We start from the raw sequence: 144179 nt of genomic DNA on the forward strand, positions 1-144179 counted from the left end.
GTAACCTGCCAGTCCCAAAAACTGCCTCACCTCTTTTTTCGTCTTGGGAGTCGGGCAGGCCGCGATTGCTACTGTTTTATCTGCCTGCGGGCGCACCTGCCCTCCTCCCAAGTGGTACCTCAGATACTGTACCTCCCTCCGGTCAACCGCGCACTTCGCCGGGTTGGCGGTGAGCCCCGCCCGCCTCAGAGACTCAAGCACCGCCCCCACCCTCTGCATATGCTCCGCCCAGCTGTCACTCTGGATGATGACATCATCCAGGTAGGCGGTAGCATATGCAGCGGGGGGGCGCAGCACCCGGTCCATGAGTCTCTGAAATGTGGCGGGCGCACCGAACAAGCCGAACGGAAGTGTCACGAATTGGTATAAACCTTCCAGGGTGGAGAACACCGTTTTTTCCCTAGACTCTGGAGACAAGGGAATCTGCCAGTAGCCCTTGGTCAAATCCAGTGTCGTGAAAAAACGAGCAGTGCCCAGCCGATGCAGGAGCTCGTCGACCCGGGGCATTGGGTAGGCGTCAAAACGTGACACTTCATTTACCTTGCAGTAATCGACACAGAACCGCACAGACCCATCTTTCTTCCCTATCAGAACTATGGGGCTGCACCAAGCACTGTGTGACTCTTCTATTACTCCCCATGCCAACATACTTTTTAATCCCTCCCGAACCACTTTGCACTTGTTTTCGAGCAGCCTGTAGGGCCGAGACCGCACCGTCACACCCGGGCTGGTCTCAATGTGACGTTGGATGAGGTTCGTGCGACCGGGCCGGGGGGAGAACACATCAGAAAAGCGCTGCTGCAGCCTGGCAACATCTTCTTTCTGGGATGGTGTAAGCTGATTATCACAGAGGAGGGGGGAGGGCTGGGCCCGAGCTCCTCCCTCTCCTCGACCGTCATCGCCATGGAAACAGGCTCCGCCTCCCTCCATGCTTTCAGGAGGTTCAGGTGGTAAATTTGGGTGCCTCCGCCCCGGTCCGAACGCCGGACCTCGTAGTCCACAGCACCTACTCATCCTGTGACCACAAAGGGTCCTTCCACTTGGCGAGTAATTTAGAGCTGGACGTCGGGAGTAATACAAGCACTTTTTGTCCTGGTGAAAATTGTCGTAGTTGCGTCCCCTTGTTATACAGACGCTGCTGACGTTCCTGGGGCCGGAGCAAATTCTCACGTGACAATGTGTGGAGTTTTGCTCTCAGGTCCATGACCTTTTGAATTTCATTTTTGCTGGGGCTCGGACCTTCCTCCCAGCTTTCCTTAACAAAGTCCAGAACCCTGCGCGGGCGGATTCCTGCCAAACAATTATTCAAAGGGGGAAAACCCCGTGGAGGCCTGGGGAACCTCCCGCACTGCAAATAACAGGGGATCCAACCATTTATCCCAATTAGGTTTGTCCTCGTGCACAAACTTACGGATCATGGATTTCAGCGTTTTATTCAGCCGCTCCACCAGCCCGTCGGTATGAGGGTGGTAGACGCTGGTCCGAATAGATTTGATCCCCAATAATCCGTATAGTTCCTTCACCGTGCGTGACATAAAGGATGTGCCCTGGTCAGTCAGAATCATACTTGCCAACCTTGAGACCTCCAATTTCGGGGGGTGGGTGCGGGGGGCGTGGTTGGGGCGGGGGCGTGGTTGGGGGCGTGGTTGGGGCGTGGTTAAGAGGGGAGGAGTATATTTACAGCTAGAATTCACCAAGTCAAGTATTTCATATATATATATATATATATATATATATATATATATATATATATATATATATATATATATATATATATATAAGAAATAATTGACTTTCAGTGAATTCTAGCTATATATATATATATATATATATAAATAAAAGAAATACTTGAATTTCAGTGTTCATTTATTTACACATATACACACATATAACACTCATCTGCTCATTGTTGAGTTGAGGGTTGAATTGTCCATCCTTGTTCTATTCTCTGTCACTATCTTTCTAACCATGCTGAACACCCTCTCTGATTATACATTGCTGTGTGGAACGCACAAAAGTGCTTTCATCAAATGCACTAGATGACAGTATTGTCCTGTTTAAGAGTGTCACAACATTGCTGTTTACGGCAGACGGACTGCTTTACTGTAGACGTTCTTTATATTGTGGGAAAGCGGACTCAGGTCCGTATGGAGCTGGAAGGGGCGTGGCCTCCAGCTCCGCCTGAATTTCGGGAGATTTTCGGGAGAAAATTTGTCCCGGGAGGTTTTCGGGAGAGGCGCTGAATTTCGGAGTCTCCCGGAAAATCCGGGAGGGTTGGCAAGTATGGTCAGAATCTCTTTCAGGATTCCGACTCGGGAGATGACCTGAAATAGTGCTTGCGCCACACTCTTTGCAGAGATGGACCGCAGCGGTACTGCTTCGGGATATCGGGTTGTGTTATCCACCAGGACTAGCACAAAACGATATTCCTGAGTGCTTTGGTGGAATGGTCTGACGAGGTCAATGCCAATTCGTTCAAACGGGACCTCCATGAGTGGTAATGGGCGCAAAGGCGCCCTGGGAGTGGCCGCAAGATTGAGTACCTGGCAGTCCGAGCAGGCCACGCACCAGCGGCACACGTCTGCCCTGATGCCTGGCCAATAGAACCGGACCACTACTCGGTTAAGTGTCTTGGAAACCATTTCCCGACGGCGTTTTGGTACCAACAACTGGGTGATTTCCTCTCCTGTTTGAGTGTCACGACTCACTCTATATAATCTATCCTGATTAAAGCAAAGTGAGGGAATACCCGCGCTGTTCCGGGCGCAGCAGCTGACCATCAATAGAAATCACTTGGTCCCAGGCCGAGTGCAGAGTATCACCCCAAGACTGCTCAAGTGGGAAGTCTTCCATGGGGTGCCATTGGGGGGCCGGGGGGACTTCCCGCGATACTCAGATAGTTTGCACTCGGTTTGCTACACAGCTTCCATATTGGTTCGGTGTCCTACCACTTTGTTTACTTCCGTTCAAAAGCCACAGGACTGAATACAACCTATATTGTTTACTCTCTCTCTCTATATATATAAAATATTATATTATATTTTACATATTTATTAGATCCCAGGTGGAAACTGTCTTGTTGTCTGTGTATGTACGAGTGCGTATATTTTTGTGTCAATTTTGTGTTGAGGTGTGAAAAAAAGTAGTGTAATGTTTAATAAAAAAAATTAGACATTTACATAAATCAGGCCCTGTGATGAGATGGCGACTTGTCCAGGGTGTACCCCGCCTTCCGCCCGAATGCAGCTGAGATAGGCTCCTGCACCCCCTGCGATCCCAAAAGGGACAATGGATGGATGGATACATAAATCAAACAAATTATCTGCTCCCATTTTGTGTGTGCATTTTATTGAGGTACACTTATCAAAGATTGAAAAAATCAAACCTTATATTTCCGATTAATCACAATTGATTATGAGGTAACTATAAGCAATGTGATTAATCGCAATTAAATATTATTATTATATCAACAACCAGACGTGACGTCATTTCCAACCCACTTGCCAGCCGCTTTTAACCACAGACAACATATACGTACATAGACATACGCCCAGCTCATTAAATATGCGTGGATGTCAAGCCAGTGTCTGTTCTCAATGGGTAAAAGGCGGTATTTAGCCTTTCTCGAAGAAAAATCCCCTATGCTTGCATTGTTTTTGATTGTACGAACAGTTCAAATCGTGAAAAGGATAAAAGTTTATTTAGAGTTCCTCAAGAGGTAATTAAGAAGGGCGAAAGAGTGCAAGATTTTACAATACGATTACGAAAAAAAACAGCACACACTCAGACTCAGGGAGCAAGCATCGAAGAATGCGCGAGTTTGCAGTGATCACTTCTTAAAAGTTTGTTCGATAGACTTTTAACGTTGAGTGTTTCCAGTTCAAGAATTTTCTTGGTATTATTTGTATTTCTTAAAACACATTTTTGCTACGAGTGTTTCGAAAAGCATCAACTCAGCGAGTCCAAATAAAATAAGGCAACTGTGAGCAAAGCCCAAAAGAGTTAAGCAAAAGCAAAAATTATAAATTAATCTTTCAGCATACACAATGTTGACATCTATAGTTATATTTAGAGATGTCCGATAATGGCTTTTTTGCCGATATCCGATATTCCAATATTGTCCAACTCTTAATTACCGATTCCGATATCAACCGATACCGATACATACAGTCGTGGAATTAACACATTTTTATGCCTAATTTTGTTGTGATGCCCCGCTGGGTGTATTAAACAATGTAACAAGGTTTTCCAAAATAAATAAACTTAAGTTATGGAAAAAAATGCCAACATGGCACTGCCATATTTATTATTGAAGTCACAAAGTGCATTATTTTTTTTAACATGCCTCAAAACAGCAGCTTGGAATTTGGGACATGCTCTCCCTTAGAGAGCATGAGGAGGTGGAGGTGGGCGGGGTTGAGGTGGGGGGTAGTGGGGTAGCGGGGGGTGTATATTGTAGCGTCCCGGAAGAGTTAGTCCTACAAGGGGTTCTGGGTATTTGTTCTGATGTGTTTATGTTGTGTTACTGTGCGGATGTTCTCCCGAAATGTGTTTGTCATTCTTGTTTGGTGTGGGTTCACAGTGTGGCGCATATTTGTAACAGTGTTAAAGTTGTTTATATGGCCACCCTCAGTGTGACCTGTATGGCTGTTGTCCAAGTATGCATTGCATTCACTTGTGTGTGTGAAAAGCCGTAGATATTATTTGGTTTATTGGCGCTCTGTACTTCTCCCTACGTCCGTGTACACAGCGGTGTTTTAAAAAGTCATAAATGTTACTTTTTGAAACCGATACCTATAATTTTGAAACCGATACCGATAATTTTACATTTTAAAGCATTTATCGGCCGATAATATCGGCAGTCCGATATTATCGGAGATCTCTAGTTATATTTACTTTATTTACTTCTATAGTATGTATAAATTATTCTCATTATGAAACATAAATTACGTATCGATGTTCTTAAATATCAGTACTAAACAATCTACTGTATATGTACATATTTTTATTAATTAGGCTAACCCAATCCTTACTTTATTGTAAGTATTTCTGCTTACTGATTACTAAATGACAATATGTAAAATAAAATACAACCAATAGTAATGTTCACTCTTAGTTGTGAAAAGTAATCCCCTGTTTTCCACGATTCACAAACTGAGCAAGAACAATGATGAGGCGTCGCGTTTTTCCTTGTTGTTTCTGCTGCTGAAATACAAGTTGATGCCCCTTTCAAGATGGCTGCCGAATTTCTTGCGCCCCAGCAGCCAATGCCGTGTCTACGAATATGATGTCTATGCTTTTTACATTTAGTTCCGGGTGTTATTTTTTTTCAGAATACTTAAAGAGGATAATGTAGTTTCTGCTTTATTGCTGCATTTATTCTGTAAGGTAGTTTCCGATTTTCATTTGACTGTTTACCCGGAACTCGATCAACCTCACCAGTAGTTTATTTTGAAGGTTTAATCGGAAGCTTGCCTTGCCATCCTTTACTTTAACACTAGTGTACCTATGAATATGTCCTTATTACTAAAATGAATATTCACCCTTTATGTGGAAATGAGAGGACATTAGAGGTATAAAATAACAGTTTACATAACGGGTGCTGTTATTTATTTTCCTGGAAGAATCCTAGCCCTAGCTAGCAAGAAGCTGCCGATAGCTGTGGATGCTAACAGGGTAGGCTAACTTCATCACGTTCTGAGGGGCGTGCCGAGTCGAGCCAGGCCGAGCTGAGTAAGCTGAACTGTCTGGTCTTTTAACGCTCTTTTTGTCAACAAGTGCCCTGGACAGATTCAACACCCACACCACTGTTTATTTCCTGGTGCAAGCATCCTGTCGACATGGGTGAGTCGACCATGCATGCTAGCTAGCTTAGCAGGGTTTTCCATTCATTCGGCGTTGACAACCTGTGCATCTTTGAAACCACTACCAACAGCTGTAACACACGAATAACACTTAAATCAAACACAAAATATAGTAACAATCGTTAATGTCCTGTCACTGTTGCTTTGCTATTATGATCCGTTTAGCTGCATCCGCATACACAGGGTGGGGTAGTGCCCCATTTGCCCATGTCTTTTAATTATAATTTGTATCAATATTTTTTTATGTATTTGTTTTAATGTTTAAAGAGGGTTGCATCTTCTGAAATGGCGGTGACCGCCTCATTGTGATGATGCTGCAGATGGCACTCCTCCATCTTTAAATTACAGCTGTTATGCAACACAAGCTGGAAGCGAGCAGCCCCTGCCCTGTTGCCTCTTCTTGTAAACACACGCTTGATTGCCAAAACGTGTTTCTCCATTAGAAACGGTTAAAATGATGGTCGCTGTTTTCCCCCCTCACTGCATAGCTTGCCAGGTGTCTATTGAAGGAAACGCAGGGTTTTATGGTGCACAAATGCATTGTTATATATGTATAACTAATATATATGTATCTATACATAGCTATATATATATATATATATATATGTGTGTGTACACACACATATATATATATATATATATATATATATATATATATATATATGTATATATGTATATGTGTGTGTATATTTGTATATATGTATCTCTGAGCTGCCACCTTACCTTGGAAGAGGAGTTTGCGTGTCCCAATGATTCTAGGAGCTATGTTGTCCGGGGGCTTCCATGCCCCCTTGTAGGGTCTCCCAAGACAAACAGGTCCTAGGTGAGGGATCACACAAAGAGCAGCTTGAAGACTTCTATGGAAATACAAGAACCGAGACTCAGATTTCCCTCGCCCGGACGCGGGTCACCGGGGCCCCCCTCTTGAGCCAGGCACGGAGTTGGGGCACGATGGCGAGCGCCTGGTGGCCGGGCCTGTACCCATGGGGCCCGGCCGGGCACAGCCCGAAGAGGCAACGTGGGTCCCCCCTCCAATGGGCTCACCACCCATAGCAGGGACCATAGAGTTCGGGTGCAATGTGAGCTGGGCGGCAGCCGAAGGCAGGGCACTTGGCGGTCCGATCCTCGGCTACAGAAGTTAGCTCTTGGTACGTGGAACGTCACCTCGCTGGGGGGAAGGAGCCTGAGCTAGTGCGCGAGGTGGAGAAATTCCGGCTACATATAGTCGGACTCACTTCGACGCATAGCAAGGGCTCTGGAACCAGTTCTCTCGAGAGGGGCTGGACTCTCTTCCACTCTGGCGTTGCCAGCAGTGAGAAGCGACGGGCTCAGAGCCTGCACGTTGGAGTTCAACCCAGTGAACGAGAGGGTAGCTTCCCTCCGCCTTCGGGTGGGGGGGACGGGTCCTGACTTTTGTTTGCGCTTACGTGCCAAACAGCAGCTCAGAGTACCCACCCTTTTTGGATTCACTCGAGGGAGTACTTGAGAGTGCTCCCCCAGGTGATTCCCTCGTTCTACTGGGGGACTTCAACGCTCATATTGGCAACGCCAGTGAAACCTGGAGAGGCGTGATTGGGAAGAATGGCCGCCCGGATCTGAACCCGAGTGGTGTTTTGTGCCCGTCACAGATTGTCCATAACGAACACCATGTTCAAGCATAAGGGTGTCTATATGTGCACTTGGCACCAGGACACCCTAGGCCGCAGTTCCATGATCGACTTTGTAGTTGTGTCATCGGATTTGCGGCCTCATGTTTTGGACACTCGGGTGAAGACAGGGGCGGAGCTTTCTACCAATCACCACCTGGTGGTGAGTTGGCTGCGATGGTGGGGGAGGATGCCGGACAGACCTGGAAGGCCCAAACGCATTGTGAGGGTTTGCTGGGAACGTCTGGCAGTCTCCTGTCAGAGAGAGTTTCAATTCCCACCTCCAGAAGAACTTTGAACATGTCATGAGGGGGGTGCTGGACATTGAGTCCGAGTGGACCATGTTCCGTACCTCTATTGTCGAGGCGGCTGATAGGAGCTGTGGCCGCAAGGTATTTGGTGCCTGTCGTGGTGGTAATCCTAGAACCCGTTGGTGGACACCGGCGGTGAGGGATGCCGTCAAGCTGAAGAAGGAGTCCTATCGGGTTGTTTTGGCTCATAGGACTCCTGAGGCATAGGACAGGTACCGACAGGCCAAGCGGTGTGCGGCTTCAGCGGTCGCAGAGGCAAAAACTCGGACATGAGAGGAGTTCGAGGAAGCCATGGAAAACGACTTCCGGACGGCTTTGAAGCGATTCTGGACCACTATCCGCCGCCTCAGGAAGGGGAAGCAGTGCACTATCAACACCGTGTATGGTGAGGATGGTGTTCTGCTGACCTCGACTGCGGATGTTGTGGATCGGTGGAGGGAATACTTCGAAGACCTCCTCAATCCCACCAACACGTCTTCCTATGAGAAAGCAGTGCCTGGGGAATCTGTGGTGGGCTCTATTTCTGGGGCTGAGGTTGCTGAGGTAGTTAAAAAGCTCCTCGGTCGCAAGGCCCCGGGGGTAGGTGAGAACCGCCCGGAGTTCCTTAAGACTCTGGATGCTGTGGGGCTGTCTTGGTTGACAAGACTCTGCAGCATCGCGTGGACATCGGGGGCGGTACCTCTGGATTGGCAGACCGGGGTGGTGGTTCCTCTCTTTAAAAAGGGGAACCGGAGGATGTGTTCTAACTATCGTGGGATCACACTCCTCAGCCTTCCCGGTAAGGTCTATTCAGGTGTACTGAAGAGGAGGCTTCGCCGGATAGTCGAACCTCGGATTCAGGAGGAACAGTGTGGTTTTCATCCTGGTCGTGGAACTGTGGACCAGCTCTATACTCTCGGCAGGGTCCTTGAGGGTGCATGGGAGTTTGCCCAACCAGTCTACATGTGCTTTGTGGACTTGGAGAAGGCCTTCGACCGTGTCCCTTGGGAAGTCCTGTGGAGAGTGCTCAGAGAGTATGGGGTATCGGACTGTCTGATTGTGGCGGTCCGCTCCCTGAGCTTGGTCCGCATTTCCGCCAGTAAGTCGGACACGTTTCCAGTGAGGGTTGGACTCCGCCAAGGCTGCCCTTTGTCACTGATTCTGTTCATAATTTTTATGGACAGAATTTCTAGGCGCAGTCAAGGCGTTGAGGGGATCCGGTTTGGTGGCTGCAGGATTAGGTCTCTGCTTTTTGCAGATGATGTGGTCCTGATGGATTCATCTGGCAAAGATCTTCAGCTCTCACTGGATCGGTTCGCAGCTGAGTGTGAAGCGACTGGGATGAGAATCAGCACCTCCAAGTACGAGTCCATGGTTCTCACCCGGAAAAGGGTGAGAACCTCGGAGTCTTGTTCATGAGTGAGGGAAGAGTGGATCGTGAGATCGACAGGCGTCTCAGTAATGCGGACGCTGTATCGATCCGTTGTGGTGAAGAAGGAGCTGAGCCGGAAGGCAAAGCTCTCATTTTACCGGTCAATCTACGTTCCCATCCTCACCTATGGTCATGAGCTTTCGGTTATGACCGAAAGGACAATATCACGGGTACAAGCGGCCGAAATGAGTTTCCTCCGCCGGGTGGCGGGTCTCTCCCTTAGAGATAGGGTGAGAAGCTCTGCCATCCGGGGGGAGCTCAAAGTAAAGCCGCTGCTCCTCCACATCGAGAGGAGTCAGATGAGGTGGTTCGGGCATCTGGTCAGGATGCCACCGAACGCCTCCCTAGGGAGGTGTTTAGGGCACGTCCGACCGGTAGGAGTCCACGGGGAAGACCCAGGACACGTTGGGAAGACTATCTCTCCCGGTTGGCCTGGGAACGCCTCAGGATCCCCTGGGAAGAGCTGGATGAAGTGGCTGGGGAGAGGGAAGTCTGGGCTTCCCTGCTTAGGCTGCTGCCCCCGCGACCCGACCTCGGATAAGCGGAAGAAGATGGATGGATGGATGGATGGATATTCATGTGTTTATGTATGTGTGTGTATGTATATATCCATCCATCCATTTTCTACCGCTTATTCCCTTTTGGGGTTGCGGGGGGCGCTGGAGCCTATCTCAGCTACACTCGGGCAGAAGGCGGGGTACACCCTGGACAAGTTACCACCTCATCGCAGGGCCTGTATGTATTAGGGATGTCCCGATCCAGGTTTTTGCACTTCCGATCCGATACCGATGTTGTTTTTGCACTTCCGATCCGATACCGATACTGACCGATACTGGCCTATCCGAGCATGTATTAAAGTTTAAAGTTATTTAGCCTACTTAGTTGTCAGAATCGTGTTGAAAAGCGTTTTAGTACTCTTGATGACAACTATCCATCCATCCTAGTCAGCTGAATTAGGGGAGTTTGAATAATACACAATGGTTGGTAACAAGAAACTGACCTGTTTATTCAAGGATAAACACAAATAGACAAAATTATACATGACAAACGGAAATGGCATCATTGAACTAGGGCTGGGCGATATGGCCTTATTTTTAATATCGCGATATTTTAAGGGCATATTGCGATTCACGATAGTTTGCCTTAGCCTTGAATGAACACTTGATGCATATAATCACAGCAGTATAATGATTCTATGTGTCTACATTAAAACTTTCTTCTTCATACTGCATTAATATATGCTAATTTTAAACTTTCATGCAGAGAAGGAAATCACAACTAAAAAAATCAAAATTTTTTTCATACGGTGTTGATCTGTAAATGTTTGCCTCGGCATTTTGAAGGTGTGGACGTGTGGCACCGAATGGAGATAAGCGTCTCGACAGACGTTACAATATTTGAACAATGATGACGAAAACTGTTTTCTCTGTCGTGTCCGTGTGTCGAAAATTGTTATGCGCTTATTTTTTTATTTGATTTTGTGCGTGGCATAGATTTGCCGTGCGCAGAGGACGCTTGAGCACTGCGCAATTGCACAGGCGCGCACCTTAGAGGGAATGTTGCCGCACGGCTGCGCTAGCATCACAGCTAACGTTAGCCATGCTGCTACCTCTCTGCTGGGAGAGGGCGTATACGTATGTGACGTATGACGTGACAGTATGTGACGTATGACGTGACAGTATGTGACGTGTGTAAGAAGGTGCGCTTGCTGTCTGTGAGAGGGAGACACAGGAAAGAGTGAGAAGAGCCTGTCGTGTAATGCCAGCAGCTAAAAGCAACTGCGTGAGAATCCACAGACTTGTGGATGTGTTGAAGGTGTGCTGGAAAATACGGAACAGAAATTAGGGAGCAGCAGAAAAGTGAAATGTATTATTTAAATCGGTGCGTTGGAAAACACGGACCGGAGGTTTTTTTTTAAACTGGATCTGGATCGGCATTTTCCCATGCCTTGCCGATACGCAGTTTTTGGCAAATATCGGCGACCGATCCGATCCAAATATTGGATCGGGACATCCTTAGTATGTACATATGTACAGTATTTATATGTGTGTAGATATGTTTTGGTATAGTGTATGTGTGTGTATATATATGTGTATAAATATATACATATACATATATTCATGTGCATATATATGTATATATGTATGTATATATATATATATATATATATATATATATATATATATATATATATATATATTAGGGCTGCAACTAACGATTAATGTGATAATCGATTAATCTGTCGATTATTACTTCGCTTAATCGATTAATAATCGGATAAAAGAGACAAACTACATTTCTATCCTTTCCAGTATTTTATTGAAAAAAAACAAAACAGCATACTGGCACCATACTTATTTTGATTATTGTTTCTCAGCTGTTTGTACATGTTGCAGTTTATAAATAAATGTTTATAAAAAAAATTAAAAAATTAAAACAAAAAAAATTGCGCATGCGCATAACATAGATTCAACGAATCGATGACTAAATTAATCGCCAACTATTTTTATAATCGATTTTAATCGATTTAATTGATTAGTTGTTGCAGCCCTAAAAACAACAACAAAAAACAAAAAATAAACAACATATATATATATATATATATATATATATATATATATATATATATATATATATATATATATATATATATATATATTCATGTATATATGTATACATTCATGTATATATGTACAGTGTATATATCTATCCATCCATCCATCCACTCATTTTTCTACGGCTTGTCCCTTTGGCCTATCTCAGCTGCATTCGGGCGGTAGGCGGGGTACACCCTGGACAAGTCGCCACCTCATCGCAGGGCCAACACGGATAGACGGACAACATTCACTCTCACATTCACACACTTGGGCCAATTTAGTGTTGCCAATCAACCTATCCCCAGGTGCATGTCTTTGGGGAGGTGGGAGGAAGCCGTAGTACCCGGAGGGAAACCCAAGCAGTCACGGGAAGAACATGCAAACACAGAAAGCCAGGACCTTCGTACTGTGAGGCACATGTACTAACCCCTGTTCCACCGTGGTGCCCCAATCTGTATATATATATATATGTAGGGGTGTAACGGTACGTGTATTTGTATTGAACCGTTTCGGTACGGGGGTTTCGATTCGGTTCGGAGGTGTACCGAACGAGTTTCCACATGAACATATTAAGTAGCGTACCGCACGTTGTGTAAACAATGCACACCGAGGCACAAGACACGGCATGCTAGCAACGACCGGGCTACGACAACATATAAAAGCCAGAGCTGGAAGACCCTCTTGCCTCGTTAAGACCTCCCGTTTGGGAACATTTCGGCTTGCGGTGTGATAGCACAATGGAGGACGGAGGTTTGCCGACATTGTTCAGCAGCTGCTTCTGACAACATGTCAAAAATGCTAACCCATTTGAAGCGTCACCACCGCATTCAAGCAGGGCTAAAGCAATAACAAATGTTTTTATAGCAGCAGATTTAAGACCATATTGCATTAAAAACTAGATTTTGACCCACATATATGGTGGAAGAATAATAAGCCCATATATCCTCTTATTGCCAAGTTAGCCAGGCTGGGGGGGGTGAAAGAAAAGTTAATCTGAGGCTGAGTTGACTTGAAACTGTTTAATGTTGCACTTTTTATATGTAGAAGAAAAGTTTTGTCATTTTATTTAATCTGAGCAACAACTTGAGGCAGTTTAATGTTGATTAACGTGGAACCCGACTTAAACAGGTTGAAAAACGTATTCGGGTGTTACCATTTAGTGGTCAATTGTACGGAATATGTACTGTACTGTGCAATCTACTAATAAAAGTCTCAATCAATCAATCAAAAAAAGCACTTAATATGTAGAAAGGTTTTGTTAAGAAACCATTCTGAGCCTTATCTTATTTATTTTTTATTTTATATATGTTGATCACATTAACCCTGGCAATGGACCCTGTTTGTATATGTATGTTATGCCATTGTTTACAAATTTGGTAAATAAATAACCCAAAAATGTATATTTTGTAGTTTTCTTACTGTACCGAAAATGAATCGAACCGTGAGCTCTAAACTGAGGTACGTACCGAACCGAAATTTTTGTGTATTGTTACACCCATATATATATATATATATATATATATATATATATATATATATATATATATATATATATATATATATATATATATACATATATGTATATATATATACATATATACATATATGTATATATATACATATATGTATGTATGTATGTATGTATGTATATAAAATATATATATGTATGTATGTATGTAAAATATATATATGTATGTATGTAGTATGTAATAATGTATGTATGTATGTAAAATATATATATATATGTATGTATGTAATATATATATATATATATATATATATATATATATATATATATACTGTATGTGTATATATATATATATATATATATATATATATATATATATATATATATATATATATATCCACCGTGCTGCCCTATATATATATATATATATATATATAGGGCAGCACGGTGGAAGAGGGGTTAGTGCATCTGCCTCACAATACGAAGGTCCTGAGTAGTCTTGGGTTCAATCTCGGGCTCGGGATCTTTCTGTGTGGACTTTGCATGTTCTCCCCGTGACTGCGTGGGTTCCCTCCGGGTCCTCCGGCTTCCTCCCACCTCCAAAGACATGCACCTGGGGATAAGTTGATTGGCAACACTAAATTGGCCCTAGTGTGTGAATGTGAGTGTGAATGTTGTCTGTCTATCTGTGTTGGCCCTGCGATGAGGTGGCGACTTGTCCAGGGTGTACCCCGCCTTCCGCCCGATTGTAGCTGAGATAGGCTCCAGCGCCCCCCGCGACCCCAAAGGGAATAAGCGGTAGAAAATGGATGGATGGATGGATATATATATATATATATATATATATATATACACAGGGTTTCCCCTTAATGTAATTGAATGTGGCGGACAGCCACAGCATTTTTATTACCGCCAAACCTTGAAAATAGGGTTGTTGTTTTTTTTACTTGAAATCAAATTAAAGTATTAAAATATATAGTAGCTCCAAGAAGAAATCACATAATCACATAGAGTCTGACGCTATTTTTAACTTTTTTTTTTACCAATCTTATGATAACAAATGGGCACGGCACAATTCCAACATTTTCGTTTCGTGAGTCCGCACTTCCGCCGGACACACAAGAACACTTCCTCATTCAACGCAATCACCTTTCAGGCACGGACGGTGTGTTTGCAAACATTGGAAAAAATAACATCAAATCCAACCCACACGAACATAAAACATTAACATTAGCTGATCATTACTGTATGAATTTATATATATAGCCTATTATTTGCGCACTATTGACAAGTGATGTACCGAAAACTTGACCACCGGAAAAAGACTTTGATCACCAAAAACCACTCTCCAAAACCGAATGTAAGCAAAACACACGGCATTGTCTGCAGCTTTGTCAGCATGTCTGCGATCAGGACGTAATTTTAATATATTTCAGATATACCCGCCAACAGCCATCTTCAAAATATGCAAATATTAGGAGGACAGTGGCGACTTTTAAGAAGAGAAAGTCCAACTTAAGCAACAGTGCTAAGCAAGTGTGACGAGATGCTCGCTGCAGCTCTCTTCTATCGTCAGAGACATCACACGACAAACGTTAAGCGTCTCTAAACACAAGTATATTTTATAATAACACCAGAAGAAAATGCTAGATTTGTTGCTAGTTGTTTTTAATTTAAAAAGTAATTAAAAGTCTGTAAACACTTGGAAAAAATGTCTACAAAGTACATTGTACAAAAAGCAGGAACAATTGAAAATATGGCAAAACTACGAAGAAAAGATGTTAATAAAATTAATAATAACAGATTTGATTTAAATGTATGTATGAATTTTTGAGCCTTTTGTAAAGAAAATCATATCGTCATAGAAAGTTATGTATTTACTCGATGACGTCATAGTAATACGCCCATAACCACGCCTCCACCGCCACAGAGATCTTGGCATTTTAGGGGAAACCCTGTATATATATGTGTGTGTGTGTATGTATATATGTGTGTGTGTGTGTGTGTGTGTGTGTGTGTGTGTGTATATACAGGTAAAAGCCAGTAAATTAGAATATTTTGAAAAACTTGATTTATTTCAGTAATTGCATTCAAAAGGTGTAACTTGTACATTATATTTATTCATTGCACACAGACTGATGCATTCAAATGTTTATTTCATTTAATTTTGATGATTTGAAGTGGCAACAAATGAAAATCCAAAATTCCGTGTGTCACAAAATTAGAATATTACTTAAGAAAAAAAAAAAAGGGAGTTTTAGAAATGTTGGCCAACTGAAAAGTATGAAAATGAAAAATATGAGCATGTACAATACTCAATACTTGGTTGGAGCTCCTTTTGCCTCAATTACTGCGTTAATGCGGCGTGGCATGGAGTCGATGAGTTTCTGGCACTGCTCAGGTGTTATGAGAGCCCAGGTTGCTCTGATAGTAGCCTTCAACTCTTCTGCGTTTTTGGGTCTGGCATTCTGCATCTTCCTTTTCACAATACCCCACATATTTTCTATGGGGCTAAGGTCAGGGGAGTTGGCGGGCCAATTTAGAACAGAAATACCATGGTCCGTAAACCAGGCACGGGTAGATTTTGCGCTGTGTGCAGGCGCCAAGTCCTGTTGGAACTTGAAATCTCCATCTCCATAGAGCAGGTCAGCAGCAGGAAGCATGAAGTGCTCTAAAACTTGCTGGTAGACGGCTGCGTTGACCCTGGATCTCAGGAAACAGAGTGGACCGACACCAGCAGATGACATGGCACCCCAAACCATCACTGATGGTGGAAACTTTACACTAGACTTCAGGCAACGTGGATCCTGTGCCTCTCCTGTCTTCCTCCAGACTCTGGGACCTCGATTTCCAAAGGAAATGCAAAATTTGCTTTCGTCAGAAAACATGACTTTGGACCACTCAGCAGCAGTCCAGCTGGTGTCGGTCCACTCTGTTTCCTGAGATCCAGGGTGAACGCAGCCGTCTACCAGCAAGTTTTAGAGCACTTCATGCTTCCTGCTGCTGACCTGCTCTATGGAGATGGAGATTTCAAGTTCCAACAGGACTTGGCGCCTGCACACAGCGCAAAATCTACCCGTGCCTGGTTTACGGACCATGGTATTTCTGTTCTAAATTGGCCCGCCAACTCCCCTGACCTTAGCCCCATAGAAAATCTGTGGGGTATTGTTGAAAAGGAAGATGCAGAATGCCAGACCCAAAAACGCAGAAGAGTTGAAGGCCACTATCAGAGCAACCTGGGCTCTCATAACACCTGAGCAGTGCCAGAAACTCATCGACTCCATGCCACGCCGCATTAACGCAGTAATTGAGGCAAAAGGAGCTCCAACCAAGTATTGAGTATTGTACATGCTCATATTTTTAATTTTCATACTTTTCAGTTGGCCAACATTTCTAAAAATCCCTTTTTTGTATTAGCCTTACACAATATTCTAATTTTGTGACACACGGAATTTTGGATTTTCATTTGTTGCCACTTCAAATCATCAAAATTAAATGAAATAAACATTTGAATGCATCAGTCTGTGTGCAATGAATAAATATAATGTACAAGTTACACCTTTTGAATGCAATTACTGAAATAAATCAAGTTTTTCAAAATATTCTAATTTACTGGCTTTTACCTATATATATATACATATATATATATATATATATATATATATATATATATATATATATATATATATATATATATATATATATATATCTATATATCTATATATATACACACACACACACACATATAAATATATTCATATATATATATATATATATATATATATATATATATATACACACACACATACACACACGTGTATATATATATATATATGTGTGTGTGTGTGTATAAAAGTGTATATATATTATATATGTGTATATGTATATATATATATATATATATATATATATATACATATATATATATATACATATACATATACATATACATATATATATATATATATATATATATATATATATATATATATATATATATATATATATATATACCGTATTTTCCGCACTATTAGCCGCACCTAAAAACCACAAATTTACTCAAAAGCTGACAGTGCGGCTTTTAACCCGGTGCGCTTTATATATGGATTAATATTACGATTCATTTTCATAAAGTTTCGATCTCGCAACTTCGGTAAACAGCCGCCATCTTTTTTCCCGGTAGAACAGTAAGCGCTTCTTCTTCTACGCAAGCAACCGCCAAGGTAAGCACCCGCCCCCATAGAACAGGAAGCGCTTCTTCTTCTACTGTAAGCAACCACCCGCCCGCGTAGAAGAAGAAAAAGCGCGCGGATATACCGTACGTTTCATTTCCTTTGTGTGTTTACATCTGTAAAGACCACAAAATGGCTCCTACTAAGCGTCAGGGATCCGGTTCATGAAAAGACGCAATCTCTCCATCCGCACACGGATTACTATTTCACAGCAACTGATATTCCTGTGAACCGCACTGGATACAACGGGAGCACGTACGGTGAATATTCGCACCACAGGGAATGAGAAGTCATCCTTCACTGTGGTTCTAGCTTGCCATGCTAATGGCCAGAAACTTCCACCCATGGTGATATTCAAAAGGAAGACCTTGCCAAAAGAGACCTTTCCAGCCGGCGTCATCATAAAAGCTAACTCGTAGGGATGGATGAAGAAAAGATGAGCGAGTGGTTAAGGTAAGTTTAAGTTTACGCGAAGAGGCCGGGTGGCTTTTTTCACGCAGCTCTGTCCGTGTTGATATACGTATGTTTGTGATTGCACATTTGCGTACATTTTGGGAGTGAACAGAGTTGTTAGAACGCTGGTTTTTAATATATTATTAAAGTTTGACTGACCTATCTGACTGTTTTTTTGACATTCCTTTAGCGCAGTTAGATGCGGCTTACAACACCGGGCGGCTTATAGGTGGACAAAGTTTTGAAATATGCCGTTCATTGAAGGCGCGGCTTTTAACCCAGGGCGCCTTATGGTGCGGAAAATACGGTATATATATATATATATATATATATATATATATATATTTATATATATATATATATATATATATATATATATATATATATATATATATATATATATACACACAGCACAGACACTCGAGCACTAAGTCTTTGAAAACATTGCAATACCAAATATTTTGCCAATGTGTGACCTGTATTTATTTCATGTCAGTGGGAACAGTGCAAGTCCTATTTTGTAAAAGTGTCCCAGGCCACTTTTGTATGTGTATATAAATTGGATATGGGGACGGCGTGGCATGGTTGGGAGAGTGGCCGTGCCAGCAACCTGAGGGCTCCTGGTTCGATCCCCACCTTCTACCAACCTCGTCACGTCCGTTGTGTCCTTGAGCAAGACACTTCACCCTTGCTCCTGATGGGTCGTGGTTAGGGCCTTGCATGGCAGCTCCCGCCATCAGTGTGTGAATGTGTGTATGAATGGGTGAATGTGGAAATAGTGTCAAAGCGCTTTGAGTACCTTGAAGGTAGAAAAGCGCTATACAAGTATAACCCATTTACCATTACCATATGTATCTGATGCGACTGCAGTCCAAACTTTCAGGTCGCATTGACCCGGCCGATACGTCATGCGCTAAACTAAATGACTGGACGAAGGAGCAGAAAACAGTCAGTGGTGAAAAGATAATGTTTCAGAAGTGATTAAAATATAGGAGGACTTAATAATCTCATCACGAACGCCATCCTGGTACAGACTTCCCCACAAATTATCATAGCTAAAATTATTGCCCCCCTCATAATCACCTATGTGAAACAATAATTATTCTTAAAATTGCTCTAGATAGGCCAGGCTAACAAGAACACAAATCAGGGTTATGTTTACTACTTTAAATAAAGGGCTCTGCACCATGTTGCATGCATGCGCATTCAATGGTTTGGAAATGTGAACGACGAAATAAAAAGATTGTATATAACAGAAAATCCCAATTGGCATTTTCCTCTTCTGTGTGAACATAGCCTTAAACGTTGAACACAGTTTGAACAACCACTTTTTTTATTTTGTATATTTTAGTTTTAGCTTAGCTAGAATTTGCTATTTATTGTTGCATTGTATTTATTCATTATTTCTATTGCATTAATTGTCTTATATGGTTTGCGCAACACATTGGATCACCTAGGCTCTGAAGGGTTTAAATATGTCATACCAATAGTTAGACTTGACAAATATAAAAACAAAAATATACGGTATGTTTTCTATCAAATAACAAAAATATTTATTAAACACTGTTTTTTGTTTTTATTATGCCACAATAATATTTTATAAATGTATCCATAGATAATAAGTAGAATATCTGATAAAATATGTTTAGCAGCGTTTGTTAGTGCTTTAAACTCCATCTTCAGCTTCAAAGAGTCGACCTCTGCATCCACCACATTTTTTTATTGACGGTATCGTGCATTTATTCCTTCAACTGGAGATAGTAACAGGCATTTATCGGATTTGGATGTTTTTAAAAGAATGCAAATTGTATTACGGATAAGTCTATTTTTTGTCAAATTTTCACCCCCCAAAAGAAGTAAAAATAATAATATTTTTGGTAAAATATAATGCCAGTGATCTTTGATCTCCAGCGTCAGCTTTACGAATGTTTTCCTTTTTGTTGGTGTTCCAGACAATCTCAGTGACGCCCTGGAGAAGCTGAAACTTGCATCGACGGACAGCACAACAGACAGCGTGGAGAGCTGCCTGGACTGCCTGCTGAAAGCGCTCGTCAACAATAGTTTGTTTTTTAAACTATGTTTTGTTGCACTTATGAACGCTAACCTAGCTCAACATTAATTATAACCGGTGTTCCTTACAGACACAGAGGCTAGCGCAAAGATTCAGGAAATGGGCGTCCTTCCAATGCTGCCCACTATGCTAACCCCGCAGTCAACTTGCACCCCAAAAGTCGCTAACATCATTGCAGAGATGGCAAAAAACGGTAACAGTTCTATAGCTTACATTTCAATTTATAACAAGAACTTTTAACTGTATCCCTTTTTTTCATAGAGTTCATGCGCAGTGCCTGCGTTGAAGCTGGCCTCATCCCGCCTCTCATTCAGCTGCTAAACTCAACCGATCAAGAAGTTCTACTGCAGACAGGACGAGCCCTCGGCAACATCTGTTACGATAGTCGTAAGTAGTATTCGCTATTGTTGCGAAAACATTGGTCATTAACGGGCACAAATCTAATTTAGATGGCATGTTTTTCACTACCTGACAGGTTACCAGCATGGTGTGCTTTGTGTGAGTGACGTTTGCGTGCTAATTGTTAGACTTTTTTTGTGCGCAAAATGCAGGTCACAATTTTATTTATATTATATATATATAATATTTATTTATTAACCGTCTCAGTGGCCTAGTGGTTAGAGTGTCCGCCCTGAGATCGGTAGGTTGTGAGTTCAAACCCCGGTCGAGTCATACCAAAGACTATCAAAATGGGACCCATTACCTCCCTGCTTGGCACTCAGCATCAAGGGGTGGAATTGGGGGTTAATTCACCAAAAATGATTCCCGGGCGCGGCACCGCTGCTGCCCACTGCTCCCCTCACCTCCCAGGGGGTGAACAAGGGGATGGGTCAAATGCAGAGAACAAATTTCTCCACACCTAGTGTGTGTGTGACAATCATTGGTACTTTAACTTAACTTAACTTTAACTTATTCGTAGTGCAATCAAATTTTGTGGGATTGTCATGCCATGTCCACACGAACACGAATAATTTAAAAAATGCAAATAAAATTTCCATCTACACAACATTTCCACAGAAAAACACTTGCTGTCATGCGCATTTTGTCCAACCAGAAGCCTTAAAAAGGTACCACAGCTGACTTGACCGTGCATTATAAAGCCTCCATTCGATAGGTAAATAAAATAAATAAATGGGTTGTACTTGTATAGCGCTTTTCTACCTTCAAGGTACTCAAAGCGCTTTGACACTACTTCCACATTTACCCATTCACACACACATTCACACACTGATGGAGGGAGCTGCCATGCAAGGCGCTAACCAGCACCCATCAGGAGCAAGGGTGAAGTGTCTTGCTCAGGACACAACGGACATGACGAGGTTGGTACTAGGTGGGGATTGAACCTGGGACCCTCGGGTCGCGCACGGCCATTCTTCCTCTGCGCCACGCCGTCCCTAAGGTAGATTGATAGATAGATAGATAGATAGATAGATATTTAATTGATACCAATAGATATTCTTTCTGCTGAGTTCTAGGATTGCTGCACCTCCAGGGCCCACTTTGTTAACTGCAGGGTCATTAGCGGGGCATCATTGATGTATTGCTCCTTAGCCCAGAGCATCTCTTGATGGCGGGGCATTGAACGAGGACATCTACCCAACACTGCGTGCAGCTAACGGTCTTCAGGAGTTTTCTGATCCATACGTTCTACGTCTTCCCTACCATTTTCAGAAGCTTGCCTTCCCTGTCTCTTCTGATATTTGCCTGGCTCCCTTGTGCAGTTTGGCTCTCTGTAGCCTCAGGTCTTTTAGCAGCTGTGTCGTTGACTCTCCAACAAAGCCTCGCCCCCACCTCTGTAGAGGTTCACATTCCATCCCACTTTCCCTACACTCCACAACCAGGTCAGCATATTTCGCCCTCCTTTTGGTCCCGCAGTGGTCACAGGTTTGCTTTGTCACAAGCCCCTGATCGAGGTTGCGAGGGCTGAGTAGAATGTCATAGGTTGCCTTGATGAGGAAACTTAGTCGAGCCTCTGGTAGTTTCCTGAGGTTGGCCCAGCTGACCTTCGTCATGGCTTACTGTATATCCTGTATTGCTCGTGCTCTATTCTGTTTTCCGCAACAAGGTCCTTCCTCTCCTTGTTGTCTGCTCGGGATCCAAGGCTGGGTGGCTCATCCCTTCCAAGGCTTGCCCACCCAGTCTGGACCCTGCCCTCGCCCTCATAGTGTTGCAGTTTGCTCACTTTTTTTTGGACCGCTTTCTCAGCTCTCCATTTCCTCACCGTCAAGCATGCAGATTCTTCAATGCCTCGTTGGAAGAGTCCCCGAGTTCCCTGACAGCGCCTGTACCAAACCGTCATCGATTTCAGGGGTAGCTAGAGAAAGTTCTATCCGCACAGAAGTGCTGCTAAAAACATTGTAGAAGCCCAAACCAATTGTTGATGGTGAAGTTGGCTTATTTACTTTCTGGGTGGCTGGCTTGACTCAGTCTTAGTCCTGCTGAAAGCCATTGATAGATGGTTTTCCTCATCTTCTTGTCTGAGAGGCAGAATGTGTATTGCTGTCCCTGACTTCAGTTAGGCTGGTCCTTGATGCGGGGGATATTTTTCTGCCAATGGTGAAATGGCCTTGTCATTATGCTCCCCTTTTCGCAAGGAAATATTCCTTGACTTCTTCGGTTTGAATTCCGTCCTTGCCCTGGCGATCAGCATGTCCAGTCTCTTCAGGAGCGCGTACATGCATGGTGCAGTTCTCAGCAATTAGGTGACGTCGTCTATATAGCTTCTCATTTGGGGAAACCTGCGGCCTCATGTAGTCGGGCTCCACCCATTACCTGCCTTGATCAGGATGACTTCAAAAGCTGCGACTAAGAGAATGGGGGGAAAAGAATACGATCCCCACTTCCAGGAGATGCCAATTAGTGATGAACTTTTGCATTACAAAGAAATGTGCATTGCCTCAAAGTAGAACATAACCATTGCCTTGATGTTGTCTGGTATGAAAATAAGTCCAATGTCAACACGATGAGAGGCGGGCGCTACGACAATCAGATCTTATTTTTCCTGCGGTCTATTGACAGCTGGTGCTCTATTGCTTTTTAATCAGTTCAGGTCAACCCTTCTTACATTGTGCCTTTCGTAGGGTTTTTGGGCTGTTGTTTTGCTTTTTTTTCCCATAGTGTAATTGGGTGTCTCCCCTAAGGGACATGTACGATAGATATATTTACAAAAAATTACTAAAAACAAATAAGCAATATAGAAATGCACATTAAATGCACAAATAAAAATAGATTAAAGGGAAAAAAGGAAAACAGAATTGGACTGGACTCTCTCATTATTACCCGTATCCACTCGGCATCCATTGTACCGGTCACCCAGGGGGTGGTACCTACATCTGCGGTCCTTACATCTGCGGTCCCTTCCAAGGTTTCTCGTTTTTTCTTGCCTTGATGTGGGATCCATTTGGTTAAGTCTTTTTCTTGGGATCTGAGCCGAGGATGTCGAGTCAAGTCTTAAGTTACTAATGTCAAAGTCCGAGTCGAGTCGCAAGTCTTTGATGATATTGTCAAGTCGAATCCAAAGTCATTAAAATTTTGACTCTAGTCCATGCATCTGGTTATTAGACTCGATGGGAGGGGGGGCTAGGTTAAGTCTTTTTCTTGGGATCTGAGCCGAGGATGTCGAGTCAAGTCTTAAGTTACTAATGTCAAAGTCCGAGTCGAGTCGCAAGTCTTTGATGATATTGTCAAGTCGAATCCAAAGTCATTAAAATTTTGACTCTAGTCCATGCAGGTTATTAGACTCGATGGGAGGGGGGGCTAGGAAAATGTAATAGAGTTAAACAGAGATTAAATGAGGAGATGGATTTGATGTTTTAGAAAGTTTATTATCCTTGGTGATTGGATTTTGGGGAAGGAATATGGATATCAATGGTGATAGCTAGGTGATTGGAAAGGTTTTGACTCGGGATTTCCTATATTGGCTCTCTGAGTCATATGCCCATATTGCCTACCACTTCATTTCCGAGACCAATATCAACCAATACTGAATACTGTATGCAACAGCTTTTACCTCAAACTATTGTCAGGTGACAAGGGGTGTAAAATTAACACATTATTCCTAATAAGTCAATGTAAAACCTTTTACTGTAATGCCACTGGGTACAGTTCACAAATAAAAACAAACACTGCACCGCAAATTACAGAAAACATTTTTTTACATTTTGTCTTAGTCATTAAAAAACATTAACAATAGTCAAGTAAAATAACATGATCAACTATCAACAAGTAAGACATGTGAGTCTTTGAATAAATTCACTAATACGGATGTAAATAATAATGTTGATAGCTATACAATTTGTAAAGCTGTATTTATATGGAAACAAACATTTGTATAAGAACAAATTAAAGCACAGTATGAATGTATGTACTAACAATGTCATCAACATTTTTAATTTCTTTCTTTCACACAGGAAGTGAACTAAATTTAAACATGCGAAGTTATGGTGTGAATGAATGATCTGTACTAGACATGAAGAAGGGGTAGAATTAAATATAAGCTCTGCTTCTTCATTTTCCTTTTTAGACATGTTGATTTGTGCAAATGTAACTGGTCGTACATGATGTAACTTATTAATAAGCATATCTGAAACAAATACATCATATCATACAATTATGAACAGAAATCTCACAATTTAGCATGTTTACGTCTTTGTGCATTACTGGTAATATTTTCTCTTCAGGCGTTTCAATTTTGTTCTGTCATCGACACATAATACATGTGTAACGAGACGCAGGAGAAACACCTTCTCCGATGCTGTCATTGATAGAAATTGATTTTCTTCGTTCTACTTTTTCCTCATCGTAGTTGTCTCTTGTTGCCATTTTAACTGAGTAAAGCTCAGTAATTTTGTTTTATCGCTCTTGGTCGCTTTTTATTTTGCTGCATAAATGTTGCGTGCGACTGAGGTGTGCTGAGTGTTATTAGAAGTACAGTATTAAAGGAAAACACTTTACTCACCTCTCACATAACGAGTGCTTTCCACTCATAGGAAACATTTTATTGTTATAATCTAAAGGACCAACTTGGACACAATTTCACTCCGTAGACATACTAGCATCAAGCTTGTTGCTCTCTGAAGCCCAATGTAGCTTTTTACGGCATGTTAATGTCATTCTCGGCAGAAAAGCCGATACTGATATGACCAGATATCACATTTTTAGGCCAATATCAGCATCTCCAATTTGACTGTATAGTTGATGGAGGGTGAAACCAGAGGAGCAGACAAGATCCAGGACGTGTTTGTGGGGACATTTATTTGCTAAATTAAGTTCAATGACTACGAGTTGGAGAAAATCCAAGGTAGGTTTGTTGATGACTTTGTTATGGTTAATGAACTTCACTTGTATTTTTAAACTCTTACTGAACCTTTTTCACCTACTAGCAGCATCAAGAGCAAATGGCTTGAGGCCACTAATAGCACACCTGCACTCCACTAGTGTGGGGAGAGTTCCCTGTAAGGCTGCAGCACTTTTTTTGTGCATATAACAAAGTTTACTGATTTGTTTGGATTGGGTTTAAATATTGTGTGTTGCTATTACTACTTTGGCTCACAACACAGGCCCAAAATGCTATCTCTGCAAGTTTTAGTAAGTTCCGCTATTTTTTGTGTGCAGAACACAGGCCAAAGTTTTATTCGAATTGAGTTCAAATTTAGTTAGATTATAACTCAACATAGGCCCAAAGTTTTATCTATGCCTTCAATTTGATGGATGTCCACCAGGTTTCATTTGAGCTTCCATCCATCCATCCATTTTCTACTGCTTGTCCCCTTTGGGGTCGCGGGGGGTGCTGGAGCCTATCTCAGCTGCATTTGCGCGGAAGGCAGGGTACACCCCGGACAAGTCGCCACCTCATCGCAGTGCCAACACAGATAGACAGACAACATTCACACTCACATTCACACACTAGGGCCAATTTAGTGTTGCCAGTCAACCTATACCCAGGTGCATGTTTTTGGCGGTGGGAGGAAGCCGGAGTACCCAGAGGGAACCCACGCAGTCATGGGGAGAACATGCAAACTCCACACAGAAAGATCCTGAGCCCGGGATTGAACTCAGGACTACTCAGGACCTTCGTATTGTGAGGCACATGCACTAAACCCAGTTCATCTTTAAAGTCTGATTGAACTGCTGCTTGCTTCTGGAGGTTTTAAATCCCAGCGGTCGCTGGAGAATCCACTAGAATGTGACATTTGTTTGAGCTAGGTATAGCCTAACAAGTTGAAATGCACAACATGATATACATCTTGTGCATTTCAACTTGTTTTATGGATACTTTTCAACAATTTAATTTCTTCTTTTAGTGCAACATCAAAGTCTTTCTTACTTGTTTTCAAGATTACAGAGTTTTAAACGCATTACTCCAGTTTTCTATTGCATGATAAAATAGTATTACTATTATTAGTTTTACATGTATTACTTATAAAAATGTTATGGTTATTTTTCCCATATTATTATTTTCCCTTCTTTTGTTTGTGCTTGATTTGTGTCCCGGCCTCTTTTGTTTTGCAGATGAGGGCAGGATCGCGGTTGACCTGGCAGGAGGGGCTCAAATAGTAGCTGAACACATTAAAACCCTCTCCCAAAATACCGAAGTGGCAAACGAGAAGCTCTTGACAGTCTTTTGTGGCATGCTGACGAACTATAGCAATGATAACGGTAATAATGGCCGTCATCTAATATGATGGAACTAATCAGCGGGCTATTCTCTCCTTATACACTCCAAAACTTTGCATCATTTCACAAACACAAGAGTGTTTTTTGTGCTGTTTTTTTGCCATGCTTTGCCATTTTCCAACTTTCCTTTTGATTGAATTGTCGCCTAACATTTAGGTAGTTTTTTGTATAGCAAATTAAGTATTTAGCCTGTCTTTAGCCTCAGCTTATTATAATTTGATGTACAAATAATAAATGCTTGATAGTGTATACAGTGAAGCTTTGAAGTCGCAGTATTAAACACGTATACATGTCTTTATTATTTTTTAAGTTTTAAAATTATAATATTTGAAGTCAAATGCCAATGATGTCACACAATTGTCTTTTAAAAAAAAATTGGTTTAAGTTATTTTTTTACATGCTAAATAATGGTAATTTTATTTATTATATTTTCAAAAATATAGTTTTGTAAAAAGTTGTCTATTTTTGAATCAAAATCAACTATTTTAAATAATAATAGATATGTTGCCATTCAGACAGTCTGTTACAATTATACAAATGTATTGTTAAATAAAACCGTGACCGATAACCGCACTTTGATAAACTCACGCACCGGTGACACTGCTCATTTCATGGAAACGCAAGCTAGCGCCAGTTTGCTAGCGCCAGTTTGCTAGCGCCAGTTTGCTAGCGCCAGTTTGCTAGCGCTAGTTTGCTAGCTAGATTACATGCTAAGATGAATACAAGAGACTTTAAAGGGGAACTGCAGTTTTTTTTTGGAATTTAGCAATGCTTAACCATCATTATCAAAGACATGACGATGGATGGATTAAAAAAAAAAAAACATTCTAAATATTTAAATAAACGTAAACAAAAGTTTTCTTACAGCGGAACCAATGGGAGGTCTTTTATACCGCCCATAAAATCCAACGAATAACCATTCAAAATGCGCCAACAATACTCTATTTACATTTGGTGACTTGAATATTAACAAATATTACTGATATTGGTATTACAAGCGCTAACACAGACAAACTATTTATAGCGGCGACATGATCACGACCCTGCGTCCCTTTGTTTACATCATCGAGTAGTCTGCTGTTTCCTCGCTTCCCTCCTCCTTGGAAGTTTATTGTAAATCATAAATCATGCCTCTCATCTAGAGAGTAGATGACTGAGGATATAATCCGACAAGTTGGTACGTTTTGACAGCCATTTAGGATCTGGAACTCGCGAGAAGGACACGAAAAGATGCTTAGTCCCCCCACACTCCACCCCGTTGCTTTCCGAGGATTATGAGTCATTCTTCATCTAAATGACAATAAATGAACATCCTAGTAGTCGGCTTCCTAATAACAGCAGACATTGTAAGTTATGTTTTAGTATGTTTGTTGACTCTCAAAGTCTGCAGTGAGTGATAATCAGTGATGAAGAAAAAAAAGCAAACGTGATGCGTTTTTTAAATGAATGCGCCGCGTATGCTGAAAAGGATCAAAATACTTAAATATTAAATGTTATTATAAATGTTAGTACATTACATATGTATTTATGTCATATATATAAAACCCTAATGGAGGAGTTTGGTAGTTTTTTGGGGGGGCTTTATAGGCAGAATTGAACGGCTCCCAGTGTAAGCGGACTTTTCATTGCATTTATTTAATATTTAGAATGCATTAACAAAATAAATAACATCCATCGTCATGTCTCTCATAATGATTGTGAACGATGGGCAAAATTCCCCCAAAAATGCAGTTCCTCTTTAACACCTTTCCCCATTACAAACACATTGCTGTCTGAGCGACTAAGATATTCAATTGTGCACATTGAACCTAGAGGCTGTACTCTCTTTGCACAGAGTAATAACTGTCAAGAGGCTCGGAAGTGATGGAATTGATGTCAATACCTAAAACCTTTGCGGATTAAAATGAATAAACACAAACATGTAAATTACTGCTTTGACAATAAAGTGCCTCTCAAGACGCCAGAACAATATTTAATGTTTCTTCTGCCAAGGAAAGAACAGTAAATAGTGAACGTATTCACAGCGCTTCACTTTTTCCACATTTTGTTATGTTACAGCCTTATTCCAAAATGGAATACATTTATTTTTGTTCTCATAATTGTACACAAAATACCCCATGATGACAATGTGAAACGTTTTTTTTGTTTAAATTTTGCAAATATATCACAAATAAAAAATCACATGTACATAAGTATTCAGATCCTTTGCTCAATACTTTGTTGATACACATTTGGTAGCAATTACAGTCTCAAGTCTTTTTGACAAGGATGCCACAAGCTTGGCACATCTATCTTTAGGCAGATTCCTCTTTGCAGCACCTCTCAAGCTCCATCAGATTAGATGGGAAGTGTTGGTTTTAATCCAGGATGTCTCTGTACATTGCTGCATTCGTTCGTCTTAGTCTAGTCAGGGAGGTGACCAAAGATTGAAGTCTTTGGCATGAATGCCAGGCGTCATGCTTGGAGGAAAACAGGCAACCCTTATCACCAGGCCAATACCATCCCTACAGTGAAGCATGGTGGTGGCAGCATCATGCTGTGGGGATGTTTTTCTGCGGCAGGAACTAAGACTAGATAGGATAGAGGGAAAGATAAATGCAGCAATGTACAGAGACATCCTGGATGAAAACCAATGATTCCCATCCAACCTGATGGAGCTTGAGAGGTGCTGCAAAGAGGAATGGCGTAGGTGTGCCAAGCTTGTGGCATCGTATTCAAAAAGACAAAGTATTGGGCAAAGGCTGTGAATACTGATTTATGTACAGTATGTGATTTTAATTTAGTTTTTCATTTTACATAGTTTTGCTAAATTAAAAAAAAACTTTTCACATTGTCAAGGGGTATTGTGTGTAGAATTTTGTTAACAAAAATGAATTTATTCCAGGTTTGGAATAAGGCTGTAGTAACATAACAAAATGTGGAAAAAGTGAAGCGCTGTTAATACTTTCCAGATGCACTGTACTTTGAGTGTCTGTTTATTGGTTAAAATATTTCAATGTGTCTAATTAGCATTTCGTTGAGCACTTTCACCAATATCGTGATGCTAATAATGTAATAATTATGGTGACATAAAACTTAATATGAAATCTTCATATTGTTACATCCCTTTTGTTATACTTTTCATATGATATAAATACTCTGTATTTATATTTTCCTATTTAGATGATTAAATTATGTTTTATATGGCTTCCTTTGCGATATGATCGAACTTTGACCCAATTTTGGCTTGTGACCCACGGTTTGTGGGAAAAATGCATTATTTAGGCATTAGGCTGTGTTTTTTTGGTGGTTTTTATTTGACTTAAGAATGTTTTTCCTTCCTTTCCAGGTGCTTCTAATATCTTACTGGCAATGACATGCTTATGCTTACTGTATGTTAATGCTTCACAACAACAAAACTGATCCCTCTAAGTATTGCTGTTGACTTTCCATCTCTCCCTGGTGGTGTAATGGTACAAGCAGATGGCATGGGTTCGATTCCCAACCAGGGGTGCATCAGGAAGGGCATTTAGCAAAAAGTCTAAGCGTGTAAATTGACTCATTGTACCGACCCATGACAGGGAAAAAAAGCAGAAAGTAGGGGGAAAAATAATTTTTGGATTCTTTTTTTGTCTTCAGATTCCTTACAAGGTCAGCTAATCGGCATGGGTGTCATTCCCACTCTGGTGAAGCTCCTAGGCGTCCATTCTCACAACACTGCTCTGACCGAAATGTGTCTCATCGCCTTTGGGAACTTAGCCGAGCTAGGTGAGTAGTTAATAATTATTATTTCTATTGTTTTCTATTTTTATGATACAAGGTGGCAGATATTATACAATACTTACATACAGTAGGCAAAGTACGTATTTGATCCCTTGCTGATTTTGTACATTTAGTCACTTACAAAGATATGAACAGTGCAGAAATGCTATGGTGCGTTTATTGTAACCAAGAGATACAATGTAGCAAATAAAATCTAAACTAAATAACATCAGATACATGTTATATATACATTTGTATTTGATCACCTCCACCAGCTCCATGCAAGACTGACCTGGCGGGGCAAGGATAATTGTGAGAAAGAATGACAAGGGATGAGCTGGTTAATGATCTCGGAAGAGTTGGGAACAGAGTCACCAAGAAAAGTATTAATAGTAACACACTTTGCCGTAATTAATGGGTTGACTTCCTGCAAGGTCCACCTGCTCAAGAAGCACGCACATGTACAGGCCCGTCTCAGATTTTACCTCAGGCTTGAGAGATTGTGATACGTTCACATGAGACCAAAATGGAGCTCTTTGGCATGAGTTGACTCAGAGAAATGCTGAATATGAGTCCAAAAACAGCATCCCTACTGTCAAACATGGATGAAACTTTCCGCTATGAGGTTGTTTATTTGTTTGCAACACTAATAAACGTCTGACTTCTGTGCTTCCCATTATGGTTTTATCCACCCAGTACAAAGTGATGTTTTGAATTGGGATTTCCCTCAATAAGATACAATATAATCAGTGGTGTGCCGTCAGTGCTGGCCTAACATAACTAGAAATCATGATCATAATTAAATACAAAACTATTTTTTTATTTTCTTTCCCTAAATATCTAAAAGTATTCAAATTCTCTTCGTGTCATATTATGCTCGTTCCAGTGCTGTTGTTTTTAGTTTTAGTTTGTATCCAATCAGAATTCGGCTAGCTTATGTTGCCATGCTGTACGAAATCTGCAAGAGGCCTTCAGAATCAACAACTGTAAGCGATCGGGGACATACAGTGATAGACAGTTGCGATAGATCACAAGTTGTTGACAGTAGCCTATCCAAGTAGCCTGATGTTAACGAAACTGTGATTGGACACTCACTTGTCACTCCAAAGTGAGTATCCAATCACAAGTTTCAGTTTAGCAGGAAGCGGGAAGTGTTGCACCGTAGCCAGATCGGGATAGGAGAGAAAGAGAACAAAACATTTATTAGGTGGCAGATATAGATTTGCAAAGCCATTTTCAAGAAGGATATTTAAAGAGAAACTACATCTTGTGAGACGATTTTGGCCAACCCCGGAAGCTAGCTCAGCTGTTCTGGCGATGAAATGGGGAACGACGTTGAATAGGTCCGACTAATTATGAGGTACAATTTTAATTTTGACAGTACCACGTAAGATATATTTTAATTGCTAATGCGTTTTAATTGATTTTTATATGCGCCAGAAAATAATCCGTTTTGTATACTGTTGATGTGATCCAATGCACAGTAGGGCGTAATTGTGTGTCTGTATAGTATTTCTCAATCAATTATGGTATTTTGAGAGGTAATCTTTGAAGTCAGACATCACTGAAGGCCTGAGTGGGAAACGGAAGGCCCGCCACTGAATATAATTCATGTTACTTTTTCTCTGTCCCTCTCTGTAACAATACAACTACAATTACAATTCTGGACTGTTCATATATTTATGAGGGGTTAAACTTACAAAATCTGCAGGGCACTACACTACACTATGCACTTATGTATTGGAATGATTGAAGTTAAGTGAAACTCTTTATTTGTGTTACCGGTAATTGTATAGTGAACCCTACTTAAGTCGATCCTGTGTATGTTGATAACGCTTCCAATGAATCAGATTGGGTTGTTCTTACACAGGTAGGTCGTCCGCTTTTGTCTACATAGAATTTGAGAGCCTACGGTGTAATAAAATCCTTTATTATTGTTAGGGATGGGTACCTTTTCACATTTAAACAGATACGGTACCAATTCTCAGTACCTGGGAATCGATTTCGGTACTCAACGGTACCAATTTTCAGTACATTTGTGTGTGTGTTCATGTGGCAGTAAATGTTAATTTGTTTAATAATGAAATGTAAAAATGTATATATTTGACACTGAGCTGATAATTATAACTGTTCTGTCCAGTTGTTATCTTGCATATTTTAAACTTCTGAGACTCGTTTGCCAATATGCATTAAGTCCAGTTCGTCTTAGGTGTGTTAATAGCAAAGTTGCTAATAAATTTAATGTGCCAGTCTTTGCTTTTGTTGAGCATTAAGTGTTTATATTGTAAGTATTGTAGTTATTACACACCAGCTGTTTGATTGCAATTTGCACCTTAGTTGTAGTTTTGATGGCCAAATTTGGAGGTGTTGAAATTGCCATCCAGCTAACGCATTTTGAAATAGTGGATTCTTACTTTTAAAGAGCTTTCTTTGAAGCATACTAGCTTTGATAGCATACACAATTCCAACAGTACCTAGAGGCAATGTACTACAAATATGCATGTTTGCCCGTTAAGTGCTTGAGCCGGCAGCTGGATGTGACAACACATTTAGCAAGGGTATCAAAATATGGCAGTTTGATTTTCCGTGAATTGGTATTCGGTATTGCTGACAAAATTCAGTCGTTACCTCTAAAAGTACCATGTTCCCTAATTATCGCTTATTCTCTTACAGCTAATAAGTAATGATAAATGATAAATGGGTTGTACTTGTATAGCGCTTTTCTACCTTGTGGAAGCAATGGCTAGTTTCAGTTTTGGTTATTTCGACCACCGCTTGTGCTCTTTATCAGTTAGCCATTTTGTAAGGGGTCGGCAAATAGGCAAATAAATGTAATACATTTTTTTTTAATTCTCATTAATCGGTCCATTGTATTTATTCAAAGATGGATGGAGGGAAATTTTCTATGTGCATCGTTTTATAATTAAAAAAAAAAATCTATTATATTTTATGTAATTTTCTAATACCTATAGGGGAACTGCACTTTTTTGGGGGTCATTCACAACCCCTATGTCCGATAAGAGGACACATGTCTTTCTCTTTTTGTGTTTTTTAAATAGTGAAAAACTGTTAGCAAGAGACAGCTAACAATACAGGTAAAGAGAATTGACATATTTAGCCAATAAAGCCTTTTAAAAACATCCAACAACGTTTTATATACATGCTGGTATTTATATTGTGTTACCGGTATTACAAATTATATCAGTATATTTTAGAAGAGATATGTATTTGAGACAATACCGCAATACCGATATATGTAATCCTTAATATCTTGACGTGGAAGTCTCTCCGCTCATTCTGTCTGCGCTGGGTGCTGTGCCCCTCTTCCTCCGGGGTCGGAGCCGCGCTCACTTGACACAAACTTCAGTAGGAGTGTGTAAAGCATATGTCGACCTTCTCGTTTTTGCAAGGAAATCACGTATGTTGTCCTCCTTTCCCGGCGTCTTCCCGGTCCTGTTTTTTCCACGAATATTGCTCTCAGTGAGAAAATAATACTCAGCAGTATTGTTGCCAGCGATGGGGTCAGTTTGACTCAAGCCTCGGCAACAGTTGGCCACACCCGGGGCGACACGGGTTAATGACAGTTAATATTAGTTGCAATTGACATGATTTTATCAAATCAACAATGCGAGAGAGATGGACGCACTTGAAAACGATGGTGAAGACATTACTGCCGAAATACAACCATTGTGTATTTGCAACGGTATGAAAAAACGGATTTAAAAATCTGCCAGAAAATAACTAGTTATGAGTTTCCTAGTCACAAGTACTTTACTCTTGACTCTGTGGCTTCTGTAAGTTACTCCATCCTGTGCACTGATCTCGTCCCTGATTGACCAGTATTCTCTTATCGCCAGAGGAGCATCCTCTCGGCAATCTGGCCATCCCTGGATCACCACCTCTTTCAATAACTGAAGGCTCCCATCGCCCTCCGTGTGCAGTCTTATCTGGTTTAGCCGCTGGCTGGTGACGTTCAGGTATTCAGCCTGGTTTATTAGCTCAGTGGCCTCTTGCTCCCTCTGCAGGCAGCAGATGGACTGCTTTGTATATTTAGTGTCAGTCCCCTGTGTTGGAGCAGTGGCCCTGCTCAGTGTGTCACTAATATGCATATCAGGAACTGGCTTGTACACTACCTTGAGATTGTAGGCCTGAAGAGTGAGCAGCATGCTCTGAAGCCGTTTGGGTGCTTTGAGGAGGGGCTTTGTGAAAATTTAAATGAGCGGCTTGTGGACCGTTTTTGCTATTATCTCTGCTCGCCCATACAAATAGTAATGAAAACGCTGGCACGAAAACACAATACTCAGACACTCTTTTTCTATTTGTGCATAATTCTGTTCAGTCTGAGTCAGCGCCCGCGGCGTGTACCCCACCGGCTGACCCTCCTGCATCAGGCAGAAGCCCAGTCCTTTCTGACTCGCATCGCTCTGGATGACGACTGGCTTTGTCACGTCGTAGTATCTCAGGATCGGGGCAGTTGTGACCAGTCGCTTGATCTCCTCGACTACAGCGTCGTGTTTGGGAAGCCAGTGCCATGGGACATCTTTGTCCAACAGCCTCCGTAGTGGCTCGCATACCTCAGAGAGGCATGGCATGAACCTTGCGAGGTATGTCACAAACCTGATGAACCGTTGTATGGCCTTGGCGTCTTCGGGGTGTGGCATGTCCCGGACCGCCCTACTTTTCTCAGGGTCCACTCTGAGCCCCTCTGCCGAGAGAATGTGTCCGTGAAACTTGACCTCTCTAACCCTGAATTGCAGTTTCTTTAAACTCAACCTCAGCTTAACCTCCCTGCACCTCTGCATGAGTGCCATCAGTTTTATGTCATGGTCATGTATGGCCTCTTCATCTGCCTCTCCACACCCAACCACCAGTATGTCATCTGCTATTGGCTCTACCCCGCTTAAACCTGCCAGTAGCTCGTGCTGCTTTCGCTGATATATTTCTGGGGCCACAGACACCCCAAATGTCAGCTTTAACCAGCGCTTCCTGCCCCACAGCGTCCAGTACGTGGTGGTGTAACTGCTCTCCTCGTCTAGCTTACACTGCAAAAAAGCATCTCGTGCATCTACAAGTGTGAATATGCAAGCCCTAGGCAGCTTGTGTAACACATCTTCAAGTGTTGGCATTATGTAGTGAGACCTACTTAGGGCCTGATTCGATGACTTAGGGTCTATGCAGATCCTTAACTTATCTGGCTGTCTGATAATCACCATGTTGCTAATCCATTCAGTAGGCTCTGTCACTGAGATTAAATGGCCCTCTTTTTCATATTTGTCTAGCTGAGCTTTGACTGCATCTCTGAGAGGCACTGGGACATTACGTGGAGAAGCCTGCACTGGGGCTACGTCAGTATGTAACTGAAAATGAACATCCCCTGCGAGTGACTCAACTGGCTCGTTGAAAACATCATGATAAGTCTGCACAAAGTGCTGCCTGGTTAGTGGCCCTGAGCTACTATGCCTTACCATAAGCAGCTCCTCTGGAATGGTGAAGTGCATTAAACCTAAACGCTCACTTGTTTCACCTGACAACAGGGGTCTCTGCCCGCTTCTTACTATCTCAAATTGTAGCTTGTGTGCTTTTCCCCTCACTAGAGACACTGTTCGGAATATGCCTATGGAGTGCATTGATTGGCCCGAATACAGTACTAATCTGGTCTGGCTTGGTAGTAATTTAGCCTCCGGAGCAAGTCTCCTCATGTCTTTTATGCTCATAACATCACAGGTTGCCCCTGAATTTACCTGACACCTCTGAGACCCTCCATTCATTTTTATGTTGGCAAACCATTTCTTCCCCCGACCCTGAATTGCCCCTATGCAGTCTGCTGTGTATATGTGGGCCTCTGTGTCAGACCTGTCCATGTCCTCATGTACCTCCATGTCAGCTGCATGTAGCTGTCGTGTAGCTTGGCCCCTCTTCATACACACCTTGGCTAAATGATTTGCTGTTCCACAGTGGCGACAGTTTTTTCCAAATGCAGGACACAGGTCGCGTCCGTGCCTGTGCATGTTCCCGCAGAATTTGCACGTGCTGTTTTCACTGCCTGGAGTCTGATACTGAACCCTGTCTGAGCGTTCCAGCCTGGGCGGGACTCGCGGCCGCCGGCCAGCCGTTGCATGCACTGTCTGTAGTGCCCTGTCCTGTGTGATCGTTTTTATCCTTTTGTCTGTCATCTCAGCAGCTCTGCATATATTTATGGCTGATGCTAGTGTGAGATCCTTCTGTCTGAGTAGACGACGGCGCACGCTTTCATCACTCACACCCAGCACCAGTCTGTCTCTTATCAGATCCTCTCTGAGTTGTCCATACTCACAGGAAGCAGCCTTCTCCCTCAACTTCGTTACCAATGCATCAATTGGCTCCCCGTCATCTTGCTTGCAGATGCCAAAAAACGTATATCTCAAATATGACGTTTCTACCTGGGTTGAAATATCCCTCCAAGGCATCGAGAATAACTGTCACGTCCTTTCCTTGCTCCGGTGTGAGTCCCAAGTTGTGTTTGTATATGTGACGACATTCCCTGCCCATCACTCTTCGTAAGGTTGCTGCTTCTTCCTCTTTTGCTTTGTTTTGTAATGCTGTAGCAAGTACAAAGTCTTCGAATTCTGCTCTGAAGTTTTCCCAGTTACTTGCAAGATCGCCGCTTATCTTCATCTCCTCCGGTGGCGGGATGTTTGTAGCCAAGGTGATGTTGTTAGCCTAGCTTGTTGCTCACGCCGTTCCACTCTTTTCTTTTTTTCCCTCGTTTTCACGGGTCCCTCCGTGAAGCACGGTACTCTTCCACCTAACTTTGTGTGGCTCTAGTCACTTCTGACACCATGTTTGTGTGTAAGAATAATGAGACCCTAGACAACAGTGTATATTCTAGTCCGACTGTATTCCACTGGCGCCAGAACATCACACACGCCCACATTCTCCATGCTGCTGGGGCATACCATTTCATAAGGGGTGTTGTGACAACACAAACCCTATAACAGCTACCAGTCGATCTTAGAGGGTCTGTCAGTCGATCGCCAGCCAGGCATTAAAAAAACAGACCTAAAAATTAGCTATCATCAATCTTCACTATGACGTCACTTTCGTCACTTGATTGACATTCACGGCACCTGAGGGTCTTGTGAGATGACACTGATTGCATCGAGATCATTATTAAGAACAAATGACACAGAAGAGGGTGAGAAACACTTTATTTCAATAGACTCTTGCGCCGTACCTGCTGTCAAAACCCAAAAGGCCGACTGCACAGTTCCTGTCTTCACAATAAAAGTGCTGCTTCATTCTGCCTGCGCTAACAAAATAAGAGTCTCAGGAAGCCAGAGCGCACACAAGCTAGCAAGCTACGGAGTTTGCAGTCAATGTATTTCTTGTAAAGTGTATAAAAACGAGTATGGAAGCTGGACAAATAAGATGCCAAAAACCAACCACTTACATGTGGTATTGGACAGGAAGGAATACTTTTTTTCTCCTCCATTTGAAAATGTGGACGTTATCAGCACCACTGTCTGATTCCAATCGATGCAAGTCATAAGGATCAGGTAATACACCAACTTATATTCTTGTCTTCATGAAAGAAAGGAATCTATATGTGTTAAACATGCTTGTATTATCATTAAACACCTTTAACTTGTTAACAAAAACATCTCTTTCATAAATAAATCAATATAAATTATATACCGTATTTTCCGCACCATAAGGCGCCCTGGGTTAAAAGCCGCGCCTTCAATGAACGGCATATTTCAAAACTTTGTCCACCAATAAGCCGCCCCGTGTTGTAAGCCGCATCTAACTGCGCTAAAGGAATGTCAAAAAAACAGTCAGATAGGTCAGTCAAACTTTAATAATATATTAAAAACCAGCGTTCTAACAACTCTGTTCACTCCCAAAATGTACGCAAATGTGCAATCACAAACATACGTATATCAACATGGACAGAGCTGCGTGAAAAAAGCCACCCGGCCTCTTCGCGTAAACTTAAACTTACCTTAACCACTCGCTCATCTTTTCTTCATCCATCCCTTCGAGTTAGCTTTTATGATGACGCCGGCTGGAAAGGTCTCTTTTGGCAAGGTCTTCCTTTTGAATATCACCATGGGTGGAAGTTAGCATGGCAAGCTAGAACCACAGTGAAGGATGACTTCTCATTCCCTGTGGTGCGAATATTCACCGTACGTGCTCCCGTTCCACAGTGCGGTTCACAGGAATATCAGTTGCTGTGAAATACGGTAGTAATCCGTGTGCGGATGGAGAGATTGCGTCTTTTCATGAACCGGATCCTTGTCGCTTAGTAGGAGCCATTTTGTGGTCTTTACAGATGTAAACAGGAAATGAAACGTACGGTGATATCCGCGCGTTTTTTCTTCTTCTTCCGGGGGCGGGTGGTTGCTTACAGTAGAAGAAGAAGCGCTTCCTGTTCTATGGGGGCGGGTGCTTACCTTGGCGGTTGCTTGCGTAGAAGAAGAAGCGCTTCCTGTTCTACCGGGAAAAAAGATGGCGGCTGTTTACCTAAGTTGCGAGATCGAAACTTTATGAAAATGAATCTTAATATTTATCCATATATAAAGCGCACCGGGTTAAAAGCCGCACTGTCAGCTTTTGAGTAAATTTGTGGTTTTTAGGTGCGGCTAATGGTGCGGAAAATACGGTATATGAATGAGGTAGATCCCCTATACTTGGTCAATTGAAAAGTAGCTCACCTGCAGAAAAAGTGTGGGCACCCCTGATTTATAGTCACGGTGGAGGTGAGCGAAATATTTTTCTTCTTTCTAGGAGGTGCGTAACAGAAAATATTTGAGAAGCACTGCTTTACTCAAACGGTTGGTATTTCCCATTGAAGTATTATCTTGAAGGAACATTTGATAACAAGACAAAAATCAAGTATGATGATGATTCTATAATTGTTAGTTTGTTAAATGGATACGCAGTCACGGGTGTCGAGCTGTCGGGTGCTAGTTTGTTTACACGGATGCAAGACGCAAAGTTGAATCATGAAATGCAACCTTCCCGGAGCAAAAACGATGCATATTTATTCGGGAGAGTCTTGATACCAATTTCATTGACTCAGCCACACACAAAGAAGTTGTAAACCTCCATGCTTTTCCAAGTTTTCATTTGTTTTGTCATGTAGAATTACGTTAAGAGCACAATCCAATCCAATCCAATCCACTTTATTTATATAGCACATTTCAAAAAATAATAAAAGTTTCACAAAGTGCTGCAAAGAAGTTGAGACATACATACTCGAAGAGTCAATATTATAAAACATTTAACTTTTATATAATAAATACATAAAATACATAAAATAAAATAAAATCAACTAAACTTTCATGCTGGTTTAAAACCTATACAGTAAAAACATGTTTTAAGACGTGATTTAAAACTCATTAAAGAGGGAGCCGTCTGAATAGCAAGAGGGATATCGCTCTGGATATGACACAGGTTTTTGGGATGACAAGAAGAAACTGATCAGCTGACCTCAGAGACCCTTGTGGGGGTGTACATTTTTAAAAGTTCTGACATATATTGTGGCACTAATTCGTTAAGAGATTTAAAAACAAACAATATTTTAAAATGAATTCTAAAATGAACTGAGAGCCAGTGAAAGGATGCTAAAATGGGGGTAAAGAGTCCATGTTTTTTAATGCCAGTTAGAAGGCGAGCAGTAGCATTTTGGACTAACTGCAATTGAGCGATTGCAATTAGTTAAGCGATATGTCCTCAAGACAATTTAAAAGTGATTTTAAACATGTGTCACTTTTCTTTTTTAAAGGACATAGATTTGCGTATCATCCGCATAAAGATGATATGATATATTATGTTTTTCAAAAATGTATTGAATGGGCAGGGTGTACACTGAAAACAGGATTGGTCCTAGGATTGAACCCTGAGGGACACCACAGGACAAGGGAGCAAAGGCCGAAGCCAAATCATCAATTTGGATTTTAAAAGTTTTGTTTGTCAGCAATTACCTGAACCATTTCAAGGGTGTTCCCTTTGAACACACACATTTTTCTAAGCGACTAATGAGAGTTGTGTGATCCACTGTGTCAAATGCAGCATTTAAATCTATCCATCCATCCGCTTGTCCCTTTTGGGGTCGCGGGGGGTGCTGGAGCCTATCTCAGCTGCATTCGGGCCAAAGGCGGGGTACACCCTGGACAAGTCGCCACCTCATCGCAGGGCCAACACAGATAGACAGACAGCATTCACACTCACATTCACACACTAGGGCCAATTTAGTGTTGCCAATCAGCCTATCCCCAGGTGCATGTCTTTGGAGGTGGGAGGAAGCCAGAGTACCCGGATCTAGAAGAATTAAAATGGCAGAATCGCCATAATCAGTGGATATTAAAAGGTCGTGCTATGAAAGGCTTTAAAACCGGACTGAAAAACATCAAGAATAGCGTGCTAATCAAGATAAGACTGTAATTGTAGAAGCACAGCTTTCTCTAAAATCTTTGAAATAAAAGGAAGCGTTGAAATGGGTCTAAAATTTGATAAAATAGAGGGATATAAGTTTGGCTCCCTTAGCAGAGGTTCCACAACAGCTTGCTTTAAATAATTAGGGACAGTCCCTGAAGCAAGACCGCTGTTAATTATTTCTTGGACATGGGGGGCGATAACATCCCAGACGCCTTTGAACAGACGAGGTGAGGTGGCATTAGGTCCGTGGAAAATGCTGCAGGTTTGAGCCAGTGATACAATTTTGTTGAGCGAGGACAGGGACGGCGGCTCAAACTGTTGGAAGGTGAATGGACAGTTGAGAAGAATGGAAGGGTCAAAAAATGGGAGAGAAATGTTTGCCCTAATTGTGTTAACCTTATCAATAAAATAGTCAAGACATTTTCCACAGACTTCTGGCGTAGCTTCCCAAGCATGTGGATTGGGGAACATTTAAAAAATAATCAATTGTTTTAAATAAAACATGTGGGTTGCTAAAATTACTTAAAATTATATCAGAAAAGTGCTTGTTCTTTTCTACCTCAGAATGTTCTGATACTCTTTCCACAAGTCTTTCATGATGGCATAGGAAACATCAAGCTTATCCTTCTTCTATTTATGCTCCGCCACAAGATAGTTCGATATATCTGCGACCTCCACCGATGGATAATCCTTGACATCACTCCACAAATCTTTTTTGATGAAGTACAGGGATCTATTCCATTGCATAGTTGGATTTTTTTGCAGGAAGATCTAGGCCCCTTGTGTACAACAGCCATCTTGGCTTGATTTACCACCACTTTTTTTCACTTCCGGGAAGAAGTAGTCACCTGGTGGAATACAAGCAATAGCAAACAAGCTACAGAGGTACAATATGTTAATATATTAACACATGCATAAACAACTTTTCTTAGTGCACCATTCACATCATATACAGGTAGTACATCCGGTTTCCAGTTTGCCCTGAGAGACTGCTCGCTGCTGTTGCCGCGAAAAAAGTTCAAGGTTTCTTTTGCCAGTTACTGTAATTAAACACAAGTTGTTTAATGTTCACAATGGACAAACCTGTCCGGGTTAAAACAGGACGGTGAACGATCTGTATGGAGTCAGTGAGCAGTGATTGGAAACCGAGCCGCTAAGCTACAATGTAACAGCTGTTCGGCGACGAGCGGATACAGCTTACGCAAACAAACATCTATCCCAAGTTCACGAACATTCACAATGAATGACATTGAGCACATCAAAGCGTCACTCATCTTTCTATCGGACAAAGTGACTGTGATCAGAACAAAGCAAGAAATTATCCTCGATATTGTAAAAGAAGTGCAAGCACTGCGAGTGATACTCAAAGAAAAAGACAAGAGGATCGTAGAACAGGAGAAAAAAGTGGAAGATTTGAAACTGCATAGGAGGATGAATGATGTGATTGTCACCGGGCTCCCAATAAGATCCAGGTCGTTTGCTGGCGCAGTTTCTGGTGACATCGGAGGTAACTGTGGACCAGGAGGCCATCGCGAACAAGACGGAGCAACAGGTCGCAGCCTTGTTGCGATCAAGAGGCATTGAGCTGCACTGCAGTCATATTGAGGCTTGCCATCCTTTACCCGGTAGAAATCTGTTCTTCTGAAACAAGGACGAAAATTAAAAGGATCCAAAGTCTACATTAATGAGCATCTCACAAAACAAAATTCTGAAATTGCAAAAAAAGCCAGAGAGCTGAGGAAGCAAAAGTAAATCCAGAACACATGGACCAGCAACTATAAAGTCTTCATTAAGCTCAATGGCACACCGGAGGAGGCTAAAGTGCTTCTAATCAAGAAGGTAGAGGAACTGAATAAGTAACATGTGAACGAGGAAAATAGAAGGTAACACACGCAGACACTTTATGAATATGCCATTGACTGAAGACATTCAAAACTCACCAGGAGAAGCTATATTAAAGTTAAACGTTAAAGTCCCAACGATAGTCACACACGCACACACTAGGTGTGGTGAAATTATCCTCTGCATTTGACCCATCCCCATGTTCACCCCCTTGGAGGTGAGGGGAGCAGTGAGCAGCAGCGGTAGCCACGTTCGGGAATACTTTTTAGTGTGAATGCGTCGATCTAGACGGCCCCTGCTGCAGTTCGCTCCGTCCTTGTCTTTTGTTTTTGTTCTTTGTTTGCTTTGTACTTTTTTATATTTTTACATTTACTCTACATTTACTTTCTATCTAGTCGTGCCCTTCTAAACATACAGTTTAGAAGTGTTTTGTTCGTCCTACTGACGGTGGGGACGCTAGTGAAGAGCGCAGACGGACAACAGTGGAGAGGCTCTTTCATCTACACCAGGGAACAGTCATGGGTAACGTGCGGTCTCTAGCAAATAAAATGGATGAGTGCTTGCCGGTAGTCAGAAAGAATAGTGTGAGTGTGGCCTAATGTGTTTTACTGAGACGTGGCTGCACGACGATGTTCCGGATAGTAACGTCTCTATAAACGGGTTTCAAACGGTGCGCGCTGACCGGGACCAAACCAACGGCAAGCGGAAAGGAGGGGGGCTTGCTTTGTTTATTAATAAGAAATATTGTCATCCCGGTCATATCACAATAAAAGAGCGCCACTGTGACCCGAATATAGAGATGTTAGCTGTAGGACTCAGACCATATTATTTGCCCAGGGAGATTCCGCATGTTATCGTGATGGCAGTATACATCCCCCCTCTGCTAACGCTGCAGCTGCCAGTGACGTCATCCACAGCTCGATAGCCAGACTACAAACCAAGCACCCGAAAGCTCTCATCTTCATCTCAGGGGATTTTAACCATGTTACTATGGACAAATCACTACCAAACTTCACTCAGTATGTCAGCTGCCACACCAGAGGAAATAAGATCCTGGATCTGCTGTACACAAACATCAAGAATGCGTATAGCTCCATACCACTACCAGAGCTGGGCTGGTCAGACCACAACATTGTTTACCTCAACCCCTGTTATGTGCCTCTGGTCAAAAGACAGCCTGTGACCAAAAAAACAGTGAGAAGGTGGTCAGAAGGGGTCCAAGAGACACTACAGGGCTGTTTTGAGGTAACTGACTGGCAGGTGCTCATGGAGCTTCATGGAGAGGACATTGACGGGCTCACAGAGTGCATCACAGACTATATCAACTTCTGTGTTGACTCAAATGTCCCATCAAGGACGGTCACCTGCTACCCAAAAAACAAGCCGTGGGTGACCAAGGACATCAAAGCCGTACTGAATGAGAAGAAGAGGGCATTCAATGCTGGTAACAGGGAGGAGGTGAAAAGAGTCCAGGGGCTGCTGAAGACTAAACTCAGGGAGGCCAAGGAGAATTACAGGAGGAAGCTTGAAGGGAAGCTGAAGGACAACAACATAAAGGCGGTTTAGAGGTATGCAGACCATCACCGGCCTCAAACCCTCGGGGGTTAGGGGAGTGGACGGAGACAAAGAGAGGGCCAATGAGCTAAACCAGTTCTTTAACAGGTTTGACACAGTGGCTCCTAGGTCTTCCCAGAGACATGCCAGCCGGCCCCCTGACAACTTCAGCGAACCAATCCATCCCCACCTACCCTCCTCACAGCCCCCCAACTCCAATGACTACCTCCCCCCACTTAACACCTCACCCTCAGTTTAATGAAATCCCCCTCCCCCAATCACCTGAGACCCCCCCCAGTGTGTCTGTCTGCAGAACAGGTGAATGCACAGCTAAATAAGCTACAAACAGGCAAGGCCGTGGGTGCTGACAGTGTGAGCCCCAGGGTGCTCAAAGCCTGCGCCCCACAGCTGTGTGGTGTGCTCCAGCACATCTTCAACATGAGCCTTAGGCTGCAGAAAGTCCCCACACTGTGGAATACCTCATGCGTGGTCCCCATCCCCAAGTGCACGCGACCCAGCACTTTGAAGGACTACAGGCAGGTGGCTCTAACCTCCCATATCATGAAGACCATGGAGAGGTTGGTCCTGGAACAACTCCGCCCTGCAGTCAAGCCCCACCTGGACCCACTCCAATTCGCCTACCATCCCCGACTGGGAGTGGAGGACGCAGTCATCTACCTGCTGAACCGAGCCCACACCCACCTAGACAAGCCTGCGAGCACTGTGAGGGTCATTTTTTTTTTACTTCTCCAGTGTTTTCGATACCATATGGCCTGGACTACTGGGTGTGAAGTTGGAGACGATGCAGGTGGAGGCCCCCTTGGTGTCCTGGGTTGTTGATTAGCTGACTGACAAACCACAGTACGTGCGACTGCAGAACTGTGTGTCTGACAGGCTGGTCAGCAACACCGGGGCCCCGCAGGGCACAGTCCTCTCCCCCTTCCTCTTCACCATCTACACCACCGATTTCACTCAGAGTCCTGCCACCTTCAGAAGTTTTCTGATGACTCTGCGATAGTGGGGTGTATTGAGGATGGTGATGATGAGGAATACAGGGCACTGGTGGAGAACTTTGTCACATGGTTTGGAAATAACCACCTCCAGCTTAATGTGACGAAGACCAAAGAGCTGGTTGTGGACCTGGGAAGGAGGAGGAGTACTCCAGCGACCCCTGTTTCCATCAGGGGGGTCGATGTGGACATGGTTGAGGATTATAAATACCTCGGCGTACACATCGACAACAAGCTGAATGGGTCAAAATACGCTGAGGCACTCTACAAGAAGGGACAGAGTCGCCCCTACCTCCTCAGGAGGCTAGGATCCTTCAACGTCTGTACAAAGATGTTGAAGATGTTCTACGAGTCGGTGGTGGCGGGCGCCTTCTTGTACGCCGTAGCCTGCTGGGGCAGAGGGCTGAGAGCGAGGGACGCAAACAAGCTGGACAAGTTGGTAGAGAAGGCCAGTAACGTGGTGGGAGTGGAGCTAGACTCTCTGGCGGTGGTGTCAGAGAGGAGAAGTCTAGCAAAACTTCTAGCCATTATGGACAACACCTCCCACCCACTACACTTGGACCTTGCGGAGAGAATGAGCAAGCTCAGACTCCCAAAATGCAACACTGAACGACACAGGAGGTCCTTCATACCGACAGCCATCAGACTGTATAATGACTTGACTGCACTTAAATGTAGAGTATATGTAGAATATATTTATATTATTTATATATTATATATTATATATATATTATATATATTATATTATTTATTATTATTATTGTCTATTGTGAGCGAAATGTGGTGCTGAATTTCCCCCAGGGATCAATAAAGTACTTTCTATTCTATTCTATTTGGTAAATTAAACCCCAATTCCAACCCTTGATGCTGAGTGCCAAGCAGGGAGGCAAAAGGTCCCATTTTTATAGTCTTTAGTATGACTCGGCCGGGGTTTGAACTCACAACCTTCCAGTCTCAGGGCGGACACTCTAACCACAAGGCCACTGAGCAGGTCTTATTGGCAACATGTGTACAATATCAGCAGGAACTGGTCAATTTTTAATATACTGAGCACAATATGCATGAAGTGGACTATGAAATAGACCTGGACAATCACTTTTTTTTGTCTATTAACAAAGAATGTAACTATTACTGAAATGAGCAATGTATGCTGATTTTCAATTGTAATGACACCTTATCAATTGTGCACTTTAACTGTAGAAGTTTATATGCAAACTTTAATAATATTAAAGATTACTTATAGCAATTCAAACAAGCCATCCATCCATCCATTTTCTACCGCTTTAGCAAGTAGTTTATATCGAACACCAGGGTCTAATCTTGAACAGTTTACGAACTGGATGGAGGAAACCTTCTCTTTAAAGACACACAAACATGTTCATCTTTGGAGACTACAATATAGATCTGCTTAATTCAGGAAATCACAAATCAACTGAAGACTTCATAAATACAATGTATAGCATGGGTTTATTTTCCCCAAATCACCAGACAACTAGAATTACGTCACACAGTGCGACGTTGATCGATAACATTTTTACTAATGATGTAAATAATCCTATTCAAATTGGAATGCTGGTCACTGATATTTCAAATCATTTACCAGTTTTTACAGTTCATCACAATAATTATAAAAATACCTCCAGTCAAGCAAATTACACACATGATTTAAAACAGAGGACAAGTTGATTGCGTTTAAAGAAGCTCTATACAGTCGCGATCAAAAGTTTACATAAACTTGTAAAGAACATAATGTCATGGCTGTCTTGAGTTTCCAATCATTTCTACAATTCTTATTTTTTGTGATAGAGTGATTGGAGCACATACTTGTTGGTCACAAAAAACATTCATGAAGTTTAATTATTTAATTATTATGGGTCTACTGAAAATGTGACCAAATCTGCTGGGTCTAAAGTATACATACAGTAATTGTTGCACCTGATTCTCAACAAGACACAGGATTGGGTTTGCAAAAAGCCGAAAAGGGCATTTATAGCACAAGTTTTTGTAGGAAGGGCAGGGTGTGGAAGTATCAAACTTAAAGTATCCATTAACAAACATAAATATCTCCCATCCGGGGCTCTCAATCCTTCACACAGCATACTTCTATATATGTTGTAGGTAATTGCCTATAAAACAATACAAACACAACATAAGTAAAACATTTCACTAGTAATGTCCTTAGTGGTGAAATAGTGGATGTCTCAACTTACCGCCTGATGCACCTGCCTTGACACAGAGGAGAGCCAGACCTGAATGAGGCAGAGTTAAGAAAGGTTTGTAGCTGGGCCCCACCTGGCCGCACAGCTGGTGCCACTTCAGGCTGATTGAGCAGGTACAGGGGAATGTACCGCCCCTCGATGATGCGGCCAAGGCTGGGGCATTGTCTTCCATGTTTCACTCTGCCTCCATTCCCTGGCTCCTCCCCTGTGAGGTGCCTACCTGTCAGGCGGCGCTTGAGTTAGACTCCACACAATGTTAATATTTGGTTACATGTCCCTTGGCAAGTTTCACTGCAATAAGGCACTTTTGGTAGTCATCCACAAGCTTCTGGCAAACTTAAAAAATGTAGCTGTTTGGCCACATTTTCAGTAGACTCATAATAAATTCATAAAAGAACCAAACTTCATGAATGTTTTTTGTGACCAACAAGTATGTGCTCCAATCACTCTATCACAAAAAATAAGAGTTGTAGAAAGTTTAGAAAACTCAAGGCAACCATGACATAATGTTCTTTACAAGTGTATGTCAACTTTTGATCGCGACTGTATAGTCAATACAGGGCAGATCTTTATTGTAAATGAGATACAAACAGTGCAGGAATATAAAAACAAAACCTCCACTGACCATCAAGGGTTGGATATGACATTAATGAAAAGTGTTCTATACGACTTTTCAATACCACTAACTTACATATTCAATTTATCATTCCAAACTGGTACATTCCCCACAGAAATTAAAATGGTCAAGGTCACTCATTCCTTTATATAAAACTGGCAACAGACATTTCTTCACAAATTTTAGTCCAATTTCAATACTGCCTCAATTTTCTAAAATCTTAGAAAAACTTCAATAATTGATTGGAAAACTACTACTACTAAACAAATTACTTTCTAAAAGCCAATATGGATTTCGAGCTAAAAGATCAACTTCACTAGCATTAATCGACACAATTGAGGAAATTACCAATTCTTTAGACCAAAAAAAAATGGCAATAGGAGTATTCATTGATTTAAAAAACAACAACATTTGACACTATTAATCATAACATTCTATTAAACAAATTAGAACGATATGGAATCAGGGGAGTGGCTTACAAGTGGGTGTAAACTTATTTGACGAACAGGCGTTAGTTTGTGAAGTTAAATGACAGTTGCTCTTCATGTCTTCATATTCCATATGTTGTTGCGCAGGGATTAGTTTTGGGTCCAAAGTTTTTCATTTTATATATTAATGATTTGTGTAAGGCTCTGGATGCTGTGGAGCTGTCTTGGTTGACAAGACTCTGCAACATTGCGTGGACATCGGGGGCGGTACCTCTGGATTTGCAGACCGAGGTGGTGGCTCCTCCCTTTAAGAACGGGAACCGGAGGGTGTGTTCCAACTATCGTGGGATCACACTCCTCAGCCTTCCCGGTAATGTCTATTCAGGTGTACTGGAGAGGAGGCTACGCCGGATAGTCGAACCTCGGATTCAGGAGGAACAGTGTGGTTTTTGTCCTGGTCGTGGAATTGTGGACCAGCTCTATACTCTCGGCAGGGTCCTTGATCATGCATGGGAGTTTGCCCAATCAGTCTACATGTGCTTTGTGGACTTGGAGAAGGCATTTGACCGTGTACCCCGGGAAGTCCTGTGGGGAGTGCTCAGAGAGTATGGGGTAACGGACTGTCTTTTTGTGGCAGTCCGCTCCCTGTATAATCAGTGTCAGAGCTTGGTCCGCATTGCCGGCAGTAAGTCAGACCCGTTTCCAGTGAGGGTTGGACTCTGCCAAGACTGCCCTTTCTCACCGATTCTGTTCATAACTTTTATGGACAGAATTTCTAGGCGCAGTCAGGGCGTTAAGAGTATCTGGTTTGGTGGCTGCAGGATTAGGTATCTGCTATTTGCAGATGATGTGGTCCTTATGGCTTCATCTGGCCAAGATCTTCAGCTCTCACTGGATCGGTTCGCAGCCGAGTGTGAAGCGACTGGTATGGGAATCAGCACCTCCAAGTCCGAGTCCATGGTTCTCGCCCGGAAAAGGGTGCAGTGCCATCTCCGGGTTGGGGAGGAGATCTTGCCCCAAGTGGAGGAGTTCAAGTACCTCGGAGTCTTGTTCACGAGTGAGGGAAGAGTGGATCGTGAGATCGACAGGCGGATCGGTGCGGCGTCTTCAGTAATGCGGACGCTGTATCAATCCGTTGTGGTGAAGAAGGAGCTGAGCCTGAAGGCAAAGCTCTCAATTTACCGGTCGATCTACGTTCCCATCCTCACCTATGGTCATGAGCTTTGGGTCATGACCGAAAGGACAAGATCATGGGTACAAGCGGCCGAAATGAGTTTCCTCCGCGTGGCGGGGCTCTCCCTTAGAGATAGGGTGAGAAGCTCTGTCATCCGGGAGGAGCTCAAGTGAAGCCGCTGCTCCTCCACATCGAGAGGAGCCAGATGAGGTGGTTCGGGCATCTGGTCAGGATGCCACCCGAACGCCTCCCTAGGAAGGTGTTTCGGGCACGTCCGACCGGTAGGAGGCCACGGGGAAGACCCAGCACACGTTGGGAAGACTATCTCTCCCGGTTGGGCTGGGAACGCCTCAGAATCCCCCGGGAAGAGCTGGACGAAGTGGCTGGGGCGAGGGAAGTCTGGGCTTCCCTACTTAGGCTGCTGCCCCCGCGACCCGACCTCGGATAAGCGGAAGAAGATGGATGGATGATTTGTGTAATGTCTCAAAATGCTCCTAAGATGGTCTTATTTGCAGATGATACAAATATATTTTTTTCTGACAGTAACTTGAATAGACTTATTGATACGATCACTTTAGAAATGAAGAAAATGCAAACATGCTTCAAAAGGAACAAGTTGTCTCTAAATTTAGGTAAAACAAATATAATTCTACTTGGTAATAAGAAGATAAATACGAAAATACAAATCCTGATTGAAGGAATTAACATTGTGCGAGTTCTGGAAAGTCAATTCCTCGGTGTAATAATTGATGAAAAATGTATACATTCATTTTAAATGATCAAGAAACATTGGAGTGCTTGCAAAAGCACGACAAGAGCTGGATGGAAAATCCCTCCAGCAACTATACTATTTATTCATTTATCTTTACTTAAGTTATTGTGCAGAAGTTTGGGTAAATAATTATAAAACCAACATACATCCCTTAACAATCTTACAAAAACGGGTACTTAGAATTATTCATAATGTGGGGTTCAAGGAACACTCAAATAGCTTATTTTCAAGGTCAAAACTGTTAAAACTTCCTGATTTAGTAGAATATTTGACAGGGCTTATCATAATTAAAGCAAGACATTATCAATTGCCTGCAAATATTCAAAGTTTATTCATAGAAAGAGATGTTGGGTATAACCTCAGAGGAACGGCAAACTATAAACACGCTTTAGCACTTAGCACAAGGAAAAGTTTTTGTGTCTCAGTCTGTGGGGGGAAAATATGGAGAAGCCTGAGTGATGAGCTCAAACACTGTTCAAACATCGAGCATTTTAAGAAATTGTACAAATCTAATATTTTGGTTCGGTATAGTAAGGTCTAGGCTTGTTTTGAATGTGAGTATGAATGTACTTTGATATACCGAGGTACTGTAATTGTAAGCACATTGTTCTGGGCAAATCGAGTTATGTGGATCCAGATGAATGTAATAAAATGTGGTTCAGAGGAAACTGGATATTAGTTAAAGTTAACTATGTAAAACAAGGGGAGGATTCAAAAAGTTTATACTTCTTCCCATTACCCTTTTGAGATATTTTTGATTTAATTTAAAAAAAATGAATTTTCTTTTCTTTTTTTGTGAAATAATAATATTGCCATTGAGCACAAGACTGTTCTCTGGAGATATACATGTATATTATGTACTACATGTATGATATGGAACTGACTATGACATACTCAATAAATAATAATTCACATCTGTATTTACTCTTCCAGTTGCTTAAACAAAAAACCTTTTTAGATGACAGCGCTGATCTCTTTTTTTGTACAAACTACCTTGAAAGTAGTTGGCGACATGACAACATCTTGCAGCACTAGGCCTTTTACAGATAGTAAGTGGCCTACATGCGATGGCTGTCCATTTAGAAAAGGCATTGTTATCTTTAGTAAACGCAGGTAAACTCAGCCAGCATAGTTTGTATTCCTCTGTTTTCTGTCCATGTAGCGGCGCATCCTCATCTTCATGTTTCGCTTTAAGATGCTATTTTAAACTTGATGTACGCTGATAATAGGAAAGTTTGTCGCTGCAATGCCAATTACCTCCATTTTATCTTAAGTTCCTGTCACGTTCAAACACTGAGGACATCTGTTAAACAAGACAAAAGACAAAGAATCAAACAGAGACAGAATTCAATTTGGACTCAATATTGAGGAAAGACATGGCCGCTGCACTCTCTGCACAGTCCTGCACCACGCTCTGACGAAGAAGGTTCTCGTCTCCTCTTTTAATTCAGATGTTCCATGTTCACGCACCAACATATGTCACAGCAGGAATTGGGAGTATGTAAAACAGTCATTGTTTTCGGTCGCCTTGAAGTCCAAGAAGAGGACTTCTCGGGCTTGATCCAGCTGGGGCAGGTGTTGGAGGACAATGGACAACCCCTCCCGTCTCCTGTCCACAGCAACTTCAAGAGGGCAGCGGGTCGTAAATAGCGTTGACCAAATAGTTGGAAGAGCGTTTGGGAACCACTTCAAAGAGAGTTCGTTTAACACTTCAAAGAGAGTTCCTCCGGGAGTTGAGCACATCCTGCCATCTGTCCGTGCTGAAATCACAGTGGCGTTTCACGAGCATTCCTCCTCTTGCTAGGCCTCCAAAGACAGCCTTCATCTTCTCATCAGGAACATAATGCAATATAATGTTTCTTTTGTGATAACTTACAAACAATTATTCTAACAGTTCCGTCTTGAGTTTTTTCTTTGACGTGATCACTGTCCGTGCAATGCAATTCTCCCATTTGTCAGTGGTACAGTGCCTGAGCGAATCACCTGGCAGGTCATCCTTGAGGGGCATCTTCTTGATGTATTCCTGGAGGCCTGTTGCTTTCTCCTCTCTAGTGCCTCTGACGGTCACTAGTCTTCTGCCTTGCTCTTTTCGCTTGGTGTATAGCTTCAGGATACTGGACTTGGGGTGGAACCTTTTGTGCATTGTTAGGCGCTTTCTTGCCTTGATATCAGTGTCTTGCATCTCTTCCAGTGTCCTGGGTATTAAGCCAGCGGGGCATAGGTGTTAATGGCCTAGATCTTATTCTTGCTGTTCAGCCGGCTCTTCAGGATCTGCCTCACCCTATTTAAGTTTGTGGCTGTGGCTGAGTGCCAAGCTGCCTTCTTATGGTTATCATTGGCCTGTGTGATCCCCAGGTATTGTAGCTGTCCTGTTGAATAGAATAGAGACATGACAAATACAGTTGGCTATTCTGTTAGGTGCATTTGAAATGTAATATACACAATAAATAATATGTTTAAAATGAATAAATAAATACCCGTATTGACAGCAGTGCAACAGTGAAAAACATCTAAGCTATTGGGACAGATTCAATATCCAAATGGCCCACGGGTAGAAACTATTTTAACTCTATTTGTCCTGCTCTTGTGTGAGCAAAATCACTATCCTGATGGCAGCAGGTTGAACAAGTGCTGACCAGGGTGAAAGCGGTCTGCCAGGATTTTCTCTGCTTTGCCGAGGCAGCGAGAGTGAGCAATGTCCTCTAGGGAGGGCAGAGGGGAGCCTATAATCTTCTCCGCTGTCCTGATCTGCCGAGGCAGCGAGTGTGACCAATGAATGAAGTGGAGTCTCTGCTGTTCCTTTTTGACCAGTGCTAAAGTGTTGACTGTCCATGTAAGTGCCTCTGAGATGTAAGTTCCCTGGAACTTAAGAGGTCACACATGATCATAACACATAGGCAGGGGGCAGTCTCCACACATGCTCAATTTACTACAAATGGAACATCTTCCCTTCGCTGTCTCCTAAAATCAATGACCATTTCATTGTTCTTTGTGGTATTCAGCTTTGGGTAGTTCTAGGTGCACCACCATGTCAGCACCTGTATTTCCTCTCTGTAGGCTGTTTCATGTTTCATGCTGTTCGGGGCAGTATAGCTCGTATGGTAGAGCGGCCGTGCCAGCAACTTGAGGGTTGCAGGTTCGATCCCCGCTTCCGCCATCCTAGTCACTGCTGTTGTGTCCTTGGGCAAGACACTTTACCCACCTGCTCCCAGTTCCGCCCACACTGGTTTAAATGTAATTTAGATATTGGGTTTCACTATGTAAAGCGCTTTGAGTCACTAGAGAAAAGCGCTATATAAATATAATTCACTTCACTTCACTTCACTTCACTTCACTTCATCACACCACGTGATCAGGCCCACCACTATAGTGTCGCTCGCAAACTTGGTGATGATGTTCGATAGATGAATGGGGACACAATCATATGTACAAGGCATGCACTCAGAAGCCATTCTTTTGATCATCTTCCCTCGTCTAGATATAATTTTTGCCACACGTCAGTAATTAGTTGGAATTTCAATCAATCAATCAATCAGTCAAAGTTTACTTCCATCCATCCTTTTTCTACCGCTTGTGCCGTTAGGCTCCAGCACCCCCTGCGACTCTGATCTCAGCTCCATTCGGGCGGAAGGCGGGGTACACCCTGGACAATTCGCCACCTCATCACAGGGCCAACACAGATAGACAGACAACATTCACACTCACATTCACACAGTAGGGCCAATTTAGTGTTGCCAATCAACCTATCCCCAGGTGCATGTTTTTGGCGGTGGGAGGAAGCCCGAGTATCCGGAGGGAACCCTATATGCCCTAAATCACGAGTGTCTCAAAGGGCTGCACAAGCCACAACGACATCCTCGGCTCAGATCCCACATCAGAGCAAGAAAAAACTCTCCCCAATGGGATGACAATGAGAAACCTTGGAGGGGACCACAAATGTGGGGACACCCCCCTGGGCAACCGGTGCAATGGACGTCGAGTGGATCTAGCATAAAATTGTGAAAGTCCAGTCCATAGTGGATCTAACATAATAGTGTGAGCGTCCAGTCCATAGTGGGCCCAGGAGGAGATCATCTTGAGTGGAGACAGGTCAGCAGCGCAGAGATGTCCCCAACTGATGCACAGATGAGTGGTCCACCCTTGGTCCCTACTTTGGACAGCTCGCGCGTCATCTGTGGTCACCGAATCTATGCCCCCCCTCTCCACGAAGGAGAGGGGGGCAGAGCAGAAAAGAAATGCCAGATCAACTGGTCTAAAAGGGGGGTCTATTTAAAGGCTAGTGTATACAAATGAGTTTTAAGATGGGACTTAAATGCTTCTACTGAGGTAGCATATCTAACTGTTACCGGGAGGGCATTCCAGAGTACTGGAGCCCGAATAGAAAACTCTCTATAGCCCGCAGTCTTTTTTTGGGCTCTGGGAATCACTAATAAGCCGGAGTTCTTTGAATGCAGATTTCTTGCCGGCACATATGGTACAATACAATCAGCAAGATAGAATGGAGCTATACCGTGTAGTATTTTATACATAAGTAGTAAAACCTTTAAGTCACATCTTAAGTGCACAGGAAGCCAGTGCAGGTGAGCCAGAATAGGCGTAATATGATCAAACTTTCTTGTTCTTGTCAAAAGTCTAGCAGTTGCATTTTGTACCAACTGTAATCTTTTAATGCTAGACATAGGGAGACCCGAAAATAATACGTTACAGTAATCGAGACGAGACGTAACAAACACATGAATAATGATCTCAGCGTCGCTCGCTCGTGGACAAAATGGAACGAATTTTAGCGATATTACGGCGATGAAAGAAGGCCGTTTTAGTAACACTCTTAATGTGTGACTCAAACGAGAGAGTTGGTTCGATGACAATACCCAAATTCTTTACTGAGTCGCCTTGTGTAATTGTTTGGTTGTCAAATGTTAAGGTGGTATTATTAAATAGGTGTCGGTGTCTAGCAGGACCGATAATCAGCATTTCCGTTTTCTTAGCGTTGAGTTGCAAAAAGTTAGCGGACATCAATTGTTTAATTTCATTAAGACACGCCTCCAGCTGACTACAATCCGGCGTGTTGGTCAGTTTAGGGGGCATGTAGAGTTGAGTGTCATCAGCGTAGCAATGAAAGCGGGGACGGCGTGGCGCAGTGGAAGAGTGGCCGTGTGCAACCCGAGGGTCCCTGGTTCAATCCCCACCTAGTACCAACCTCGTCATGTCCGTTGTGTCCTGAGCAAGACACTTCACCCTTGCTCCTGATGGGTGCTGGTTAGCGCCTTGCATGGCAGCTCCCTCCATCAGTGTGTGAATGTGTGTGTGAATGGGTGAATGTGGAAATACTGTCAAAGCGCTTTGAGTACCTTGAAGGTAGAAAAGCGCTATACAAGTACAACCCATTTATCATTTAAAGCTAACACCGTATTTGCGTACGATGTCACCTAGCGAGTGCAGGGTCAAGAACCGAACCCAGGGGAACTCCACACGTTTCTCTGAGGTCACATTGTTATGGGAGACGCACTGCATCCTGTCAGTAAGATACGGAGTTAAACCAAGACAAGGCTAAGTCTGACATACCATTACGTGTTTTGATACGCTCTAATAAAATATTATGATAGACGGTATCGAAAACAGCGCTAAGATCAAGAAGCAGCAACATGTATGACGCATCAGCATCCATCGTTAGCAATAGATCATTAGTCATTTTTGCGAGGGCTTGTGTCCGTAGAGTGAGTTGCCCTGAAACCGGATTGAAAGGGTTCACAGAGATTGTTAAACGCTGTTAGTGCCATTTACTCTTTCTGTCCGTCAAATTCATGACGTCACTAAAGGGGTTGGCTCAAGGCCAAGTGCCAGTCTACTTAGGGAGGGGCTGGGATCTTGCTCAGGTGTTGCTGAGTAGAGGCGCAACAGTTTTTGATTGTGCCAGGCTATGATTTGTTTGCTCCCGTTTATTTTCCGTTTTTGTTACAAAGTGAGTTTTGATTTACGTGACTGTGTTAATAAATATTTGTGTTAAACATGGACACAATTCTGGACATCAATTATTAGCCAGCTGCACACGTTTGAACTAGCTTCAGTTATATTCGGCAACCAGTAGCAGTAATAGTTTAGGACTTTACCGCTACACTTAGTCAAAAACTGCCTCATCGGAACGCGAGTTGTTTATTGGGAAGCAACAAGCTACGAGGCTCATTTTGGAAGAGGAACGCACGGGCCGCCGTCAGCGTTTGTTCGGCGACCGGCGGCGGCGGAGGAAACGGATCGGCGAAGCGGCGGAGACCTTCTGCAATCAAGCTCTGCATCGACAGCTACGAGTCCCACTGGAGAGCTACAGGGTCGCTCATTGGGGACAGCAGACAGCAGCAGCAGCAGATCATCCCACCGAGCCAAGCCGCGCGTGCGTGCCGTTCGTGGAGGAGGACGCGGAGCAGCGTTGAGCCCGTCCTACACCTGTGTGGTATGTTTTAGCGGCGCACCGACATAAACAGAAACAAAACAGCCATTGTTAAAATGTGTGCACACAAATATTGAACAATCCAATGCATTGGTGACTATTTGACTTGACTTGCGCGCGGGTTGAAAAAACTTTGACTTTTCCAAATGGAGGAGGAGGGAGCACAAATGTGCGCTGACGAACATAAACAGCCACAGGAGGATAATGTGGCTGAACGTGACAATGTTGGGCAAGGGGTTGAAGGGAAAACAACGTGTGGTAAAAATGACACCCAAGGTTCTAGGTCACAAAATTGAAAGTTTGCAGGGGGAAAGAAAATCTAAGTTGCAAAGACTCTCAACGCTGAAAGAGGGGGTCATTGCCCTGTTAAATGACAAAACACGTTCACATGAGCGAAAGGAGGAATTTAGCAGGTTTATGGGTTTTTATCATGAAACCAGAAAAGTGCACAAAACTTTGTTGTCTCTGTTGCCAGATGATGGGTGTACTAAACATGAGATATGGTACAAAGCAAAAATTTTGAATTTTGATGGTTTTATTGACAAGGTTGACAGGTTGATGTATTCTCAAAATGATGATGATGACAATGATGATGATGATGAAGTTGAAAATGATGGTTCAGCCGTTGATGGTTTTGAAAATGAAAGTGTACAACCCCATGACAGCATTTCAAATGTTCAATCCAATGTCTTATCAAAGCTCAATTATTCCACAGCCTCAAACAAAAGCAAAAGGTCTTCCACTTCTTCTGCTCGCATAATAGCAGAGGCAGATAAGGCAGCACTTATTGCTCGTGCTATTGCTTTAAAAGACATTCATGCACTGGAGGCGCAGGCAGCAGCTCTAAAGAGGGAACAGGAGGAACATGCAGAGGCCATAAGGAGGAAAAAGGAGCGAATGGAGTTGGATGCTCAAATAGCAGCCCACAATGCTAAATTGTCTGTCCTCCATGAAGCCAGTGTTTCTGGCAGGAGCAAAAAGTCTGATGAAATGGAGTCCTATTATAGGCAAGGGACAAAACTGAGAAAAGTGCCTGTACAACAACTTCAGCAGTCTGTTAAAGCTGCTCCTTCAGAGCTTCACACAGCCAAGAAGGCCCCAAACAAGGTTCATTCACACCCTCAACCAAACAAACCACTTCGCTCATCAACTTTGGATCCTGTGGAAAACCAATCAAGGCAACATTTACCTCAAGCAGCTCAATCATTTCAAGGCAATAACACCATGATAATACCAGGTAAATTCCACACTGTTACAAAGGCAAAATGAATTGATGGCACTCCTGGTTCAAGCTCAAACCTCCCAATTACTTCCACACCGACACATTCCGGTTTTTGAAGGTGACCCATTGCAGTTTCAGGCTTTTATAAAAGCATTTGAGCATTGTGTGGAGGCAAAAACCAATGATTGTGGTGACTGCTTATATTATCTGGAGCAGTTTACCAAAGGACAGCCGAGAGATTTGGTGCGCAGTTGCCTCTATATGCCTACAGAGAGAGGCTATGCTACAGCAAAACGCCTACTAAGGGAACACTTTGGAAATCCTTCAAAAATAACAGCAGCCTACCTGGACAAAATCATGGTTTGGCCAAACATCAAGTCTGAGGATGTGAAAAATCTCCAAGCTTATGCACTCTACTTGCGAGAATGCTCCAATGCGATGGAAGAGCTGCAATACTTGGACGAGCTCAATATTCCAGCTAGCATGAAGATGCTCATACAAAAGCTTCCTTACAAATTAAGGGACCAGTGGCGAGGAAAAGCAGCTGACATTGTTGACACACAAAAGCGACGTGCTTGTTTCATAGACATTGTGAAATTTATTGAACAGCAGGTCAGAATTGCTTCAGATCCTGTCTTTGGTGACATTCAGGACATTCCTCGAAATAAAACAATAACCAAACCCAAGCCTATGCATCAAAGCAAATCACAGTTCAGAAGAAGCAGTTTCGCAACTCAGGTGGCAGTTGCCACTGAACCTAAATCGGATCCACACCTGGATAAGTTTGTTAACAGAGGCATCTACTTCTCCAAGACAAACGCTATTTCCTGTCTTTATTGTAAAAGTGAACATGCATTGGAGCACTGTCCAATACTGGGAAATAAGGCGCACAGGGAAAAGCTTGAATTTTTAAAAGAAAAAGGCCTGTGTTTTGGTTGCCTGTGCACAGGGCACCTGAGCAAGAGTTGCGCCAGGCGCATCACTTGCTCTTACTGCAACAGGACACATCCCGAAGTGCTACATATTTACAGGAGGCATCTGGAAAGTGGAGGAAATAGCCATCTGCCAAAAATAGAAGCAAAGATTTGCACTACATCATCAACTTGTGGCCATACAGGGGCTGGCAACTATGGAATTTTACCTATCCTGCCCGTTCAAGTGAAGTGCTCAAAGGGCAGCAAGAGAGTTCAGACATACACTTTCCTAGATCCAGGAAGCACAGGGACCTTCTGTTCTGAACAGCTACTGAACAGGCTGAATACAGAAGGCCGAAGAACAAAAATCCACTTGCGCACCATGGGTCACAGTAAGGCGGTCCCTAGCAGTGTTGTAAATGGCCTGAAAATCTCTAATCTTACTGGCAGTAAGTTTTTTGAGCTTCCTGATGTGTTCACTCAAAGGCAGATGCCTGCGTGTAATAACAATCTGATCAGTGAAGCAGAGCTAGATAAGTGGTCTTACCTAAAAGGCATCAAAATCCCTCGACTAACTGCCAACGTGGACCTGTTAATTGGTACCAACGCCTCCAAGTTAAAGGAACCATGGGAGGTGATTAACAGCCATGGAGACGGACCCTATGCTGTCAGAACCCTACTGGGGTGGGTAATTAATGGGCCAAAACAAGGCAACAACCAGCATAATGGGAGCCCCACAATTACTGTTGACCACACCATCGTTAACAGGTTGGAGGAACCGCTTATCAACCAGAGCATTGGCGGAACACAATCAGCCCAAAAGTCCTATGAGTGGACTCAAAGCTTTTGCATTGAAAAAGAGGAGCAAGAAAAGCTTTGCAGTGGGAGAAAAAACTTGCTTTGGAAAAGGAGAGGCAGGAGAGAACATGCTTTGGCCAAAAAGCAGGAAGAGCGAGAGTAAGCTCTGGCCAGAGAGAGAGCTCTAGAGCTAGAAAGACAAAGAACCTTGGAACAAGCACTTCTCCAGCAGCAACACGAGGAGAAGGAAAAGAGAGAAATGGAAAAGGCAAGACTCAAAGTTTGGAAGCAGAAAGAAAGAAGGATCTGTACTCAAAGAGAAGATGGAGGCAGAGTCTATATCGCTGACCTTTTTTGGAAAAGGTGTATTCGCGAGTATTTACCGTTGCTACAAGAGCGACAAACGTGGACAAGCGAAAAAGGATGCTTCGGCACCAAGACGAAGTTGGATACTTAGAATAATACTGGTAACTTTTCCTGATAGGAAAGGCCTTGTACGCTCAGTCTGCAAACCAAAAAGAGCATAATCGAAAGACCCATAACAAAGATATCCTTCTATGTGAAAGGTATGGAGTAAAATAACTGCATTATTGCAAAAGAGAACATGAAAACCAAAGAAAATGGGTTTTGTTTTGGTATTATGGCTCTATTTTCATGTATTTATTCTTAATTCAATTGCTCTGTTCATTACGCCAGTAGCAATTAGGGGCTGGTGTGTTAGAGCCATTTACTCTTTCTGTCCGTCAAATTCATGACGTCACTAAAGGGGTTGGCTCAAGGCCAAGTGCCAGTCTACTTAGGGAGGGGCTGGGATCTTGCTCATGTGTTGCTGAGTAGAGGCGCAACAGTTTTTGATTGTGCCAGGCTATGATTTGTTTGCTCCCGTTTATTTTCTGTTTTTGTTACAAAGTGAGTTTTGATTTACGTGACTGTATGTTAATAAATATTTGTTTTAAACATGGACACAATTCTGGACATCAATTATTAGCCAGCTGCACACGTCTGAACGAGCTTCAGTTATATTCAGCAACCAGTAGTAGTAATAGTTTAGGACTTTACCGCTACAGACGCTAAGTGTTCATTTACTGCTGTGCAAGCTCGAGGATTTTCGAAATAAACAGAAGGTGGGACATCAGCCGGTAGTTTACCATGAGGTCAGGATCGAGGTTAGGTCTTTTGAGCAGAGGATGAATAACCGCTTTTTTGAATGCCGGGGGAACAGTGCCAGAGGAAAGTGATACATTTATAATATTTAGCACTGATGGTCCTAATATTACAAATAGTTCCTTGATAAGTTTACCAGGAAGTGGGTCAAGTAAACATGTTGTTTGTTTTATCCCATTTAGATGCCGTAGGAGTTCCTCTAATGTTATTTCATCAAAAAGAGAGAGACTATTTTGGAGGGCAATATCCATCGTATGTACATTTGTATCTGTGTTAATAAAACCCAGCTGTAGCTGGGATGCATTGTCTTTAATCTCCTTTCTAATTAGTTAAATTTTCTTATTAAAGAAATTCATAAAGTCATCTGCCGAGTGGGTGGAGCTACTGGGAGGAGTCCCTTGTTGGGTTAGCGATGCTACTGTACTGAACAAATATTTAGGATCGTTTTTGTTGAGGCGGATGAGATTTGAGTAGTAATTAGTTTTAGCTAAGGTAAGCATGCATTTATAAGTTATTAACCTATCTGTCCATGCTTGATGGAAAACCTCAAGTTTAGTTGCGTGTCATTTGCTTTACAGCTTTCTACATGATAGTTTAAGAGCTCTAGTTTCTTCTGTAAACCATGGGGTACGCCTTTTAGGGGCCTTTTTTAGCTTTAGCGGTGCTATACTATCAATGGTGTCGCGCAGGGCGTTGTTAAAGTTGTTAGTGAGGTTATCAATAGAGCCCACATAATTTGGGAATGGCGCCATTACCAAAAGCAGTAGGCCAGCAAGAGTCATCAATGTGACAGCATTATTGTTGCGGCTGCTAAAGCAGTTATTATTATTATCCTGCTGGCCCCACTATGGACTGGACTCTTACTATTATGTTGGATCCACTATGGACTGGACTCTCGCAATATTATGTCAGACCCACTCGACATCCATTGCATTTGGTCTCCCCTAGAGGGGGGGTGGGGGGGGGGTTACCCACATATGCGGTCCTCTCCAAGGTTTCTCATAGTCATTCACATCGACGTCCCACTGCGGTGAGTTTTTCCTTGCCCTTATGTGGGCTTTGTACTGAGGATGTCGTTGTGGCTTGTGCAGCCCTTTGAGACACTTGTGATTTAGGGCTATATAAATAAACATTGATTGATTGATTATTAGCTTGTTGACAATGAGTCAGAACTTCGAATTTTATAAGGTAATGATCGGACATTACTTTAGTATACGGGAGTATCATAACTTTGGAGGTGGTGACACCCCTGACAAGCACTAGATCTATCGTATTATCGTTGTGATGCGTGGGTTAATTTATTATTTGTGCAAGACCGCAGCTATCAATTAATAGTCTGGAGCGCCACGCAAGGAGGGTCTGATGGGGTATTTTTATGGCTACTAAAGCCCCCCATTATAATTATACTGTCGGCGTGCGTCGCTAGATCAGCGACAAACTCTGAGAATTCACTGATAAAGTCCGAATAGGGCCCAGGGGAGCGGTAGATAACAGCCAGGTAGAGGGCAGCGGTGTGACAGACCTCATAGTAAGCACCTCAAATGATTTATATTCATTACTTAGGTTAGGGGTAAGGTTAAGGTTTTCATTGTATATTAGTGCGACCCACCCCTTTTAGGGGGACGGACGGGCAATATGCGCATTCGCATAGTTAGGATGCCTCGTTCAGCGCAAAAAAATAGTGTGGTTTGAGCCAGGTTTTGCTGAGACCAATGATGTTAAGATTGTTTTGGGAGACAATGCTCTGATGTTTAAAAAACCCATATTATAGGTAATGGGCTGTTTTGACGAATTTTTGTTAAAGTTATCCGTAGTAGTAATATTAATAATGTTGCGTTTATTTTGCAGAGTGCGCTTTATATAATTTAGACCATATCTAGGAATTGATATGACGGGAATCTCCAGATTGTTTGCTTTGTGCTGCGATACACTGAACGCGTCATAATTTGCCACCTCAGTAGAATGCATGTCCACCTCTGGCACAGTCACTGCAGAAAATACATTATGTGAGTTGTGTATTATTCTCGGAGAAATGCTGTGTGTGCAGGGATTTTCCAGCCTGGCGCTGGCTAGTTCTAGCTTAACTGACTCCTCACCCGGACTAACAGACACTGTAATTGCCTGTGACCGGGCTCGCTCTAGTGTAGTTAGTCAAGTGTGACTCAAACAATAATCTAAGTTCCGAGTGAGGATGATGGCGCCTTCCTGGTTAGGGTGAAGGCCGTCCCTCATCAACAAGCCCGGTTTGCCCCAAAAAGAGGGCCAATTATCAATAAACGTTAGTCCCTGTTGTCTACAAAAACTAGCCAGCCACTTGTTAAGCGAGACTAATCTGCTATACCTCCCATCATTGCCTCTCGCAGGCAGGGGGCCGGAGACAAGTACTCGATGTCTGGACATCTTTCTAGCGAGATTACAAATCCTAGCTATGTTCCTCATTGTAATCTCTGACTGGCTCATTCTAGTGTCATTGGAGCCAACGTGTACAACTATGTTTGCATAGCTAGTGGTGCAATTAGCCTGTCGTACGTGTTTACTAGGCCTGTTGCGAGTTAGCTCCCTAAGATTAGCTTCAATGTCAGGTGCTCACTTAATTGTGGCTGGTTTGCTAAGCTTTATGTTTCGGGTGATGGAGTCCCCTATGACTGAAGTAGACTGGGGTGTAGGACTAGCTAAAGAGCTAAATCTATTATGCGTCTCAACCGGTTCACCTTTGCTTATAGGCCGCATAGAGCTGCAATAAGCTGGGCTAGTTAGCTCGTTACGGCTAACGCTAGCAGATGTGTCCGCAACGTCTAAAGTTACGAGATTACTCTGCTCTAACTGGCGGACACGGCCCTCTAGCAGAGCCAACCTATCCATGAGAACGGTGCACGAAGAGCAGGGAGCCATACTCACGGTATTTCTTTCACTGAGTCAAGTTAAGTTAAAGTTAAAGTACCAATGATTGTCACAAACACACTAGGTGTGGGGAAATTTGTCCTCTGCATTTGACCCATCCCCTTGTTCACCCCCTGGGAGGTGAGGGGAGCAGTGGGCAGCAGCGGTGCCGCACCCGGGAATCATTTTTGGGGATTTAACCCCCAATTCCAACCAGTTCTTGCTGTCTTCAGGGAAGTGGTCGCGACATGTGGGAGCAGATTCCTTCAGACTGACGGCGCCTTTCTCCGCGCTAGCTTTGTTAGCTTAGCAGCTGGCTAGCTGAGAGAGGGGTGGTGACACAGAGATCGGGTGATTTGCAAGTTAAATTAGACTACTAAGTATGTTTGGGAAGTAGTAAAGAAAGCTGTAAAACAATTTGAAGCACACAGATAGAACGATGCCTAGTTTTTTCGCAACAGCAACAGCGAGCAGTCACTCACGGCAAAACATATAAATAATAATAATTTCTACAACTAATGGTATTTTTTTTTTACCTGTTCCTAATTGTGTTGGTCCATGATGATCGTCAAGATCCTGGACAAATGATACGGCTATCTGTATTTTTCTTAAATTATTTTAAAGCTGACTGTAATTATGACACGCTGTCACGCATAAAAAAAGACACGGGTAGGATCTGATTATCAGCTTGGAATAATCACAAATAAGGAAGCAACACTACACAAAGGTTTGCAATATTTCCTACTCAAAAGTCCCTCAAAGTCATGCACGTTAATAACAGTTAGTGTCAGTTTGAAAGGAATGTGCTTTACTCACGACTGCGCTTCATCAACCGTCCTCTCAGCGATACAGTAATCCACAGGCCAATCAATATCTACTCAAGTAAAACATTTATTTAATATAATAATCCATAAAGTTGCTCTGACATCACTCCATCGCGCCGTGTTCCTCTGGCATCAAAACATATCTTTAGACATGTGATTTTTCTGTCTATAGTCGGAAATCCGTCTTTTTTATCTCTGTAAAAATATATTTTTTTTAATCAGTTTTTCTTTATTTTTTCCGACTTACATTGTGTGTTAAAATCCTGATCCGTCTCTTTGCCATACCTGCCAACAACTACGGTTTTCCTGTAATGAGTACGTTTTTTGATAATCCAGTGGTATAAACTTCCATTAAAAATTATTAACTTAAAAATCAAAGCTACGTAGCGAAGCAACTTCACAGGTAGGGGAAAAAATGTACGGGAAACATCAATGATGATTGGTTGGTTTGCGTATAAGAAAATCCATGATTGGTTGGTTGGTTAAGATGAGTCACAATTTGTTAAGATTAGGGCAAAACATTACGGTTCATTGGGTCATCCAACCAGGAAGGGAAATCGCAACAGACGCGCACATCCCAAATGACGACGAGAGAGTCACAAGAGGAAATATTCAGGCGGGCGATTTACATATTAAAAAAACTAGTGGAAGATGGCAGAGGGATTCTTTTCCTTATATTTTTTTAAAGCGATGTAGACGACGTCCAGGAAACCCACAATGCGTCGATTTGGCCACATATGGACAAATGTATGCGTCTGGATAAAACAATCCTCAAGCATTCATTTTAGTTGTTTACCATGTAAGCCCAACTCAAAACTGCTTTCGACATGGAAGACGTGGGATATAAATTTAAGAACAAACATGATTGTGGCAGACAGTAGCTGACATTTTGTTCATTATTTCTACTGTTTATATTTTGACATTGAATTTTTTTTGACTGCAATATATTTGTTATTTCATGCTATAATCACAAATGATTATTCGGACAAAATAAGTTATCTAATAGAATAAACATTGTTTGTACTCTTTATGATTTTAGCATTTGGAGCAGTTAGAAGTGTAGAGGGAGTCGAAGAGACAGAAATTGGCTACAGAATCCGAGGTGAAATCCACTAAAGTAGAAACAAAAAGGAAAATGCAAGCTGCTCAGAAATTTGACAGGAAAGCTCATGTCTCAGCCGTCAAAGCAAAAATGCCAAGGTAATTTGTGAATGAAGCAAAGTAATGTGTAAAAAATTTAAATAACTAGATGAACCATCTGTGGCTGTGAAGTGAACACGAGTAAGGTTGTAAATACTTTATAGCATGGGTGTCAAATTCCAAAATTGGCCCGCCGTGTAATTTCACTTGGCCCTTGAGGCGATATCAAATTAACACTAGAGCTGGCCCGCCGATTATACGTATACAGCGGCGGTGCCGCGGTAACACCGCATTCACCGCTAATTCTCATACTTGCCAACCCTCCCGGGAGACTCCCAAAATTCAGTGCCCCTCCCGAAAATCGTCACGTCTGCTTTTCACCCAGTCCAATCGAGTGCTAGCCCAGTCACATAATATGTGCGGCTTCTGCACGCACACACAAGTGAATGCAATGCATACTTGATCAACAGCGATGCAGGTTACACTGAGGGTGGCCGTATAAACAACTTTAACACTGTTAGAAATATACGCCACACTGTGAACCCACACCAAACAAGAATGACAAACACATTTCGGGAGAACATCCGCACCGTAACACAACATAAACACAACAAAACAAATACCCAGAATACCTTGCAGCCCTAACTCTTCCGGGCTGCAATATACAAATGTGTTTGTCATTCTTGTTTGGTGTGGATTCACATTGTGGCGCATTTTTCTAACAGTGTTAAAGTTGTGTATACGGCCACCCTCAGTGTAACCTGTATCGCTGTTGATCAAGTATGCGTTGCATTCACGTGTGTGTGCGTACAGAAGCCGCACATATCTTGTGACTGGCTCGGCTCGTTGTTAGAATGGATGAAAAGCGGACGTGACGACAGCTCGTAGAGGACGTTAAAGGCAGTGCCTTTAAGGCACGCCCCCAAGACTGTGGTCCGGGTGGACTACGGGATATAATGACTGATGAACACCTTCGTTCAATAATGAAGGTTGCCTCAGCTCAAAGCCTGAGCCCCGACATTAATGAACTAGCATCCAAGAAAATATGCCAGGTATCTGGCTTGGGCACATCAGATTAGATCAGTGTGTTGCAAACTGAGCAGTTGAAAGGCCTACTGAAACCCACTACTACCGACCACGCAGTCTGATAGTTTATATATCAATGATGAAATCTTAACATTGCAACACATGCCAATAGCTTACTAAAGTGCAATTTTAAATTTCGCGCAAAATATCCTGCTGAAAACGTCTCGGTATGATGACGCCTGCGCGTGACGTCACGGGTTGTAGAGGACATTTTGGGACAGCATGGTGGCCAGCTATTAAGTCGTCTGTTTTCATCGCAAAATTCCACAGTATTCTGGACATCTGTGTTGGTGAATCTGTTGCCATTTGTTCAATGAACAATGGAGACAGCAAAGAAGAAAGCTGTAGGTGGGAAGCGGTGTATTGGCAGGTGTTGTGCCGGAAAACGCACCCCCGCCGTAGAATGCACCCCTTGACTGTTCTGCCGGATAACACAGCCGGTGTTTCATTGTTTACATTCCCGGAAGATGACAGTCAAGCTTTACCATTGGCCTGTGGAGAACTGGGACAACAGAGACTCTTACCAGGAGGACTTTGAGTTGGATGCGCAGACGCGGTACCGTGAGTACGCATGCAGCTGCGGCTTCCAAACATTTGATCGCTTGCCCGTACGTGCGTGCCGCTATGTGCATGTCACGTACGTACCTTTGGGGACTTTGGGGAAATATATGTGCTGTATGAACTTTGGGGAGGTAAACGGTACTTTGGGTTGTGGGATTGAGTGTGTTGTGCAGGTGTTTGAGTTGTATTGGCGGGTTATATGGACGGGAGGAGGGAGGTGTTTGTTATGCGGGATTAATTTGTGGCATATTAAATATAAGCCTGGTTGTGTTGTGGCTAATAGAGTATATATATGTCTTGTGTTTATTTACTGTTTTAGTCATTCCCAGCTGAATATCAGGTCCCACCCGCCTCTCACAGCATCTTCCCTATCTGAATCGCTCCCACTGCCCTCTAGTCCTTCACTCTTACTTTCCTCATCCACGAATCTTTCATCCTCGCTCAAATTAATGGGGAAATCGTCGCTTTCTCGGACCGAATCGCTCTCGCTGCTGGTGGCCATGATTGTAAACAATGTGCGGATGTGAGGAGATCCACAACCTGTGACGTCACGCTACTCGTCTGCTACTTCCGGTACAGGCAAGGCTTTTTTATCAGCGACCAAAAGTTGCGCACTTTATCGTCGATGTTCTCTACTAAATCCTTTCAGCAAAAATATGGCAATATCGCAAAATGATCAAGTATGACACATAGAATGGACCTGCTATCCCCGTTTGAATAAGACAATCGCATTTCAGTAGGCCTTTAAAGTCCTGAATGGTTGGTTCATTCATTATTTTATTTTCAAATTTATTAGCCTGTGGAAAAAGTTAATGTTGATATTTACCTCACAAGGCTGCAAATAGAAAAGAGGCATTCAATTTTTATTTAAACTGTATTTGATATGCCATTGATATTTTTTAATTACTATTATTATTATTTGAAACTCGATTTTGCATGTCACTATAAAGTTATATAAGCCTTGCTTGTTCAATATTCAATGCAAAACTTGTTTGGGTCCCTATTAAAAGGTTAATTTGTTCAACTTGGCCTGCGGCTTTAAATTTTGGCCCACTCTGTATTTGAGTTGGACACCCCTGCTGTATAGAGTAGGCTATCCCATGTGGTTCCTGTGGATGTGAACACAAGTTGTAATTACTGTAGTGACTAAATAACATTGAGACTGAAACAGACATAGTGATTAATTATGTTAACTTTGTTGATAATTTTTCAATTATTTAAACACTAAAACATCTTTAAATGGTGCTTTTTTTGTGCTAATTTTTGCATGTTCAATTGCTGAAAAAACAGGATTCGGGCCCCCCTTGTCCCCCCACCTGGCTTGACCTGGACCTTTTCATTTAGCCGCCGAACATCACCCAAATAGGCTTGATGAAAACATTCAAACTAGGGTTGCTCATGTATGCAGTACTCACGCCTCCCTGCAGGGGGGCAACAACGAGAAATATGTGGCACAATGAAGCTGCAGTGAGGTGTGCAGAAGGAGACTACTCATTCAAACCAAAAATGGCACTATCAACCCTGAAAAAAATCAAACTAAATTGCGAACTGGACAACAAAGTATGAATGTTCTTCCCCGGTCCAGTGGTTGAGTCATTGTTTCCTGTCAGAACTTTTAAGCGGCGTACACACTGTTCCAAACCAGCAACAACAGGAGAAATCCACTCGTGTCAGCTTCATCACAAAACTTGATCAAATCTTTGGAAAATAGATATTGTGCCTAAAAATAAAAAGTTTGTTTTGTATTGAAATTGCTGACTTTGTGGTGTCTTTTGTATTTGTGGTCGTGTTATTTGTATGAGTAACTCTCAGGCAAGCAAGGCTTATTCACTGAAACATTTAATACATGCAGCACTAAATTTGACCAGTAGAGGGTGATGACACTACACGTGTTGAGCCACGTTCATTGTGTGCAATGTTTGCTGTGGATGTTTAGTCTCTATCTGCGTAAACTTCTGTAGTTTATTGTGCGAATGTATTAAGACTAAACTTTCTATTTTATTTATGTTAAATACACAATGGACGTTATACTTTTGTAATGTTTATTTTGTTTATATTTCCAGTCTTACAAACCTAAATGAAGGAAGAAGTGTAAAAACATTAAACTGAGGAAGGAAAATAATTCAAAAGAAGGAACATTAGTCCTCAACAAAACTTCTGGAGCTTCTGTTTCTACATGTTGTTAACTATCTGTCTAGCTGCGCACGCTGGAAACGAGTAGCAAGGGCAGAATAATGAATGCATTGACAGTGCAGTGTGAAAGCTGATGTGGTTACTTAAACACAGTCTTAAAGGAGTATATACTGCGGACGCATTTTCTGACGAAACATCCAGATTTTGATGTCTGACCCCTGAGCCCTTGGGCTACTGAAACTGCAACCTTCTTCATTATGTAGTTGAATAGTCCTGGCATATGGTGCATCTGGTTTTACAGTCTTCGTTGATTTCCCTGTCAACCAGTAGCTGGTGTTAGCAACGCCTTTCTGTTCTCAGTTCATGTATTGACCCTTATGCCTACTCACTTTGGCTGCTATGATACTGATAGGTGCTTTCATGTGGTGCTGCTGCTGAGGCAGGTCATAAGTCTGTAGTTTGATGATACTATTCCTTTTTAGAATTCCTTCATGTTGAGGACTGTCCAACCTTTGTGTTAGCCACTCTGGGTGTGTCAGCAATGTGTGGGTGTGTTAGCAACTGGTTAATCTTTGCTGCCAGGTGTTCATGTTAAGCCCTGGTGCTGTTCTATACATTTTTGCTTGAATATATGCCACTTTTACAACTACTGGGTCTTGTTCTGGGAGGTTGCTTTGCTTTGCTTGTAAGTCCAGTGTGATGCCTCCTTCTCAAATACTCTTTTAGTATTGCCCGGTCTCAGCCTTGGGTGCATCTGTTACGGTCTTGCTACCGTACCACTGACAGTGGACCTTACCTAGGCATATGTCAACCTCATGTTTAATCTTGCTGTATTTCTTTTTGTTCTTAATGTTCATACCTTTACTCAGCTCTATCAGGAGGCTAACTTCTCCTAGAGTCGTCATTATTTTTCCTCTAGTTTTCCCTTCCATGGAGTAGGCCCTGCTCCTTCAGACTACTCATGCTGCTCCTTTTGTAGCCAAACATCTCTTGGACGACTGATGCGCTGTATATATATATATATATATATATATATATATATATATATATATATATATATATATATATATATATAAAACTTACCATTTGGTTCATAGCGATTTTGCCATCTGAACCATACCTAATACGTAAACCAAAATAGTTCCAAATGCCACATCTGAAGGATGGTGGATGATGTTTCAGTCAGACATATATCTTAAAACAGATTTGCAAAGAGCTAACTTCACATGCAGCGTCTGTCTCTGCAGTTTAGTCTGATTGATGGAAGAGCCGTCGAGCAAGTAGAGGAGGTTAGAGCCACACGTACAGCATCTCCATACTTTTTTACGTGATAAGACCTTTGGTGTAACTCCAATAGTTAGCAAATAACCATAGAGTCTACCACTGATGATCTTGCAGTGTATTAATAACTCGACAAGACTGAGGCAACAATATGTGGAATTATTTGTTTGGGTACTAGATTCCACAGAGTGTAAAAGTTTGTTCGGCAATATTTGGCGGTACATTAAATATCACTAAATTTTTTTTTGGTCAAAGCCAAATCTTATGAAAAGTTTATGAAAACCAAGGTACCTCTGTATTGCTTATATAAATACGTCTTTCATTGTGTCTTCAGAGTCAAGCAAAGAGCAGTTTGCATCCACCAACATTGCAGAAGAGCTGGTTTGTCTTTTTCAGAAGCAAACAGAGCACGAGAAGAAAGAAATGATTTTTGAGGTTTTGGCTCCTCTGGCAGAAAATGGTAATTTTTATTATTTAGTACTGTAATTGTTATTGTTATGATTATTCTTCTAATTGTTCATATTATTGCAAATATTTTTGAAATTATTTTATTATTATTTTTGCTACCGTAATTGTCCTGTCCAGACGTGATCAAGTTGCAGCTGGTGGAGGCGGGCTTGGTAGAGTGTCTCCTAGAGGTGGTGGCCCAAACTATAGATGGAGAACGAGAGGAAGAGGTGGCCCAGTTGAAGACAGCCTCTGACCTAATGGTGCTCTTGCTGCTGGGAGGTAAGAGGGTACATAGTGTCCAGAGAGGGCATTCTTGGCACCATTACATCATGTGACTATGATTGTCTTCTCCAGATGAGTCCATGCAAAAGTTGTTTGAGGGCGGAAAAGGGAGCGTCTTTCAGAGAGTTCTCTCCTGGATACCGTCTCATAACCACCAGCTACAACTAGCCGGGGCTCTTGCTATTGCTAATTTTGCCCGCAACGGTAAGTTTTAGCTTTACATCGCTGCTTATTCACATACATTCCTACTTCTTCTGACTGCCATGTTTGCGTTCACAGATGGTAACTGTATCCACATGGTGGACACCGGTATCGTACAGAAGCTACTGGAACTGCTTGACCGCCACGTTGTGGAAGGCAACGTCACCGTGCAACACGCAGCTCTTAGCGCACTACGAAATCTAGCCATACCTGGTAATTCCAAATTTACTCAATCTACTGTGCAGCTGAGATGGGCTCCAGCGACCCTGAAAGGAACAAGCGGTAGAAAATGGATTGATGGATACTGTATGAGCTACATTAGCATTATAGCGGTTCCATCACGATGTGTGTGCATACATTTACTTTTGAACATTTTCATAGTCCAAGTGAGATTACGACTTTATTTTGCAAGGGTTCATACATCAGTGTTGATAGCAGTGGTGGGTGAAATGTCTTGCCCAAGGACTCAACAGCAGTGACTAAAATGGAGGAAGCTGGATTCATACCAGGAACCCTCAAGTTTATTTTATGTGGGAGGTAATCACAGGGAAACCTTGAATCTAAGGATGTTTACCTTAAATATAAGTAGATTTGGGCTAAATCTGGGAACTTTGTTACTAAATTGTGTGTCCTCTCATGTGTCTCACGTGTGCTGCTATGACAATTAAGTTCCTTGAAGTAAAACTTCAAATATGTTATTTGGTATCAGTATAAAATACAGTCAAACACAAATAGACAGAGTACACATTGACAGAGTAACAGACATCTATTTTCAAAGCATAATAATAATAGATGATAAAATAAACTGGAATTCTCACATTAGAAACGTGCAACATTAGGTGTACTTCAATAATGAATAAAGCAAAAGATGTTTGGGACCAAAAGTCACTACATTTACTGTACCCCCATGTTACCATATTGAACTTATTGTGTTGAAATATATAGAAATAACTTTCATTCACTAACTGTGTTACATATTGAAATTCAATGATTTGATAGATTTTGGAAACAGTTACAATTATCCACAAAGTAAACTATGTACAACACTTCTTCTCAACAAAAGATATATGCTAAATGTTTTAAACCTTTAGCATATCGATATGTCGAGTAAACATTAGTACGAAGGATTAAACAATGTATTTATTTATTCATCTGTTTGTTTTACAGATTGATCAAAATGTTAGTAATTGCTGTAAAACTAAATACAGGCTAGAATCGAATAAGCTCTCCTTCCATTTACTCCTTTTTGGACATGTTGAAGTGTGAAACTGTAAATGTGTGATGTACTACAGTGTAAAGTGCATCTGGAAAGTCTTCAGGGCTTTTTCCACATTTTATTATGTTACAGCCTTAGTCCAAAATTGAATACATTCATATTTGTCATCAATGTTCTACAGGCAATACAACATAATAACAATGTTTTTAATGTTGCAAAATTATTAAAGACATTCAAAGAACAAAAAACTCACATGTACATAAGTATTCACAGCCTTTGCTCAGTACTTTCTTGATGCACCTTTGGCAGCAATTACAACCACTAGTCTTTTTGAATACGTTGCCACGAGCTTGGCACGTCTCTCTTTGTACAGTTTTTCCCATTCCTCTTTGCAACACTTCTCAAGTCCATCAGGATAAATAGGAAGCGTTGGTTTTCATTCAGGATGTCTCTGTCCATTTCTGCATTAATTGTTCCCTCTATCCTGACTAATCCCCTAGTTCCTGCTGCTGAAACACATCCCCACAGCATGATGCTGCCATCACCATGCTTCACTGTAGGGATGGTATTGGCCTGATGCGAAGGTGCATCAACAAAGTACTGAGCAAAAACTTTGGTTCCAATCAATCTAAAACCCCAGAACATAAAAATACTAGGATACACAAAGCTATGGATTGACAACAGTTGCAACTTAACCACAAAGTGCCAGAATATTTTACCAAGTTTCTGCATCTGGTTAACTTTTAATTACTAGAGGTGGGGGAAATAATCGATTTTTAGATGCATTGGACGATTATAAAATCGATTAGTAAATGTCAATAATCAATAATCGATTTAGTTATTGTAAACAAAGTAATGCAGATAGTTCTAAAATTTGGCTGACTGCAGCGAGCCACCTCACCGAGAGATCCGACCAAGTCCTTTATCGTGCACTTATGTTCCAGTTTTGCTCACATTTTCATAAATTTAATACATTTTGGAATTAATTCAACTGTTCCGCCCGAATGCAGCTGAGATAGGCCCCGAAAGGGACAAGTGGTAGAAGATGGATGGATGTTTATTATTCAAACATTTTTTTTGAAGTAGCAAATGATAAACACCTTTAGTGAAATGAAAATAAAAAATAAATAAATTAAAGATTAATTAATAATCGATTTTTGATGGAGTCGTAGCTCTTGAATCGTAATTGAATCGTGAGGTGCCCAAAGACTCCCACCTCTAGTTACCTCAGTCTTAGTAATATTCTGTCAGATAGTGTTAAAGAGTCGCTTTGTTTTAGCGCCACAATGTTGGGCGTGTGCAGCCTTTCTTCATATGGAGCTGTGTGCTAAGAAGTGTCAACAATCTAAGTAGACGTGGAACTGATCTGAAAGGCCGGAACATAAACATTAATGCAACCTTGTGCCGTGACCACAGTGGTCAAAGCCAGAAAATGTCAAACCTTCAAGTCTAACCTTTAAAGTAACTTATTACTCGGGTTGTGAATCTTTGGGCACCGCACAGTTGGTAAATGGTAAATGGGTTGTACTTGTATAGCACTTTTCTACCTTTTTTTAAGGAACTCAAAGCGCTTTGACACTATTTCCACATTCACTCATTCACACACACATTCCTACACTGATGGCGGGAGTTAGATAACATTCGATTCTAGGGGATAAAGATTCGATTCAGAATCGATTCAAAACAATTCAAAATGATTCAATACTTTTTTAATAACATTGTGTGCCAGTTCTATGATGCGTCCATAAATTAGATGAACAGCTCTGATACATTTCTATATTTCTTCAAAGAAAACTGGTTTTGTTAAATAAAATGCTTCCCGAACATTTAATAAAGTCAAATACAAATCAGGCAAATACAGATAAGGCAGCATCCAACACTTTAAGTAAATCTGTACAGCAGATATAGATAATCTACATCAACAATATGATTTGTCTGAGTAGCTGCACACGACAGATTGGATAAAATAAAACACTTTTTTTCAAATTAATTTTTGATTTTTTTAATCAATTAATATTCGTTACAAATGAGAATCGTGATTAATCTGAAAATCGATTTTCTTTTGACACTCCTATTACCTTGGTCCTGGTCAAATTCTGGTTGCTCCACAGTTTTGAATGTGCAATCCATTAATCAAAGAAAATGTTTTATGGTTTATCTCCACTAGTTGTGAACAAATCCAAGATGCTATCTGCTGGAGTGGCCGACGTGGTGTTGAAGTTCTTGCAGTCCGAGATGCCGCCGGTCCAGTTTAAACTCTTGGGGACTTTACGTATGCTTATTGATACACAAGGTACAAAATGTAACGGATCTGACAAAAAGAAGCTAGAAAAGGGTGCTAAATACTTGACTTTGGTTGTTGGCAGTGGAGGCAGCGGACCAGCTCGGCACCAACGCGAAGCTGGTGGAGCGTCTGGTGGAGTGGTGCGAAGCTAAAGATCACGCCGGGGTGATGGGAGAGTCCAATCGACTTCTTTCTGCTCTGATTCGACATAGCAAGTCCAAGGTAAGACATCAGGTGCGGGCAACCACTACGCAGCCTTTGTATTATTGTGTTGATGTCAAATACTGTATATATAAAAGGGTCCTATTTTGTTAACTTTGTTTTTTTTTTCTAGTAATCTTGCCTTTCTTAATACTTTCTCCAAAAATGTGCTCAATTTGTGATGTGTTTTCCCATTTGTAACGTTCATATACGGTAGAAATTTACTGGATGATCTTTGCGCGAGTCGTTGTATTCAATAAGTTCCTTCTTTGTCTCTATCTTCTTGTTGTGGGGCAGACTGGCTCGTGCATGCACATGCATTCTCCGCCGTTGCCATTTCTAATACAAATTAGCGTACGGTTAGAATTTAGATCTGTCAGTAGACTCGATTATGGAAGCGTGAAAAACTACAACATGGCTGAGAAGAAGACGACGCAGTCGAAGTGTAGGCTCGTAAATAAGACCGGCCACAAAATGGCGCATCCTGAATAGCGACTTGAAGATGTTCTGTAAAACATACATTTTGAATTTTGACCAGAGAGCCATCATTACATGTTATGTAGACCACAAGAAACTGTTTGAAAAGTAGAAAAAAAAGTCATCATCTAAAAAAATAACATGTTTCTATTTCAAGATCTTGTTCAGCAATCCTTTTTGTCTTTGTCCAATGTTGATAAAGGTGTTCCTATTTCCAAATCTTCATTTCCTTTATTTTAATTGAACATCTGCTTTCAGGAGGTGGTCAAGATAGTCATCCAGGGAGATGGAGTCAAGCACTTGGTAACCATGGCAACCAGCGAGCACATCATTATGCAGAACGAGGCGCTGGTGGCGCTGGGCCTTATTGCTGCACTTGATTTGGGTATGATACAAAATTCCATCCATCCATGCTCTACCGCTTGTCCCTCTCAGGGTGGTGGGGGTGTATCCCAGCTGCACTCGGGCAGAAGGCGGGGTACACCCTCGCCACCTCATCAATTCCTAAATACAAAACCAAAGCCTGTGAAGTTGGTACGTTGTGTAGATCGTAAATAAAAACAGAATACAATGATTTGCAAATCCTTTTCAACCGATATTCAATTGAATAGACTGCAAAGACAAGATACTTAAAGTTCGAACTGAGAAACTTTATTTTTTGCAAATAATAGCTCATTTGGAATTTGATGCCTGCAACGTGTTTCAAAAACAAGTGGCAAAAACGTCTGAGAAAGTTGAGGAATGCTCATCAAACACTTATTTGGAACATCAGAACAACAGGTGAACAGTCTAATTGGGAACAGGTGGGTGCCATGATTGGGTATAAAAGCAGATTCCATGAAATACTCAGTCATTCACAAACAACGATGGGGCGAGGTTCACCACTTTGTGAACAAATGCGTGAGCAAATTGTCGAACAGTTTAAGAACAACATTTCTCAACGAGCTATTGCAAGGAATTTAGGGAGTTCACCATCTACGGTCCGTAATATTATCAAAAGGTTCAGAGAATCTGGAGAAATCACTGCACGTAAGCAGCATGCCCGTGACCTTAAATCCCTCAGTTGGTACTGCATCAAAAACTGACATCAGTGTGTAAAGGATATCAACACATGGGCTCAGGAACACTTCAGAAAACCACTGTCAGTAACTGCAGTTTGTCGCTACATCTGTAAGTGCAAGTTAAAACTTTACTATGCAAACCGAAAGCCATTTATCAATAACACCCAGAAACGCCGCCGGCTTCGCTGGGGCCGAGCTCATCTAAGATGAATGAAATAAGTTTATGAATGAAATAAGTTTATTTCGGTCATATAATCAACCATCAACCATCAACCATTTTGTGTGACCAGTTTAAGAGTACAGACTATACATATATAACAATCATACACATTTACACACAAAAGGAAAAGAAAAGAAAAGAAAAAGCATGACCGAAAAAGGAATAGGCTGAAGCCAAAGCTTATATTTGCCTATCCTATACCTTCACTGAAAATACGATTACCTGGAACATCAATGTTAAAAAAATAAAATAAAAATAAAAATCAATGGAAGAAAGTAATTGTTACTATATTTTATAATTTTCAATTATCTCACCTTTCAATGTTTTCTTAAACCTTAACAAAGAAGTACATGTCTTCAGCTCATCACTGAGCTTGTTCCACCATTTAACTCCTAAAACTGAAATACATTTGTATTTAATATTTGTTCTTGCTTTACTTATTTCAAAAATCAATATCCCCCGTAAATTATAGTTTTCTCCTCTTAATTGAAATAACCTAAGAATACAAGCTGTAAGGCTGTTGTTCTTTACTCGAAACATAATTTCCATTGTTTTTAAAAAGACAATATCTGAAAATTTTAACACATTAGAACTTATAAATAATGGATTGGTATGTTCATAGTAGCACACTTTGTGTATTATTCTAATGACCCTTTTTTGAAGTTTAATTATTGGGTCTATGTTTGTTCTATAAACATTTCCCCAAACTTCAACACAATATGTTAAATATGGAAAAATAAAAGAATAATATAACATATGCAGACATTTCTTATTCAGCAAGTGTTTTACTTTATAAAGAATGGTAATGGATTTGGATATTTTTCCCTTTATATATTCAATATGCAGTTTCCAACATAATTTATGATCAATTATTATTCCCAAGAATTTAGTTTCATATACTCTATTAGGGATGTCCCGATCCAGGTTTTTGCACTTCCGATCCGATACCGATATTGTTTTTGCATTTCCGATCCGATACCGATACTGACCGATACCGATACTGACCGATACCGATACTGACCGATGCTGGCCTATCCGAGCATGTATTAAAGTTTAAAGTTATTTAGCCTACTTAGTTGTCAGAATCATGTTGAAAAGGGTTTTGTACTCTTGATAACAACTAGCCAGCTGAATTAGGGGAGTTTGAATAATACACAATGGTTGGTAACAAGAAACTGACCTGTTTATTCAAGGATAAACACAAAATAGACAAAATTATAAATGACAAACAGAAATGGCATCATTGAACTAGGGCTGGACGATATGGCCTTTTTTTAATATTGCGATAATTTAAGGCCATATTGCGATACACAATATATATCTCAATATTTTGCCTTAGCCTTGAATGAACACTTGATGCATATAATCACAGCAGTATGATGATTCTATGTGTTTTGATTGATTGATTGAGACTTTTATTAGTAGGTTGCACAGTGAAGTACATATTCCGTACAATTGACCACTAAATGGTAACACCCCAATAAGTTTTTCAACTTGTTTAAGTCGGGATCCACTTAAATTGATTCATGATACAGATATATACTATCAGATATATACTATCATCATAATACAGTCATCACACAAGATAATCACATAGAATTATTTACATTATTTATAATCCAGGGTGTGGAGGGGGGCGCCGGATGTAAGTGTCAAAAAGACAGCCAAAAGAGTTTGATATGAGAATAAATCTAAAGTTAAAATATAGGGGTAGAAATGCACCCATTTGCAGGAAATGTAGTCTTGATTTTCAAAATTTTCTTTCAAGGCTTGCATGTCTACATTAAAACATTCTTCTTCATACTGCATTAATATATGCTACTTTTAAACTTTCATGCAGAGAAGGAAATCACAACAAAAAAAATCACTAATTTTTTCATACGGTGTTAATGTGGAAATTTTTGCCTCAGCATTTTGATGGTGTGGACGTGTGGCACTGAATGGAGATAAGCGTCTCGACAGACGTCACAATATTTGAACAATGATGACGAAAACTGTTTTCTCTGTCGTGTCCGTGTGTCGAAAATTGTTATGCGCTTATTTTTTCATTAGATTTTGTGCGTGGCATAGATTTGTTATGCACAGAGGACGCTTAAACAGTGCGCAATTGCACAGGCGAGCACCTTAGAGGGAGCGTTGCTCGCACGGCTGCGCTAGCATCACAGCTAACGTTAGCCATGCTGCTACCTCTCTGCTCGGGGAGGACGTATACCTATGTGACGTATGTCGTGACAGTATGTGACGTGTGTAAGAAGGTGCGCTTGCTGTCTGTGAGAGGGAGACACAGGAAAGAGTGAGAAGAGCCTGTCGTGTAATGCCAGCAGCTAAAAGCAACTGCGTGAGAATTCACAGACATGTGGATGTGTTGAAGGTGTGCTGGAAAATGCGGAACGGAAATTACGGAGCAGCAGAAAAGTGGAATGTATTATTTAAATCGGTGTGTTGGAAAACACGGACCGGAGTTTTTTTTAAAACTGGATCTGGATCGGCATTTTCCCATGCCTTGCCGATACGCAATTTTTGGCAAATATCGGCAGCCGATCCGATCCAAATATCGGATCGGGACATCCCTATACTCTATCAATTTCCACTTGATTTAATTTTAATTTTACTTCACAATTTGTCCTTGCACCACTAAACACCATAAATTTAGTTTTCTTATCATTTAATGATAACTTATTGATATAGAACCATTTTTTTAGCTGAATCAACTCAACCTCTATTACCCTTAACACTTCCTTCAAGTCTTCTCCTGAACAATATACATTTGTATCATCTGCCAACATAATAAATTTCAATTTATTAGATACTGAACAAATATCATTTAAATATAGTATGAATAACTTAGGTCCCAATACCGAGCCTTGTGGAACCCCACAAGTTACTCTTCTTGGCTGTGATTTAGTCTTATTAATTTCCACATATTGAGATCTATTACTTAAATAACTACTTAACCACCTCTTATGCCATAGTTTTCCAATTTTTGCAGAAGTAAGGAATGATCGATTGTGTCAAAAGCTTTACATAAATCAATAAATACTCCAACGGTGTGTTGCTTTTTTTCTATTGCTGTAGCTACGTTTTCTACAAAGTCCATCACTGCTAGGGATGTAGATCGATTACTCCTGAACCCATATTGATGGTCAATATACATTTGTATCATCTGCAAACATAAAAAATTTCAATTTATTAGATACTGAACAAATATCATTTAAATATAGTATAAATAACTTAGGTCCCAATACCGAGCCTTGTGGAACCCCACAAGTTACTCTTCTTGGCTGTGATTTAGTCTTATTAATTTCCACATATTGAGATCTATTACTTAAATAACTACTTAACCACTCTTGTGAAACACCTCTTATGCCATAGTTTTCCAATTTTTGCAGAAGTAAGGAATGATCGATTGTGTCAAAAGCTTTACATAAATCAATAAATACTTCAACGGTGTGTTACTTTTTTTCTATTGCTGTAGCTACGTTTTCTACAAAGTCCATCACTGCTAGGGTTGTAGATCGATTACTCCTGAACCCATACTGATGGTCATTCAGTAGCTCATGTTTGTCAATGAACTTATCAAGTCTATGTACAAATAATTTCTCAAGAATTTTTGCAAATTGAGGTAGTAGAGACACAGGTCTATAATTTGAGACCATATGTTTATCACCATTTTTATAAATCGGAATAACTTTAGCAATTTTCATTTTGTCAGGAAAAGTTCCAGTTGATAAAGATTTATTACATATATAAGTAAACGGCTTCTTTAACAAGTGACATATCCATGTTGTTACCATGGACAGATTTTTTGTTTTCAAACTTTCTTACCACTTCTAACTCATCACTTTCACAAACTCCGCCAAGAAACATTGAATTTTTAATGTCAGATACACGCTTTAACTTTTTCTCATCATTCATATTAAACTTAATATTTTTTGCCAAATTTGGGCCAACATTCACAAAAAGTTTATTGAATTCCTCAGCTATTTCTTCTATATTTTCAATAATTGAGTTGTCATCTTTTACCAGATAAGCTGTAAAATCCTTTTTGCTAGATTTTTTAATCATAGTATTAAGCACCTTCCAGGTTTCAATGATATTATTTTTATGTTTATGCAGCAATTGTTTATAATAGTTTTTTTGTTGCAGCCTCATGATACATGTCAATCTGTTTTTATACTTTTTATATTTGTCCTCATTTTCCTTTGTTCGATGCTTAATAAATTCCTTGTAAAGCCTACTTTTTTTTTTTTACAGGCTTTTACTAAACCCCTTGTTATTTATGGTTTCTCCCTCTTTTTAGTATTTTGCTTATATTCTCTCAATGGACAATGACGGTTATAAAGTGTCAGAAATATATCCAGGAATGTATTGTATGCTTCATTAGTATCCTCCACAAAAACATTTTGCCAATCCTGATTTAAAAGATCAGCCTTGAATGCCTTAACTGCTTCTGGTGATTTTATTCTAACAAACAGGCAAGCGATCACTTAACATTAGTCACTAAAAGGCCACTTTTTCTATTCCCATCAAATACATTTATAAAAATATTGTCAATCAGTGTTAAGCTGTCCTTTGTTATTCTGCTAGGTTTTACAATTAGTGGAATTAACAAAATCAGTGGTTTTCATGTGATCATTAAATTTCATCAAATCAATGTTGAAGTCACCACAAATCAAGATTACCTTATCATTATGTCTTTCATATAACTCAAACATTTTCTTATTAAATTGATCAATGCATGATCCTGGAGTTCTATAAATACAACTAATTACCGGTAATATGTTTTTGGATCTTTCAACACTGATTTCAATAGTTACACATTCCATCAGATTGTCAATAGCAGTTGTCATGTCAGCAATCAGCCTACATTTGAGAACAAAACACATAAACAATACAACACCTCCTCCCCTTTTGTTCATCCTGTTTTGCCAAAACATTTCATATCCCTCTAATCCATCCAGTAATTCCTTACTGTCACTCAACCAAGTCTCTGAAATTGCTGTTATGGTAAACCTTTGCTGTATTTGTTTAAGATACTCTTTAATTTTGGAAAAGTTACTGTAAAGACTCCTGCTGTTGAAATGAATAACAGAAAAGCCTTCCATTTTAACATTTGAATTAAACTGTTCTTCAGTATAATACTCACAGTCCACATTAGAGTCCTGATAGAAGTGAATATCTGGGTCAATGTTATTTTCTAACTCATAGCATTTATGATCATGAAAGTCAAAAGACTTGAATTTTGTGCAGCTCATTTGTTCTTCCATTATGTTGGTTGTCCACACTGTTTCTCTGCACACAGTACACAGCCAACAAAGAACATTTCCCCACTATTCCACTTGTTTATCATCATCATCTTTTTCATTTATGGACTGATGCAAAGTAGAAAAGTGTTCTGTGGTCTGACGAGTCCACATTTCAAATTGTTTTTGGAAACTGTGGACATCGTGTCGTCCGGACCAAAAAGGAAAATAACTATCCGGATAGTTATAGGCACAAAGTTCAATAGCCAGCATCTGTGATGGTATGGGGGTGTATTAGTGCCCAAGGCATGGGTAACTTACACATCTGTGAAGGCACCATTAATGCTAAAAGTTACTGTACATACAGGTTTTGGAGCAACATATGTCGCCATCCAAGCAACGTCTTTTTCATGGACGCCTCTGCTTATTACAGCAAGACAATGCCAAGCCACATTCTGCACGTGTTACAACAGCGTGGCTTCGTAGTAAAAGAGTGCGGGTACTAGACTGGCCTGCCTGTAGTTAAGACCTGTCTCCCATTGAAAATGTGTGGCGCATTATGAAGCGTAAAATACGACAACGGAGACTGTTGAACAACTTAAACTATACATCAAGCAAGAATGGGAAATAATTCCACCTGAAAAGCTTCAAAAATTGGTCTCCTCAGTTCCCAAACATTTACTGAGTGTTGTTAAAAGGAAAGGCCATGTAACACAGTGGTAAAAATGTCCCTGTGCCCACTTTTTTGCAATGTGTTATTGCCATTAAATTGTAAGTTAATGATTATTTGCAAAAAAAAATTAAGTTTCTCAGTTCGAACATTAAATATCTTGTCTTTGCAGTCTATTCAATTGAATATAAGTTGAAAAGGATTTGCAAATCATTATATTCTGTTTTTATTTACGATTTACACAATGTGCCAACTTTACTGGTTCTAGGTTTTGTATAATGACATATGTACACACATAAACACCTTTTTTTTTTGTAGTTGCAGCTGAGAAGCACTTTGTGGCTGCCGACCTCGTCGCAGTTCTTCACAAGCTTTTGTCTGATGAAAGGAGTGCACCCGAAATTAAATATAACTCCATGATCCTCATTTGTGCAGTCATGGGATCTGGTGAGTTTGCTTTTCATTGTATATTTAGATAAGCAAATACAGTTACCCAGTTTTTGTGCCTTATACTCCAGTTTCCACTTTGCTGAAGCAGTCAGGTTTCTTCTTTAATCAATAACAAATATAAACATCAATGTTACAGTTTTATAGTACACACTCTCCACTTTGCTGCAGCACTCCGTTTACTCACTGCCCTCAGTCTTCTGTTTGATCAGTTGCAAAACCGAAAACATTTTAACGTTTCTGTGCATTAGCTTTGGATGCTGTAGCATTAGTTTCCTTTTGTCTCACGTTTGATAAATAACTTTTGCTGTTAAACAATTAGGATTTTTAATCAGATTAATCTGTGTTTTAATTTGGGTTAATTATCATTAATGGAATTCATTCTAATCTATAGTAATTATGCCTGTTTTTTTAAACAACCATTTACTCACATTAATGTTGACTTCTTACTCTTTTTGTGTTTTAATGTGCTATTTTTAAGAGGTATAGTGAAAACAAAAGCCCTTTTAGAAATATATGCAAATTGACCTTTCCTTTTGTTTTGTTGTTTTACTCTAAATTCCCATAGGACTAAAGTGCTTCCAAATTGACTTGTTTGGCCAATAATAATACTACTTGGACAAACTGCCCGAAATGCGTTGCCAGACACTTTTCCTTGCTGCTGATAAAATGTTATCAGATTTATAGTAATGATGGATAAAAGGTAAACATGTAGAGAGTGTGTCCACCTTTTAAGGATCTGTCTTGGGCGTCGTAACATATCTGCTTTAGTCAATGAAACCCCCTGCAGGTGCACGTCATGCCTGTATGCTATGCTGGCTGCACATTGGCCGATACAGAAGGTAATGAAAACAAAGAAAAAGGGTTGTCCCGATACCAATGATTCGGTACCAAAATGTATATAAAACAAACAATGTCAATATTGGTTTTATTTTAACAGAAAATCTGACGATACATTAATCATATGTTTCCTATTGCACTCAAAGAACAATTTTAGATGGTTAAAAATTAACAGGCATTAAATACATTGGACTTTTCTTGTCGCACTCAAATAACTTTTTATAATTTTCCATATGACATATAGTCTGCCATAATCAAGGATTAGATAAGAATAGAATACAAAGCTTTATTGTCATTATATTAAATTCTTCTTGATTTATGGTTGCCACTCCTGGTCTGTGCTTTAAGAAAAATACAAATATTTTAAGTACTAAAAACAAAACTATGGATACATGTACCCAGATAAGCCACGTAGCAGCTAAAACAAACATTGTTAAAGACAAAACACTAATTGAAGCAATTTGTTACCAAATTCAGTCATTTTACTTGCGTTAGTTGACGCTAAATGGGCAGTCTTAACTCCACTAATATTTGGCATCAAGCCAAGCAGCTGTGTGCGCATCTCTGTACCTACATGTTATGTATCTACATGTTACGTAACTACATGTTATGTATCTGCATGTTATGTATCTACATGTGCACACCAGAGGAGCTGGATAACTTATGAGAGTAGTGTACAGTATACGTGTTTATGAGAATGGCCATGGGTTGGCTGAGTGACGTCAGTGAGTGATTGGGCAAGTAAAGAGAGAGAGAGGGAGTGCACTGCGCAGTAGCGTGATGAACGGGGCCCGTTGTGTCCCGCAAAACTAATATTAAAGTAACCAGATTGTCACGTCTCGGCGGCCTCGTCATTCTGACCTTAAAGCAGAGTTTAGCAGACCCATTACCCCCGACGAAAACATCGACCCTGAAGGGAACATCTGACCTGTGCTCCTCAACTACAGTCTGCATGGGAGCCGAACAGCAGGACAGGTGTAACAACTACATTATTACCTGTCACTCTTGAAACTCCTTGTGTAGATCTGAATGCTTATTATTTAAACGTTTATCTAAGTTTGAAGCAAAGGTGGTAATACTAATCGCCACATTTGGCGAGGCGTGTTTTAAAGCAACAATTGAAGCGCGGTATTTAAAGCGTCACCTTTATTGTTAGTTTTGAAACCCAAATACCTCCATATTGTACTTCACCACCCTCTTTATTAACCAGTAGAATTGTCGTTTTTTGCCATTCTTACTCTCTAAGATATGATTGCTTGTATGTACTTTGTGTGTGCGTTTTGACAAACTCAACATCATGCGCCTCAGCTCTGTAGTCACCGCCGCACAGTTGGCATTCAGATGAAACAACGATACCGGTACTTTTTAAAAGCAGTATAGTCCATCCATCCATCCATTTTCCATCCGCTTATACCGTTTTCAATTAATTAGTACCGCAGTACGTTATAAGTACCGGTATACCGTACAACCCTACATAAAAGGTGATGATGTTTTGTCCACTCAATCAATCCACTGGAATCAGGTTCATAATACATGATCAGCTTCTTCTCATGGTCAGAACTGGAAACGCACCAGAACAGTTACACTGCTTTACAAATAGTCATCCTGTCACTGCTTCTTTTGTTTTTCCTGTTTTTCTTCTTCTTTTATATGTTGTTTTTTTGTTTTTAAAACCCTTTTTTCCTTTGTAGCTTGTTTGCTATTTTCATTGTATCGGCAACTGGTCAATGAAAATATAAGTCCTGAAGTAATAACCCAGTTTCAGTGCCTTTGACGCTTCAGAATTACACTCCACTTCTTGCTGCCCTCAGTCTCCCCTTGGATAAAATTAACAACAATAAACCGATGCTAGCTCACCAGGTTATCGTGTATTAGCAATGTATTATCATTGACTTTGGGAGGTCGAGTCCAAGGTCACAACCTATTGTGATCGAGGGAGTCGAGGTACAGACTGTGGACTCATTCAAGTACCTCGGGGTGTGGGTGGACAATAAGCTGGACTGGACTGTTAACACGGACCACTTGTACAGGAAAGGGAGGCTGCACTGTACTGTACTGTAAAAAACTCTTGTGGATGTACTACCAGTCTGTGGTTGCCAGTGTTCTGTACTACATCGTAGTGTGCTGGGGGGGCAGTATATCTAAGGACAGCTCCAGACTGGAGAAACTGATCAGGCGGGCCGATTCTACCATCGGAATAAAACTGGACTCACTGGTGACGGTGGCAGAGAAGAGGACTGTGGAAAAACTAGTGAGCATCCTGGATGATGCCAGTCACCCTCTGCATACCGTTGTCAGTAGCCAGAGGAGCCTGTTCAGTGCTAGACTGCTTCATCCCAAGTGCAGGACTAATAGACTCAAAAACTCCTTTGTCCCACACGCCATTAGACTGTACAACTCCTCTCTGGGGGGGAGGGGTGTACTAGGATGACAGGGGATGCAAAACAATAACAGTGCAATACTTTTTCATAACATGGTCACTACTGCCTAGTTTCTCTTGTTATATTCTTATTTTACTGTTATATTTTTATTCTCATTGTTGCTTTTTATTTTTATTGTAATATTTTTCTATTTTGTTTCCATTTATACACCCATTATTTACTGTTTACTTTTTACAATTGTGTACACTGCTGCTGGAATTTAAATTTTACTGAGGGAACTCTCCTGAAGGAATCAATAAAGTACTATCTATCTATCTATCTATTAGTATGATACTCCACTGTCCCCACGTTGTTGCCCTCTTGGAAAAATCATAGAAATTAATGAATTCCTCTTTATCATTCCAGAGCCTCTCCACAAAGAAGTCCAGACCCGTGCGTTCATCAATGTGGTCTCCAAGCTCCGTTCGCACGAAAACAAGACTGTGTCGCACCAGGCTTCTCTCACTGAGCAACGGCTAACCGCCCAGAGCTAGAATGCTTACCCAGCTCCACTCCTATTAATGCCTGCACCTACTTTACCTTGTACCCCCCCTACCCCTCCTATCGTCGTCATGTGCCAAGGTACCATGTTGCATTATCAACCAAACAGTCCGACACATTTATATATAATGTAGAGCATAATGAAAAAAATAAATTAGAAGCTGTAGGAACACCACTACACTAAAAGCCATAATAATGAGGTTTATTTATTTGGGTGATGCGTTCAAAGGTCCTTCATAAAAAGACTGTCACTCTTTACTTGTGCATGCAACGCAATATAGACGACCATAGCTGTGACGCCATTTTGCCCAACGCCATGAATGACGTGGCTCAATGTGTCTCCATATTAAATATACAACTGCATGTTCTTTTTTTCCTGTCTTTTGAAATCCAATACTTTTTCCAGTGTTCTAAAACAACTGATGTAGGGTCTACAGATTTAGGGCAAGGAAGTGCGAATGCCAAACACAAGTTGATTAGTCATGTCTAGTTAACATATTCCCCCATATAGTGGCCACAATAGAGAGTAGCTGGTGACTGTTTGTATATTTTTTTAATATTAACAACCTAATATTAACTTCTTCTTTTTTTTAAATCACCCAAATTAATTAATTTGATTAAAATCAATTTATAAACATGTATTGTCATTTTATCAAATAAACTCCAATAAAAATTGATATAATAGTGTCTGAACTATCTTTCCAATAGTGTCCAAATAAATGTGATTTAATTAAATATACAAACATATTGTCACAAATAAAAAGTAGGCTTCACCATAGTTTCTTTTCATTATTTTTTTTTCCAAAATAAGTGTTATTGAATTAAATATAATTAATCCAAACATACTGTATATACATTTATAAATGTTTTCCCAAATCAACTATATTATTACTAATTTTTCAGAATTTTTATTTATTAATAAAGTATATACATATAAAACAGCATAACCATCCAAACGAAAGCGGTATTCCCAATTTTTATTTTTCTATTTTTCCAAAGTTGATTATAATTTATTTTAAAATGTCTTATGAAAAAAAATATACATTTCTTAAATTATTTCCCCCTTCTGTTTTTTTTTTACCAGTTTAAAATATAAAACCAAGTATCTCCAATTTTGTACCATTTTGTTTTATTATTACAGTTTTTCACAAATGTATTATATTTAGATAAAACTAATCTATAAAAAAATAAGTCAAAAGTATTGAAATAAAAAAACCGAATCATGATTAATTACCAAATAATAAAACCGTGTATCTCCATTTTTTGTGTGCATGTGTTTGTTTGGATAGAAACAAAATTGTAAAAACAAGATTTGTCATATATAATATGATTGATGAATAATAAAATATAACATCTTAGTTAGTGAGATGTGTATTCATTATTTCATTAACGATAAAAACTCAATGTCAGCATCAACTTCAGCTTTACAGATGCCAGGAGGTCATTACAGGCCACTATTTGAGGAAATCTGGAAACTGGGATTAGATTATTTTTGTTTCAGTATAGGACAAGATTGAACTATATTTATGTGTAATTTGAATTGTAAAAAACAAAAGCAGCAAGCAGTCGCACACTAAAAAGAAAGTATGGCAAGTTTTAACAAGTGCGTGCACATTAGACACAAGGGTCTAATATGTTTTAGTTTTTAAGTATGAATGTTTCTTTTTCAGTGACATGAGATGCATCCATAGTAATACTACCATGGACATAATATAACATGTTTGTTGTAAATGTTTAAAATAAGACAAAAATAATTGTACATTTGGATGATTGTAACTCACATAACAGATAATTAAAAGATGATAGCCAGCTGGGGGGTCTCTTTGTTTTTTATTTTTTGGTGCATACAGTTTTATGTTTTATTTTTAATATAATGAGTGACAAAACGTAAAATGTTATCCAGAAAGTTTTTATCATGTTAATGTTACTCCTCAAACGGATTATTTCATTATACAAACATAGTCGGGAAATATGAGCCAAAAACACAAGCTTGCATACATACAAGGACACATACCTACATACATAAATACTACATACATAAATACATGCATGCATACATGAATGTAGGTACATACATACATACATACATACATACATACTACATGCATACATACATGCATGCATGTATGTTTATAGGTATGTATGTATCTACATACATATACACATGCATACATGTTTGTATGCATGCATCTACATACAAAACCCAAAACCAGTGAAGTTGGCACGTTGTGTAAATCGTAAATAAAAACAGAATGCAATGATTTGCAAATCCTTTTCTACTTATATTCAACTGAACACACTGCAAAGACCAGATATTTAATGTCCGAACTGAGAAATGTAATTTTGTTTGCAAATAATCATTAATTTAGAATTTAATGGCAGCAACACATTGCAAAAACGTTGGCACGGGGGCATTTTTACCAAGGCCATGTGTTACATGGCCTTTCCTTTTAACAACACTCAGTAAACGTTTGCGAACTAAGGAGACCAATTTTTGAAGCTTTTCAGGTGGAATTCTTTCCCATTCTTGCTTGATGTAAAGCTTAAGTCTTTCAACAGTCCGAGGTCTCCGTTGTCGTATTTTACGCTTCATAATGCGCCACACATTTTCAATGGGAGACAGGTCTGGACTACAGGCAGGCCAGTCTAGTACCCGCACTCTTTTACTATGAAGCCACGTTGATGTAACACGTGGCTTGACATTGTCATGCTGAAATAAGCAGGGGCGTCCATGGTAACGTTGCTTGGATGGCAACATATATTGCTCCAAAACCTGTATGTACCTTTCAGCATTAATGGCGCCTTCACAGATGTGTAAGTTACCCATGTCTTGGGCTCTAATACACCCCATACCATCACAGATGCTGGCTTTTCAACTTTGCGCCTATAACAATCTGGATGGTTCTTTTCCTCTTTGGTCCGGAAGACACGACGTCCACAATTTCCAAGAACAATTTGAAATGTGGACTCGTCAGACCACAGAACACTTTTCCACTTTGTATCAGTCCATCCTAGATGAGCTCAGGCCCAGCGAAGCCAATGGCGTTTCTGGGTGTTGTTGATAAACGGTATTCGCCTTGTATAGGAGAGTTTTAACTTGCACTTACAGATGTAGCGACCAACTGTAGTTACTGACAGTGGGTTTCTGAAGTGTTCCTGATCCCATGTGGTGATATCCTTTACACACTGATGTCGCTTGTTGATGCAGTACGGCCTGAGGGATTGAGGGTCACCGGCATTCAATGTTGGTTTTCGGCCTTGCAGTGATTTCTCCAGATTCTCTGAACCTTTTGATGATATTACGGACCTTAGATGGTGAACTCCCTAAATTCCTTGCAATAGCTTGTTTAGAAATGTTGTTCATAAACTGTTGGACAATTTGCGCACACATTTGTTCACAAAGTGGTGACCCTTGCCACATCCTTGTTTGTGAATGACTGAGCATTTCAAGGAAGCTGCTTTTATACCCAATCATGGCACCCGCCTGTTCCCAATTAGCCTGTTCACCTGTAGGATGTTCCAAATAAGTGTTTGATGAGCATTCCTCAACTTTCTTAGTCTTTTTTGCCACTTGTGCCAGCTTTTTTGAAACATGTTGCAGGCATCAAATTCCAAATGAGCTAATATTTGCAAAAAAATAACAAAGTTTACCAGTAGAATGTTAAGTATCTTGTTCTTTGCAGTGTATTCAATTGAATATAAGTTGAAAAGCATTTGAAAATCATTGTATTCAGTTTTTATTTACGATTTACACAACGTGCCAACTTCACTGGTTTTGGGTTTTGTACGTACACAAAGGCATGCATGTGTTTATGTGTATAAACATACACACATACACCTGTAAGCACCTACGTACATATTTGCCTACATACTTAAATGCATGCTTGGATGCATCTATAGATGCACATATATATTTGCATCATGCATGTATGCGTGTGTATGTATGCATGTACACACATGCATACTTACACACTCTACATATAACTTTCATCAGAAATTCTGATTAAAAGTAAGCACCCATAATTTGAGACAGAATAAAATAATCACACTTGTAAAACCTGGCCTACACACACCTTCCCATCATTTGGAGTAGAAACGCAGCTCACGCCACCTCACATCACACTCTTTCCACGCCTTGACATCCCCATACAAGGTCAAAGCAAAATTAACTTTTGAACACAAACATTTCAGAGAGAAATGTGGATGCTCCTTTCGCTGGGCAGAACACAATTTTATTTTTGGTGAGCATGTTTTTTTTTTCAGGTTTGTATCTAATTGATGCAACATTTTACATTAAAATATTTCTATGTCGCAAAACTTGTTTCATTTAAAGGTGGATGCAAAGAGGTGACCTCAAAAGTCAAAATACTAAAGCTATGCCACTGATGAATTGCCGATTTTCCATATGGAGTTGGATCAAAAACATTTAATGTTATGCCGACATTAACACCATAATTTAGAATTATTATAACTTTTGTATAACTATTAGAGATGTCTGATAATATCGGACTGCCGATATTATCGGCCGATAAATGCTTTGAAATGTAATATCGGAAATTATCGGTATCAGTTTCAAAATAATCAGTATCGGTTTCAAAAAGTAAAATTTATGACTTTTTAAAACTCCGCTGTGTACACGGACGCAGGGAGAAGTACAGAGCGCCAATAAACCTTAAAGGCACTGCCTTTGCGTGCCGGCCAGGTCACATAATATCTACGGCTTTTCACACACACAAGTAAATGCAATGCATACTTGGTCAATAGCCATACAGGTCACACTGAGGGTGGCCGTATAAACAACTTTAACACTGTTACAAATATGCGCCACACTGTGAACCCACACCAAACAAGAATGACTAACACATTTTGGGAGAACATCCGCACCGTAACACAACATAAACACAACAGGACAAATACCCAGAACCCCTTGCAGCACTAACTCTTCCGGGACGCTACAATATACACCCCCCGCTACTCCCTACCCCCTTGTTGTGTATTATCGTGATGTGTTGGGCGAGAGGAGGGACAAAGCAGGAAGAAGGTCCGTGAGACAAGCGGTAGGTCCGTGGGGTTGAGAGAGGCGTCAAGAGGTCTGTGTGCAAAGCGGGGTCGAGGATCAAGGGTAGCAGTGGGACGGCGTGGCGTGGTAGAAGAGTGGCCGTGCCAGCAACCTGAGGGTTCCTGGTTCGATCCCCACCTACCAACCTCGTCACGTCTGTTGTGTCCTTGAGCAAGACACTTCAACCTTGCTCCTGATGGGTCGTAGTTAGGGCCTTGCATGGCAGCTCCCGCCATCAGTGTGTGAATGTGTGTGTGAATTGGTGAATGTGGAAATAGTGTCAAAGCGCTTTGAGTACCTTGAAGGTAGAAAAGCGCTATACCAGTATACCCCCAAAGTCCAAGGGGAAAGTCGACGCACACAGCTCGATCATGAAAGACACGGGAAGCACTGCGGGAAGACACAAGGGAGATCAGAACGGGAACTCGGAAGACACGGAGAGAGATCAGACGCATGGCAGGGAAGCCAGACACGGGATGCTTACGACAACAGATTATTATGTTCTGACGACGGATTGCAGGCTGAGCAGGCTCTTGAAGGCAGGATCTCTCATTAACGCCAGGTGCGCAGATTGCTGGTGGATGATTGCAGCTGCCGGCTGCTGCAGCAGCGGTGCCGCGCCCGGTAATCATTTTTGGTGATTTAACCCCCAATTCCATCCCTTGATGCTGAGTGCCAAGCAGGGAGGTAATGGGTCCCATTTTTATAGTCTTTGGTATGACTTGGCCGGGGTTTGAACTCACAACCTACCGATCTCAGGGCGAACAGTAGGTAAGCCGGAGTTTTTAGAACGTAGATTTCTTGCCGGGGCATATGATACTCATTAGGATAGGATGATAGACCGTTTAGTATTTTATACGTAAGTAGTAAAACCTTAAAGTTGCAGTTTAAGTGCAAAGGAAGCCAGTGCAGGTGAGCCAGTATAGGTATAGATACAGGTACAGTACATAGGTATATAAAGTTATATACAGTATAGGTAAATATATAGGTATATATACAGGTATATACAGTATAGCTATATATTTCGGTATATATGTATTAGGGCTGCGAATCTTTGGGTGTCCCATGATTCGATTCAATATCGATTCTTGGGGTCACGATTCGATTCAAAATCGATTTTTTCGATTCAACGCGATTCTCGATTGAAAAACGTTATTTCCCGATTCAAAACGATTCTCTATTCATTCAATACATAGGATTTTAGCAGGATCTACCCCAGTCTGCTGACATGCAAGCAGAGTAGTAGATTTGTGTAAAAAGCTTTTATAATTGTAAAGGACAATGTTTTATCAACTGATTGCAATAATGTAAATTTGTTTTAACTATTAAATGAACCAAAAATATGACTTATTTTATCTTTGTGAAAATATTGGACACAGTGTGTTGTCAAGCTTATGAGATGCGATGCAAGTGTAAGCCACTGTGACACTATTGTTTTTTTTGTTTTTTTTTATAAATGTCTAATGATAATGTCAATGAGAGATTTGTAATCACTGCTATGTTGAAATTGTAAGCAATATTGATACTGTTGTTCATAATATTCATTTTTGTTTCACTACTTTTGGTTTGTTCTGTGTCGTTTTTGTGTCTCCTCTCAATTGCTCTGTTTATTGCAGTTGCTGGGTCGGCTTTGGTTTTGGAATTGGATTGCATTGTTATGGTATTGCTGTGTATTGTTTTGTTGGATTGATTAATTAAAAAAAGAAAAAAAATGAAAAGAAAAAAAATCGATTTTTAAAAAATGAGAATCGATTCTGAATCGCACAACGTGAGAATCGCGATTCGAATACGAATCGATTGTTTCCCACACCCTTAATATGTCTATAGGTATATAAGGTATTTACAGTATAGGCGCAATATGATCAAACTTTCCGCATTTTGTACCAACTGTAATTTTTTAATGCTATACATACGGACACTCAAATAATACATTATAGTAATCGAGACAAACGTAACGCACGCATGAATAATGATCTCAACATCGGTGGTGGACAAAATGGGATGAATTTTAGCGATATTACGGAGATGAATGAAGGCTGTTTTAGTAACACTCTTAATGTGTGACTCAAATGAGAGAGTTGGGTCGAAAATATCAATCAATCAATCAATCAATGTTTATTTATATAGCCCTAAATCACAAGTGTCTCAAAGGGCTGCACAAGCCACAACGACATCCTCGGTACAAAGCCCACATAAGGCAAGGAAAAACTCACCCCAGTGGGACGTCGATGTGAATGACTATGAGAAACCTTGGAGAGGACCGCATATGTGGGTAACCCCCCCCCCCTCTAGGGGACACCGAATGCAATGAATGTCGAGTGGGTCTGACATAATATTGAGAGAGTCCAGTCCATAGTGGATCCAACATAATAGTAAGAGTCCAGTCCATAGTGGGGCCAGCAGGACACCATCCCGAGCGGAGACGGGTCAGCAGCGCAGAGATGTTCCCAGCCGATGCACAGGCGATAATACCGAGATTCTTTACCGAGTCGCTTTGTGTAATTGTTTGGTTGTCAAATGTTAAGGTGGTGTTAATAAATAGGTGTGTGCAGTGGAGCAAAAAAGTATTTAGTCAGCCACCAATTGTGCAAGTTCTCCCACTTAAAAAGACGAGGGAGGCCTGTAATTTTCAACATAGGTACACTTCCACTGTGAGAGATAGAATGGGGAAAAATAATCCAGGAAGTCACATGGTAGTATTTTTTATTAATTAATTGGTAAATTCCTCTGTAAAATAAGTATTTGGTCACCAACAAGCAAGATTTCTGGCTTTCACAGTCCTGTAACTTCTTCTTTAAGAGGCTCCTCTGTCCTCCACTCATTACCTGTATTAATGGCACCTTTTTGGCCTCGTTATCAGTATAAAAGACACAACCTCAAACAGCCACACTCCAAACTCCACTATGGCTAAGACCAAAGAGCTGTCAAAGGACACCAAAAACAAAAATTGTGGATGTATATACCAGGCTGGGAAGACTGAATCTGCAATAGGTACGCAGCTTGGTGTGAAGAAATCAACTGTGGGAGCAATTATTAGAAAATGGAAGACATACGAGACCACTTATTATCTCCTTCGATCTTGGGCTCCACGCAAGATCTCACCCATGTGGGGCCAAAATTATTACAAGAATGGTGAGCAAAAATCCCAGAATCACACGTGGGGACCTAGTGAATGACCTGCAGAGAGCTGGGACCAAAGTAACAAAGGCTACTACCATCAGTAACACAGTACGCCAGTAGGGACTCAAATCCTGCAGTGCCAGACGTGTCCCCCTGCTTAAGCCAGTACATGTCCAGGCCCATCCAAAAGATGATCCAAAAGAATATTGGGAGAATGCCATATGGTCAAATGAAACCGAAATATAACTTTTTGGTAAAAACTCAACTTGTCGTGTTTGGAGGAGAAGGAATGTTGAGTTGCATCCAAAGAACACCATACCTACTGTGAAGTATGGGGGTGGAAACTTCATGTTTTGAGACTTTTTTTCTGCAAAGCAACCAGGACAAATGATCAGTGTAAAGGAAAGAATGAATGGGACCATGTATCGTGAGATTTTGAGTGAAAACCTCCTTCCATCAGCAAAGGCATTGAAGATTAAACATGGCTGGGTCTGTCACCATGACAATGATTCCAAACACACAGCCCGGGCAATGAAGGAGTGGCTTCATAAGAAGCATTTCAAGGTCCTGGAGTGGCCTAGCCAGTCTCTAGATTTCAACCCCATAGAAAATCTTTGGAGGGAGTTGAAAGTCAGTATTGCCCAGCGACAGCCCCAAAACATCACTGCTCTAGAGGAGATCTGCATGGAGGAATGGGCCAAAATACCAGCAACAGTGTGTGAAAACCTTGTGAAGACTTACAGAAAATGTTTGAACTCTGTCATTGCCAACAAAGGGTATATAACAAAGTTTTGAGATGAACTTTTGTTATTAACCAAACACTTATTTTCGATCATAATTTGCAAATAAATTATTTAAAAATCAGACAATGTGATTTTCTGGGTTTTATTTTCAAATTTTGTCTCTCATAGCTGTGGTGTACCTATGATGATAATTACAGGCCTCTCTCATCTTTTTAAGTGGGAGAACTTGCACAATTGGTGGCCGACTAAATCATACTTGCCAACCTTGAGACCTCCGATTTCGGGAGGTGGGGGGTGGGGGCGTGGTCGGGGGTGTGGCGGGGCGTGGTTGGGGGCGTGGTTAAGAGGGGAGGAGTATATTGACAGCTAGAATTCACCAAGTCAAGTATTTCATACACACACACACACATATATATATATATATATATATATATATATATATATATATATATATATATATATATATATATATATATATATATATATATATATATCCTGAAATTATGCAAACAAAACTGTGTTTAGATAATTGATACTTCAAACTTGCATAAATAAATCTTAAGGGATATAACATAACTTGGCTTCTGAGAGTTTGAAAATGTAATGAATAAAATGCTAAAGTTGTTGATAAACAAGCAATTATTTTAATAATTAAATATGGTCATTTTAAATGAATTATTATGATAATTCAAAATAAATTATTTCAAATATGTTTATTTTAATGTATAATTCTATGGCTGGATGTAATAAGGAGTCAGGAAAAAATACAAAGAAAAATACAATTAATTTTGATGTTTTTAGCAAAATATAATAAAAATGTATTTATTATTTATTTTTTTAAATTAATAAATATATTTATTTTTAGGTAAGATAAACATAATAATACAATTTATCTCTAGTCTGGATGATTTAGTTCTTGTCACCCTGTTGTCCTCTCGTCATGAAAAAAGGCTGTCCTCACTCAGGTCCGCATGGAGCTGGAGGGGGCGTGGCTTCCAGCTCCGGCTGAAAATCGGGAGATTTTCGGGAGAATATTTGTCCCGGGAGGTTTTCGGGAGAGGCGCTGAATTTCGGGAGTCTCCCGAAAAATTCGGGAGGGTTGGCAAGTATGGACTAAATACTTGTTTGCCCCATTGTAATTGTTTGGTTTTCAAATGTTAAGGTGGTATCGTTAAATAGGTGTCGGTGTCTAGCAGGACCGTGTTGGTCAGCTTTAGGGGCATGTAGAGTTGGGTATCATCAGCATTACAGTGAAAGCTAACACCGTATTTGCGTATGATGTCATCTAGCGGCAACATGTAGATGCTGAAGAGTGCAGGCCAAGAACCAAACCCTGTGGTACTCCGCACGTTACCTTAACATACTCCGAGGTCACATTTTTATGGGAAACGCACTGCGTCCTGACAGTAAGATAGGAGTTAAACCAAGAAAAGGCTAAGTCTGACATACCAATACGTGTTTTGATACGTTCTAACAAAATGTTATGATCGACGGTATCGAAAGCAGCGCTAAATTCAAGTAGATCATGGATGCCTCCATAGTGAGCATTATTATTACAACATTTTTTTAATTTATTTTTATTTTATTTTATTTATTTATTTATTTATTTATTTATTTTTGTCCTGTCCAGCTTCTCAGGCAAATCATATAGTTGATGTAGATGCCCATGTCGGCTGTTCAGTTTTACTTTACAAAAGAGAAGTGTAGGATACTTCTCTTGTTGCCTTATTTGTATTTGACTTTATTAAATGTATTTATATTATCATTTAGTGCAGCCGGGCCGAAGCAGGAGAGAATAGAAAGAGAAAAAAAAGAAGACAGAGGGGGAACATGTGGGGACAAGAGGGGGATTAGACAGAGAGACAAAAACAACAACAGCCAACAACAACAACAGAGCAACATCAGCAAATACGACATGTACAAATATGATGGTAAAAGTAATAGCAAATAAGCAGTTAGCGAAAATAAAAAATAATACATAAATGACAATGAGCATTATTACACTACAAATGGAGCAATTCAAATACCAATAGAAATAGCGCTATTGAAAATGAACAATACCAATACTTTACCTTTATTATCAACAATACAGTTGTTCAAATGCAACAATACATATACGTAATGATAACTTGAGATACGAAAGAATACAGAAAAATGGAGGGGGAGAAAGAGAAGCAACCTACATTAACCTTGTAGATTGTTATAGTAACAATAGGTTAAGCTTTGTCCGTGTGCCATGTGTTATACCCAGTTTACCCTAGGGCAACAACGTTAATATATGTTTGATGAAACGTGATTATGTGCATGAGTGTAAGTATGCTTATGTACTTGTATATGTACAGAATGTGTATATGTGTTTGTACAGTGAATGTATATGTACAGAATGTTTGTACAGTGAGTGTACATGTACAGTATGTGTATGTTTGTATATTGAATGTGCGTGTGGGTGTACAAACTTTAAGTAGGTAAATATGTACTGTATTTGTGTATGTATGTGGGAGCGTAGGTACCTATGTATGTATGTATGTATGTATGTGAGCATATGTGAATTTGTATGTACAATATATTCGACTCCCAGAGTGTGTGGGAGACAAAGCACGGCCCCATCCCCCCCGAGAGCCCAACCCACAAACAGTAAGCGTGGTGCCCAGGGAACCAGGGACCACCGCCCCCACGCAGCCAAGCCGGCCAGCGACAGGAACCCCAGAGTCCGGCCCACCGCACCGCCCAAAAGGGCCAGCAGCAGGCCGCAGACAGACGCACCCGGCAGAGGACAAGGCACGAGAAAAGCAGGGGACAGTCAGACCCCAAGCCAGCGAGAGACCACACCCCACACGGGCAGAAAGGCGAGACGCCCCGCCCGAGGGACCCAGAGACCCCCGGAGAGCGCGGCGAGGCCATCCCCCGGCCACCCCACCCAAATCGGCCGCCGCAGGACCACCCGGCACGGGCCCACGGGAACCACCCACCCCACCTGCAGGGACCCCAACGATGGAGATGGAACAACCAGCAACCGCCCCGCCGAGCTCCCCCCCTGAGGGAGGGGAACAATTAAAAAATAATATTAATAAAATATATATATATTTTTTAAATAAATAAAAAAAAAAAAAATAAATAAAAAAAAAAATAAATAAATAAAAATAAATAAAAATTAAAAATTAAAAAAAAAAAAAAAAAAGAATTAAAAGAAGATCACAGACATGCTGACACACAAGGTCACTACCCCAGCAACTGGCCGACTCGCAGCACCTCGGAATACCTTGCAGCACCAAGCTACCACAATAGACGCAGGGACTAGACCCAGCAGGCCCCAACCAAGACGGGCACCCGGAAGGGATGGACGGTGGGACACAGCAACCATCACCACCACCGCCCGTCCGCAGTGCAAACACCCGTGGTCGCTAAAACCAAGACAAAAAAGCGACCGACCCCGTAAACCACAACGCACACCCCCAGCTACCACCGAGGCCACCTACCCCAACTCATCCACAGCCAGGCCAATTGAGCCACCGGACATCCACACCCATACACACACCTACACATACATACACACGTACATACACACATACACATATACATACATATATGCATATACATATACATACACATACACACATATACACACGCATGCACATACATATTCACATGCACACCCACACACACACACATATACACATTAATACACCCACACACATATACATATGCACACATATACACATACATATACATACACAAAAAAATTCAAATAAATAAATAAATAAAATAAATAAATAAATAAATACAAATAAACCCTTTAAATAAAATAAAATAAATAAAAATAAACAAGAGGCCTGGTCGCCAACAGTGCCCAGCGCCACCAAACCCCGCGCCCTTCCCGCACGTCCAGGCCCTCCCGCCCACCACCCACCAGGCATCCCATCTGGCAAAAAGCCATAAGGGCCCAGCCCCGCGCCCACAGCCGGCATGCCACGGCACCTCAGCAGACCCGGCGCCGCGATCACCAATGCACACCGGGGCAGCGACACATACATATGTACCTACATACATACACACAGATTTCACCATACATATATACAAACGTACACACACCCACATACCGTTTATATAATTTAACAGAATAAGTTAAATATATTAAATAGATAATTTAAAAAAATAAAAAATATATATATTATTATTACAACATAAGTAAGTCAACTTCTTGCAGTCTAAAAAAAGTTAAACATTTAAAAGATGTAAGGCTTTACTTCCGAACGTTGAAAAAAACTCTGGGCACGAAGCCGTCTGCAATGGCCAAAAATATGGCTCTCCCTCGAGGCAAAGACAGGAGCAAAAAGCACGGAGGTCGCTCAACATTACGATAGTTAAGGTCTCGTATTTTAACTCAAATGTAGAGCTCTACTGTCACCCGAGCCTGACATGTCTTCCTTTAGCTGTTTTAAATAAATAAAGCTATATGTACATTTTAAGGTGACTCTTTCCGCTCTGCATTGCGGCCGCCATGTTGAAAATCATTTTCAGAGTTGCAAGAGCAAAGGATCTCGGGCTATTTAAAGGACGTGAAGTGTACATGTATGCAGAATTTCTGTTCATGGGAGAAAAGGGCACATTTGTCAGCCGGATTTGAAGGACACTTGGAACTTCTTTAAATTGGGACAGCTTTCGTGCACCGTGATAACGTTGGCACCCCACAAATGTGCACTGCAAAGGATGCAGCCGCCGAATTGAGACTCAGCTTGTATATAAAAGGGAGTAAACACATTCTTCTTCAGCGGTCCACTGTGGGGGCAAGTGGGCGTGCTTCAACGTTGACCCACACCCCGATCCAAGGGCGGCAGCCAGGGGCTTCACAAACAAGTCGCCTCCTTATTTGTGTCACGTAAAGTTACAGACATTACAAGGAGTTGTTCACATTTGAACGACTGAGGCAATGGAGAATTTTAACCTCCAAGCGAATTCAAGTTTGACTGCCTAGCTTAGTGGCCGGAGTAGAAACAGAGATTTTCGGCTAACAACAAAACTAAATAGGGAGACTGGAAAAACACAAGTGAGCTCTCTTATCTATTCCATGCGGAGCGAGGCTGAAAAGATATTTAGCTCTTTTACCTTCGCCACCAAGGAGGAAAATAGAAACTTTGACACTGTTCTCCAGAAATTAAACAAATACTTAATTCCCCGTTGGAACGACATACACGAGCGAGCTTGTTTTTACAAACGTAACCAACATCCTGGGCAGACCGCTGAGCAGTATATACGAGTGCTGAGTACTGCGAGTTTGGGGACTAGCGAAACGAGCAAAATAGAGGCTGCCTAGTCGTAGGCATCCATGATTAAGAAATAACTAAAAGCGGACTTGACCTTGGCTAAAGTTGTCGAGCAAGCACGGCAGGCAGAAGAGATTGCAAAACAAGTTAGTCCAACCCACCTTAAGCTCGGCTTGCAAACGTAAACCTGCTATGCCATCACAGCGGTCCACGAGCTTCAGAAGATGCGGTAAGCCCAGACACATGAACAAAAAATTTGCCCTGTGCTCAAGAGCAAGTGCAATAAGTGTCATAAACAAGGACATTGCGAGCAAGTGTGTCAATCAAGACAACTCAGAGAGAACACGGAAGAAGTGAAGCAGCCATATTTCCTAGGATAGATTAGCGGGAAGAGACGATGTCAGTATAACTGGACTATTAACCTGGAAGTAAGCAACATTTGTATTTATTTCAAAATGGACACTGGTGCAGACGACACAGTCATTGACCTGAATAAAGCCCAAAATTAGATTTGAGCCGCTCGACACCAGCTCCCCAGGGAGGAGATCTCCCTGGGCTAGGTGGGAGATCTCCACCCTCTAATAACGTAAACTTTAAAGTTTACGTTATTAGAGGCAAAGTGTACTGTCTTCTAGGGCTTTGTGAAACCGTGGCCACGGGCCTTGTGAAACGGGTAGACGTTTTTTAAATCAGATGGACTACTGTATACGGAGTCAGTATAAATAGTTCTACAAGACGACACCCAACCATATGCAGTGCACACAGCAAGAAGGATACCTCTACTGCTTGGCTTTTTTGTGAAGAAAGAACTTCACATGATGGAACGTGAAGGCATCTAGAAAAAATGACGCAGCCATGGTGCCCGTGGCCTACGTGTCCAGATGGCTGAGTGATGCAGAGACCAAGTATCGAAACAGAGTGCCTGGCCAGCGTCTGAGCGTGTGAAAGATTTGACCTATATGGACTTGACAAATTCAGACTAGTAACTGTGCTGAAGAAACCCCTGTGCCCCTCTTTAACAGCAAAGACTTAGACAATGTTCCTATTAGGTGTCAGAGTCTACAAATGAGGTTGATGAGGTTTAGCAGTTTAGCTGGGTATGCACCAAGTAAAACCATAGCACTGGCAGTCGTTTTGTCAAGAGGCCCAGAGCGTTTTTTAGGATGCCGTTATAAGTCAGGTACCAACCACATGTCAGTAGACCAGCGAGATAAAGAATAGCACAGCTAAGGACCCTCAGTTACAGACCGTGGCCAGAGTACATAGGCAATGTCCCAGAATCCGCAAAGGATTTTTACCAAGTCAGTGGAGACCTATCTGAGGTAGCTGGCTTAATTGTGAGGGAAAGCCGCAGTCATCCTTGAAAAAAACACCCAAAAAACATTGTAGTGAAAGGGCACTTCAGTCAGTTTGTTGACCCAAAATGATCAAAGTGCAACAGTGTCCATTTTGTATGGAAATAAGAACACACACAGAAAAGAGCCGTTAAATCCAACTGAAATGCCATTGAGGCCATGGCAGAAAGTTGCAGTAAACTTGTGGGAGGTTAAAAAGTACAACTATGCTTATATCTGATTACTTGTCTAGATTTTTGGAAGTTTTACATTTACCTACCACTACAAGCAGCCAGATTGTGTAAAAGCTCAAGCCTTTGCACGCTGTGGTATTCCAGAAGTGTTCGTGAGTGATAATGGCCTACAGCTAGCTTCAGCTGAGATGAGGGAGTTTAATAAGGATTACGACTTCACTTGCGTTACATTAAGTGCCTACTTCCCTCAAAGTAACGGCCATGCAGAGAGGGCCGTGCAAATCGCATCCTACGCCAGGATGACCCCCTCCTTGCTCTGATGACATACAGAGCCATACCCAACTCTTCTTGGCAGTCTAGCTGAACTGTTGATGGGCATGAAAATTCTGCAGGACAATTTAAAAACCAGGCTTGCACGACATGGACAAAATTCAACATGCTGATGACACAGCTAAAGAAAGGCGCATATGCTGGCTACTCCCAACCATCTTACCTCGGAAGGTATGGAGCCTGATGTGACAGCCGTGGGAGTGGATGTGTGGCTATTGGGTCGTACAAAGACAAAGAGACAACAGGTTCTGTCACACATGAGACTCTTTAACATCACTCGCTCTGGCAGAGTGAGCAGACCAACAGTTAAACTAAACCTTTAGCAATGTCTGGCAGAGTGCAGCTATTCAAGCCGTTCAAGATATATAGTGGAAGGTGTGCTTGTTTCATATTTGAAATGTTATTTCATAGGTGGAGAACAGGATGAATGTAAGGCAAATTGAGAATAATTTTCAATTGCCACTGATTTGGTTTGTAAGAAGAGTGCAAACATAGTGTTAACATTGTTGACTGAAAGTGTCATCACCATATTTGCTGGGTATGTTACAGAGATATTCTCTTTTCCAGGGGAGATTGTGCAGCAGAGTTAAATGCTGTCACTTTAAGAGATGTGCACCAAGGGTTATGGGAACCCTAGGAAAAAGAAGTAAACATGAGTTTGCTAATACAAATCGCCTCCTTATTTGTGTCATGTCAAGTCACAGACACTACACACAAAGGAACAAATAAGAAATAGGTGGTACTACATCAGGAAGAAGGTTAAGAAGAAGATGCAAGACTTTGGCCTCGTTTACACCAAATCAGATTTTTTTGCCCTTAAAGGGGAACCGCAAATTTTGGGGAATTTTGCCTAGGGGGGACACAAGTACAGCGCACAGCGGTAGCACATGGTGAGACGCAGGAGAGCTCCAGGCAGGAAGCACCCCACAGCACTGGAGATCTCTCAGTACCTGTGCCACCTCAAGACCTCAGGCGGGATCCACCCCACACCTCTTCAGAGAGCCAAACCCACCCTGCGAGGGAATTAATTAAGTGGCCCAAGATTAGTGACACCAAAGAATGGAGCCAACTAGACGAAGACCTCGACAAAGTGCTAGAAGCCACACTAGCAGGAACAGCTGAACAGAAAGTCAATACACTCGCAACAATAACGTACAATCTGGCAAGGGAGCGTTTTGGGATCTAGGACAAGAAGGTTAACACCAAAATGACGCATCAGCCAAGCAGAAGAGAAAGAGAAATCTATCGCCTAAGGAAGGAAATCAACACTCTAAACAAACAGTTCAAAAGAGCCACTGTCGAGGAAAAGGAAGATATCAAGGATCTGACAAGGCAACTCCGGGAACGTCTTTGCAGACTCCATAGAGCAGAAAGCTTTCGGAAGAGGAGGAAGGAGAGGGAGAAGAAGAGCACAGTTCACCAAAGACCCTTTCAGATTCACCAGGAAACTACTGGGTGAAGCAAAATCCGGAATGCTGACCAGCTCTAGGGAAGATGTGGAGGCGTTCTTAAGGGAAACCCACAATGACACCTGCAAAAACCAGGCCCTGTGTGCCAACCATAACATCGACAGCTTGGAAAAACCAAGAAAGGAGCTCAACATCAGTGAAACATCCTAGAAGGAAATCCAAGAGGTGGTGAAAAAGGCCAGAACAGGATCTTCCCCCGGCCCCAGTGGTATACCCTATAAGGTGTATAAGAAATGCCCGATGCTCCTTTGGAGGCTGTGGATGCTGTCCCGGAGGATCTGTAAAAAGGGCACCATTCCATCATGCTGGAAGAAGGCAGAAGGCTGTTTTGTGCCAAAGGAAGAGAACTCCTTAACCATAAATCAATTCCGTACAGTATCACTTCTACGTAGAAGGCACAATCTTCTTTTCTGTACTGGCAAAAAGGATGACCTTATACATGACAGAGAACGAATATGTTGACACCTCTATCCAGAAAGCTGGAATTCCAGGCTTCTCTGGATGCCTGGAACACACCGGAGTTCTCAGTCAGATTATCCGGGAAGCCAAAGCAAGCAAAGGCAACTTGACTGTTGTCTGGCTCGATCTGGCTAACGCCTACGGAGTAATCACTCAAGCCCTCATTCACACTGCACTAGACCATTACCACATCCCTCTGCACATCAAGGGAATGATAACCAGCTACTTTGGAGGCATCCAGATACGGTTCAAAACAGCCAATTTCACAACTCAGTGGCAAAACCTGGAAAAGGGATTCATAACTGGATACACAATCTCCCCCACCCTCTTCATAATGGGTATGAACCTCCTTATAACAGCTGCTGGGAAAGAAGCCAGAGGACCAGCAATGGAATCAGGCATTCGACAACCCCCAATAAGAGGTTACATGGACAAATCTCACCGTGACGACCACAACCCATGTGGAGGCGAGATGGGTGCTAACAGTTCTGGACCACATGGCAACATGGTCCAGAATGAAGTTTAAGCCCAGAAAAATCAAGGAACATGGTGATCCGGAAAGGTAATCTGACGAACAGGTTCAAGGAGAAGTGATTCCATCGATTGAGGAGAACCCTATAAAGTGCCTTAGAAAGTGGTTTGACAGCTTACTACACTGACAGGAACAACATCCCCAGTACAGAGAAGCAGACAGAGGAGTGGCTGAAGAGGATTGAAAAATCAGGACTCCCTGGTAAATTTAAAATATGGCTTTACCAACATGGACTGTTACCAAGACTCATGTGGCTGTTGACGGTGTATGACATCCCTATGACATGCGTAGAAGGAGTGGAGAGAAAGATCAATAAGTACCTCAGAAAATGGCTGAGAATCACATCAGTAGGCCTCTACATAAGATCAGGACAGCTCCAGCTTCCCTTGTCATCCGTGGTGGAGGAATTCAAGGTATCAAAGTGCAGAGTCTTAATGACATACAGAGACTCCCAGGACAAACAAGTCAGACACTCAGGCGTCACTGCAAGATCAGGACGCAAGTGGGCAGCTGACACATGTGTTGCACAAGCTGAGAGCATGTTGAGGCTACGTGACATCATAGGAACGCCATGCACAGGAAGACAAGGTCTTGGAACTTCCCATGTCCAACAGTGGAGTAAGGCAGAACCCAGGGAAAGAAGAGCTATGATCCAGGAGGAAGTACAAAACCTGGAAGAGGAAGGTCAAAAATCAAGAGCAGTGGAACTAGCGTCCCAGGGAGCCTGGACCAAATGGGACCTCTTATATATATTATAAGCTCTAACTTAGACAACTATTTATAGCGGCACTGGGATCACAAGCTTGTGTGCCAATGTTGACAATGTCGACTGATCAGATGCTTCCTCGTTTCTTTGCTCGTCAAACTTTATTGTAGATCATAACTTATGCTTCTCACCTGTAGTGGAAGAATGAGGACGTAGTCCGACAAGTTAGTACACTTTGACAGCCAATTTAGTGAATGACACGAAAAGACGCTTTGTTGCACCCCCCTTTTCATCGCGAGGATTATGAGTCATTTTTCATCTAAATGGGAATATATGAACATCCTAGCAGTCGGCATCCTAATGACAGCATACCTCGTACAGTAAGTGATGTTTTAATATAATGTAAAAAAAATGAAAACGTGATGCGTTTTTGAAATTAATGCAGTGTTTGGATCTTTTTAAGGGCTTTTGTAGGCAGAATAGAGCGACTCTTATTGGCTCCATTGTAAGCGGACCTTTGATCAAATTGATTTGATATTCAAAATGCATTAAAAAATACAATAATCCATCCGTCATGTCTTATATAATGATCGTGAACAATAGGCAAAATTTCAAAAAAGGTACAGTTCCCCTTTAATGACACAGATCAAATATCTTTGATCTGTCCAAAATGCTTCAAATCCGATCTTTTGGCATCAAATCCAGTCCACATCAGGAGGTAGTTCAAATGCAATTGGAATCTAATCTTTTCAAATTTGATTTTAGTCTAAACACAATGAGACCCGAATGCAACTTTTTCGTCATATTTTGGCGAGCTATGTCATTCTTGTGTGCGGGGAAAGATACAGCCCTTCAGTGGAAGTAGATAATTCATAATAACATCCGGTTTCAGTGAACACTTTTTTTTTTTTGGTGCCTCACTCGTCAATAGTGCGCAAATAATTGGCTATATGTAATATATGAATATTTATTTTGATACCAAAGAAATAGTGATTCTTGAAGGACAGGATTGATGCTGTGGCGTATTTGCTTACATGTTACGTACATTACGCAAGTTGTACGTAACTGAGTTGAAAAATAAAGCTAACGTAGATCCACGCTGATGTCCATGTCTCCTCTAGTTAACAGCCCTAAAAATATCACAACCTTCCCAAATATAATATATTACCCTATATACATCCATGCATACATTATATTACTATAATTTGTTTTCACGTAAAAAAAATTCCACTCATTTTCAAGATGTGGTGACTTATTTTGTAGTAGCAGCAGCGACTTACTTGTTCATTTATGGAATCCGGTCAACTTCTTTTGTTTTTACGTTATCGAACTGCGCATGCAAGTGATGTTGAGGCCACATCGGGCCACATTGGGGCCTGTGCCCATTCACACTGGAGTCTGATAAAGATCACCTTTTACTTGCAGTGTAAACAGTCAGCTGGAAAAAAATCTGATTTCTAAAAAATTTAATTTGGGCCACAGCTCGGTAGACCTTAAGTTTGGTCCATAGGCTAAGCCCTCTGCGCTCCCAGACAGAACTGCGGAGTCGGCCGAATGCAGCACTTCCATGTGCTATCCAATGCGCATGGAAGCAGTGTGGACGGTGACTCTGAATGCAGCCCAGTCCTCCTCGACGTTCCCAGAGGGTTTCAGGTCCTGCAGTTTGCTGGTGAGCTCTTCAGTCAGGGAATGCTTGACAGAGGCATTGGTGAGCCTGGAAACTTTCAAGCGCTTCGAAATTTAGAACCTTGAGGCCTTCTGGGAGAATGGATCTTGATGTTCAGCTTAGACACTTAGAGCCTATGGTCAGTCCAGCACTCTGCACCGCACACCGCCTTTGTAACCCTGACATCCTGTCTGTCCCTTTGCCTCACGATGACGTAGTCCAGTAGGTGCCAGTGTCTTGAGCGGGGATGCATCCATGAGGTCCTGTTGCGCTTTGGGAGGCTGAAAACTGAGTTGGTGATCAAGAGCTCATGTGCCGCAAATGTCTCCAGCAGAAGTGCAGATTCAGGCAGGGTCGTGGTACAGTCGACATGATCTTTGCCGCTCGCCAACTCCAAGAGAAGTGCCGAAAACAGAACGTCAGTCTATACGCCACCTTAGTAGATCTGACGAAGGCCTTCGACACTGTCAGCCGAGAGGGCCTCTGGAAGATCATGGCCAAGTCCTCCCACTCAGCCAGCCACGCCCCAACCATAACTTGCCCTCACTGCAGCCGGTCATTCCGCACAAGGATTGGCCTCATCAGCCATCTTCGCACACACAAGTCAACCTGAAGTCACCTGGTCATCTTCGAAAACTAAGGACGGACAGGAATGTGTTAAATTAAAGCCTCGTGGGTGAATAAAGATGCAGAAAACAGACCGACCATACAACATATGTGAGGGTGTGATTGGTGTGGCAGAACCGCACCAAACCAGGGAACCAGCAGTAGAGAGAAAGAACATGAAGAACATCCCCCGAGTAGACACACAGACCCAGCAGCCAGAGACATAACCTCAGTGCTCAAAAGATTCTGTTGAACAGTACGCATCCCTGGTCTTCCGAGTCCTTGGCACACTCGACCAAGAGAGGCAACAAAGACTCCCCCACCGCAGAGGGGATGCCCCCTATAGCGGGCGAGCGCAACTCCTACTCCAGCACCACAGCAAGTTTAAGCCCTTTGCGCCACATTTTTTTATTGTTTCAAACACATTATCTCAGGATTCTAAGAACATTACTGTCATAGTGAGTAAAAAAATATTTTTGTGTTTGCAAACCTTACAAAAGCACATGTCTCGAGTAAAACTCACAAATATACATTAATACAGCATACTTGCCAATCCTCCCGGATTTTCCGGGACACTCCCGAAATTCAGCGCCTCTCCCGAAAACCTCCCGGGACAAATTTTCTCCCGAAAATCTCCCGAAATTCAGGCGGAGCTGGAAGCCACGCCCCCTCCGGCTCCATGCGGACCTGAGTGACGTGTCAACAGCCTGTTTTCAGGTCTGCTTTCCCACAATATAAAAAGCGTGCCTGCCCAAACACGTTATAACTGTAGAATGACAGAGGGCGAGTTCTTGGTTTCTTATGTGGGTTTATTGTTAGGCAGTTTCAGCGCGGCAACAACACACAACAACAGCAGTCATGTTTTATTCGTAAAGCAGATCGTCTGCCGTAAACAGCAATGTTGTTGTAATATATTGAGTTGGAGGCAATAACCAGGCGAGGTGAGGAAGTACGTCTCTTTACTGTAGACTTCAGAACAGACTCACACACTTGACGTCAGGTGCGCAACACCACGTACATCGTTGGCCAACCAAAAAGTAACCCCAGTACGCTATAGCCAACATTCACCAGGAGATGGCAACAGACAAACAGAGATCACTCTATTACATTCCCCCCCTTTTAGAAATGTAGAAGTTACTCAAAATAAATAAACAACCCAACCAAAAAATGCAGCAGCTCAATTAAAAAACTGTACTTAAGCCACATTCTTTTTTCTTTTTTTTTTAGTACTGAACTCTTAACCCTCATTTGTAAACAATAACATGCTTATTATACAGACAGTATTTGTACACCTTTAACACAGATTTTTATACTGTCTTCAGATATTCAGTTTTTTTGGTGGTACTCGAAACCTTTCTGGGTACCTGCGAAAGGGTGTTCAGCATGGTTAGAAAAATAGTGACAGAGAATAGAACAAGGATGGACAATTCAACCCTTAACTCAACAATGAGTAGATGAGTGTTATGTGTGTGTATATGTGTAAATAAATGAACACTGAAATTCAAGTATTTCTTTTATTTATATATATATATATATATATATATATATATATATAATAAAATAAATAAATATATATATATATATATATATATATATATATATATATAATAAAATAAATATATATATAGCTAGAATTCACTGAAAGTCAAGTATTTCTTATATATATATATATATATATATATATATATATATATATATATATATATATATATATATATATATATATATATATATGAAATACTTGACTTGGTTTGGTGAATTCTAGCTGTAAATATACTCCTCCCCCTCTTAGACACGCCCCCCACCCCCCACCCCCACCTCCCGAAATCGGAGGTCTCAAGGTTGGCAAGTATGTAATACAGGCATTATTAGACATATTGCATGTTTGGTTTAGAAGTTATGCTTGAATACATTTTCTATTGCTTTCTTTTGCATTATCTCAGGATTCTAAGAACATTACTGTCATATTAAGTAAAAAAATATTGTAGTGGAATTTCTGACTTTTGAACTATGTTTCGTGTCTGTCAAAAATGTCTGCTCGTTTCATTATTTTCTATTCTAAACCATTGGAGGACCAGATGTAGGTAAAAGATGAATATGGAGTCGCTCTGACCATTCTACAAAATGTTTTGATTGTCTATCATGACAAAGGGATTCAAGGATGTTGCAGAACAAACAGGTCTAAAACAACAGGACCTTGACGCATGAAGGAAACAGATAAAATGGCCAAGAGACAAGGGCTATGTGTGATTGCTTGATTCTTGTTGGCTCCGGAGGACGTTTGTCTGTCTGCACGGGCAACTCAATCCAACTTTGTTTTGACTATGGGTAAATAAACCTTTTGTACTAAACTCAAATTGGCGTCACGAACATGATGGTCTAGAACGCTGCAGGTCAACATCCGCTCCCGGTCTCTCTCTCTCAGGCAGACAGAGGTTTGCACGCACGCATCTAAAGGTAAGCAATTTTGCTTAATGTGTAAAAACTGTCTGTCTGGAGAGGTCGGGACTGGTAAGACTAATTGCTGAACCTGTTTTGATAAAAGATAGGTCTAGCTAGATTCTCCAAAAACAACCTGGAATGGGGTATATTATGGTTGGATTGGGTTGTTTTATATGTGATTATATTGTCTGTGTGTTTGTTTGAAAACTTGTGATTTCTTGTTTTAACAATAAGGGGACTGTTAATAGAATTTTGGTGGTTTGGAGTGTTTAAGCACAAACGATTCGAGGCAAATACATTTTTTTAACATCTCCCCCCTCTGGCGTTGTCGGCAAAGGGGGTCTTCTTCTGCAAGTACGCCAGGTTAGCACAGTCTAGATACAGCTAAAGTAAAGGCATTTTAAACTAACTGGTGTGACATTTGACCATATAAAATTGCTACGTTTGTGAATGTCTATGTGGATCCTGCAGCGGTGGAAAAAAGCCTCATTTTAGGTGACCGTTCAGTGACTCCGGTAAAGGAGATCAACTGAGCTGATATTTGTCACGACGTTCTGTTTAATTTGCTGCAGTATAGACAGGTGGGGATCGGGCTCCATATGGTAGATCTTTGGTGAAACTATATGGAACTGACCAGACACGATGTCTGTAGGATTGTTGGGTGATTCCCAGTGATTCTACCGGGCGCTAGACCAGGTTATCCGTGTTGGTCAGGGTGGGAACGCAGGGTCTGCTCCGCTGAACGGGTTAATCGCCGTTGTATGAGTAAGAAGGGACCTGTGTTCGTATTATAAGACGACCGATTCCACAAAAAGCACGCGTGCATAGTTGTTTATATTGGTCAGGACCTAGGGGTGGTATTTGTGATTTGTAAATGTGTATGTATAATGATGAATGTTGAGAAGTGTGTGTGTGTTGAGTGATTCACTTATTGTTGGTACATTTATATATATGCGTATTTTAATAACATTTGTGTATGCACCTGCAGGTCTTATCTGTTTTATTTCTCTCCCTTGAAAGGCAAGCACTACTCCCACCCTCACGCAACCCCCCTTCACGCTTTTTTCACATCCCTGCTAATCTGTAAAAGTTGGGAAATTGTCCAAAATGTGTGTGTTTATGAGAAGATAGACAAAGTTTATATACAGAAATCATATGAGTGAATGATCTATCCATCTATTTATCTTCTTCCGCTTATCGGAGGTCGGATCGCGGAGGCAGCAGCCGAAGCAGGGAAGCCCAGAATTCCCTCTCCCGAGCCATTTTTTCCAGCTCAAAGTGAATGATAAATGTTGTTTAGTATTATTAAGTTCTGATATAATACAGCTGTGCTTCTGGATGAGAAAAATAGTTGACTGTTGAGGTTGTTTTTTTTAACTGTGCTGGTGATTGCGCCCGGTTAATTGTATGGGTGTGATTGTGACTGTGCGATATTATAGTTTTGTAAGAAGGGTCTGGGATTTTGATTACGGAAAAAGGCTTTCGCGCTTTGGTGATTTGTGTGTGTGTGTGTCTGTGTGTGTGTGTGTGTGTGTGTGTGTGTGTGTGTGTGTGTGTGTGTGTGTGTGTGTGTGTGTGACGCAGTAAGAAAAAAAAAAAAGAAAAAAAGGAGGCTCTGCTGGGAGACATTTTGAGATGAGAGATGTGTCGGTGTGACGAGGCTGTGTGACGTGCTGCACGTTGGACGTGGGCCGGAGAGGTGTGACACTGTTAGCAGAGCATTGAGCTAGGTTAGCATTGAACTAGGTCAGCATTGAGCTTGGTTAGCAAAAATTAGCTTACTAAGGCATAGTAAGGTTAAGTTAGCATTTAGCTTGGCATTACTAAGTGTGTTTGAACAGCTGTTCTCAGTCTGTAGAGTGTGCTGGTAGCTTGTGCTTGCTAATTCCAGTGAAATAATAGATATATGGAAAATTACACATTTAAACATCAATAAATAAATTTGGATTGTGGGACATTGAAGCATTGTTTGATTCATTATTCATTATTTTTATGTGTTTAGTATACTGTTTTGTACAGCCATGGTGCTTATCTGATCCATCCAGTTCCTGTGTGGGAGTTGGGGCAAACACACACGCACATCATAGATTAGAACACATTGTAGCTTTGAATTAATATTTATATAGCAAATACATTGAATAAAGTTAAATAAGTAAATTCAATAAAATTGAATTTAAATTTGATAAAGGTAAAATTGATTATTTAAATATATTGACATTTTAATTATTTTAAGAATAATCATGATAAAATAAAATTTAAATTTATATTCTAAAACATTTTTAACTTTTATCTGTGCAACTGGTATTAATCATATATTGTCAACAGTATAGTCACCCCTGAGTGAATCATGGAGTCTGAAGAAGTACAAACAAAAGTCGCCACACTCAGCGCTCCAGTCATAACAAAATGTAGATCAGCGTTAAACAAATTCTAATCAGAGGACATACTAAGTTATGAGAACTTAAGTAAACAGACAGCAAGTAAACCAGAAATAATAATTGAAATAAATAACAAAGAAAGCAAATTTCTATGTGACACTGAAGCATGTAGAATTACATGTAGAGAATAAAACTAAATGGAAATAAATGTCTGCAAGATAAGAAGTCTGTCCAGTGTTTACAAGGACGAGACGTCATGAACTGTGCTCGGATTAGCAATAGATAGGTAGATAGATAGCACTCTATTGATTCCTTCAGGAGAGTTCCCTCAGGAAAATTAAAATTCCAGCAGCAGTGTACAAAATTGAGATTGAGTTTAAAAAGTAAAAAGTAAATAATGGGGGTATAAATGGAAACAAAATAGAAAAATATTATAATAGGATAAAAACAAAAAGCAACAATGAGAATAAAAATATAACAGTAAAATAAGAATATCACAAGAGAAACTATTCATTAGTGACCATGTTATGAAAAAGTATTGCACTGTTATTGTTTTGCATCCCCTGTCATCCTAGCTCCCCCAGAGAGGAGTTGTACAGTCTAATGGCGTGTGGGACAAAGGATTTTTTTAGTCTAAATCATATCTAAAGTTTAAAATACTAAAATTCAGGTTATGAAGGAGGAATAATTGTTAAGAGATAAATAAAGATGCATGACATTAAATGGTTTTGGATTGCTGCTGACCCTGTTGTATTTTATAAGACTGATTTATTTTGGATTGTTGTGTTTGTATTGTGAAAACAGAGAGAGAGAGAGAGAAAGAGAGAGAGAGCAGGTGAAGGAAGATTGAGGGTGAAGAGGATGGATTGGGAAAATATAGAAAATGGATGTTTATAACCTTACGTGAATGGTTTCTAGGAGAGGATAATAGAAAATAGAAACATTGTGTGAAGTTTAAGGAAGAGATGGATACAGGATATTGTTTGTAAAGGAAAAAGCAAGTTGAAGAAAAGATGACAAATGAAGGTATTCGTAAATGGTATTCGTGGAGTCAGCGTATGCTGTTGGTGGTGGTTCGCTACAAGTTTGTTTGTTTGTTTGTTTGTTTGGTTGGTTGTTTGAGTGAGATGGGAAGAAATCAATAGGAATAATTAGATGCAAAATGGAATAAAACTATGAGTGCGACAGATAATGGATGAATAAATGAAATAAGTTTATTTCGGTCATATAATCAACCATCAACCATTTTGTATGAGCAGTTTAACAGTAAAGATTAGACATATTAACAATCATACACATTTACACACAGAAAGAAAATAAAAGAAAAAGAATGACCGAAAAAAGGAATAGGCTGAAGCCAAAGCTTATATTGGCCTATCCCAGGGGTCGGCAACCCAAAATGTTGAAAGAGCCATTTTGGACCAAAAATACAAAAACAAATCTGTCTGGAGCCGCAAAAAATTAAAAGCCATATTACATACAGATAGTATGTCATGAGATATAAATTGAATTAAAAGGACTTAAAGGAAACTAAATGACCTCAAATATACCTACAAATGAGGCATAATGATGCAATGTGTACATATAGCTAGCCTAAATAGCATGTTAGCATCGATTAGCTTGCAGTCATGCAGTGACCAAATATGTCTGATTAGCACTCCACACAAGTCAATAACATCAACAAAACTCACCTTTGTGGGTTCATGCACAACGTTAAGTTTGGTGGACAAAATGAGACGGAAAAAGAAGTGGCATAAAACACGTCCTAGAAAGTCGGAGAAAGTTATACATGAAAACAAACTACGGTGAGTTCAAGGACCGCCAAAATTAGTAGGACAAAACGGCGATCGCCAAATACTCGAATCAGTGAAGCATGTTTAATATCAACAGTGTGCTTTATAACAATTAGGGAGGTTTGTGTCATGTTTGTCCTCCTACAGAAACCATATTAATACAAAAAATACATTTTTCCCCCCTCAACTTTTTCCATTTTTCATACATTTTTGAAAAAGCTCCAGAGAGCCACTAGGGCGGCGCTAAAGAGCCGCATGCGGCTCTAAGGCCACGGGTTGCCGACCCCTGGCCTATCCTATACATTTACTGAACATTAGATTACCTGGAACATCAACGTTAAAAGATGAAAGTAATTGTTACTATATTTTATAATGGTCAATCATTTCACCTTTCAAGGGTTTCTTAAACCATAACAAAAAACTGCATGTGTTCAGCTCATCACTGAGTTTGGTCCACCATTTAACTCCTAAAACTGAAATACATTTGTATTTCTATTATACTTGACCTATTTCAAAAAATCAATATCCCCGTAAATTATAGTTTTCTCCTCATAATGTAAATAAGCTAAGTATACAAGCTGAAAGGCTGTTGTTCTTTACTCAAAACATAATTGCCATTGTTTTAAAAATAGATTATCTGAACATTTTAACACATTATAACTTATAAATAATGGATTGGTATGTTCATAGTAGCACGCTTGTGTATTATTCTAATGATTTGTTTTGAGGTTAAATATTGGGTCTATGTTTGTTCCATAAACTTCAACACAATATGTTAAATATGGAAAAATAAAATAATAATATAACATATGCAGACATTTCTTAGTCAGCATGTGTCTTACTCTATACAGATTAGCAATGGTTTGGATATTTTTCCTTAATATATTCAATATGCGGTTTCCAACATATTTATGATCAATTATTATTCCCAAGAATTTAGTTCATATACTCTGTCAATTTCCACTTGATTCAATTTTAATTTTGTTTCACAATTTGATTTTGCACCACTAAACACCACAAATTTAGTTTTGTTATCATTTAATGATAACTTATTAATATTAAACCATTTTTTGACCTGAATCAACTCAACCTCGATTTTCCTCAACGCTTTCTTCAAGTCTTCTCCTGAACAATATACATTTGTATCATCTGCAAACATAATACATTTTAATTTATTAGATACTGAACAAATATCATTTAAATAAAGTATAAATAACTTAGGTCCCAATATCGAGGCTTGTGGAACCCCACAAGTTACTCTTTCTGGCTGTGATTTAGTCTTATTATTTTCCACATATTGAAATCTATTACTTAAAATAACTATTTAACCACTGTTGTGAAACACCTTTCACAACAGTTTCCAAATTATGGGGGTATTGGAATAGGATTGAGGAAGATGTCTGCTGTGGTGGAGGTGAGTTTGGAAATGAATATAATAAAAGTAAGTTTTAAGTCATTTAACTAAAGTGTAGTCTAACATTTTTAGGTTGAAGTATTTTATTTTTATTTAGACATTGCTTTGAATGGTGTTGAATAATAATTACAGATAAAAGCTTAGATTAATGACTATAATAAGAGTCGATATGTAAAGTGTTATAAAGGGGAGAAGTGTGGTTCGGCTTATCACTTAGCACACGGCCTTGTGTGTGTTTGTGCCGCGCTATCAAAAATAACTGGCGCACAACACTGTGTGTGTGTGCATGTTGTGACTGGTTTGAATGAGCAGATGGAGGAACGAGAATAAATACATGCTTTATTTTGTAGAATATCACGCACGACAGGAGGTCAGAGTGCACAAGTGAAGTGTAGCATGACAGCGTGCTCGAACCAACTGTTAGACAAATGATAGTTTAATTAACTTATAGATAATCTTTAGTTGAATTAAAAAGTTACTTAAATACACATGAAGTAGTACGAATAATCTTTGATTTAGGAGTATTGATTATCATTTAATGGGACAATTAATGCTGTGATTTTAAACGTGATATGCAAAATTGAACTAAGCAAGAGGATAACGACAAGGCTGTGACAGAGCAGCAAGGAAAGAACTCCTTAAAATATAGATCGCTGAAATTAAATGTCAAAAGAACCAAGAGGTCAATAATCAGCTAGGGTATATTCAACAGTGGGTGTACGTGTTTTGAGCTCCAAATTCTGGAGGGAAGAAACCTCAACAAAATGTAAAACCAGACAGTCGGACTCGGGTGGTGGTCGCGGTTATCCTAGGTCAAGCCAGGGTGGAAACTGTTTTTCAGCCGGGTGACTGGTCATGTGACTGCTGTGCCAACTACTCTAAACAAGACAAGCTCCAAATTTGCAGCCAGAACATCATACAGGTTTGACAGAGGACGCCCACAGCAGGACTAACAGCAGGAGATACAAACAGACCCCTGCTGGACATAAGTGTCAACGGACAATGTTATCAGTTCATGATTGACAATGGTGCCACACAATCATTGAAGCATCCCTTTGTGGTCAACCTGCACACACCTTGTAATGACCTGCTTTACGAACTGTGCCCTGACATTCAATACCGCACAGAAGGAACTTCCTGATGTTGCCTGACAACACAACATCAGCTGACAACTACTGGATACGCCTCCCAGGAACGAATGGAGGACGGGGACTGCTCCAACTGTCCTATCGGTGAAAGCCCTGGCTGACTGAGGTGGGTCCGTGTGTGCCGCTACCCGACCCGCCAAAATGTATGATCATCAATTAGACGACTCATAATAGGAGCCTTTTGACTCCTATATATGGTGGAACTCAAGGTATGGCCGCTCATGTGAACTATCCTTACAACAATTAGCATGGTATAAGATGGACAATTGCTGTCCCACATTGTTCCCTTGCCCTCTGTCCCGCCTACGAAACCAAAGACTTAGGCAGGCATAAAACAGGGCGTAGCTGCCGCTGATTGAACCGACACGCAAATACCACATTTTTAATTGTTTCGGTTGTCTGTTAAAAACATAGCTATGGGCTGCAATTTGGACACTCCTACTGTAGGCTACAAGGAGCTAGCAGCTACACAACAGCTGAGCCAAAACAACACATTTAAGCATATCAATTAATTATAGTTGCTTATTACATACACAAAGTCGTTTAGAGACAGAAGTCTGTAGAAAGTGTTCAGTAACAAATGTGTCCGCATCATTAAACTTTCTACAACAGGAACCATACTGAACAAATCCAGCAGTTACTGTCGGACTCTAATCTGGGGTACCTTTGTCTATCAAAGACATGGTTAAAACCTGCAACACCATTTTGTTCTAATTAATGTCACGGGATACAAGATTACAGAAAAAACAGATCAAGTGACTGAGGGGGGAGGAGTTATGATTTATGAAAGGGAAAACATTAAAAGTGAACAGATAACCCTCCCAGTAGATCATCTTGAGTGTGTTGGAATTAAAATCACATTTCCTCAGAAAATGTATTTCAAGGTAATTGTAGCATACCGACCGACCACAGCTAAAGACATTTTTCTCGATTCATTTTCAGACATCCTCAAACAGCACAGTATGACAGAATTGAACGTCATGGGGGACGTTAATCTGGATTGGTTAAATAAATCGCGTAGAAAGAAACTTAAGGATATTATAAACGGCTTCTACATGACACAAATGATAAGCAGCCCTACTAGAATTACATTTGGATGACAAAAATCAAAGAGATCATCTGTAAATACACTAATACAAAACCCAGAAAGAAAAGTGCTAAAATAAAAAATACCTTCAATTGATGAAACAATTTGGATTCTAATGAAAAATCGGGACTCAGCTCTCATAAGAGCAATTAAAACAGGTCTAAATACAGATCGTATGATTTTAAAAGTTTTGAGGAACAAAGTTACAAAGCTTATGCGGAAGTCTAAGGCTGACTTTCACTTAGAATTAATCAAAGCTGCAAAAGGGAACATTAGACAGTTATGGAAAACTATTCACAAACTTACGGGAAGAGAGCAAACAAGAAACAACACTATAACTTTAAACATCAATGGCGCTACTATCACAGACAGTCTGGACATAAGTAATAATTTTAATGAACATTTCATCCAGTCTGTACAAACCCTGAATAAAAAGTCCCTCATAATCAGTGCAAATAATTGCCATTTATTCAGGATGGACTAATTTTAGAATTAACAAATGAAACAAAGGTAAACAAAATCACGATCTAGAGATATATATACGATCTGGACATTTTCTTCCAAAAAATGTATAAAGATAGTCTTACTGCTCCTATAACAACATTGATAAATAAATCAATAACAGAAAACACTTTCCCTACCATGTTGAAAACTGCTACTATCATCCAAATCCATAAAGCAGGAAATAAACAAGACATCAACAAGTACAGACCAATTTGCCTTCTCCCCGTTATATCCAAAGGAATAGAAAATTTGAAGTTAAAAAGTGGCTTTGGAGCAATCAAAGCTGCTCACACGGTCACTAAGAGGGGCATTATGTTGACACATCAACTTAATGTGTATTATATTTATCCATGAGACCATTTTTGTTGTAAATTGTGAGGTATGGCTGTTAAAATCATGGTTGTTTTAAAAAAAAATGATGACAGATGTGAACAAGAGCATGTATTGTCTTTGTGTGATGATGTAAATATGTGTCGATGAAGGGGCATTTTATGACTTTTCTTAATTTGATTACATGCTATAGTATGATTATTTATTGATTAATTATTAATTATTATGAATGTATATATATTATTTATTATGATTAATTAGTGTCATAATTTTATTGCATGATTTTTGTATCCCTTTGATTCAGGTAGCCAGGGACTGAAGATGGAAAGTAGCTATTTAGATATAATCTGGTACAGAACATATCTGTCTTTGAATTTAACATTTCTGTGCATTGTCCTATCATATATAGACTAAATTAAATAAACTACTTAGTGAATTATTGAGGCCACAATAATTCACTAGGTGTTGTAAAATATCAAATTACTATTGCAAAAGCAAACATTGACCTCAAACATGACCTGTCCTCCACCTCTGTTCTTGCTGCGCTTGGCTATCAGCTGCCTTTTCTTTTTCTTGGATGTTTCTGAAAGAACTACTATTACCACTACTACCACTACTACTAATACTACTACTACTATTACTATTACTAAAACTAACACTGTCCCTCTTTCAGGGACAGAGGGGGGAGGTGAGTTTGGATTGTGTCAAGTTTGAGCGTGCCGAGGTTTTTGTTTGATTGATATAATCAATCCGATACAAGGATAAAGGTACGTAATGATTTAGGTTGACAATTACAGTGGTTGGTGAAAGCAACCCCAACCTCAAAGGAGGATGCCAATTCAGTAATTATATGTTTTGTGACTGATCTAATATCCCGACATGGTTTCCCCAAAAAGATTAGGTCAAACAACGGCACCCATTTTAAGAAAGCAGGTTATCATCCTCAGTCACAAGGTAAGGTTGAAAGGAGGAACCAGAAAATCAAAACAAATTGGCTAAAATCTGTGCACAGACCAAATTGAATTTGATTGACATGTTGCCATTAGCGTTAATGATCATTCGAATGTCCCTGAATAAAACTGTTTTTACGGCCTTTGAATTTTTCACCCTATGAACTGCATACAGATCAGCCCTTCCCAGGACCAGCAGCTTCCTAGGAAGGCGGAAAGACCATGAGACCAAAATGGTATGTTTACAAAATGCAGAATTTGTGTGCCAGTTCCTCTGTGCAGATTCGAGGATGACAGCCGCCACTCCAGATTCCCTTCCACCCGCCGAGAGGGGCAGGGTCAAAATCGGATCCCAGACCAGCACCCGATACCTGACTGGAAGGAACCGAGAGGAGAGATAACACCTTGCCAGCGATGACGAGAACGACCAAGGTTGCCAGCCACGATGTGTCCGTCGGACCTCCAGCAGCTGTGGAAGTAGGAGTCGGGAGTGCTGAAGCGGCGAGGAGGCCTTGAAGCAAGCCGAGGGCGTGGACCAAAGCCCCAACAGCACCAACTCTACCACAGCTTTCCACAGAGCGGCCAGCGCGCACATGCCATTGCACAGTCTGCCCAATGGACTGAGCCACACCCCAAGGAGAGACAGAGACAGACTGTTTGAGTGGATCTCCTTCTTCACCAAGGCAGCCAAAAGCCCAACGAGGTGTCGGCAGGCCACCAGCTTGCGGCACCACCAAGCCATCTACACGAGCACTAATCGAGCATGGACTCATACGAAATTCAGTTTTGTGTTCAAAATCAATTGGTAATCAACAATATTGGTAACTACATTCATTGCAAATGCCATATATAGACCTATGACTATAGGTCTATATACATACATAAGTCTATATTGATTTTAAAACAGATTTTGGTTGATTGATCATTAATGTGAAATACATCTGAATAAGTATAACTAAATATATTCATCTAATTATGTTCAATGATGTTCATGATCAAAGTATTCTGTTATTCCTTTACTAAATCAAAGGGTAGGCCACTAATTGTGTTCTGTGATATGGTTTTACTGCAGGCTGGTAACAGCGATCGCTCCGTAGAAGGGTCATAGAGGAATTTCGCCTCGTATAAAAACATTGAGGTTTTTGCCTCTATCTGTGGTAGAGATTTTAAGTAAGTGGCCTACGTCAGAAATCGTTATGGGCCAGGGTTCTAGAACCCTGGAAGAGGGGTATGTAGTGGAATTTCTGACTTTTGAACTATATTTCGTGTCTGTCAAGAATGTCTGCTCGTTTAATTCTTTTCTATTCTAAACCATTGGAGGGCCAGATGTAGGTAAAAGATGAATATGGAGTCGCTCTGACCATTCTACAAAATGTTTTGATTGTCTATCATAACTAAGGGATTCAAGGATGTTGCAGAACAAACAGGTCGAAAACAACAGGACCTTGACGCATGAAGGAAACAGATAAAATGGCCAAGAGACAAGGGCTATGTGTGACTGCTTGATTCTTGTGTCCTCCGGAGGACGTTTGTCTGTCTTCACGGGCAACTCAATCCAACTTTGTACTTTTTGACTATGGGTAAATAAACCTTTTGTACTAAACTCGCTTTTGTTGCTCTTTAAGCTTCGGACAATCCACTACAATATTTTTTGTGTTTGCAAACCTTACAAAAGCATATGTTTCTAATAAAACTCACAAAATCACCTTTTCTCCTCCAACCATATTGCTGGGTATTGTGGCCAAACAGCTCAATTTTTGTTTCATCTGACATCACATGGAAGACCTTCTGGAGGAAGGTTCTGTGGTCAGATGAAGCAAAAATGTAGCTGTTTGGCCACAATACCCAGCAATATGTTTGGAGGAGAAAGGTGAGGCCTTTAATCCCATGAACACCAGTTCTACCGTCAAGCATGGTGGTGGTAGTATTATCCTCTGGACCTGTTTTGCTGCCAATGGAACTGGTGCTTTACAGAGAGTAAATGGGACAATGAAAAAGGAGGATTTCCTCCAAATTCTTCAGGACAACCTACAATCATCAGCCCGGAGGTTGAGTCTTGGGCGCAGTTGGGTGTTCCAACAGGACAATGACCCCAAACACAAGTCAAAAGTGGTAAAGGAATGGCTAAATCAGGCTAAAATTAAGGTTTTAGAATGGCCTTCCCAAAGTCCTGACTTAAACGTGTGGACAATGCTGAAGAAACAAGTCCATGTCAAAAAAACGACCAATTTAGCTGAACTGCACCAATTTTGTCAAGAGGAGTGGTCAAAAATTCAACCAGAAGCTTCCCAGAAGCTTGTGGATGGCTACTGTGGAGAATGCATATATTTTGAAGAGTTATTTATTTATTCATAGTCATGTTTAGAGCAGCTAATATTTTCCCATGTGTACACTTTGTGCTTGTATCTTATGTCCGCTAGTAAACTCTGTGTTTAACCTTGAAGGCGCTGGAATGGGTTTTGGAAGTATGATGTACTCCCTTTTTACCTTATCAGTTTAGAACAATGAGGCTGTATTTCTTTCTGGGCGGGAGGGTGTTTTTTCATACTAAATAAGCCGACTCTTTCAGTTTCATTTTCTTGATGCTATTATTACCGCATTTGTAAGGACTGGTCTCCTAAATCTTTTGTAAAACTTAGTAATATTGCTATTCTGTCTTGATGGTCCTTCTTACTCAACATATATGTCATCCGAAAGAACTTGGGATTGACCAGTGTCTTTTATTCCCTGAGAGGAAGACTGGTCCAACGCAACACTCCCAAAAGCGCCTTATTGCTGTGAAACTTGCCAAGGGACATGTAACAAAATATTAACACATATATGTATACTTTTGACCCAGCAGATTTGGTCACATTTTCAGTAGACCCATAACAAATTCATAAAAGAACCAAACTTCATGAATGTTATTTGTGACAAACAAGTATGTGCTCCAATCACTCTATCACAAAAAAATAAGAATTGAAGAAAGTAACTTTTGACCACGACTGTAAATACAGGAATTATTAGATATATTGCATGTTTGTTTTAGGAGTTAAGCTTGAATATATTTTTTATTGCTTTTTTCGTATTATCTCAGCATTCTAACAACATTACTGTCATATTGAGTAAAAAACAAATTGTTGTGTTTGCAAACCTCACAAAAGCACATGTTTCTAGTACAACTCACAAAGATACATAATTTCAGGCATTATTAGCCATATTGCATGTTTTGGTTTAGGAGTTATGTTTAAATAACTGTCATATTGAGTAAAAAACTAACATGTCTTGCCCGGATCATGTTTTGTTGTGTTAGTTTTGACTACCTCAGTTCTGTTTTCTGCACCCCTGGGTGCAGAAAACAGTGTTGGTAGTGCACTGCTTCCCCTTCCTGAGGCGGTGGATGGTGGTCCAGAATCGCTTCGAAGCCGTCCGGAAGTCGTTTTCCATGGCTTCCCCGAACTCCTCCCATGTCCGAGTTTTTGCCTCCGCGACCGCTGAAGCCGCACACCGCTTGGCCTGTCGGTACCTGTCCGCTGCCTCAGGAGTCCCATGAGCCAAAAGAACCCGATAGGACTCCTTCTTCAGCTTGACGGCATCCCTCACCGCCGGTGTCCACCAACGGGTTCTAGGATTACCGCCACGACAGGCACCAACTACCTTGCGGCCACAGCTCCAATCAGCCGCCTCGACAATAGAGGTGCGGAACATGGTCCACTCGGACTCAATGTCCAGCACCTCCCTCGTGACATGTTCAAAGTTCTTCCGGAGGTGGGAATTGAAACTCTCTCTGACAGGAGACTCTGCCAGACGTTCCCAGCAAACCCTCACAATGCGTTTGGGCCTGCCAGGTCTGTCCGGCATCCTACCCCACCATCGCAGCCAACTCACCACCAGGTGGTGATCGGTAGAAAGCTCCGCCCCTCTCTTCACCCGAGTGTCCAAAACATGAGGCCGCAAATCCGATGACACAACTACAAAGTCGATCATAGAACTGCGGCCTAGGGTGTCCTGGTGCCAAGTGCACATATGGACACCCTTATGCTTGAACATGGTGTTCGTTATGGACAATCCGTGACGGGCACAAAAGTCCAATAACAAAACACCACTTGGGTTCAGATCCGGGCGGCCATTCTTCCCAATCACGCCTCTCCAGGTTTCACTGTCGTTGCCAATATGAGCGTTGAAGTCCCCCAGTAGAACGAGGGAATCACCCGGGGGAGCACTCTCAAGTACTCCCTCGAGTGAATCCAAAAAGGGTGGGTACTCTGAGCTGCTGTTTGGCGCGTAAGCGCAAACAACAGTCAGGACCCGTCCCCCCACCCGAAGGCGGAGGGAAGCTACCCTCTCGTCCACCGGGTTGAACTCCAACATGCAGGCTCTGAGCCGGGGGGCAACAAGAATTGCCACCCCAGCCCGTCGCCTCTCACTGCTGGCAACGCCAGAGTGGAAGAGAGTCCAGCCCCTCTCGAGAGAACTGGTTCCAGAGCCCTTGCTGTGCGTCGAGGTGAGTCCGACTATATCCAACCGGAACTTCTCTACCTCGCGCACTAGCTCAGGCTCCTTCCCCCCCAGCGAGGTGACGTTCCACGTCCCAAGAGCTAGCTTCTGTAGCCGAGGATCGGACCGCCAAGTGCCCTGCCTTCGGCTACCGCCCAGCTCACATTGCACCCGACCTCTATGGCCCCTGCTATGGGTGGTGAGCCCATTGGAGGGAAAAACAAAAACAAAAACACCTGATTCTTGTAAAACTCACATAAATACATTATTACAGACATTTTTAGACATGTTGCATGTTTTGTTTTGGAGTTTTGTTTATATAACTTTCATATTTAGTATGACAGTTATATTATCATATTGCGTAAAAAAAACTAACTTGTGTCTTTTCAAACCTTACACAAAATATATTTTCTGGTAAAACTCACAAAGATACATCATTCCAGGAATTTTTAGACATTTCCATGTTTGGTTTAGGAAGTATGTTTGAATTTTTTCTTATTGCTTTTTTCGCATTATGTCAGGATTCTAAGAACATTACTGTGATATTGAGTAAAAAAAACTAATTTGTGTTTTTGCAAACCTTTAAAAGATAGTGTTTCTGGTAAAACTCAGAAAGATACATAATTCCAGGAAATATTATACATTTTACATGTTTGGTTTAGGAAGTATGTTTGATTTTTTTTAATTGCTTTTTTCACATTATTTCAGAAATCTAAGAACATTACTGTCATATTGAGTAAAAAAATATATATATATTTGCAAACCTTACAAAGGGACTTGTTTCTATTGAAACTCACAAATATACATTATTTCAGGCATTTTTAGCTATTTTTCATGTTTGGGTTTAATAGATTTGATTACATAACTGTCATATCGAGTGTGACAGTTATACTGTCATATTGAGTAAAACCTTTTTTTTTTTTATTTGCAAACCTTAAAAACACCTGATTCTAGAAAACTCAGATAGTTACATTATTACAGGCTTTTTTTTTTAGACATATTGCATGTTTGGTTTTGGAGTTATGTTTGAATCACTTTCATATTAAGTATTACAGTTATACTGTCATATTGAGTAAAAAAAACCTAATTTGTGTCTTTGCAAACCTTACAAAAGATAATTTTCTGGTGAAACACACAGATACATAATTCCAGGAATTATTAGCCATTTTGCATGTTTGGTTGAGGAAGTATGTTTGAAATGTTTTTATTGCTTTTTTCTCATTATCTCAGGTTTCTAAGAACATTACTGTCATATTGAGTAAAAAACTACTTTTTGTGTTTGAAAGCCTTAAAAAAGCATATGTTTCGCGTAAAACTCACAAAGATGCATTATTTCAGGCATTATTAGCCACTTTTCATGTGTGGTTTAGGAGTTGTATTAAAATAAATGTCATATTGAGTGTGACCGTTATACTGTCATTATGAGTAAAACCACATTTTTGTATTTGCAAACCTTACCAAAAAAAACAGATTCTAGTAAAAATCACATAGATACAACTTTACGGGCATTTTTAGACATATTGCATGTTTGGTTTTGGAGTTAAGATTTTATAACTTTCATATTTAGTATGAATACTGTCATATTGAGTAAAACAACTAACTTGTGTCTTTGCAAACCTTACAAAAGATATTTTTTTCTAGTAAAACTCCCAAAGATCCATTTTTACAGGCATTATTAGCCATTTTGCATGTGTGGTTTAGGAGTCAAAATCTGTCATATTGAGTGTGACAGTTATACTGTCAAAGTGAGGAAAACCTACTTTTTGTATCTGCAAACCTTACAAAAAAAACTGGTTCTAGTAAAACTCACAAATATAGATAATGCCAGGCAATATTAGATATTTTGGATGTTTGGTTTAGGAGTTATGTTTGAATACAATTGTATTGCTTTTTTCGCATTATCTCAGGATTCTAAGAACATTTCTGTCATTTTGAGTAAAAAAACTACTTTTTATGTTTGCAAGCCTCAAAAAAGCATATGTTTTGAGTAAAACTCACAAGGATGCATTATTTCAGGCATTATTAGCCATTTTTCATGTGTGGTTAAGGTGTTATGTTTAAATAACTGTCATTGAGTGTGATAGGTATACTGTCATTATGAGTAAAACCTAATTTTTGTATTTGCAATCCTTACCAAAACACCTGAGTCTGGTAAAACTCACATTAATACAATATTGCAAGCATTTTTAAACAGACTGCATGTTTGGTTTTGGAGTTATGTTTATATAACTTTCATATTTTGTATGAAAGTTATACTGTCATATGGAGTATAAAAAAAACTTGTGTCTTTGCAAACCTTACAAAATATTTTTTTTCCAGTAAAACTCACAAATATACATTTCGTCAGGCATTATTAAACATTTTGTGTTATGATCCTTGGTCCGGATCATGTTTTTGTGTTTTCTGTTAGTTTTGGACTCCTTTAGTTCCTGTTTGTGCACCTCCTGAGTTTGTTTTGGTTGCCATGGTTGCTCATTATTTTCTTATTATCATTCGGCCGCTCACCTGCTACCCGAGCACTAATCAGAGGCATTATTTAAGCCTGCCCCTGCCGGTCAGTCAGCCTGTCGTCATTATCTGCTACAATTACCTGTTACGTGAGTTTTGCCTTGTCTCTAGTTGTTTGCTTCATGCCTTGCTACTTAGGTCTTGTTTGTTCATGATACAGATAGTAAGTTTTTCTCGTTCATAGTTTATGCTAAGGTTAGTTTAGCATCCAGTGCGATCGGCACTTTTTTCCTTTTGCTTGTTTTCTGTTTTTTGGTACTTTGCGTTATTTTTGAGAATGAATCGTGTTTTTACCTGAACCTGAACGGTCCGTCTGCATTCCTGGGAGAACGGCTTGCATAAAGATGCAACCCACACCTGACAGAATGACGCCAGTGTGCAGTTCTCCCGCAGCGGACTCCGAGGAGGTAGACATAGGTGCGTAGATGGATTTTGAGGTAATGGAGGCAGAGACTCTTCGCTATTCCCCCTTGGAGCGCCAGGACCTGATGTGGGGTCCTAACGGAAAGTTGATCCCAATCAAATCCGTATGGCCCGAGGACATTGCCACACCTCCGCAGTACCGGGCCCGTCAGTGAAGACGGAAACTGTCCAAAAGGACTTCACTTCACTGCCAGGACGCGCCACTCCCTCAGACTCCTCCTCCGGTACACAGCATGCCACAAGCTGCCCAGTCTTCCCCTAATGACATCACTCCGTCCACTGCTGATGACGTCATGGACCAGGATTTTTTTTTTTTAAATCTGTTTATTTCTGTCAGCCGCCCCCCAAATACGCTAGATCCTTGATAAAACATTATCAGAAAATGTTTTTGAACATCAGGTCTAGTCAGTCCCAACCACTTCCTAAGTTTCAAAGTTCGCCCCCAGTGTCTCAAGCCCTGCCCACATTATCAACTTTTTCCTCTGGTCCTCCCACACAACCTCAGGTGGAGAATGGAAAAATACATTTTGGACAATTTAGAGGGGAGGAGTCTACCCCCCTCTTGACCTCCCTCTACCCACCCCTAAAGACAGTTCCAGACCGCAAGGTAGCGCGTCTGGTATCCGCTCCTTGGGGGGGGGGTGGTGCCGGGAGCTGTGCTAGTGGGGTGGCCCAACTGCGCCCAGCCAGGCAGCAATCTCCGGCCCGGCCACTACCACCAGTTCTTCGGCGTGTCAAGCTAGTGGGGTGGCCCAGCTGCGCCCAGCCAGGCAGCAATCTCCGGCCCGGCCACTACCACCAGTTCTTCGGCGTGTCAAGCCACAACCTCCAGCTAGGCCACCTTCGGCAAGCTCATGGCTAACTTCAGCCCAGGTGGGCCTGAAGACGCCATCCTCGCCGCCAGCTGTCGCTGCTCCAAGGCTAGCACCTGTTCCTACTCCTCGGCTATCACAACTTCCTGTTCCTGCTCCAAGGCTAGCACCTGTTCCTACTCCTCGGCTATCACAACTTCCTGTTCCTGCTCCAAGGCTAGCACCCGTTCCTGCTCCATGGCTAGCACCCCTTCCTGCTCCAAGGCTAGCAACCCTTCCTGCTCCAAGGCTAGCAACCCTTTCTTCTCCAAGGCTAGCACCAGTTGCTGCATCACGACTAGCACCAGTTGCTGCACCACAGCTAGCACCAGTTGCTGCACCACGGCTAGCACCAGTTGCTGCACCAGTAGCTACACCAAGGCTAGCACCAGTAGTTGCATCCACGCCTGCCTCGACGACATCTGCTGCCTCCACGCCTGCCTTGACGATGTCTGCTGCCTCCACGCCTGCCTTGACGACGTCTGCTGCCACCACGCCTGCCTCGACGACTTCTGCTGCCTCCACGCCTGCCTTGTCGACGTCTGCTGCTTCCACGCCTGCCTCGCCGACGACGTGCTTGCTTCCTCGTCTCTGGATGGTTCATGAACGCCTTGGGCGCCAACAGCAGCAACGCCCAGGACTTGGGGGCAGGACTCAAGTACTGCTGAGGTTCTGGCATCACTCCCGCCCACCTCCCCGTCAGCCACGGATTTGGCCGTTCCCTGGTCGCCCGCCTCGCCAAGTGCAGCGGCGTTCAACGCGTCGCCACCACCTGACTCTTGATCTTGCCTTGTTTTTGTGGACATCTGGTATCTGTCGTTGAGGAGGGGATGCTGTCATGATCCTTGGTCCGGATCATGTTTTTGTGTTTTCTGTTAGTTTTGGACTCCTTTAGTTCCTGTTTGTGCACCTCCTGAGTTTGTTTTGGTTGTCATGGTTGCTCATTATGTTCACCTGTCTCTGATTAGTGTTCGGCCACTCACCTGCTACCCGAGCACTAATCAGAGGCATTATTTAAGCCTGCCTTTGCCGGTCAGTCAGCCTGGCGTCATTATTTGCTGCAAGCACCTGTTACGTGAGTTTTGCCTTGTCTCTAGTTGTTTGCTTCATGCCTTGCTATGTAAGTCTTGTTTGTTCATGCTACAGTTAGTAAGTTTTTCTCGTCCATAGTTTATGCTAAGTGTTAGTTTAGCATCCAGTGCGATCGGCACTTTTTTCCTTTTGCTTGTTTTCTGTTTTTTGGTACTTTGCTTTATTTTTGAGAATAAATCATGTTTTTACCTGAACGCTTTGTCTGGAGTGGTCCGTCTGCATTCCTGGGAGAATGACCCCGCATAAAGATGCGACCCAAACATGACATTTTGCATGTTTGGTTTAGGAGTTATGTTTGAATACATTTTTATTGCTTTTTTCGCATTATCTCAGGATTCTAAGCAATTCTGTCATATTGAGTAAAACACTACCTTTTGTGTTTGCAAGCCTTAAAAAAGCATATGTTTTGAGTAAAACTCACAAGGATGCCTTATTTCAGGCATTATTAGACATTTTTCATGTGTGTTTATGAGTTATGTTTAAATAACTGTCATATTGAGTGTGATAGTTAAAACCACATTTTTGTATTTGCAAACCTTACCGAAACACCTGATTCAAGTAAAACTCACATAGATACAATATTACAGGCATTTTTAGACAGAATACATGTTTGGTTTTGTAGTTATGTTTATATAACCTTCATATTTAGTATGGCCTCCTCTCTGAGCTGCCACCTTATCGTGGTAGAGGAGGAGTTTGCGTGTCCCAATGATCCTCAGAGCTATGTCTACCGGGGACTTTATGCCCCCCGGTAGGGTCTCCCACGACAAACTGGTCCTAGGTGAGGGATCAGCAGCTCGAAGACCTCTATGAAAAATACAATTAAGGAACCAGATTTCCCTCTCTCGTACACGGGTCACCGGGGCCCCCCTCTGGAGCCAGGTCCAGAGGTGGGGCACGATGGCTATACCTCTGGATTGGCAGACCGGGCTGGTGGTTCCTCTCTTTAAGAAGGGGAACCGGAGGGTGTGTCTCTTCAGGTGTACTGGAGAGGAGGCTACGTCGGATAGTCAAACCTCGGATTCAGGAGGAACAGTGTGGTTTTTGTCCTTGTCGTGGAACTGTGGACCAGTTCTATACTCTCGGCAGGGTCCTTGAGGGAGCATGGGAGTTTGCCCAACCAGTCTACTGTGCTTTGTGGATTTGGAGAAGGCATTCGACCGTGTACCCCGGGAAGTCTTATAGGGAGTGCTAAGAGAGTATCGGGGTAACAGACTGTCTGATTGAGGCGGTCCGCTCCCTTATTATCAGTGTCAGAGCTTGGTCCGCATTGCCGGCAGTAAGTCGGACCCGTTTCCAGTGAGGGTTGGACTCCCCGCCGAGGCTGCCCTTTGTCACCGATTCTGTTCATAACTTTTATGGACAGAATTTATAGGCGCAGTCAGTGCGTTAAGGGTATCTGGTTTGGTGGTTGCAGGATTAGGTCTCTACTTTTTGCAGATGATGTGGTACTGATGGCTTCAACTGGCCAGGATCAGCTCTCACTGGATCGGTTCGCAGTCGAGTGTGAAGCGACTGAGATGAGAATCAGCACCTCCAAGCCGAGTCCATGGTTCTCGCCTGGAAAAGGGTGCAGTGCCATCTTCGGGTTGGGGAGGAGATGTTGCCCCAAGTGGAGGAGTTCAAGTACCTCACGAGTGAGGGAAGAATGGATCGTGAGATCGACAGGCGGATCGGTGCGGCGTCTTCAGTAATGCGGACGCTGTATCGATCCGTTGTGGTGAAGAAGGAGCTGAGCCGGAAGGCAAAGCTCTCAATTTACCGGTCGATCTACGTTCCCGTCCTCACCTATGAGGATGGGAGCCAAATGAGCTTTGGGTTATGACCGAAAGGACAAGATCACGGGTACAAGCGGCCGAAATGAGTTTCCTCCGCCGGGTGGCGGGGCTCTCCCTTAGAGATAGGGTGAGAAGCTCTGTCATCCGGGGGGAGCTCAAAGTAAAGCCTCTGCTCCTCCACATCGAGAGGAGCCAGATGATGTAGTTCGGGCATCTGGTCAGGATGTTACCCGAACGCCTCCCTAGGGAGGTGTTTCGGGCACACGGTTTAGGAGTTATGTTTAAATAACTGTCATATTGAGTGTGACAGTATACTGTCATAGTGAGTAAAACCTATTTTTTGTATTTGCAAACCTTACAAAAATAACTGATTCTAGTAAAACTCACATAGATACATTCCTTCAGGCATTATTAGCCATTTTTCATGTGTAGTTTAGGAGTTATGTTTAAATAACTGTCATATTGAGTGTGATAGTTACACTGTCATTATGAGTATAACCTAATTGTTGTATTTGCAAACCTTACCAAAACACCTGATTCTAGTAAAATTCACATGTATATAATATTACAGGCATTTTTAGACGATTGCATGTTTGGTTTTGGAGTTATGTTTATACAACTGTCATATTGAGTGTGACAGTTATACTGTCATTATGAGTAAAACCTAATTTTTGTATTTGCAAACCTTACCTTTTGGTATGGTTTGCAAATGCAAATGCAAATACAATGTAAAACTCACATTGATACAATATTACAGGTATTTTAGACGGAGTGCATGTTTGGTTTTGGAGTTATGTTAATATAACTTTTATCTTTGCAAACCTCACAAACGATTTTTTTTCTAGTAAAACTCACAAAGATACATTTCTTCATGCATTATTAGAAATGTTGCATGTTTGCTTTAGGAGTTACATATGAATATATTTGTATAGCTTTTTTCGGATTATCTCAGGATTCTAAGAACATTACTGTCATATTGAGTAAATAAACTACTTTTTTTGTTTGCGAGCCTTAAAAAAGCATATGTTTCAAGTAAAACTCACAAGAATGCATTATTTCAGGCTATATTAGCCATTTTGATGTGTGGTTTAGGAGTTATTTCTAAATAACTGTCATATTGAGGGGGAAAAAAACTAACTGGTGTCTTTGCAAACCTCACAAACGATATTTTTGCTAGTAAAACTCACAAAGATACATTTCTTCAGGCATTATTAGACATTTTGCATGTTTGCTTTTGGAGTTATATTTGAATACATTTTTATTGCTTTTTTCGCATTATCTCAGGATTCTAAGAACATTACTGTCATATTGAGTAAAAAAACTACTTATTTTGTTTGCAAGCCTTAAAAAGGCATATGTTTCGAGGAAATCTCACAAGGATGTATTATTTCAAGCATTATTAGCCATTTTTCATGTGTGGTTTAGGAATTATGTTTAAATAACTGTCATATTGAGTGTGATAATTACACTGTCATTATTAGTGAAACCTAATTGTTGTATTTGCAAACCTTACAAAAACAACTTATTTTAGTAAAACTCACATAGATACAATATTACAGGCATTTTTAGACAGATTGCATGTTTGGTTTTGGAGTTATGTTCATATAACTTTCATATTTAGTATGACAGTTATACTGTCATATTGAGTACAAAAAACTAACTTGTGTCTTTGCAAACTTTACAAAATATAAATTCCTAATAAAACTCACAAAGATACATTTATTCAGGCATTATTTGACATTTTGTATGTTTGGTTTAGAAGTTATGTTTGAATACATTTTTATTGCTTTTTTCGCATTATCTCAGGATTCTAAGCACACACTGTTATATTGAGTAACAAACTACTTTTTGTGTTTGCAAGCCTTACAAAAGCATATGTTTCGAGTAAAACTCACAAGGATGCATTATTTGAGGCATTATTAGCCATTTTTCATGCGTGGTTTTTGAGTAATGTTTAAATAACTGTCATATTGAGTGTGATAGTTATACTGTCATTATGTGTAAAACCTAATTGTTGTATTTGCAAACCTTACAAAAACAACTGATTTTAGTAAAACTCACATAGATATAATATTACTATGGATGATGTTTGTTAAGAATCTATCAAGTTCGAGCCTATTATCGAATCCTCTTAACGAACCGATTCCTTATCGATTCTCTTATCGAGTCCAGATTGGTTGTTGAATATGGAAAAAACACACACAATGTTTGGTTTAACAAATCACTTCACATTCTCTACTGCTTGCTACTATAGTATTACCATATCCGAGTTATTGTGCAGAAATGTGGTGAAATTACTACAAATGTGCGCTACATTCGTTAACCGTGTTACAAAAAAGATCAATTAGACTGATACATAATGTCATACTTGCCAACCCTCAGCGCCTCTCCCGAAAACCTCCCGGGACAAATTTTCTCCCGAAAATCTCCCAAAATTCAGGCGGAGCTGGAGGCCACGCCCCCTCCAGTTCCATGCGGACCTGAGTGACGTGTTGACAGCCTGTTCTCACGTCCGCTTTCCCACAATATAAACAGCTAGTGATCGAGGGCGAGTTCTTGGTTTCTTATGTGGGTTTATTGTTAGGCAGTTTCATTAACGTCCTCCCAGCGCGGTAACAACACACAACAACAGCAGTCAAGTTTTCGTCTACCGTAAAGCAGTTCGTCTGCCGTAAACAGCAATGTTGTGACACTTTTAAACAGGACAATACTGCCATCTACTGTACATGCATATGTGACCCACCCATAATGTGTCACATTTTTGTGTTGATTTGTTTATTTTATTTTGTGGTTTGAATTCGTTTTTGGAGCTGTCATTACACATTTATCAGTATTCACATTGGTCAGTAGGGGACAGTAGGACGTTTCTTCCCAATTGAATGCTATCACCTGCAGACCGGAAGTGTCTTGTCATTCTGATGAGAGCGACCAGTCTGTGAACAATTGAAACGTCCTGTGTGCTTTTTCCTCCTGTATAACAGGTTAGTTTTGGTGACTCAACTCACTGAATAATATCCATGTGATCTTTATAAGTTTAAGTACACATTCTGGTGGTGGAGCCTAACTCTAAAGTGTTTGTGGGTTGTAGTTTGTATTTGTGAATGAATCCAGTGCACAGCTGCAGTAATCAATACAAAATGGCGACGTGAGTGCGCAATGTTTATATAGGAACTTCTGATCCTAATTCAGACTCCCAAATTAGAGCTCCCGTTTTCTTATTGATTTTATAATGTATATTTGTATAATGTGTGTGTTCTGAAATAGTGACAGAGAATAGAACAAGGATGGACAATTCAACCCTTAACTCAACAATGAGTAGATGAGTGTTATATGTGTGTATATGTGTAAATAAATGAACACTGAAATTCAAGTATTTCTTTTATTTATATATATATATATATATATATATATGTATATATATATATATATATATATATATATATATATATATATATATATATATATATGTATGTATATATGTAATAAAATATATATATATATATATATATATAGCTAGAATTCACTGAAAGTCAAGTATTTCTTAATATATATATCTTAACCACGCCCACAACCACGCCCAACCCCCACCCCCCACCTCCCGAAATCGGAGGTCTCAAGGTTGGCAAGTATGCATAATGTTGGCTATAGAGAACATACAAACCCTTTATTTATTGAGTCAAAAATATTAAAGTTCGATGATTTGGTAAAATTGCAAACAGCTAAAATGATGTGGAATTAAATGATGGAATGAATTAAGTAAAGAAGTTAAACATTGCACTGATATGATCCAGTTTAAGAGGTTGTTCAAATGAATAGTGCTTACAAAGAAGAAGAATTATGAGAAATACTTTCAACCTTATTGAAAATAAGATATTCTTCATCTCAGTATATTAATAATGACTGAATTAATTAATTACATATTACAAAACTTGTATATACTAATTCACAGATATTTTATTATAAAAAGGTCAGTACATGATGTATTCATTTGTAAACGCTATGAAGTGGGAAAGGGGTAGGATTAAATAAGCTTTACTTCTTCCGACTCCTGTAAAGTGAAATGATATGAAACTGTGATGTATAATACTCCACACAGCAAAAAGACTCCGCGGCGGATCCCCCGCGGAGGTATCGCGCTTTCCGGAACGGACCCGCGAAACGGACCCGTATCGGCGTCCACTTGCTCTCAGGAATGGATCCGCCACGGAGGCGTGGCGCGGACCCGCCGTGGCGCCGAGCTGGATTCTCTCCGCATCCATGATCAAAACCCGCGGACCAGCAACGGACTCATAAAAACCCTGGCTCATCCGACCCGTTTTGGACCCGTTTATCTTATTTTCAAAATCCCTTCTGTTCTTAATAGGAAATTAAAATTAAAATTAAAAAATTCACTAGGCCCTACTACAGCAATATAGGCTTACATATGCATTGCCTTGTATTTTTAAACTAACAAAATTGTCAATAGGCAGAAACAGAAAATGGTCAATTCACTCTATAAATCCATCCATTTTCTACCGCTTATTCCCTTTTGGGGTTACGGGGGGCGCTGGAGCCTATCTCAGCTACAATCGGGCGGAAGGCGGGGTACACCCTGGACAAGTCGCCACCTCATCGCAGTCACTCTATAAAGTAAATATATAATATATAAATATATATAAATAGTAAATATAGTAAGTATACATATTTAATCTATTAGACTCCAACTTCAACGAAATGCTGCTCCATGCACAGCTAACATATCAGAAAATGAATAACTGGTGAATGACAAGAAGTTTAATAAAATATTGTTTAATTGATACATTTCTATTCCTCCTGAGGAGGTGGAGGCGGGACTCGTCTCCTGGTTGCCCGATCCGCCGCCAGGTTGAACCACCTGATGGCGGGTTTGGTGACCTCAGCGTCCGTGGCTGACCTTGTCACCACATTTTTTCTCACAGCACCTGCAATCAAACAAGATTACAAGACAGATATGTTTATGTTTATGGTATGTAGCATCCAAAGCCAAGTATGCTTACACAATACAAAATATCCCATCCATCCATCTTCTTCCGCTTATCCGAGGTCGGGTCGCGGGGGCAGCAGAACTAAGCAGGGAAGCCCAGACTTCTCTTTCCCCAGGCACTTCGTCCAGTTCATCCTGGGGGATCCCGAGGCGTTCCCAGGCCAGCCGGGAAAGATAGTCTTCCCAACGTGTCCTGGGTCTTCCCCGTGGCCTCCTACCGGTCGGACGGGCCCGAAACACCTCCCTAGGGAGGCGTCCGGGTGGCATCCGGACCAGATGCCTGAACCACTTCATCTGGCTCTAGGTATTAAGGAGATTACATTTGAAAAAGAAACAATCCAAAATGTTCAAACAATATCATTATTTGGTTCCTTGATCAGAGTACTGCATGTGGATAAATGTGTGTGGTTTTGTCATGTTTGTTTGATTCTGTTAGATGACGGCAGCGGGGGACATAAATAAATATCCATAACCCAACTTTGGGAAGTTGACATTGTTTTCTTATTATATTTGTACTATCATTCTATGTTTGTATTCGTGTAGGCCAGGGGTGTCCAAAGTACGGCCCGGGGGCCATTTGCGGCCCGCAAGTCATTTTTTAACGGCCCCACGGCACATTTTAAAAACACGTTTGAAAAAAAAAAAAAACATTAAAAGTGGTATTTAAAGAGCAAACAGGTGAAATGTAACAAGAAAATGTAGCAATGGTTACTCTAATCACACAAAGCTGCCATGTAGGCTGCTTCTTTCTTTAAAAAATAATAATGAATGCGAAGAAACGCAATAAAGGAAGTCGACAAACATCAGTTGAAGCGTTACGTTAATCTGACCAAGAGAATAAGTTTGGGAGCCGCTACAGGTATGATGGTTGCTACGATTTTTAAGGCTGCCCCCACTATTGACTTTGAACAAATGTAATATTACTTTGAATTATATACTTACTGAAAAGCAAGGTCTTTGTTGCCATTCTGCTAAAGGCCTTTTGGTTGTTGACACCCTTCCAATTGATCTGATCTGAAACGCCATCTGTGAACATCCTGCCCAGGCTGTTCCAGGTCACCCGCTTCACATCCTGGCCTCCAATGGTGGCCAAAGAAGAAATCTAAAAGGCAAAGACATCTCTTTAAACAAACAGATAAACATCTTTAAGCTTAAATTGCATTTAAAATGTTTTTGTTCCTGTTGAAAGCGTCCAGAAATGTAAAAAAAAATAGAACCTGTTGTCTTGGCTCATGGACCTATGCTACCTTTACACACGATGTCAAACCAGGCAGATTGTGGCTCACTGACATAATCTTACCACTGGGAAAAGGCGGTTCAGGACAGGCCTGGTTGTCAGGGCTGATTCAATAGAATATTTGCATAATCATGAACAATCAATAAACCTAATGGGACCATTCATATTAAGTAATTAAGAAACCTCACCACTCTTTATCGAGCTGGGCCATTTGATGGTGCATTCAAAAATGCCTCCACTAACTCAGTGGAAACTGGATATTGGCCGGCATTTCAACTTCTGGCCCCGGGGTAATGGTCAACCTGCTGGTTAAGAAGTTGACCTTCGCCATCAGCTGGTCTTGGGTGTGTTTAATAGTTTCCAGCAGGCTAAGGATCTGGACCTCAGCCACTGTTGACAAACAGCAGTATAAAATGTATCATGTTTCAGTGTTTATCCTCATTACTCATAATCCTGACATTAGCTATTGACCTTAGTTAATGACAAAAGTTATTGACAAAGTTTGAAGAAAATATGTGATTGGTTGTGAATTTGAATTTTTTCCAAAATCTGTGGCACAGAATGACCATCCGGTATTTGTCAGTTATTGCTCACCAGAGCAGGAAATGTTGTCGGCCATTCTTCCCCCTCGCCATGTTGGCCTGTAGGCCAGGCTGGATCCAGGCTCCTTCCTATTACTGTAGAAACATGACAAAAACAAGACAGAACACACTTACACTGGTTACCTGTTCCTTTTTTCTGGCAGCTCAACCTCATTCTCTGCCTCAGATTGCAAGTCTGAGGTGTTGCAGCCGTTTCGATATTGTTGCATTATTTTTAATGCGTCTTTGTAGTTGTATAAAATTGAATATGTTAAAATTAACATGAGTTTCAAATTAGCTGTAGAGCTGAACATAATATTATTATTATTGATGATGATGTATCAGGTCTCTCTCTTACAAGAGACCTGGTCAGAACATAGACAGAATAGGTTATTCCAAGCAGAAAGAGAAGCAACTATGACGTTATTTTTAAACAAGAAATTTATGAATTTGCATACCACAATGATGAAGACTTTTTTGAACGTCTACACGTGTCCTTTGTCTTAAGGTTGATAAAGAGACAGGTACAGTCTTTCTATTCATGTTTGCGCTAAAAGACAAGAAAATACAGTAAAGTTTATCATTGATCATTGTTTCTAATGTTATATTTAAATAAATACATTGTTAAATGGTGGTGTTGTCTGTTTCATTGCTACAAACTGGACAAGATATAGGGCAACGTTAAATTGTGGGTGCACTTCTTGATTCGACCCCCTGAATAGGCCAGGAGCTGCTAGAAAAATGTGTAAGCAACATTACATTTTAACAAACCAGAAAGTATCTTACTTGATTAAGCGAACGCAGCAGGAGCAGTTGTAGGCAAAAATCCAGGCAGTAGATGATGCTGCAAAACACACAAAATAGAAGATGGGACCAAGTTCCATACAGTCGCATAAGAAATTATGAACAGGCGCAAAATACATTAGTTGTCTGAACTGATGTAAACAGTGATTAAAATAACTTTTAATTCATTCATTTTAATTATAAAGATTGCAGATAGACACTTTACATTATACATTATATATGTAACAGTCACTGTTCTGTGTTGTATCTTTTATAGTGATGCACACACAGGAGTTGAGTCGTGGAGGATTTATTCACCTTTTCTTTTTTTGAATGGAAACAAAAACAGGGCGTCACACACAGTTCACAGTAAACAAGATCTCTCTCCACAGCTCCCAGCGTCATCAGTGCTCACTCAACTCAATTATTTATGCTTACATGTGGAAATAATAACAATAAATAAAATAATAATAATAAAAAAAAGTAAATAAAGCATAAAATAGTCTCTAATAATAAAAAACAGTATATAATATATATACATCAGCAAATAACAAAAATATATATTAAGAAAAAGGATCCTTAATATGTGCAGCAATATACCTAATTTTTCCCACTCACATCAACTCATTTTATATTTTTTTCTACAATTAACTATGCCAAAAAACTCATAACAGACATACCTTTTTTTTGAATGGATACAAAAACAACAGGGCGTCACACACAGTCCACAGTAAACAGGATCTCTCTCCACTAAAGAATAAAGAAAGAAATAATACACACTCATATTAATACCACAGCGGCACACAAGATGTCCACACAGCAGCGGAGTTTTTGGCCCGTGCGCAAACTCACGAGACCAGGAAACACCGTAATAACTGCCGCTAGTTACCTTTAAGCTAATTCTCGTGGTTAGCTTAGTACTAGGGGCAGCATTTAGCATATAAAAGTCTGTTTTTTACAACAATTTAACACCCCTAATCCCGGGATTTAACCTGCATGCTTATCAACAAGCCATAAGACAGTGTGCATTGTTTTAGAACACTTTAAGAGCGACAACCAAAAAGTTTATAAAAAAATAAAATGAGATGAGACATAAAAAACATGACTTACCAGTTCCGAGCGTCGCATCAAGAAAAATACGCAGCAAAGAAACTTTACTTAACAACCATAACATATTCTGCCGAAATTGCTATTCCATTTTAAATAAAATAGCCTTTTTTTTACAGAATATAAAGTTAGCCACAAACACGTTTGTACTGCAGCAGTCAACAGGCTGGCGTCGTCCTTCTCTGACGTGACGAGACTCCCACGTTGACGACGGTTAGTCATATACTTGAGTAAAAAACAATTTTCCCTCCCGAACAAGGACGGACGCCGCCATCTTCGTCCCTTTGTGTTTTCCCTCTCTCTCCTTGTCCCGCTCCTCCTCTCCTGTCATTCGCCAGTCCACCAGCCTGCATGTCATTGATTGGCCGAGCCTATGGCCAAGGTCCTGGGTGCGATTGGATGAAAACATTGCTATTCCATTTTAAATAAAATAGCCTTTTTTTACAGAATATAAAGTTTTACTGCTAGTCCTAAAATCAAACAACGTCATTACAATCATACATAAATGATGATGGAAACACAAAGGCCGATCTTTACTGTGAATCTAGCAATAAACCAATAAATCTATACTTAACGTTCGTGTTCCAGCAAAGAAAGTCCACAAATGATTGATCTTGGCTCATGCATGTACACACCAGTAGGCGCGTCCACGTCCGCGGGTGCAGACATTGGTCGCTCAGTATCCGTGTAGGCGCAGCCTATATTCTAGGCGGCGCGCGCCGGTTTAGTTTGCCGCGTCCGCGAATCAGACACGGGTCCGCTCAGGATCCGCTGTCTGACCGTACAATTTTCAGAGGCGGAGCGGATCCTCTAGGCGGAGCCAAAACGAATGTGACAGTAACGCGGGTTGGGCGACTTGAAGGCGGATCCGCATAGGAGTCTTCTGCTGTGTGGGACTGTAAGTGTGTTCATGATCCAAATAAACTAAAGAAATAAAGAAAGCACTAGTGATGCCTAATAATGTCATGATCCATGGTCGGATCATGTTTTGTTTAGTTATGTTCTGTTAGTTTTGGACTTCCTTAGTTGTTTTGTGCACTTCGGGGGTTTGTTTTAGTCACCATGATTACTTATGATTTTCACCTGCCTTGTACGCGCACATGTTGCTCATTAGAGACTCTATTTAAGCCTGCCTTTTCCGGTCACTCGTCGTGGCTTCATTGTTTTTGCAACAGTTACGTTGGCATTCTGGTTTTCGAGCTCATGATTCCTGTGCTAAAGTTACCTTAGCTTCTAGTATTCCTGTGCTAAGTAAGTTTTTGCTTTAGCTTCTCGTGCGAACGGCACACTTTCCTTTTGTTTCGTTCCTGTCTGTTGTATTGTGTATGATTTATGAGAAATAAGTCATCTCCTACCTGCACGCTTTTGTCCGGAGCCGTCAGTTTTGCGTCCCGGGAGAACGAACCGCAGTACGCTGCACCCCACCGTGACAAATGACTGACGTAATTTCTTGTGATGTCCTACGGGGCATTTCTTGTCTGGACGGGATTCGTTTCCAGGGATTCGAATAAAAAACCAACTATTTTTCTTTACTATAGTAGTCTCGATAACGGGTACAGGTTCTCAAAAAGGGATTCGAGTCCGAGGACTCGGTTCTTTTCTTATCGAACAACCGGGAAAACCGGTTTCGAGCATCATCCCTAAATATTACAGACATTTTTAGACAGATTGCATTTTTGGTTTTGGGGTTATGTTAATATAACTTTCATATATAGTATGGGAGTTATATTGTCATATTGAGTAAAACAAACTAACTTGTGTCTCTGCAAACCTTAAAAAAGATAATTTTCTACTAAAACTCACAAAGATACATTTCTTCAGGGATTATTAGACATTTTGTATGTTTGATTTAGAAGTCACCATTTTGTCAACAAATGCGTGAGCAAATTGTCCAACAGTTTAAGAACAACCTTTCTCAGCCAGCTATTGCAAAGAATTTAGGGATTTCACCATCTACGGTCCGTAATATCATCAAAGGGTTCAGAGAATCTGGAGAAATCACTGCACGTAAGTAGCTAAGCCTGTGACCTTCGATCTTTCAGGCTGTACTGCATCAACAAGCGACATCAGTGTGTAAAGGATATCACCACATGGGCTCAGGAACACTTCAGAAACCCACTGTCAGTAACTACAGTTGGTCGCTACATCTGTAAGTGCAAGTTCAAACTCTCCTATGCAAGGCAAAAACCGTTTATCAACAACACCCAGAAACGCCGTCGGCTTCGCTGGGCCTGAGTTCATCTAAGATGGACTGATACAAAGTGGAAAAGTGTTCTGTGGTCTGACGAGTCCACATTTCAAATTGTTTTTGGAAACTGTGGACGTCGTGTCCTCCGGACCAAAGAGGAAAAGAACCATCCGGATTGTTATAAGCGCAAAGTTGAAAAGCCAGCATCTGTGATGGTATTGGGGTGTATTATTGCCCAAGACATACACATCTGTGCCTTCACAGATGTGTATGTGTACATACAGGTTTTGAAGCAACATATGTTGCCATCCAAGCAACGTTACCATGGATGCTCCTGCTTATTTCAGCAAGACAATGCCAAGCCACGTGTTACATCAACGTGGCTTCATAGTAAAAGAGTGCGGGTACTAGACTGGCCTGCCGTAGTCCAGACCTGTCTCCCATTGAAAATGTGTGGCGCATTATGAAGTCTAAAATACCACAACGGAGACACCCTGGACTGTTGAACAATTTAAGCTGTACATCAAGCAAGAATGGGAAATAATTCCACCTGAGAAGCTTAAAAAATGTGTCTCCTCAGTTCCCAAACATTTACTGAGTGTTGTTAAAAGGAAAGGCCATGTAACACAGTGGTGAACATGCCCTTTCCCAACTACTTTGGCACGCGTTGCAGCCATGAAATTCTAAGTTAATTATTATTTGCAAAAATAAAATAAAGTTTATGAGTTTGAACATCAAATATCTTGTCTTTGTAGTGCATTCAATTGAATATGGGTTGAAAAGGATTTGCAAATCATTGTATTCCGTTTATATTTACATCTAACACAATTTCCCAACTCATATGGAAACGGGGTTTGTGTAATGTGTTCTGTCCAGGATAATTCAGCAGAGGATTTTGCTGGGAACTGAGAGGAGTGTGATGCCTCTCCAGTTTTTGCATTCGCTGAGGTTTCCTTTCTTTGGAACTGTGACAATTAACCTCTCCATACTGAGGATTTGGTGGCCCAACAAGATATCAAATGTAGACCTGTGGAGACGCAAGAACCAAGAGCAAATTCAAAATGAAATCAAAAGCAGAAAGTGGGGATGGATCGGCCATACACTTAGGAAGGATCCAAGAAACATAGCAAGACAAGCCCTGGACTATAACCCTCAAGGCAAGAG

General features: G+C 41.0%; 1 protein-coding gene and 1 long non-coding RNA gene across 5 annotated transcripts; one reads left to right on the forward strand and one right to left on the reverse strand.

Moving 5' to 3' along the window:
• Positions 1-5368: 5368 nt before the first annotated feature.
• On the forward strand, positions 5369-89273 carry rap1gds1 (RAP1, GTP-GDP dissociation stimulator 1). Of its 2 annotated transcripts, XM_061961164.2 has the most exons (15): positions 5369-5844; positions 19935-20042; positions 20124-20246; positions 20315-20440; positions 26564-26710; positions 30347-30475; positions 71286-71411; positions 71537-71680; positions 71756-71887; positions 71963-72097; positions 75268-75393; positions 75467-75606; positions 76321-76447; positions 83575-83703; positions 87330-89273. In XM_061961164.2, exons 1-15 carry the CDS (start codon positions 5841-5843, stop codon positions 87455-87457), a joined length of 1824 nt encoding a protein of 607 aa, XP_061817148.1. In that variant the 5' UTR covers positions 5369-5840; the 3' UTR covers positions 87458-89273. The 2 variants fall into 2 exon arrangements, with proteins under 2 accessions (XP_061817148.1, XP_061817151.1); XM_061961167.2 differs by lacking the exon at positions 26564-26710 and having other exon boundaries at positions 5370-5844.
• A 47643-nt stretch (positions 89274-136916) lies between these two features.
• LOC133605788 (uncharacterized) lies at positions 136917-141164 on the reverse strand. Of its 3 annotated transcripts, none has more exons than XR_012050410.1 (7): positions 140831-141164; positions 140401-140470; positions 139724-139781; positions 138951-139033; positions 138062-138746; positions 137133-137419; positions 136917-137057 (listed from the first exon to the last, which is right to left on the reverse strand). It is a non-coding gene; the product is annotated as an uncharacterized lncRNA (long non-coding RNA). The 3 variants fall into 3 exon arrangements; XR_009815185.2 differs by lacking the exon at positions 140831-141164 and having other exon boundaries at positions 138062-138221; positions 138545-138746; positions 140401-140766; XR_012050409.1 differs by lacking the exon at positions 140831-141164 and having other exon boundaries at positions 140401-140766.
• Positions 141165-144179: the final 3015 nt, after the last annotated feature.

This window comes from Nerophis lumbriciformis, linkage group LG05 (genome assembly GCF_033978685.3).
Source record: "Nerophis lumbriciformis linkage group LG05, RoL_Nlum_v2.1, whole genome shotgun sequence".
Classification (NCBI taxonomy): Eukaryota; Metazoa; Chordata; class Actinopteri; order Syngnathiformes; family Syngnathidae; genus Nerophis; species Nerophis lumbriciformis.

Excerpts from the sequence above, each read along its gene's own strand:
- rap1gds1 (XM_061961164.2), top strand. Across the intron at positions 20,441-26,563 it reads CAACATCTGTTACGATAGTC|ATGAGGGCAGGATCGCGGTT; the intron begins GTAAGTAGTATT and ends TTTGTTTTGCAG. Across the intron at positions 71,412-71,536 it reads GGCTCCTCTGGCAGAAAATG|ACGTGATCAAGTTGCAGCTG; the intron begins GTAATTTTTATT and ends TGTCCTGTCCAG.